At 37.5% G+C, this 144,179-nt stretch overlaps 2 protein-coding genes across 2 annotated transcripts in view; both read right to left on the reverse strand.

Moving 5' to 3' along the window:
* LOC128015544 (LIM domain transcription factor LMO4) overlaps positions 1-4,167 on the reverse strand; it is a 12,959-nt gene extending 8,792 nt beyond the window's left edge. The window contains exons 1-3 of the mRNA XM_052599432.1: positions 4,043-4,167; positions 3,845-3,948; positions 1,704-1,944 (exon numbers count right to left, since the gene is read on the reverse strand). Coding sequence (XP_052455392.1) covers positions 1,704-1,939 — 236 coding nt within the window. The 5' untranslated portion in view covers positions 1,940-1,944; positions 3,845-3,948; positions 4,043-4,167. The remainder of the gene's footprint in view (positions 1-1,703; positions 1,945-3,844; positions 3,949-4,042) is intronic.
* A 30,679-nt stretch (positions 4,168-34,846) lies between these two features.
* On the reverse strand, positions 34,847-107,376 carry LOC128015541 (heparan sulfate 2-O-sulfotransferase 1). The gene is made up of 7 exons (XM_052599428.1): positions 106,951-107,376; positions 41,518-41,756; positions 38,499-38,584; positions 38,202-38,340; positions 38,015-38,112; positions 37,711-37,868; positions 34,847-36,234 (listed from the first exon to the last, which is right to left on the reverse strand). The coding sequence occupies exons 1-7, from the start codon at positions 107,072-107,074 to the stop codon at positions 36,008-36,010; spliced, it is 1,071 nt and encodes a 356-aa protein (XP_052455388.1). The 5' UTR covers positions 107,075-107,376; the 3' UTR covers positions 34,847-36,007.
* Between the last annotated feature and the right edge of the window lie 36,803 nt (positions 107,377-144,179).

Here is a 144,179-nt window from a genome sequence, read left to right on the forward strand (position 1 = left end):
CCCCTCTTCTCTCTCTCTCCCTCGCTCTCCCGCTCTCTCAAAAGCCAATTTGGTTAATTAAATGTTTTGTTTGCAATGTGGCTCTCGTTCATTTCGGACACGTCATTGGAAGCGGATAGGAGCCAGGCACTAGATCTCATTAGATAAAACCCTTCAGGACTAAAGGAAAATGGAGGGGGACTCTAATTAAAGCTTTTAATTGTGTGGACTCACTGTCAGATGTTATTTTTCCCCTCTCTCTTATCTCTCCTCAGATCACAGGCTCGCACGAGTTGTGTTTTAGCTCCGTTCTCCCGCCCGATGTGCTCTCATCTCAAGGAGAGAGGTGCAGCTACTGTACTTTTCCCTCCCTGCTCATTTTAATTAGGCTCACAGACCCGATTCTAGTGGCGAGTCTTGTGGACTTGATCCCTTCGGATCAGGTGGAGTGGAAAGAGTGAAGGCACTTTTCACATTTGGACTGGTCGTCTCAGGTTTGCTCTGGTTGACACCTGTTGTTAAAGCCTGCCAGCAGTAGTGTCAGTGCAAGGCTTCGCTGAATGATCCAGGGCGAAGCACATGCCAAGGTAAATACTCACTAATGACTGCACTTCTGCCAAAAAACACTCTTTTCCGGCAGGAAGAGCAGAATATATCATGGATACTCCATTTTATGAATTAGCTTTTAAATTGGTCTGCCCATTTTAATAAGAAAAATATAGGCGTTCCATTATCAAAGTCACTCAAACAGTGTTTTTCCATCCCCTCAAAACCAAAGAAATAATCCAAGACGACCTCAAACTTCTCAATGCAAGAAGTTCTGGAGGCTTCGTAGGGCGTTCTGTTTGCCGTTGCAGAGGTCAAGGCACTGAAGGATCAGCCTGTCAAATCAGGCCATCCATCCACCTCAGCTGAGTGAGACTGCCGTGGCCGCTTTGGGTGTCAGACTTACTTGCATAAATATTTAAAAAGGGTATTTTTGCTAATTAAATGGTTTCTTTGTTATAAACAAAACATGCTGGAGAGGATGTGAAAACTCTCTTAGATTCAAGCACAGTCGAAGGTCAGCTCTGCCTTACCAAATCGAGTTTTCTAGCATCTCGTAAAGAAAACACAAACGGTCCTAGCAGCGGCTCCTTTTGCTTAAGGATGAAATATGGCGAGAGCCACAGACTTGCAGATGCTGTGGAGAGAGAATCTCCTTCGTCTTCTGCTCTGTCAACATGTCAGTGGCTTGACCTCTTTTTAGAGTGTCCCGTTGAGGGTTTAACCAGCGCGCTTTAATGAGGGCCGCTGACGGCTCAATCTGAGACACATGTTCTCAATGGAAAAATACGCTCCACTCCGTGAGAAGAAGCTTGTTGCCTTGTAACTTTTTCCTTTAGATTTTTTTTCTTGACACCCATCACTTCATCTAATCATTACATGCCTAATGTCAATTCATGTGGTCGTTGGGCTGTCATAATATCCAGATGTATGAATGATCTGAAGTTTGGCTTCAAAGACCATGAGAAAGGAGCACAGCGCAACTACACTATCCTCAAAACACATTTGGAAAGACCCTGTTTAAAATTCATTTCACAAGCACAGCAGAAAGAGACTTAAGTGAGTCCCCTTTATGAACACAAAAAGCCCTCAGTGCTGACTGACACCTTCCTCAAGCATGTGAATATGGCTGTGGCTGTGACTCGTAAAAATTCAAATCAAGAATAGATATGTCGAACCTGATGTAGTCATTTCTACATAGGATCATGCCACTCTTGGTGTAGCAGGATGTGCCGATCTCTCCGAGCTGGGCCTGGCAGCAGGAACATTTCAGACAGCGGCTGTGCCAATAGCTGTCCATGGCATACAGGAGAAAACGGTCTGCAATCTTTCCCCCACAGCCCGCGCAACGCTTCCACGACAGAGATCCCGCTCCAACAGGTGGGGGCTGGGCACTTCCTCCAGGATTCACCATTGTGTCTGCAGAAACATAATAAGACAGAAGAGAGACATGGTTAGAACTGAGCAGTCACTCAAGAGTAAAGCAGTTTTTAAATGAGTGCAAACTTCTTCGGAAAGGCCCAACAAAAATAAATATAACGGATATAACTACAAACTGTATATATAAAATAAATAAAAAAAGAATAGTTGCCATAAAAGTATTCAAATACCATCAGCATTACAATAATCCATATCTAACAAAGTCAGCACACTTAAGTTTCCTGAACTTCTGACAGAAGTTTTGTCATCGCAGTATCTAAAACACCTCGAGCCTGAACAATGAACCAAAACATTTCATGTTTTCAAAGTCATGCTTCCTAAAAGCTTCTTTGAAATAATTGAATTGCATATGATGCCTGCAAGCAAGTCAGAGAATTGTTTTAAGTGGCACACTATCCTTGATCTTTATCGAAGTGCTCCTTTGGTCCATTTGTGATAAATGTCTGCTGATAACATTAGAGTCGCTACAACAATTAAAGAGGTGCTGGCTTTCGTTAGGTTGTCTACATTGCTTTTAAACCACATTTTCCTCAACCTCCATGATGTTTGACATGAGAAAGAGAGAGAGAGAGACCTAAGTGCTACTGCGGCCAGAAGTGGAGCAGTTAATTGGGGAACCTTGAAGTTGCATGAACCATTCAGAAGTCGACTTATTCCACTCGCTTTTGCTGAGGTTATCAGATGACGGATTTCCAGCCAACATCATGAAGAACATTCAGCAACGTTCGCTTTGGGGACTGGTCACTGCCGCGTGAAATTACGCCCAGTATGCCGGATCATTCAGCATATGCAAGAATCAGCCCACAGATCTGCCTCCAACAGAAATCACATTAACCACAGACCCTCATTTATAGTTGCAGTTCTGTACTTTGGTATGCTGATCCATCAGTAACACATGTGTGCACTTCTGCTCCATCCTTCCACTAATACATCTGAATTTTTTATATTTCCAAGGTTTCATAAGGAGGACTGCTGGACCAAAGTGGGAAAGATTCAAATTGAAGATATATTCGTGGAAGGCTGTAAGCCAAATCTTTGTTGAAAGGTAATTAGAGGAGAAGAGAGAGGTGGGGGGGGGGGGGGGGGGTTAGAAAACATTGCACTGAGAGAGAGAGAGAGAGAGAGAGAGGCATTCAGTAACCCCATTAGTGGAGGCTCTTCGGGACAAGCAATACCTTAGTGCTGATTAAATCTAAAGGGAGATGAATCAGAGACCGAAAGTGACTCCCCCAGATAAATAAGATCGGACCATCGTCAAGTTTCATTCCCAGTAAGAGGGAAAAGAGGACATTTGAAGAGAGGGAGGGGGTGGCTTTTAAGTCAAATGGGCAAACTCAAGTAATTACACGGACAGGCAATTTAAGCGAGGGGATGTGCAGAAATACAAAACAGATCAGCAGCCCATGGCCAGAAATACAGATCGCAGTGCTGGAGCTTAAACACAGCTGCTGCTGCTGCTGCTGCTGCTGCTCCTACTACTACAATGCACAAACCACAGCAGAAGATACAGAACTGCGCTTATGTTGTGGTTTGTTGATCATTTGTACAGCACGCGCGCAGTTCTGCTGCACTGTTATGATGTGATAAACTCAAAATGCCTGCAATTTCCATCGAGCTCACAAATGTGTGTGGTCTTGATGGGAGTAAACACATAAGCGCAACGCTCATGTCCCATACACTACATTACAAGCTATAGTCATCACGTTATTCGCGACGTGCAACACAAATAAAATACAGCGAACACTTCTAAAAAAATAATTGACTTTTTTTTTTATGCTTACATACTAATCTGGAACATTGTGACGCTCCTTGCCCTCTCGCGACATTAATTTATTATCATAAAATAAAAAGTGATGTTGAGTAATGTAACGTTACTCACCTATATGGAATGCAATGGTTGGAGAGAAATGTACAGCAGTCTGTTTTCTCGGTAGACGGTGAAAAGAACGCGCACAGTCCAGCAAACTCAACAATACTTCGCTGCTGCAAAAGAGTCAAGCAAATGGAGAATTCAGATTGTATTTCCACTGTTGCCGTCCGGTAACCTTTCAGATGTTCTGGTTATGACTGGAAATACCGGCCGCGGTCTGGTTAAAAGAGCGTTCGGGAATGTCTTCCGTAATTTCCATAGATGAAGCGAGAACTCTGCTCGGATCTGTCCACTCGTCTTGATGTCTGGCCGCTGCTTGTCGCTTGTACTCTACATGTGTCAGTGACAGAAAAAAGCCCAGCGTAAACCCCCTCTCACAGGATGACGTCAATCAGACTGCATCCAATCATAGCGCACCCCGTTTAAGCGGATTGACAAATCCAGCCAATCAGACGAAGGCGAGATTAATTTAGACACACACTGTTCAAAGGAGGAAAGATTGCGGTTGAGTGGGCTCTTTCAGATTTTTGAGGTTGGATCGAGCAGTGGTTCTCAACCGGGAGGGCACACTTTTAAGGGACCACAGAATGCCCTTCAACAAATAAATAGTTATATTAAAACTCAAAAGCTGCTATAAATATATATGCGTCATAAACGTTGGAGGAAAAAGCAAGAACTTTTCATATTAGATACCCTACTACAACTACGGAAAACAAGTAGACAGTCTTATCATTTTATTTATGCTGATAATTGACAATGTTTGTTTTGGTAAGAGCATAGTTTTTGGTTTACAATAAATACTTTACTTTAAGCTGTTAGTTATTTGAGCAGAGTAGTTGAAGTTTATGAAGAATGTCTGCAAAAATAAATTCTGCATCTGGAGAACTTCAACAAAACATATTTGTTGCTTACATATTTTGTGGTCTCATACTTCAGGGAAATCTTGAGATTAAATATGAAAAATTATTTTTTTCTGTACTGACAGCCCTTGGTTTTGTACATAAAATATTTAAAACAAGCGTGTGGTTGTTGTTATCATAACAGCAGAAGTACAGGAGGAAAACAAAGCTGTGTACAGGGGCAATATTGAATAATAATAATAATAATAATAATAATAAAGTAGTACACAGAATTATTTATTTATGTATTGAAAAGTTACAACCTGTGTATGTTAGTATTACAGGCAAGCAACATTCAGTATTCTCTGAAAATATTTCCCCTGCAATGACAGATCATGATTCTTTTCATATAACGAGATGATTTTTTTGGCAATTTTAACAGAACCATTTCAAAGTAAAAAAAAAAAAAAAAAGAGGTTTGGCGCACCATACTTACTAAGGTACACAATCTATACCAAATAAGGTGCACAAATAATAATAATAATAATAATAATAATAATAATAATAATAATAATAATAATAATAATAAAAACTACAACTACAAAACTACAAAAGATTAAAATTCAGTATAGCATCAAGCAAGTCACACTTATGTTTACAGTGGCGCCATCCACTGGTAGAAAGAAGAACTATAATAATAAATTTCGTTGTTACAACTAACAGATTTTCTCCTGTACTGAGTCTATTCATAAAACCTTGATGCAAATAACCAGAATACATTCTGACAATAATCTACATTATTTTATTAATTTAACTGACTGATAAAGCTCTTCAATATGTCACAAAATTTGAAAACATAAAAGAGCTATTCTGTTTACAACAGTTTGCCTAAATTCTCCAACACTCAGAGACTCGCCATGTAAAAGAGAAAAAAAAAAAAAAAAGACAACGTTTCAACTAGATAAAATTGTATATAAAATGGCTGTTTGCATATTTCCATGGGCACAGATACCCAGAGATGAATTGTTCGTTAAGGAAGTACCGCATAAAGCTCATGTTTCTGCAAAAAGTGATTAATTGTTTGTCATTTTACGATTAAAGAACCTGAAATCACCTAACCAAGAGGCCTATTCATCTCAGCAAGACTGAATTTCTTTAATTTTTTTTCTACAAATTCACAATAATTTGCATTGTGTAAAGGTAATGCATCGTATGTGTTATTGTTTTCTATCATGAAGTTATGAACACATTTAATAAAAGGAAAATGCACCTTTCCCCCTTTTTTTTAATATCTTTATAATAGATTTGAACATATTTTCATTTGTCTCTCTGAGAACTGTCTTCGTTCAACATCACAAGCAGCAGGAAGTGAACCGTTATGTGATGTTCTACTGAGTTTCAATGGGCAGCTAATCTTTACAAGACAAAACTGTGTAATTATGAGTTGCCCCTGGATTCATTAGTAAGATGTACATTGTCTAAAGAGTCTCCTATACCAGATACTAATGGTTTAATTGTGGTTGGTCCTGGCTGATTGCAGTTTGATTTCCCTGCAGGAAAGGCAACTCTATTTCTCACAGGATGGGCCTCAATTCTCTCCACCAAAAACAATGAGCCAAAGATGGCAAAGAATGTATTTTCCACGAAGGAATAATTAATTTATCTCAACTATTAAAACTAGTGGGAAATTATGGGAGGACTCTGAATGGGACCCTCGGAGGAAATGCTTTGTTTGTTCTTGGGCTGTCTTAATGAGCTTTTCACAAATGGCCAAAAAAATAAATAAATTCTTCTTTCTCTTCTCCTTTTGCTATATGATAGTCACACACAATAATGAGGAGGGGGTGCTTAGGGGATCCCATGGAAAAGAGCAACACCAAGCCCCTGTTTCTGATCTCCTGATATCCTGAAGTGAATCCTCCACATCTATGTTGTGATTACAAACAGCAGTAACAGAATAGAGGAACAGCACTATATAAAGTGATGGTTTAAAGTATTGATACCCCAACAGAAGGAGAGAAACAGCTCATAATGAAGTTTGCATCCTCTGGGGGAAACCAACTGAAGCTGGGAAGAAATATAGAGTATTCACTGTGATGCTGCATTTCAAATAAGAAAGTTATCCCTCATGATATTACATTATTATGCTGTTAAACTGAGTGGCTCTCCTTCACCCAGCAATGGGGAAAGGCTGGAAAGGCCTTTCAGACATTCTAGAACCATAAAAACACAAAATGATATGATTCAGGTATGTACTGGAATAGGACAAAATACTGTTATTCCTTAAGACAACATTCCCACACGCGGTCGTTACAGTATAGCCATGCTCGGGTCAAGGCCTTGCATTAATACAGAGATAATGGATTATTGATTTGTAAATACAAATGCCTTTTATGAAATGTTGGAGGGTAGTGGTTAAAATGTATAGTTTTCAGTTAATTCAGCATTGCAGTGCTAAGTTCCCAGTCAGTGCCCTTCATTGAGGGCTAATCTATGGCCAAATGAAATGAAAAGTCAACTGGCTAGAAATGGTTTTTCAACTGTGAATTCAATGGAGCCTGAGGTCTTTGCTCTCACATCATCTATGTGAGGAAATGTTGCTAACCCTTCTCCGTTCTCCATTATGAGCCTGGCGAGTGTACTTTACCCAGGTGGATGAAACATGCCTGCAGCACCTAGACGGGTGGTGTGACACTGAGAAATATTGAATAGCATATTTCAAGACAGATTGTTTGTTCTCTACATTCATAAAGCTGGAGAAGAAATCTCAAAGTCATTTCTTTAATATGCTGTTATTGACTGCTTTGATCAATCTTCTGTCAGCAGCGAGCAAGTGAGTGAACTTAATTAAATATAAATCGATAGTTCCTTAACAAATAGCGCATGGACTCGAGAAACAGACCCAGCAGAATTAATTGGGGAGCGTTTGTGTAGCTAAACGTTTGGGAAACTTCATCAAGAATTCAGCTCCATCTTTGGCGAACATTTATACATTATGCACGTCATTTAAATGCAATTAAAGGGTCCTAATATGTTAATCTCTTTCTTTTATTTGGCAAAGCTTTTTTTGTAATTACATTGTTGTAAACAATGATAAAACTGTGTCCTCATCCATGCAATTGGATAATTGGCTGCTCACAACACATTTAGTAGATTAGACTAAAACTATTATACAATCATATCTGGGAAACTGGCTGTAAGATACCCACTGTGTCTTCATTTCCAGTCAATGGTAGCTGATGTAATGGAGAAACACATACTTATTGTTGATGTGTAATGTAATGTGTGTGTGTGTATTTAAATTTTTGTCTTTTTTATTTGCACAGACGGGGCAGACAGAACTGGGGCTGACTAGACTCAAAATCCCATTTGAGCGCAACAGCTTAACAAGTGTTGCTAACTTCTAGGCCACAGATCCAACATATTTTCCTTGTTTAAAAGGGTATAAATAAAAGCTGTACTGTGTTTTTGCTTGGAAATGGTGAGTGTATACAAAAATACAGTTCACAAGAGTACCATTTGCAGTTCTGAGAACTGAATTATAGATGATGTCAATCTAAATCTACATTTACCCACATATCTATAACATACAGATCACCAATGTAAAAAAGAAAAAAAAATCCAGTTTAATTACATTTAATAAAAAGAAATTGCAGCTTCAATTGCCAGAAATTCACTGTAAAAATAAATTTTATTTTATTTTTTTTTTTTATTTTTTTAAATGTATTAACTATTATTTTTTTACAGCTTATAACAGTATATTTCATTAAGGGATGATTAGTAATATACCAAGCTACTTATTCCACCGAAATTATCTTTTTACCTTAAAATACTGATAATCACCATAATAATAATAACAATAAGGTTGTATATATATATATATATAAAACCTATGTACAATAAACTCATAATAGTGATCAGATGCAGATGCCTTAGATACCTAAGGGACCAGAGATAAATAAGGTTTTATTATTTTGGTGAGATCTTTTATTATGAGCCATGCAGTGTTTAGTGTATATGCAGTGTATAGTGCAGCGTATAGGTGTAGCTTTTCCTCGACCTCTTGACCACACACACAAAGACACACTGCCTGGCCCATAATTATGCTGATCAGAACAGCCACGGCCCTCGAACAACATCACTCTAATGAAAGCTCGCTAATCCTTAATGAGTCGCTATGTCTTGTGACAAATTTCATAATTATTCAACCCAGCGCGACGGGAGACAAAGATTCATCCGTCAAAGCAAATTAGCCCGGCTCCATTATAGTGCAGCATCTTGTAGAGATGTTCACTTTATTAGGTCTCTACACCCAATCGCAGTAATTGGGAGCATATTTCACTTGGCTGTAGCCCTACTTCATTCAAGGACTGCTTTTATCCTTTTATATACACCATTATAGACTCCCTTTCTAAAAACAAATCAGCTCATACCTGCAAGAATCAGAGTATTTCACAGTTTTTGAGTAAGAATAAGCGGCCAAAGCTTGTAGATCAGCAGGGTTACCTGGGTTTGAAGCCTTACTTGGATATCACATTTGGGTCATGCTCCTATCGCATTTATAGGCTGGTAAAGAAAGACCTCAATCAAACGTCTGAATGTACACACTTAAAAATAATAAATAAACAAATCAATAAAGTTCAGCTCAGTATATTTTTCTGAATTATACTACACATTTTCTTTATTGTTTAAAATGTTTAAGGTAAAAAGAAATAATAATAATAATAATAATGCAAAAAAGATATAATAATAAATAAATTTTATTATATTAAAATTTTATTATATATTTTATTATTTTTTTTTTTTTTTTTTTTTTTTTTTTTATGGGGTTGAGTTCCCCAAAAACTTTTAAATATCCAAATAAATAAAGTAGAAGCAAAGTTTCAGATTACATTATGACTCCTAATTTTATAAATAATTAAAATGCCCTCTATGAAAAACATTGCATTGAAAATAAAATGCAATCAAAGTATTCTGTATGTAATTTACTGAAAGTACTGTAATTGATTTTTCATACATGCATAATGTAAATTTTTCAACAGTCACAGTCAATCACAACAGAACATTCGGGGTTACAAAAAAACTAAAACAATCTTAAAGTATCAAGTCTCAAGTATTATTCATGTCTATTCTCTTGCTTTTCATGTAAGACATGCATCTTCAACAGGCTTCACCTCTCATCCACTCTAATTACCATTCTTTCTGTCATTAGGAGCTTCTACCTGAGGAAAAGATGACAAATGTGATTTCCCCTGTTCTCTAATGCTGATTAAAACGCGGACAGTATGAAAGGGGGTATTGTCTCATTGTGTGCGCGTGTGGGGTGAGGGGGTTTAGCTGCAAGCGTATGTGTCTGTAGAACAGTGGCTGCAACAGGAGGGATAATTTCACCTGGATGATGGACATTAGGGCGCCCCTCACACACACCAGCCTTGTTTGTTACTTGACTGCCTAAGGGCGCGTGCTCGGTGGGATTCCTCTACCACTCATGCAGACAAACTGCATTCAAGACAGCATGAACAGAACCAGACTTGCTGAGTCACTCAAACATTACTCTATAAATCAACAGAATAGAGCTCATATTTACCAAGAAAAATAAAAATAAAATAATAATACTGAATAAATGAATACTTGTAATGAATATGATTAACATGATGTGCACTCAAATGAGATTAGGACACTAGAAGCCATGTAAAAGCTGTTTTACTGTACACTGAGCAGGAGCTAGCTATGTTTGTATCACATGACCAAGCTTGGGATGAAACTGGCAAACCTACTTGTAATAACTATAAGTTTACTTCTATAGCATATATTTTTAAGTGCTTAAGGTGCTTAACATTGCATAAATATCCAAACAACACAAATAACCCAAACAATTAAACAGCAAACTTCGAAGTATTCTTCGAAAGCTTGGGGTTGATAAAATTTCTTTTAAATGTTTTTTTTTTTTTTTTTTTTTTTTTTTTTTTTTGATGAAGTTTCTTATGCTCACCAAGGCTGCATTCATTTAAAAAACAAAATACAGTCAAATGGTAATATTGTGAAATTTTATTTCAGTTTAAAATAAACTTCTTTCTATTTTAAAATATAATATATTTGATTGATGGCAAAGTAGAATTTTCAGCAGCTATTACTCCAGTGCCACATAATCCTGCAGACACAATTTTAATATGCTAATTTGGTGCTAAAAAACTAAACAAAAAAACATATCAACAACTGTGTTACTTTTTTTTCTAAAGTGTGACACACTTTCATTATTCTTTGTGGAATATAAAGTTATATAAATATATATATATATATATATATATATATATATATATATATATATATATATATATATATATATATATATAGAATATAAAGAATAGCATTTCTCTGAAATAATATACTTTTTTAACAAAGTAAAAGTTTTGCTTTCACAAAAACTCTCTACTCTCACAAAATTCAAGAATATAATATAATATAATATAATATAATATAATATAATATAATATAATATAATATAATATAATATAATATAATATAATATAATATAATATAATATAATATAAGAATGGCTATGTCTGTAGTATGAGACAGAAAAACAGACAAAAAAGGGGTGGGGAGGGCAATGTCAAGTGGCAGCAAAAATTATTTTCATACATCCACGCCAGTAATGAAATACAGAAAAAACAGGGAAACGTAAATAAAAACTTGGCCTGTTGAGTGTAGTTTAAAAATAAATAAATAAATAAATGAAATGTGTATATAACATTTTGTCCACGATAAAAAAAATAATAATAATAAATAACAGTAATAATACATATTCACAGTACAGCTGATCGGAGAAAGAGAGGACGGAGTTGATGAGATTAATGATTTGAACAAATGGATCCATGAGAAACACCGCGGGCAGAGCTCAAAGGACTCCAGTTACAAGGTAGCTCAGTCAAGGCCGGGCTAGGGATGAATCCATGAAACTGATACCACTGTTACTGTAAAGGCAATGTCTAATAACTACACAAATGATGAGCAACACTACACAAGTTAGCTTTTGTCTTATTTTTCCCATACGCTGTCAAATGTGTCCTAAGAAAAGCCAAATTCCTCAACATAAAAACAATCAACCCTCTCATTATTCTTTTGCCATCCTCAACAACACCATTCAGAAGAGCAGACATTTAAAAGGTTATATTCTCACAAATCCCATAGTTTTCCGTGTCGGTATGAAATGTGCGGTTAACATAGCAGTTTTAGTAGAAGAGTTGGATTTCGGAGGATGTGGTGTGTTTGTGTGTGAAATCCCTTCAGTCAGACCGTATCATTTGACCAGTCTAATCTCCTCTTCTTACAGCTCATTACAACCATGTTTGTCCAAAACAATGGCCCAAAGTAATGAAAAAAGCCACTGCGAGGCTGAGCTGATTAGAAGGTAATAAAAAGTGAAAAAGGACAAAGTGAAAAGGCAAATGCACACACTCGCTCTCACAAACACAGACTGAAAATAGCATCCTTATCACCCCTGTTTCATTTAGATTTGATTACTGTCGGATTATAATGCAATCACAACACTGTTTGAGAGGTAGCTATGGGAACCGTGTATCTCGCTGCAGATCTTAATTTGGGTTTGAACACTCAAGATCACTTAGATACAAGGGGTGAGGGGGATGGACAGAAGGGAACAAGGGCGCGAGAAGAGGTGAGAGGTATACTGGGAATGGGGCATGGTGGGGGGAGACAGGACGTGGAGACAGGCGCTTTCTTGTTCTGTCTGTTGTATTTCATATGCGATTCAATTTGTCTTTCAGGAGGAAAATCAATTTCTGATGACAATCCTGTGTGCAGCACTGAAAGGCAGAGAGTTCCTGAGTCCTGGGAAAGTTGCTGTTGGAGACAGAGGCTAATCTCAGCAGAATGAATCATTCACGATCTTATTTGGACATCTGTGTTAACATTTCCCCCCCCCGCTTCCTCCCCTCCCTCATAAACTCTGCCCGACTGGTGATGGTTTCATTAGAAGTTTTTGCAGGTGGTTGAAAGTTTGGTGGGACTGGAATATGATGATGCCTCAGTTTCTTAGTACGGTCAACAGACTTAATTAAAGATGCAAACTTTATCCTTAACACTAAAATGATTTAAAATATTTAACAAACTATTTTATGTTTTTTTTGTATTTTATACATGATTCAAATGTCAGTTTTGAAATTGTGGATGCATTCATTTAGTGCTGTAACCATAGTGATGCTGAACTTGACCATGGCAAAGAAAGACACTGCAAACAGCGTGCACAAAAACAATGACTTCAAAGCACGGAATGTCAGATCAATGGAAAGTTAATTAATGAAATGAGCAGAACTGCCAGATGCTCTTGATTCCTATTGAGCACGTTCTTCATACTGCTGCAAGACACAAAGAGAGGCTTCTTTTCATGATTCTGGATGGCTTGCACCTCATTTAGTCTCATACTTTTCGTATTAATTTCAAAATGACCAGAGAAAATTACGAAAATTAAGGAAAAGGTGTTGCAGCTATAAGAAAGATGAAATAGGTAGTCTTAAAGGTATAGTTCATCCAAAAATGAAAATGTTTTCATCAATTCCTCACCCTCAAGCCGTTCCAAACACATAATACTTTTGTTCATCTTTAAAACACAAAAACATATGTTTTTAATGAAATCTGAGAGATTTCCAACCCAGGCTAATTGAGAAATTGAGAGACAATGAAATATTCAGCAAGTGGCACAAAAGCATATTGATTTTTATCTAAAACAGATGAATGTGAATCTGGTATTGTTTTATAGGTTGCTCATCGTACATTGAAATGAAATGTCCGGTGAGTGGTGTTAAATGATTAATGCAGTCATGTTAGACAATAGCGTATCACCTACAATAAATCCTACCTTAAACATGCCCAATAGTATTAACATGAACAAATGTGAGTTATTGTTATTATTATTAATCAATAATGAACTGCCTGTAATCGTAATTTGTGTGAAAATAAATAAAAGTTGTTGGCCCATTTTTCTAATCGGATTAGGTTGGTGATTTTTGTCCCATCTTTGAATGTTCATTCCACCAAAACACTGGCATTTCAGGCAGTTCAGGATGAGATCACTTGATGCACGAGAACAAGTTGGTCCTTGAGGAAGCTCAAAAGTGCTTGTGTGACACTCGGGAACACAGGAGAACAAGCCTCATTGGTTCTTTTCATCTCAAGTATGGCTTAGCTTCTATTTACCATTTTTGATGTGTGTGCTGATAGATGTTGATATGTAAATAAAAGCCAAAAACAAATGGGTTGATAGGTCATCAAAGTGAACATGTCTTTTCAGCAGATGAGGATTAAACTGTTGGATTCATATGAACTTTTTAAGCTACAGTGATTTGGTGGAATGGACAAATGGAGGTACAGAAATCAGTCATTTCATCTCTTTAAAGATGTCCAAATGAGTAGGAAGAGGAGAGATGGGACTGTTTATAACATTTGTGATCTCTGAAGTTTTTGGCAATCCCACATGTGAAATTAGAAGAGGGATTTCAATCAAGCCTATACCAAAGAAAAGGACACATTAGAGAATGAAGCTGAAATTTTTCAAATAGTTCTATTACTAAGCATTAGCTACTTTAAGTTGATTAAGGGGTATTGTATTTCAGAGCCAAGTTCATTCATTTTTATGGGCTCAGCTAAGACTATATATATATATATATATATATATATATATATATATATAGTGGCGGGTTGAAGTAGGACACGACTCGAGGACGAGGGTAAGTTCCCCAAAGGGTGGATTTTATTAATAAAAGGGGAAGTGAAAGGGCGATGCTGTGAGGTGGTTTGGTGCTCGGCGTTTTGGGTTGCCAGTGCGCTAGGGCAATGTGGGTCTGTGCTCTCCCGTGGCGTTGTGGCTGGCGGTCACACACTGCTCTCTATGGGCAAAGGAAATTACACAGTTAGCCGAGTCTTGTGGAGACATCTCTCACCTCAGTGCCCGCTTGCGGGGTTTATGAGAGCCTCTGCCGATGAGGCGCTGGTGTGGCCGCTCAGCCAGTGAGGAGCAGGTGCAGGTGTGTCTGCTATGTTGCCAGGGCGATGCTGATGAGCGCTCGGGACATGTGTCACAACCCCCCCCCCTCCCCTAAGCGTCGTCCTCTGGAGCAGGGGAGGGCGGGGAGTGGAGCCTGACAGACCTGCGAAAGCTGGCCACAGGCGGGAGAGTCCATCAGCGTTGGCCATGCCCGCCCGATGTTGTAGGGAGAAGTTAAAGTCCTGGAGCCCAGGAACCACCACGTCACCCTGGCATTGGTCTCCTTCGCCCAGGCCATCCACTGCAGGGGAGTGTGGTCTGTGAGGAGGGTGAAGTGGCGGCCGAGGAGGTAATATCTGAGCTCAAGGACTGCCCACTTGACGGCCAACACTTCCCTCTCTACCATGGCATACCGCTGTTCTGCAGGGGTCAGCTTTTGGCTGATAAACATCACTGGGTGTTCCTCACTGTCGTGGCCCTGTGACAAGACGGCTCCCAACCCGGTGTCAGATGCGTCCTTTTGCAGCAGGAAGGTATGGTTGAAGTCGGGGGCACGGAGGACCAGTTTCGTCGTCAGGGCGGCCTTGACCTTAAGGAATGCTGCTTCTGTCTCGGAGTTCCACAGGACCTTCTCCGGCTGCCCCTTTCTGGTCAGGTCTGTCAGGGGAGAAGCTAAGGAGGAGAAGTTAGGGATAAAGCAGCATATACCCCGCCAACCCCAAAAAGGCCCATACCTCTGTTTTAGAGGTGGGCCGCAGTGCGGAGAGGATATCTGCCACCTTCCTCTCTTGAGGTTTGATCAGGCTGCGACCCACGTGATACCCCAAATTTTTGGCTTCGGAGAGGGCCAGATGACACCTCCGGGGGTTGGCGGTCAGGACAGCCCGGCGTAGTTCTGTCAGCACCCTCCGCAGCCGCTCCAGGTGGTCCTCCCAGGTCTCAGACTGGATCATGACGTCATCGAGGTAGGCCACCACATAGGCCTGGTGTGGCCGGAGGAGGATGTCCATGAGCAGTTGGAAAGTGGCTGGGGACCCGTGAAGGCTGAAGGGAAGGACCCGGTACTGCCAGTGGCCACTTGGGGTGGATTAGGCCATCTTGGGTTTTGCCTGTTCCATCAACGGGACTTGCCAGTAGCCCTTGGTGAGGTCGAGAGTGGATATTGAAACGGGCCCTTCCCAAACGGTCCAGCAGCTCGTCGACGTGGAACTCCCGTGGTTGGGCCGCCCGGTGGTAATTCTGTTGCTGCACCTGTTGTGCTTTAACGAGGTGTTCCCGGACGATGGGCATCACTCTGTTGATCCCCGGTGTTGGATGGCCTCTGCCAGCTCTATGGCCTCGACGAGTTCATTTATGTTGGCTGGGTTCTGCATTCCGGCGGCCTGACGTAGTGGGCAGGGAAGAGCACGTAGGAGGCGGTCGACCATGACGTGTTCCACTACATGGTTTACGGTGGGACCCCCGGCCAGCAACCAGTGTTGAGCCAGATGTGAGAGGCTAGCAGCTTGGGCCTGGGCTAGCTGTCGTGGGTCGAAGGTCCACTCATTGATCAACTGGGCAGCGCTGATCGGAGACAACCCCATCCATCCCAGGATCTCCTTCCGTAGGTCCTCATAGGAGATGCTTAGTTCCGGGGGAAGTGCGAAGTATGTTTGCTGAGCCTCTCCCGTGAGCAGGGGCGCAACGATGCATTCCTATTCAACCTTGGGCTACGCCTCCCGTGTGGCTATGGTCTCAAACATCTGAAGGTACATCGTCACGTCATCATGGGCAGTCATCCTAGGCAGCAGCTGGGATGCTTGGACACGGGGTCAGGTAGCGGAGTTTGCGGGGCTGTGGCGAGGCAGAGCGCGGCCAACTTATGTTCGGTTTCCCCTTTCCGGGAGGCCATGTGCTCCATAGTTTGCTGCTGGCGGATGCTCACCTCGGTGAGATGTTTCAGCAGCTCTTCCATCGTTGGGGGAGGAGCGCCACCTGGGGAACCAGAGAAGACACGTGAGGTAGAGTCCGTCAGGGAAAAAAAAACCCGAAACAAAGCAATCAAAACCAGTCCAATGGTAGCACGTGGTGAGGGGCAGAGTCGTTGGTGTCTGTGAGGTGGTTTGGTGCTCGGTGCTCGGCGTTGGGGCTTGTCAGTGCGCTAGGCCATTGTGGGTCTGTGCTCTCCCCTGGCGTTGGGGCTGGTGGTCACACGCTGCTCTCTATGGGCAAAGGAAAAGACACAGTTAGCCGAGTCTTATGGAGACATCTCTCACCTCAGTGCCTGCTTGCAGGGTTTATGAGAGCCTCTGCCGATGAGGCGCAGGTGTGGCCACTAAGCCCATGAGGAGCAGGTCCAGGTGTGTCTGCTCTGTTGCCAGGGCGATGCTGATGAGTATATATATATATTATAAAACAACCTACAACTGACCAATGAACAATGCTGAAGATTAAAAAATGACTTTTCACACAAGTGTCAGACATGAAAGGAGTAGGATTTGGACAAGTCCCTGTAGCTGCAATGGCTACCTGGTTTTAAAAAGACTGAACTGGCATGATTAGACGTTGAGGTAACCGATCTGGAGTATCCGCTGGGATCGTGAAGACAGTGACCCTCAGGGTTAAAATCCTTTCTATGTTCTTCCAGGCAGAAAGAGTTTAGACATCATAATAGTTCTTTAAAGGGCACGTAATTATGACATTATCTAATGTCATTGTCATGCTGTTAAGGCTCAAAAGTTTGCACAGCAAGGAATTTGGGTTTTAAAATAGACAGCTCGGTGAACATGGGGTTAGATTACAATTATGCGCTACACTTTGCTGATTTGAAATCAATGAGGCCAAATTTCACAGGGTCCATGTCAAATGGTAGCAATGAGCATCCCAGATCCATTCCCCAATCAAAAGTTTTGCTCTGTATAATTTCACGCAATCAGATTTCTCCACAGTCATCCAGTGCAATCAGGTAATCAGTAGGGCCCATTAACAAGACAAATGGGGTTTAAAAAGTGGGTGCACTCTGTTTGCAGGAACTTCCTGTGGAGAAGCCCCCCCTGCCTCTGCCATCTTTGATACGCTGCTAAATGGCTCCATAGTCACTGTGATTTCGGTCTAGAAAAAGAACTCACGATTTCCTGAGATTTCGACCATTTAACATGGTATCAGCTAATGAATTGCTATAGGTAACTGGTAAAGGAATGTTTAAACTGGCTGGATATCAGATAAAGGTGTTTTCTTTATTAATTTCAAATGGTTTAATTAATGCAGTGGGCTTGCATAACAGCGTTTGCCATCATGCACATTGGGAAAAGGCTCTCTATACAATTTTTCCTTTTACTGCTTTCGCCATGAATCAAAACGAATAATAAAAAATAAAAAAATATGAAAAACACTAAGAAAAGGTGTCTTTCATTTGCCCTTTTGAAACTGAGAGAATTATATTTTGGCCTAAACTACCCTTTCTCTCAGTGGACACAAACTTTCATTACCACAAATTGAAATGCCTGTGGAAATAATGAACTGAGACAATGTGAACATAACAAAGACAACGGCAAAAAATATGAAAAGGAATAGGCTCTAATTTTGGCCCTTCGGGAAACATGGAGCGAATCTAATTAAGCTCATCCTGAAATGAAACACCCAGGTCACGCCGGTTTCTCATCTCGGTCCCTTTTGTGTGAGGTGTACAGTTAATAACAGTGTTCAACCTCAGAGAGAGGAAGTCATGCTCACAAAGACCACGTGGACATTAGAAAACTGACATGCTGTATAGATATTAGATTAGATGCAGCTTTAACTGCCAGACGGCAGTCAAACTGGCTGAGCTGCAGAAGTCGTCCCTCAAGTAGTCCTGATTAAACATGTGAATCAGTGAGGAGCGGTGCTGATTCTACCCAAGGTGATTTGAAGTGCTTAATTAAACATAGACTATACCAAGATAGCTCAATCTAAGAACTGTCAAGCCTTAAACCAAGATGAATATCGTACCTTATGCATCATATTTGCAGACAGATCTATCTCGACTGGTAATATCTGATCCGCTCACTCTTATCTACACTTTGCCAGACCTCAGATTGTTGAGCTATCTTTTATTTTGTTCATTGTGTGCAGGGCGGTAATTGGCCGAAAATAAGCGCTCTCCCTCCCTCATAGGCCGAGCCCGAGCATTCCAAAAGCAATCTTCTTGGACACGGCTTCTATGCTGGGTCATTTGGCTGACCAGGGATGTCTAAAGCTTTTGGATGCCTGGCTTCAGATGAGTCCACTCAACTCTGGCCTGCCACTCCCAGCCAGATGCCCCAATCTTTCAATCAACCATCCCATTTACTGCCGCAAAGCACCACTGCACAGCATCGCTTACTGACAGCAATGGCGCGACTATCAACTACTGCTGAAAATATCCTCCACATCGGGCCTAATAATTCACATTGCTCTGGATGAGCGAAAGGAGTGCAACAGGGTTAAGCAGGTTGATGCAAACATTCAGTTAGAAAGGATTGTGGTTTCGTCAGGAAGACAGATTCTGATCTATTAAACACTTAACTCTAAACTCTAAATATTGCATTTATTTATTTATTTATTTTTCTGGTTGTTGATATATCCATGTAGTTAACCAATCAGAGAAAGCAAATCAAGGTGAGCAACGAATTGGTGACAAATTCAAATTTAATATCAAATATGGAAAATGCCATGACTTGACAGAAAGCAAACAAATCATTTGTTGGTTCTTTCCTCCACAGAATATAAAACATAAAACTCAGTTTCAGAAGTCGACAGAGCACTTGCACTGACATAAGGTTTTACGTTTCCAAAACAAAGGCACTAGTGAAAATGTCTTTGTGCTGCAGCATTGGGCTACTTTACAATAGGAGTCAATCAAAGGTGAAAAACCTGTTGAAGCATTTTTAAGACTTACACATAGCAAACGAGAACACCTTCAGAACGCCTTCAGAACACCTAAATTCAGTTGCATAATCACACAGCACAATAAACAGAGTCAAATTGTAACAATTACTTTTCCATCACGTGCCATGAATTCAAACTTTTTAAAAGCCTCTCAGTCATACAGTTTTTTTTTTTCCTTTTGTCCCGTTTTAAAATGTCTCCTGATTTCCATGAATTCCTTTCCCTGGGTCCAATTGGATAATGGATGTAAATAAGCCTTATACATCTAACATGACTAGGGACTGAAAATAGAGGGTAAGTGCCTTTTTATAAAGGCTTATGCTGAGGGAGAGCTTTTGATTGCAGGAAATGGAGATCTTATCTCTTGTGTTCGCCTGGCAAATGCCTGCACACTGTAATCTGGATTATTTAGCTAAAAAGCCTATATGTTCCTTTTTAGACAAAATGGATTAATCTTTGCGTATATGTGAAGCATTTCCATTATACGCATTCAGACTCTCGCAGACATGTTTTGGCTTGATATTGCTAGAGTCTGTTCACTGTTTGCAATTGACACATTTTATGGAGAGAAACAATATCTCTCAACATCTTGTTTCATATCACTTATTTCTTTATACATCTATGCATCCATGCACCTATTTATACATTCATCCACCATTCATTTATCATACAGTTTATTTATTTTATTATTTCTATTTATGTATTCCTTTTTTTTGTAGACAGTGATTAAGAGGCATTGTGTTTATGGATAGAACTAACTTTGAGATAAAATATGTTTCATGAGCAATAATCCTCAAACTGCTTTATTATACATTACTATCGATACATACAGTTTTATTGCAGCGCTAGAAAGATAATGAGCTCTGCTCTATTAAAAAAAAAAAAAAAAAACATCGGCTAATGGCCAATGGCTACATGGAATACACCCATGTGACGTGCTGTTTAGAATTATTGGTGTGTTATTATTAATACTTTATTTCACCTCCATTCATGTACAGTTATTTATTTATTTGTTTATTTATATTTTACATCTGACTGTAGCAAGAAGGCAGGACTTGGAGCGTGTAAACAGTTGATTGGGATGGTTATATATTATTTATTTATTCTATTTACGTTATAGGTTTTTATTAATTAAAGCTCAAAGAAATGATTTAGGCCTTTCTAATGCTATCTACTATCACCATCTCTTACTCTTGCTTCAGGGCACGTTTCCTCTTTGCAGAGTCTTCCTTTGATCACTCCTCTCCTGTCGACTTTTGGCTGTTTAGGAGACAAAGAAGTCTTGCGCTGCACTTCATGCTAACAACTTCACTTGCTTCATTTTGAATCGGCTTAGAATTCAGTGACCTTTTCATTTTGTGTCGTTTTTGTGCGCATCCATCTCTTGGGATTATCTCTCTACAGATTGTTTGTGTGCGAGTGTTTGTACGTATACGTGTCGGGAGGGAGCTGGGATAGGAGAATTATTTTAGGCTGTTATCATTCTAATGGGGTTGGGGGAAGTGTCTTCAAAACAAGATCATTGTGAATTTACATCCCCTTGCAGATCTGGGGACAACAACAAGCACAGAAATCATTTTGTCCTTTTCACATTTTCACTGTGAAAAATGTTCTCCTTTCGTACATGGAAATGAAACACGAGACAGTAGATAATCTCATAAATATGTGTTGCATATCATGCCCAATTCTCAGGCTCATAGAGAGCGAGGAGCAGAAAAGGAGTTAGAGAGAGAAGGTCTTTGTTTCAGGCTTGGCTGACAGGAAGTGGTGGCAGAGGGACAGTCAGGGACACTCATCCCTGGGAATAAGGAATGCTGGAAGACACGGTATCCTTTTTTGATCAGACTGTGCTGATGGATCAGATGGAGAAAGGCAAATAGGGCTAAGACAGACCCTTGATGACAGCAGACCAATTTTGATGTCCTTTTAACTCTCATGTTGTGGTGCGTCTCGTTTGAGCTGACGTGTTTGAGCAGCATGGGAAAATGGCCTTTAACCCGAGTGGAGAATCAGTGAAACCACAAAACAGAAAAAGCAGAAAAAAGACAGAGAACAGGGTGGGCCGCTTTTCACGACATAGAATATTTTACACAAGTTCTACAAGACACTGCAACTTTTCGGGGGCAGAGAGGAGCTGGTCGAGTCTCAGACACTGGTTTTGTTAATGGTTTAACAAGATAAAGCTTTCATTAAGATCGCAGCAAAGGGCAGAGGCGACTGTCTTGTTGCTGTGGTCGAAGAGTGAGTTTCCTTGTTTGTCTGCAGTCGTGGCTGTGATTAATGCTCCTGCTGTCCACTTTAAGCAGGGCCTTCGAGAAAAACACTGAGAGAAACAGAGTAGGAAAAAGACAGAGAAAACGAAGAATTTATGTTCCTGTCAATTTTCCTTTCTCCTCCTGTTTCCAAAAACAGCAAAGTTCAACAAATGAGACAACAGCTTTCTCTCTGCTTTGTGTAAAAATAAAGAACAACAGAGGGTTTTCAATGGAAAATGATTAATTCCAAAACGCCAAAGCATGTGCAAAGTGTTGCATTAGTGCAGAGTCCGGTTCCATATTGAATGCAACCCTAAACTCAAAGGCCCCGAGCCCTCCTCCATGTTTATAATGCATTAGTGGAACAAACTCTTCACTGTACTCTATTTACAGATCCCAGCAGGTCATGGATTAGTTGCAGATGTGGCTATGAAACGGCTCTGACCAAATTCATACCACAGTAATAAATGTTATGTTGGTCTAAGCTCTTTTTTCTTTCTTTCTTCTTCGTATTTTTGTTTGAACTAATTTTGATGGGGTGCAGGAAATGAGAGAATACAGCTCACTATTTGGATCAGGAGGTGTGGTACAACATTTATATTCTCGAGGTTAGCTTTGCACTCATCCACATGTAAAACAAAGAATATTAACTTGCTAGGCTAAAAGCTTTAACCAACATTTATTTATCTTGTGTGAGCAGATTCTGTAATTTGTCTTTGAACGGGGCAATAATAGCTTTTTACTTTGGCTCACACCAACACGCGCTCACAGTCTCTCTTCATTAAACTGATTTGGATGAGCACTCGAGAACTCTTAGACAGAGCAGCCTGAATTGATTTTCTCAACTAACACCTTGTAGCGAGGGAGATGTTACAACAAACAAATGCACTGCTCTTGTCAGAGTCACATCCTAGCAAACGCATCTTCATTTGCAGTGATGTAAGAACAACAGTCCTGCTTACAAATGTAAGAACAGAGGTAGAATAGCTAAACAAGAGCTAAAGTCTGACGGTCTGTGTACATGACTGGATGCTGGTGTGTGCTTTTTTGTCATTCTGTCCCCTCCAGCCTCTTACACATGATCAGAGAGACAAGTGCCCTGCCGTTGGCAGGTTAATGGACAAAGGAGACTGTGTCTGGGGTGCAGGAAGACCTTCTGCCAGAGCTATCAGCCGGCCCATTGTTAGGCCCTCGGGTGCATTAGGATCTTCATAGCCCTCACTTTGTCTGAGAGGAGAGAACAGCAAATGCATTTAACCTATAACAGAACACTGGACATGTCAGTCACTCCCAAGATTGTCATTTACTTCCTGCCCCCTTTTCCAGACAAATAAATAAACTATGGCGATGCCTGGAACTTGAAAACTGCTTCTCGGGTGGTATAGGGTGGTTGGAAAGCACTAAAGCACGTCTAATTTCAACATTCATGGTTAATCCTACTAAGGTGCCTTTATCTGGTTGACAAAAGGTAGTACAGATGTATCCTTCACTCTTTTTTTTGATACCATGTACCCTCAAATATTAAGGAATAAAATATAAATGCAGCTTCATGTATAAAGCCCAAATATTTTTTTGTATATTATTTAGTAAAGAATAATATGTTTTTCAAATAATAACTCAAAAAAACTTTAATTTAATTTAATTTTTTAATTTTACCTTTAATTTGAATTTTTATTATTATTATTATTATTATTACTTTGATATTTAATTTGAACTGTTTGTTGTACAAAGTTTTCCAACTTTTATCACAGCTGGCACAAGCTGCCAAACAAGACATTTTAATAGTTTAACAGTTTGCACTTTACACTATGATGGAGTCACAGTGCAGTCACATTTTGACTACCTCCGAATGTGGTTGTAGTGATCGGATTTGAAAATGTGGTAAAACGTTAGAATACAGCATAACTAATGAAGAGCTAACAAGTTATTTTTCATTAACACTTAACTTACTTCTGTTAACTGCTAAGGAAGATGTGTAACTAATCAGCATTTAATATAATTTAATGATTGTGATAAGTAACAGTCAATCAATAACTATTATGTTCTGTCATACCTCCTGAAGAACTACTATTAGTTACTGTATCTACTAGTTAAGGTTCAAGAAAAAAAAAATTAAGTAACTACTACTGAATAGTTATACGCAAATAGTCACTGTAATAATCAGGCTGTGGCCCACAAATCAAGTACTTGGGTAAAAGTACAGATACCCCCCAAAATATTACTTAATATTAAAAATATAATAGGCCTATTCATTTTCAAAATTACTTGAGTAAAAGGAAAAGTACAACATACTACTACAGTAGCAGCTTTGTTACAGTCCACTCATTAGCCTATAATGGAAATGAAATTTCACAGGCAAAACCTCTATAAAATGTATTGCATTTATTAATATTGCATTTTCATACTACTACTACTGCTAATAACTTTTATATGAAAGGGTCACCATTCAATGTAATTGTGTATAACTGTTCATTGGTAGTTATTTCACAGTTATTTTTCTTGAACCTTAGTAGATACAGTAATTAATAGTAGTTCTTCAGGAGGTATAACAGAATATATTAGTTATTGATTAACTAACTGTTACTTAACACAATCATAAAATTGTATTATATACTGATTAGTTACACATCTTCCATAGTAATTAACAGTTAAGTGTTAATGAAAAATTACCTGTTAGGTCTTCAATAAGTCCTTATTAGTTATGCAGTAAGTAAGAAAAAGTATTCTAAAGTGTTACCGAAAATGTTTTAGACCTCCATTCAATACTGTCACACCTGTGATCAGATCACCAGAGTTGGATCTCAATAGCAGATGTAAAAGAGGCCTATGCATGATCTTGCATGAACTTGTTTTTATCAACCACTGATGTATTACATCAACAAAGCGACGTCGTTCTCTAAAAACCTCTAAAAACAAACATTTTCTGGTATTTATGCAACTGTCTGAGTGAGTATTTCAACATTGCAATAGTAGAAGGCCGAGGTTCAAGTAAACCTGAGAAGGAAGTTTGGCTGGAAGTGAGCTGAGCCCTAATCACACTCTCTACCTCCTCATCCCCTTCCTCCAGGGACCCAAACTCAGAGCTGCATTCCTCTCTCTAATGCTCTACTTTATCATTTGATGTGCAAATATGAAACGTACAGTATACTGGATTCGGCCCAATGCTGATGAGAGCGTAAGTCACGTTGTGTCAGACCCACACTAGAGGAGGAGGTTTACACCAGTGTGTGATTTACAATGACTTCACTGCCCCGTTTCAGATAGTAGACAAGCATGATCCTCAGACAGTATTCGGGGGAAATGTCAGCCCACACTGCTAGAAACAAAGTCACATTTGAGTGTGGTCGGTCAAAGGCCCCTTGTGGTTTATATCCACATCCTGAAGTGGAGACTGATTTACACAGTGTGTCTATCAGTTGTTTGGGAGCGGCGGTTAGTCGCCGGTGTGCTGACGACAGGCATGCTGTGTGCAACTTTACGTTATAAATAGATCTTTAAAGCAAAGTGGCCACGCTGGAGCTCATACGTATCTGTCAGTTATAAAATGACCACAAAATGACCTGCCACTAAAATGGAAATAAGCTCCACTTCACCAAACGGTAAGGTCAGCTCATAGTCTTATTTTCAAAATCTGTAAGTGATTCTGAGGTGTACTACAGATTGCCAGCTACTCTCATCCAGACGCAATGCATTATGTTTTTGAGCACCTTACATTTATAGGTGATTTATCTTTACGGATTTGGCCATTTTCCTCCGCATCAAATTCCTGCTGTCAAAGAGAGCAGGACAATGCTGGGAAATAAAATGCTGTGGCATAAGTAAAGGCTCCAAATTTATATCCTCTGCTTCTAAAAAAGCAGTCAGGGCCCCTAGTCAGATCAGGACACTAGTGCAAAAGTCTCCTTCAACTCTAATCTTTACAAACTTTGCTTTACTCCATTTGGGAGACAAATCACCCAACTGGCCGGTCAGATTTCACAGTGCTTTTCAAAAGGCTCTGCTCTGAGCAAGCAGTCCGCAGAAAGAAAGCAACTTTGAGACACCTGCATTTCAGATTTCAGTGAATGATACACACGGGTTTTGATGTCTCCACCCCACTCTAACTGTTCATGCCGCTAACATCAGTTATATTATCTTACCGGGCAAGGCAGTGTCCCATCAACTGAACCTGACACCCAGAAGCATTGTCTGTTGATCTGGGTAAGTCACACCTCTTTACTGAAAGGGAAAGATGGGAAGAGGTTGAAGGCGTCTCAACTTTCTCCAGCTGGAGGATCCCTGCAGGCCCTTGAGTCTTAAGCACAATGACACCAGAGATGTGATTCATGGGTTTATAATGCAGTCGTCCAGGCTGAGTGAGTCAGTGATCACCTGAAGTGTTTACATCTGTGTGAGATCAAAAGTTCAAGGGTCATATCGATATCACTGTTGAGCTGAAAGCATGAGGCCCATTAAATGCAAGTGGATTCTTCTGTATATATATACATATATATATATATATATATATATATATATATATATATATATATATATATATATATGTGTGTGTGTGTGTGTGTGTGTGTGTGTGTGTGTGTGTGTGTGTGTGTGTGTGTGTGTGTATGTATATATTACAAAACATATGACATGAATTAATCAAAAGTCACATTTATCCTGTGTGAATTTGTTTTTCAGATTTTTTTGGGAACCTTTGCAAAACAACCCCCTTACCTAGAGCACCACATGAGTCAGGACTGTCAAAAAAATGTCTCAGGTTATTTTTTTTTATTATTTTTTTTTTGCTCTAAGTGCTACTTTAGATTTTTGAGTATTTTTAATAAACAACTAATATGGAACTCATGGCAAGCGTGTGGATATTCCAAGCTACACTTTAATGGCGAGGCTCTTTTATGCTCAGCTGTCCTGTTTTACATATTGGACTTTTCTGACATGGGTCAAGACTTTGAAAAGAGAGGAAATAAAGTGGGTTAATTTAACTTGGCAACAGGTTAAATCAAACTATTCAGTAACAGCCAACTTCACATTGGTGAGCAGGGCCAGCCAGCAGTGTCATGGCATGTTTTTAAGTGGCCAGCTTTGATGTCTGGTGTGTGGGAGAGACTGCGCCCTCTATGTACCCTAACATTTGTGCTTCTAACTCCCTGGCTCTGAGGCCTCTGTGATAGTCATTGTATGAAAGGGAGAGCGATAAATACAAAGAGAAAGGAATAGAGAGCGAGCGAGAAGGAAAGAGAAAGGACTGTAGAGCATTGTAATTAGTTGCACCTGTTTCCTTTACCACAGCTCCGGTTTCTCTGTACAAACGCATGTAGATTAGGCATCAAAGTTCTTCTCTTCAATGCCCTCTTTGTTGGCAGTTGTCAGGGAAGCAGCCTCCAGAAATGTGTGACCCGAGCACAGCTCTGGAACTCAAGCACAGAGAACCCGCAGCCATGTGTCCTCTCCACAGCAGGAGCGCAAGCTGCTGGGTCACTGGTAGACTTTGCTCAGTTCTGTAATGACATGTGCAGGAATACAGTCCTGCTTTGTTGAGAATCTGAGTGAGAGAAGTTTTAATAAGTTGTTCTGTGGGGCCATAACTCACTAGTAAAAGTTACTTTCTGGTAACAAAAAATAAATAAATAAATAAATAAAATAAAAACCTTAATTAAAGTCATCTCTGTATTGTATTTCAAGGGATGGTATAGTACAGTTTTTATCACTTGCCTCACATGGAATATCCATGCCACACAAGGCATAATGCAGCATTTGCACAGTTTGTACATTTATATGTGCTCATCTATTTTTCTCTTTAATTGCTCTATTTACGAGTGAGTTCTAATTTCTTTAGAGCTTGCAGAAAGAATATGTCATTGCCAGCAATTACTGCCGCGTACTGTATTGCATTTGAAAAATAAACTTTGGATGCATCCCAATTCATATACTATCCATCTTCTGTAATGCAAGATTACAATTAGTGGGTCTCCAATTATAGCATGTTGAAAATAGTACACTAAAGATGTCCTAATGGTATATTATTTTCCAGTGCAGCTTGTAATGCTTCTATTTCAGCCTTTTTAATTGCATAATAGTGGCAACGATCCAAGGCAAAAGAGAGCAAATAAACAACAACAATATACACACACACACACACACACACACACACACAAACACACACACACACAAACACACACACACACACACACACACACACATATATATATATATATATATATATATATATATATATATATATATATATATATATATATATATATATATATATATATATATCTTTTAGTATGTAGTATGGTATAGTTAGGGTTATAGTTCATCTACTTTAATGAAACTGTCCAGAAATGATCATTTTGGGAAAACTAGTAAAAAAGACATGAATATAGCTTTTTATAAATAAACCAAACTCTACAGAACCCACTATAAAAATGTTTAAGTAATACAGGAAAAACAAGTACTACGTACAAAATACTGTACCCTCAGCAAAGACGTGTGATATTTCGCATTAGAAATATTACAGATTCAATAAGGAAGCAGTGACACCTAGCGGCTGATGAACGTAAGTACTAAAGAAGCTCCTTATATATTCAATTTCCAAGGTGGTCATTTCATAATTTCATATTTCAAATGTAAGAGTGGGAGGACTTAGAGATTCAGAGCTTGTCTTAATGAATAATCAGTCTACATGATAAAAACATTGTACTTGTCTATACAGATGCAAATCAGCATGATTAGGTCTAATCTCTCTTTCTTTAGTTCTCACTGATTAAGAGAACCCATAATTTGTACAGGTCATAATTTAGTTGATGGCTGTGTTTGTTCTAATGTGCACAGTGAAAACAAATCAGCCTACAGTTCTTAAGAAACATGTGCTCAACATCAGATGCACACTCGTAATTTCATGTGAAACCATTTGCTAACTACAAAAAAAAAAAAAAAAAAAAAAAACCTTGGAACATCATCTGCTTTTCAATGGGGATTTGAATTTGTCTATTGTCTTGTGAAGATCTCATCCCTTAGATTGTAGCGTTAAGTTGCAGAAGCATGAAAATATTTTGTAGCAGCTGAAGTATTTTCCGACAGTCAGCATGAGGTTTTTGTGAAACTGAATAGCAAAGGGGAATAATAAGAGTGATTCAAAGCAGCTTAATGAAATGATGCAAAAGATGGGACTCAGGGCTACTGAAACCTCTAAACGAGGCAGACTGGGGAAATGTACTGTGCATCCAGCAGAGATGTTTGTCTGTGTTCTACATTTCTGCTTTTTCTTCCTATACACTGGTCTGTAAATAGCTACACAGTCGCAGACTCACTTCACTTTTTAGAAAACCTTGATACATGCAATGAAATATGTTTGGGAGAACAAAGGGTCTTTCAGTACTTGTGCAGTAGGACTATTCAATTTGACACAAAAGGGTTCCTCTTTGAAACCTGTAAGCAGGGGTGCACATCATTTTTTTCAGCCTGGTTCTCATAAGAGAACATGGAGATTTGGTTTGGTCCTTACACTGCATATAGCACGACCCATTAAATATAACTATACAAAATAATTAATAATAGTTATAATATAATTGCACTTTATTTAGTTAGTTTTTTAAATAAAATAATAAACTAAATGATAATGTGTGATATTTACTGCTACTTTCTTTGTTTGCCTCTTTAAGAAGAATCACTTTATGTATTCCCTAATTGTAAGTCGCTTTGGAAAGAAGTGTCTAAAAAAATAAAAGTTTTTTTTTTTTGTTTTTTTTTTTTTGTTTTTTGGCCAGCAAGTATACTTGCATCCAGATTTAGCACTGCTGCTGATTAAAGAGCTTCAGTGAATGAATGTCACAGTTTTGCATTGTGCTTTAAAAATAGCAAGGGATATCCTAGATTTATGCTTTCAGATTGAATAGAAATCTTGTACAGAACTGTTTGTCGAGAGCTGTCAACCATGTTGGTACGCAAATGCACTGTCAGAACTTACTTTTACAGTTCCTTTTTATTATTTTGGACGTGCTTATGTGCACTCATGTGCACCCCTGCCTATAAGCATTTTACCACCATCCACCCAGAATGTTTCAGGCATGGTTAACTGTGCACAACTGTGCTGCTGGAATGCATATGTGATGTGTTGATTGTTTTCAAGTGAAATATTTTTTCCACACTACTTTTCTATCAGCAGTAGCTCATTAAACCTCATATAATACCTTGATATTAGTCATATATTACATGTATTTGTCAGTAAATGTAATTTAGTCTGGGAGCTTTTACCTTTTGTAAAACACTTTTCTTTTTTTCACCTTTTTATATCATCATCCATCAAAGTAGCCACCTTTTGCTTTGATTACTGCTTTGCACACTCTTGGCATTCTCTTGATGAGCTTCAAGAGGTAGTCACCTGAAATGGTCTTCCAACAGTCTTGAAGGAGATCCTCGAGAGATGCTTAGCACTTGTTGGCCCTTTTGCCTTCAGTCTGCGGTCAAGCTCACCCCTAAACCATCTGGATTGGGTTCAGGTCCGGTGACTGTGGAGGCCAGGTCATCTGGCGCAGCATCCCATCACTCTCCTTCTTCAAATAGCCCTTGATGCCTTCAGTGTGACTCTACAATTTTCATAGTCATGAAAATAAAGAAAACTCTTTGAATGAGAAGGTGTGTCCTAACTTTTGGTCTGTAGCCTACTGTATACTGACTTTGTATTATTATGTGTCCTAATAAGATGGGAAATGTCAATTATGGTATTGCCCTTTTTAGAGTTTAAGAGACAGAGGGGCATGGAGAAAGAATCTTTTCACATGTCAAACAGCCATAATATACAGGTTCCATTCTAACTAGGAGTGAACTAAGGTCACAGCAAGCGTCAGACTTCAGCTGTTTCTCCGGTAATGGAAGGAGATGGTATGGACAATTTTTCTGAAGTACTTTATGAGTGCCTTTTCCATGTTTTAGTATAAATGAACTAGAATCTAAAAAGCATTTGGATAAAAACAAATTGGTAAGTCCAAAGCTTTAATCATAGACTTCAGACAAATTACTTCTCATGATGTTGAAATTTCTCTATGTGGTTTACTTCAATTTCTTTCCTAGTGAGCAATCAGATTTTTCCGGTACCTGTGTCATTCGCCTCGTATAGTAACCATTCAACTCACATCCTGCATATTTAGCTTTTCCTAATTACCCTATCTTTCCACATCATGAGAACAACCTTACATACTATTTTTAGCTTGCATAGCCAAGGAAGCCTAAACGCCCCGCAGATACCGGAAATAATGTGCTAGTTTCCTTGGTACATGGCCATGTTTCCATCAGATGAAGGTGTTTTCTTTAGCCAAGTGCTCCGAGGTCCTGCCTTCTGTCCCGGAGAGTAGAGGGTCAGTGTGTCTCTCCTTCTCTCTGCTCTGTTTGTTTTATGGAGCACCAGTTTCCTCAGCCAGTTTTACTCCACAGCTCAGAGATCTCTTCTGATCTACCCTGAAAAAAAAAAAAAAAAAAAACTGCCATTTTGTCAGAAGTCCAAAGGGTTATGGTTATCAAACCAGCACAGAGACTCGCAGTACTAGTCTAATGGAGGTGAGCTTTACTTTTCGAATTTAAGTAAGCCTGAATCATATCCTTCACAAATAAAAAGAGCAGATTCGTTTCTTCCTGTTATTTAAAACACAGCCAATCATGTCACGCTCACCCCCCGGTAATTTTACAAATACGGAAATCGCTGAAGTCTTCCAAGAAATGCTAAACTTATTCTCTGGAAAGTCTGCATCAGCAGTCCACCATTCGCACACAGTGACTTAAACCGTAATGTGTCATTAATGCAAGAGAACAGAGAAAGGGGCACAGATTGCCAGGTCTAAAGTAAAGAGCTTTATTCATAGCTGTCACCAGCTGAAAGCCGGTGTAGCTCTAATAGAGCAATCTTTATTCTTAATGGTAATACCCCATCCATTTGGTCCATTTGGCTCAGTACATGAGCTTTAACCCTTGTGTGGTGATTTTTGTTATTCAGTATTCGCGGGTCTTGAGGACCTGCTGCATTTTTGGGTTTTTAATTCAACACAGTTAACAAAATTATGTTCAAATACTCAACAGATGTTTACTTCATCCCAATTGCAAGCAATATAAACAGCATATATGGCTCATATATGCCCTTTACCTTTGTTAGATCAGAATTATGAATTAACTCTTTCCCCTCCATTGACAGCTTTTGGTGTTTTTACTGTGATACACTCGGGGCGCTATTACTCATCTTCTGAATGAGTACAAAACCTCCCGAAAAAAAAAAAAAAAAAACACACACACAAAAAAAAAAAAAACGTGAAAAGGACGGATAAACTAGCGATCTCTTATGTAAAGAGATGCATATTAAAAATAATGCGATCATCAGCAATATAAATGAAAACTGCATGATGTTACAGAGTAAAATGCTGATCTAGGAAGTGGTAGCCTATATTTCTGTGCAAGCTTTGGAGGTACTGATGGAAGCAATTCACTGGTTTTATGCTTTGATAAGTGTACTGAATATCAGCCAGATGCAGTTTTTGACAAAAATGCGATTTTCTCTGCTTTTTGCTCAAAATTATGCATTTTTATGAAACCTATCTATTTTCAATTGTTGATGAAAATAAAATGCTTTAAGATTTTTAAGTAAAGGCTCTTATCTTTATTTTGGTGTATTGCATATTCAAATATTTATACAGCAAAATATACTGGAGTCCATCAAATATGAGTGAAAATCATCGAAATCGCTGGCAGTGCCTGGTAACTTGAAAAAAAAATGCTGATGGGGAAAGAGTTAAAGTGCTACAACCTTGTACGGGAGTGGAAGGGGAAGAAACACAAAACTAACACTTACATACCCATACAAATAGCAGGACAAGACAGTAAGAAGGAAGAGTGAAGGTACAGGACCTAAAATTTCCACTCTTTTATTAGCCCCAGGTCCATCCTGCATGTAATATAAGTGTGTGGGGGGTGTACAGTGATGGTTACTGAACATTTTCTGATAAATGTTCTTCACAGAAAATGAGCCAAGTCCAATGAGTAGGAGTATGAAAAAAAAAAAAAAAGGAATCGTAACATTTTTCTTTTGATAAAAAGTGAAAACGGTTCCACAGACCTGAGCACCATACCCTTGTTGAACAGCTCCAGCTGAGCTGATTCGAGGAGAAGGACGGATCAGTGAACACATCACTCCCTCTTGTGGAAGAAGAAAACAATGACCAGAATAGCTGATGGATGTAATAATTAAGTAAATACTGCATTTAATACAAGACAGTATTTATTAGATCAAAAGTGAAAGAAAGAAAGAAAGAAAGAAAGAAAGAAAGAAAGAAAGAAAGAAAGAAAGAAAGAAAGAAAGAAAGAAAGAGAAATTTAGATTTGTTCGTTCACTTTTCAGTTGTTTGCTATACAAAATCAAGATAAAGGAGTTGACATTTCGAGATTGTCACCTTACGATGAGCAAAATATGAGATAAAGCAAAAGGATAACAAAAGTGACAAAGTGTTTAAAGGGATAGTTCACCCAAAAATGAAAATTACCCCATGATATACTCACCCTCAAGCCGTCCCTTCTTTCAGATGAAAACCATTGTCTTTATATGCAAGTATCACAGTTAGCGGAAGCTAGAGTTTACGGTTTATAAAGTTTTAAATATGGATATTTTTTCTTACACAAACCCATCACTTCACTTCTGCAGACCAGTATTAATCCCCTGGAGCCATGAGGAGTACTTTTTATGATGGAAGAACACACTTTTTGGGGTTTTAAAATCTTGACCCAATGCACTGCCATTAAAAAGCGTGGAAGAGCAGGACTTTTGTAGTATTAATCTGAAAGACTCATAATACACTTGGGTGGTTTGAGAGTGAGTAAATCATGGGGTGATTCTCATTTTTGGGTGAACTATCCCTTTCATTAAATTTAAAAATGCCTTTGAAAAATGAAAAAATAAATAAACACATAAATAAATAATAAAAAGAATGGTCACAGGGTTGATGGATAATCTGAACACAGAAGGACAAACAAAGTGTCAGTCAAAGTCTAGAAATATATATATTCTCTTCTTGGTTTTGGCCTGTATAATGTCTGTCTGTGTGGAGATGAAGGCAGATGTTTTGTTGTCCACTGATCGCATCTCCTCCCACTTTAACTAAGTCCCATTTCCGAATGAGATTAGATTTGTCCTAGTCACCATGACTGTCTCCCCTTGTTTAAGATTGAAACTTAAACAGAAACTTAAACTGAGACAGAACAACTGATAATAAGAAATGACCCATACCCAGATGTGTGGCATAAGCTACTTGTTATTTACTAGTGCAGCTATTACACTGCTATAACAGTGTGATTACATCTGATCTTGTACACCCCTGTCGTAATACATTTCTGTAATGTTTCTGAGAAAAATACATTTTATGAGTTTATTAAGAAAATAAAATGCAGGGTAAAACTTGAAAATGGAAAACTGTATAGTTACATTAAGGTCAGTAAGATGTGAATGCATTAAGTTGATCACAAGTAGCATTAAAAGTGTTTACTTTTACAAGTAAATAGTTACAAAAGATTTCAGTTTTTTATTTCAAATAAATGCTGTTCTTTTGGGCTTTTGGGCCAAAATAATCGACAGTCTCCACAAAAACATTAAGCAACCAAACATTTATTAAAAATAAAAAAAATCCTAATCACCAAATCAAGATATTGCAATGATTACTGTAGGATCATGTTCTACAAGGGGGATTTTCAACATTAAACATGTTCTTTGTATTTTTGATGAAACAAATGCAGCCTTGGTATGCATAGACGAAAAAGTTTTACTGACCCCAAACTTTTGTACTTTATGATACATTAATATAATCATCTATTTGATAAATCAGTAAGGAAAAAAGGTGTGACATAATTTATTGGTCTTAATTTAACAAGATAACTTTGACAGTCCTAAAAACTCTCCTCTCAAAATGTACGCAACCTTTAAGCACGTCACCGAAGCCCAGGTTGAAAACTGAATTATTAGTGTTTGTAAGAGAAACTAAGCATCCTGAAAACAACACAACAAGTCTCGCAGACAGAAATGTTTATTTGAAATGCTTTGAGACAATTTATAAAAAAAAAAAAAAATGAAGAAAAACAAAAACAAAATGCAAATAAAGAAGGAGAGCTGGCAGTTTTTAAACCAATTTAAAATACAGTCTTTGTTGAAATGATCTGAACAACTGCTGAAACCAGGATGGAATGAATGATTCATGAAGGCACTATTGAGTGTACAACTAATGTTGGTTTGAGCCTCATTCTTTCTTTTTTAATCTTCTGGTAAAATGCAGTATAATAAGGATTTCTGTAGAACGTTGAGACCACGTTACCTTAAGTCAGTATTCTGCTATATGATGATACTTCAGCCTGTCCTAAACAGTCTGTGTAGTTGAACAATGAAAGATGAAAGTTCATCTTAGAGGTCAGTTTAAAGTTTAACTATTCCATTTCATTATTTTAGAATCTTCAGGAGATACAACGAACGAGAGAAAAAAAAAAGAAAAAAAGAAAGAAAGGAGAAATAGAAAATAAAGCAAGCACCAGTGGGATCCATCCACCCAAAAAAGTCTGTTTTCTAAATAACTACTATGATTTAAAACTCTACAACTTTGAATTTCTTACAACCATTTGGTCCAATTACATAAAATATACATATAAATACAATTTTTACAGATATGAAATCTGTTTTACCACATTCTAAACTCTGGCTACAATACTTTTACTAAAGTCTGTAAACACTGTTCATGGCATTCTATTAAAATGTAGTATTCACAATGCAAGAAAGAGTTAATTCACAAAACCACAGTTAGTATTAAAATAAAGAGGTGCTCCTGATGTACCAGACGTCTGGTACCAAAAGCAGTACCCTTTTGACCCTGTTCAGAATTGATTTTTCACAACAGTGACTGATGGCCAAAGTGGTTCTGTCATTTTCTTTTGGAAGGCATGATGAATTGCGTGAACATTTTATGTAGATGTTACAAATGTTTTAACTGCTCTGAAAGTCAATAAAAAAGATTTAGGCTTGATATCGAGAGTCACAGTCAGCACTTGTGTGAAGTCTCTCAAAAAACATACTCTAGAACCCTTAGCCCCTCTTCCAGGCATGTCTTCTTCTCTTCCCAGTGAAAGCGACACAGAACAGTACATGGACAGGGCAAATGACAGTTGGGCCATGCTAATGTCAACTCTAGTTTACTTTTGGATAGATTTTCTCGTAAAAGAAGTTCTGAGCCAGCAGGTAAAGCTCGCCGTCTTTTTCCCTGACGCTGTGAGCGCGCACAAACTGAAACTGTTCCAGTGCAAACTCATAGAACTCGTTCTCCATCTTCCATATGTTGGACTGCTGCAGCTTTGAGATGGACTCTTTAGTGGGAGGTTTCTTCTCGCTCGTTTTCCTCAGGTGAGACTTCTTGCCTGCAGTTTAAGTCAAAGACAAAATAAAACGCAGGTCACTCAGGAGGTTGCACTGGTTTGTATAATTAAAAAAAAATAATAATTCAATGCTGAATATCTGAATAAAAACTAAAACGCATCAGGGGATTTTTAGAAACTAATCATTTGAATTGTACCCCTATTATGGATTTTTGAAAATGACCTTTCATGCAGTGTGTAACACAGCTCTCAGTGAAAGAAGACACATCCTGCAAAGTTTTAAATCTGAAAGTGCACCGTGTATAAAGTTGTTGTCTCTCAAAAGAAAGAGCTGATTCTGAATCACTGAAATGAGTCGTTTTTAAAATGAATCCCAAGCTGAAACATTAGCATATTGCCCGCCTACTTGTCAGTCTTTTCAAGTTGGTCTGAAAGAAAAATGCAAATTCATTCTTTGCCACTAGGTGCCGCTTTTGGAGCAGTAAATAACGGTTTCCCAGGTAACGGTTGTATACAAACCAGCACTGCTCTCACAAACACTGCTTTATTTATAGTAGCCTAACTCATAGTAATAATACATGGCTCAACGCACCTTCTCAAAACAGTTCTGAAGCATGCTTTTTGTTTAGGCTATGTTTGTTAACACACCACCAGTGTTTCCTACATAGACTGTATAAAAATAGACTTGCAAATGAAAATTGATTCTTTGCCAGCAGGAGGCGCTGTTGTAGTGTAGATATAGCCTTTCCCTGGTAACGGATGTAATCAAATAAGTGCTGTGCTCATAAATACTATGAAAAAAAGAAATGAAAATGACATCAAAGCTTTTCTAAAGATGGTTGGTTCTTTACAATGATACACTCAAATAAAAACACCCGCGCTACATTTTAGTTTTGAAACATGCAGTGCTCAGTTTATTTAACCATAGTCTTTGATTCAGCGAAGTAGAACCCTAGTAGCAGTCAGTTTTCATATTGTGACAAACTGAGAATTTTCTAGCCATTCTTTTCCATGCAATTACAATGAGCTTCCAAGCTTAATTATGGATGCAAAATAACCATAAGTATATTTTAAAATAAATCCATATGACTACTTCTGACTGAAACTATACAATACCTGTGGCATACAGACCAAATCCAGTAGCTGCAACTCATTTGGTCAAAAGAATCATTTAGTCCGTGAGTTAAACTTGAGTACAGGATCAGTCCGGTTCATAAATAAAGTATTCAAAAGCGTTTCCAAATGATTTCATTTCAACCAATTAATTGACAAGATTTGAGGAAGAATTATTCATCTACAAATCACACATTAAGGTAATTTTTTCATGGTCTGTCATGAATGTTGGAACTTGACCTTTAGGCTGTTTATCACACAAAGCTATTGTATTCACCGTTTGTGTTACACATGGAATAAAAAAAGTTGGGTTTGGAAAGACAGAGATGAGTAGATAAAGTAAAGTAAATGTAGAGAGTAGAATTGTCTTCTTTTTTTAAACTATCCCTAAAAGAGTTGGAGTACCTGTGCGGTACAGCTCAGTCGCTCCTCTGAAGAAACGTGGCAGGGCTGCCTCGAGCATCATGATAAAATCCTCCAGCTCCTCAGTCACTCCCACAAGCAGATACTCATTCACCAAATTATACTTGGCCTGCTCGAGAGCCCAGCTACTGCCAACATTCCTGCACAAACAGACACACAGGATCGTTTCCAGCTCCTACATACAGCAGTTTAGAGAACAAATCACTAAAAAGTAAATCAATCAATTTGTCTAATGCGAAAGAGCATTACATAAAAACTTGAGTAACAGGCTGCTCATATTACCCACCAGCACTCAGAGTAATGGCCGCAGAAGAACGGGATTTGTAACCAAAGCTTCTCAGGAGCACAATCCGAACCTCCTGATGACACACACTCATCAAACGTCTGAAACACATTCACACATATTGCACCTTAGCATGCACATGGGGAGAAAATTAATAGTTCCTTTGAATAATAGTTCAAATAGATAATACCTTTTTGTCCCCCTGCTTCCTCCGCCTGAGACCTGGCCGATAATCATCTCCAAATCGGAGAAAGTAGTAGTAAGACACCAACCTCTCGATAGGGTCTCGTACAATGTTGATGTAAACCGGCTTCCCCTTCACTCCGAACCTATTTATATAAACAGATTATATTATATTATGATTATGTAAAGTGTAGGGACTTTTGTGTCTTAAGAAAACATATAAACATTTTAACTACGATGAAGTGTAGTGCAACTGCTTCCAGTGATCGTGGTGAAGGTTTTGTCTCAATCCAGCAAAACTTACTTCGTGAAGTCCAGGTAGGAGACATGGCCGTGGTAGAAACCTGGTTTCATTTCTCGCCAGGATGTCACATTCCTTACAAACCTCATCTGTAAGCACAAGATAACACATTCGATTTGTCCCTGTGCAGAGTTTATAAACCTCCAAATGTATTTTACTGCATGTGTGTTATGCCCCCATCATTCAAGCATCAGCGATATCCAAATCTCAAATAACAATCTCGCACTGACGCACTGCATCTGTCACGGGCTGCTAAACAAACCAGCCAAGAGACTACTTAATGCAAACACATTTCAGCAATGTTTTCTCCAAACATCCTCCCCATAGTCCCACAGCTGTGCTCTGCTGGGAGGGAAAGGTTGTATCATCTGCACCGTCGAAAGGCTTCGATGAAAGCTAGACTGGATATTACCTTGGGAAAATCACAGATAAATAACACCTTCCCTCGGTGTGCTCCGAGGCCTATTATTTCGTGGATGGCAATGACGTGAATACAAATGTAAACATACACTCATGATGGCACACTGACAGAGCCACATACTGTGTTGAATAATGCTGACACATGTGAGGTCAAAATGATGCTGAAATGCTTTATTTGAAGGGATCACCATCCACTCTGCAAATAAAACTCAAGATTGATTTCTGTTAGCTGCAAACACGTTCCCTTATATAACAAAGCTTGTGATGAACAGAGAATTGTCTTTCTTTGCTGCTGTCAACAAGATCTGTTTTCCCCCCTTGTTCTTCTTTGTATCTGTTGGTTCAGCGCTGCATGTCACACAAAGGCACAGCAGCAGTGTGGATATTGACAGTAGGTTATGAATTATAGAGGTGGAGCCAGAGATGAGACGGCTTGTTAGACAGAAACACAGGACTGTATCACCTGGACTGTCAGAGTGAGAATTGGGCAAAAGACCAACCAGAATGTCATCAGTACAAACACGCTACACCTCTGCACTTGGTCTGAACTGCACAAGATGAGTGTGCTTTTAAAATGTGCCCTATAACTGGCATGTTTATACAGTATATTGTATGTGGCTATTTAATTATTACCCTGTTTAAGCATTTTTTAAGCAAATAGCTGCTGAAAATTCAGCTTTGCAATCACAGGATTCACATATAGAACCATTTAAATGTTGTTATAGTTTAAAGTGTCCCTTTTATAGATTTTTGAAAATGATCTTTCATGCAGTGTGTAACACAGCTCTAAGTGAATGAAAACAAAGTTTTTAATCTGAAAGTGCACCGTGTATAAAGTTATTGTCTCTCAAAAGAAAGAGCTGACTCTGAAACTTTGAAACGAGTCGTTTTTAAAACGAACCCCAAGCCGTTTCATGTTAAACTGCAAGTTTAATCTTCTGGACGAGTCAAATTCACAAATGAATCATTGGGACAGTCTAAAATGCTTAACGTGAAAGAACATGGCTTTATGCATCAAAACTGTGTTTTAAAAAGACCAAACTCAGTAAACAAATTATTAATAAAGCGTTCTATTCACAGACAAGCAGATATGAGCCCAGAATACGAACGCAACACATTTAATTATGCGTTAATCATTTTACTCCCATAACCTGCTTGTCTGTAAATAGAATGCTTTATTAAAAATGTTTAAAAACACGTTTTAATGCATTACGCCAAGTGAAGCGTTTTCCTTGAAGGCCAATGGTTTTCTATGGGAGGATAACACTTTTATTTATCAACTGCATGACAGATATGTAACAATAAATAGTCTTGTCATGCTATATAAATTAAAGCAATACTGATACATCCTTTTCATTTCCTTTCTCTGATGATATGAAATGATCACATTTTCAAAAATGATTTAATTCATAATTCATAATCTGATTGTCCACTGTGGACAATCAACCCAAGTCATTTATTAAATGTAGTGGGTTGTTCATCTGTTAGCCTAAAGATCAGTTTAATTTAGCAAAACAATCATTTCAGGGACAAGGCAAGTTACAAGTTAATATTTTTTTGCATTATAATGAAAGCTTTGTAAAACTGCACAGCGTTTTTTGCCTATTAAACAAATTACTCCGTCCTACACCAACTACGACACATTTCCTATCATACATGTCTATGAAAGACGATGAACCAATCAGAGTAGGTATGAAGCCCCACCTGGAATGAAAATGCTAATATATTCTTTGCCAATAGGTGCCACTTTGGTGGCTGTAAAAACAGATGTTTCCCAGGTAACAGCTGTACACAAAGCAGCACTGTGCTCACAAACACTGCTTTATCAGGCATTAAAGGCATAATGTTATGAAAATGAGACCAATCACTGCAGATTAGCATCACGCAGAGGTCATTAAACAAATTGCTTATTATAAGACAATGAAAGTGTTTTTTTTTTAACCTTGAATGCACTTGTATCAACCTGTTGTTGGGGACTCCCAAAACCAAAATATGAACCTTTCATTACCCATAATAGTGGGACTTTAAATTAAAAAAAAAAAAAAAAAAACAGTTATGGATTTGAAAAGAGACTCGGCTGAACCACAGAGGGACAGTGACTTCTTTCAGGGTGTTCTGAGTTCATTTGAAGTGTTCGCATACAGTTATATAGACCTTTGTACCAAGTGCTCAAACAAGGCATGTGTGACAACCTCATTAATCTTTGACAACTCATATGGAGTGGATTGCAAAACTTAAGAATTCTGTTCACATAAATGTTAAATAATCTCAAAATATTCACAGAAATGGCAAACATTTTGATGCAATGTAATGGCGCTTTTCCATTGCATGGTGCTTTTTTTAGTACCACCTTGGGTGAGGTAACCAAACAAGCTGTACCAATACTAAAATTTGCAGATTTGCAGACAAATTGAAAAAAAAAAGAAATGGCTGTAAAGTGGACAGTAGATGAGGTGGTGGCACAAATATAATGATCAGTCTATAATCCCACCCACTTTCAAGCAGAACTAAACTGCAGTGGGAAAGCAAACCGAGCCGAGCTGAGTCGTACCACGCAGTGGAAAAGCGCCATAAGCTGAATGTAACGTAATGGACATGTTACCTGATCCTGCAGGGACATGACCGGATTATTCTTGGTGGTGTTGATGTGGAGAACATGGAAACGGTTCTTTCCGCACAGGTCATATGCAATGTTGGTGAAGGAGGTGCTGGCAGTCTTGGGCACACGGTTATAGATGATGATCAGATCCTCAATCTCAGGCAATGCAGGAGAGTCCCGCAAGCCGTCTCGTGTCTGTCTCTGTTCCACCTCTCGCACCTCGTGTCTGGCCATGGTGCGCTCTGCAGGAGAGAAAAGATGGTCATATTTACAGCTACAAACATGCATTTCTCTTTATAATTTTTTAATAAAACAAAATAAATCAAAAATTATATAAATAGCTTATATGGTCTCTCTCTCTCTCTCTCTCTCACACACACACACACACACACACACATACACAAAACAAGTTATTAAGTACAATTCATTTTCAGTTAACTGTATGGGCCAAACTTTCCACATGCCTAATAACAACTGAAGCATATTTTCCCTATACATATTCATAACTGAATTTCAAATTAAATATTTATAGTTTGGGTTTTATACAATGCTTTTATGTTTGGCAGGCTTGGAAGCTGTTTCCAATCTTCAAAATCTGTAAGGGAAGCACATTGCACCTCAAGCTCAAAGTGTGTCTTGACTGAACACCAGTGGGTCACCAATCAGATTCAATGTGAACCATTTAGACTTATCAATCTGTTCCTTTCTGACCAAACTGTGAACCATGTGCAGTCTGAGCTGGTCACACTCTACTGTCTAAAGGAAACACTCCTCACAAAATTTTCAGTGTCTACTAGATGCTTTTAAAAGACAACAATGTCTCATAAGGGACCAACACTCAACAAAAGAAGATTTCCCTTGCGGTTCATGTGGAGCCAAGAGAGTTCAGGATGAAAACACCAAACAGTACAGACAAAATCACAACAATAAAGACAATAACGTATCTCTCTACAATGCAATTTCCAATTTTAATAAATTAATACCACATTAACATTACCATCTGATGCATCGCTGCACATTTTTGGTATGAAAGGAGAACAAAAAAAGAAAAGAAAACTGAATATTGTGTGTTGTAGTAGATTTGCAATTTTCCACAATGATGATAGACTTTCATTAAACAAAGCCACTTAAATTTGACTTAAATAGGATAATCTCTTCTGAAGTGTAAACAAGCTAAATAACAGTGTGGAATTTTACGCTCTGTGCACTAATAATAGAAATGCACAGTGATCCTGAAAACAAAAGCCAAGCTAAAATATAATGAAATCTCTCCCAAGTCACCACGCTGTATCATATGCTCATTTTCCACACAGCAATTACACAAAACTCAGTTTGCTAATATACTCATCAGTCTTCAACAGAGCACGCCTACCAGTGCATAAAATTAGCCACTTAAAATATCGATCAAGTTTTAACAAGCTTCTATGTATCAGCTGTGCTACTCTTACTCGAACCACACTCGGCCTGACATCTCATCTACATCACATCTACTCAGTCTGACATCCCATCTAACTAGGACACTATCCCAAATCAACATAGCTGTCTACACCATGACTGCTCCCCTAAGACATAGCCTCACCTGCAACAACAATACATTTTTTGAATGCTTGTTTTTTTTTTTTTTTGGATAATCATACCACAGCCCTGCCCGCATTGAAAGCAGCCAACAACATCAAAATAAATAAAAATACATGTAATATTATAAAAATGTGTATGTATGAAGTATATGCAAATAGGTTATGTATGTACACTGCCATTGAAAAGTCAGTATTTTTATTTTTTTTTTAAAGAATGAATACTATTAATCAGCAAGAATTCATTAATTTGATTAAAAATGACATTGAAAGACATTTATAATTTTACAAAAGATTTCCATGTTCAGAAATGGTGTTCTTTTGAACTTTCTATTCATCAAAGACTCCTGGAAAACAAACTTTTTTTTTTTTTCACAATAATTCACAATATTAAGTTGTAATATGTTAACTGTTTAAAATAATATCTAAATGTATATTAAACAATAAACATGAGAAAAAAAGTTCCACCAAAAAAAAAAAAAAAAAACTTTGGATGCCACATCATTACAGACACATAAAAAATACTAAAGTGTGCTTTACAATGTGCAGTGCATTGTTGGTAAGAGAAAACACTTGTCCACAGACTTTTGATTAATTACGATATAAATATAAGCTATATAAATTGGTTACTTTTCCATAAAAAAATAAACAATATCCAAAAAAAAGTTAAAATATTTTAAAAGTTTCCTAGAGTGCAATTCTGCAATTAAGTACTGATTAATATTAATTGACAACACGTTTTATAATATTACTAGGTTGTCCTCGATCGTGGCAACTATCTACTGCAGGAAAATAGTTTAGAATGATGATAAAAGTATGATAAGAAACTAGAAATGTAAATGGTTAGTTTTGTCATGCCATTTCAATCTCAGCATAGAGTGCATAAAGTAGTGAAAAAGGCATCATAGATCAAAGGGTAGGAGTGTAATAGGGAAGAAGTGATGAAGCCTGAAACCTGAGCTGTGGTGTTTGTCCTCTGCTGGCACTAACAGAAGGCTGAAACTGCTCTTAATGGAGAGCGATGGAGATGGCTCAGTTGTGTCATTGCACATAATGTCCATTACAGCCCCATAGCCTTCCAACTCCATCCAGCTTCTTTAAATAATCACAGCATCAAAATCAAAGCACAGCAAAATCCATCTAAAGCTCAGCTCTTCTTCCGAGAACAGCAACAAGGGAGAGGCCAGCAGGCACGGCTGCATTGCTCACCTTAATTAGCAAACCAACCTGCTCTTTCCTGACAAGCAAACGACTTTACAGATGATTAAGCCTTTGATGATGTTAAGAGGAGGATGCATAATTACAAGTGAAGCTGTTTGAGGGGTTTTTGATTTTGTAATGAAGGCAAGGTCTGTTGGGAGATCATTAACATCGACGCAGCATCTCATATTCTCTCTGGTTTCTGTTCTGCACAGTAGAGGGCAGCATCAAGCCATCAGGTAGCCAAACTGGCAAGGGCTTTGGGAGGGCTTCACCTCATGTGGAGGCTCAGCAGGTTTCCTGGAGGTGTTTCATCCACAAATTAAATGCAACGCAGAACTGATCGACCATCAGAATTGATCAACTGCTGTCCAAATCTTAATATCAGTAGGCTTTTTGTATAAAAGTACATTCTATTGAATACAGTAACTGTTTAAAAATAAAAATATATCACTGTAAATATTTTTTATATTAAATATATATTTGAAAAAAATACATATTTTTAAGAAAAAATAGGTCTAAAACATCACTCACTCTTAGGTTGTTACAAACCTATAGGAATTTGTATTATTTTTTAATTACATTTTCCATAGAACACCACTTTTTTTTTCATATAAGCTTCATATAAATTATTTCAGCCAAGTTTAAATATGCAGATATGCTATATAGATATGGCAAGCCTTACAGTAAATAAATGACTTATATTTGGGTTTGTTCACACAAAGAAATCGTGTGGCTTGAGAATATATATTCAGTTATGTAGAAATATCTTAAAAGTTTCCCCTATTGTAGTCAAAGAAAAGACTTAATAGATGGTGCGTAAGTTATGACAGTTTTCTTTTATAGGGTTTTAATGAACAGATGAGCATTGATGGGACTAAAATCTAAACTGTTTGGATGGCTTTATGGTTACTTTATTTACAAGTACATATCCAGCAGGTGGCGCTTATCTGGAATGAACTGGTAGACAGAGATTCAATATTGTGTGGGTATTCTGTATTTACATCTAAAGGTATTGAACTACATCAGATACATATGTTGCATCATCTAATCTTCAAGGAATGAACAAATGTTATATGTTAAGAAAGGGGCCAGAGTGCTCATGCTCGGAGGAGGACAGGAAGAGGGATATGTCAACGTAATATTTTGATATCTACCCTTTCTCCAATACCTGTATGCCCTTCCCTCAAATAATGGCTGAAGTTCCTTTCCATCACTCCCCCAGCTATGCCCTATTCCGTACCTTTATTTATCATCCTAATCCAGTGCCTTTCCTCTAAAGAAAAAGCTCTAGAGAAGTCATAAGCTAGTAAAAAAGTGTAGTTGAAAAGCTGCGACTATCAAAGTTTAGCCGCTGGAATTGAAGCCTTTGTTGTTGCTCTCATGAGGCAGTACTGAACTTCAGCGCAGAAGTACACCTCAGTACCACAAGCAGCAGGAAGAGCACTCTTGTGTGCTTGGAATAAGAGGTATGTGATCAGCAGAGCGGATCTCTCATCTCTGAGCGATGACAGCAGTCTTTAAATGTGTATAAACACGTCTGCACATTTTAGGCAAAACTCTCTAGTTTTGAAGCTCATTCAAACATGACAAAAGACAGTTTCCTGCTTGAAATTGGAAAACAAATCTATATTAAATTATTTTACTGTGACTAAATCAGCTCTTTTCAGATCAACCTAACATACAGTTGAGAAATATGGAGGATTACTGTAGGAGTGTGACTTTAATATTTACAGCTAGTGGATTAAATGGACACTACAGTCCAAATTTTAAATATTGGAGAAAGTTGTTTCTCCCACTCCCCCTGCTCAGACTCGAAGCTTATATGGTAATTGAACAGGCAGAAATGACTTTGAAGGGCGACAAGCCTTATACTGTAAGTTGATGAGTTGATTTACCTCCATTTTAATATGCCCCTGTTCATAGAGCTTTTCAGACAGATGCCGAAAATATTTAGTTCGGGTAGAATATGTCATCTCTGAACCAGTTTGTTTGTTGAATACTATTGAGTTAATTTGCAGTGGGAAGAATCACACAGACCAAAAAAACAACAGACATTCCGACACAGAAAGCACATTTTAAAGTAGAATTGTTTTTTGGTGAAACTAGTAACTTTGGCAAACATATTATAGTATTTTTATGCTTTAGTACAGTCAAAAAAAAATTACAAACAGCGCCTTTTTAAAATAAAATGAAGGAATCAATTAATTTATTAGCATAACCCCTCAAACTTAAAACCAAAACTTTTTAACATTTAAACATTAAAACTACTTCAAGAACCTCAAAACTATTTAATACTTATTTACAATTATTTTTTGAAGAGATATTACCATTTAAAACAATGTTACATGTTTCGTGTTCAGGTGATTTTGGAGCCAGGTATGTATGGAGTACCATTAGGTGTCAAAAATATATATTTTTTAAATTATTTGTTAAGTGATATTATGTGACGGCTGGTGAAAGGACAGTCTGGAAACAATAGCGAGTTACAGATATTTAATAAGAAGATATGAGGATGGTACATAAACACACAATGACGATGATAAGCGACACTCCAGAGGGATGGTGTAGCAGTGAGAAACAACGATCTCACAAACACAGGACGTGAGACAAACCATATGTAGTGGGTGAGTAATGAGTGGCAGCTGTTGCAGATACAATTAATGGAGATGCCCGCAACTAATCAGTGCAGACGCGGAACACCCAGAATTCACCACAAAGTGGAAACAACCCGAGATCACGGTTTACCAACCGTGACAGTACCCCCCCCCCCCCCCCCCCTTCTAAGAACTCCTCTTGGAGTTCCCAGAAGGGCCTACCTGCTGATTGTATTCATCAATAAGGGATTGATCCAATATGTCCCTAGCAGGTACCCAACTCCTCTCCTCCGGACCGTAACCTTCCCAGTCCACCAGATACTGGAATCCTCGTCCCCTCCGCCTCGAGTCCAGAATGCGATTAACCGAATATGTCGGTTCCCCATCTACGAGACGCGGCGGCGGGGGAACCGGAGTAGGCGGATTAATATGTGCATAAAACACGGGTTTAATTTTGGACACATGAAAGGCGGGGTGTATCCTCTTGTACGCAGGAGGTAGTTTGAGGCGGACTGTCACCGGACTAATGATTTTGGTGATAGTGAACGGGCCGATAAATTTGGGAGCTAGTTTATTAGAAACGGATCGCAAAGGAATGTTACTGGTAGAAAGCCACACTTTTTGACCCACGACGTAGACGGGAGGCTATGATCGGTGGCGATCGGCCTTGGCCTTAGTGCGATCCCTCACCCGGAGCAGAGTCTCACGGGCTCTGGTCCAGGTGCGGCCCCTCTGGACAAACGCGTGAGCGGAGGGGACCGCGACTTCAGATTCCAGACTGGGAAATGCTGGTGGCTGGTACCCTACACTACACTGAAACGGAGAGAGGCCCGTAGCTGACACTGGCAACGAATTGTGGGCATACTCCACCATAGAGAGTTGTTGACTCCAGGAAGAAGGATTCTTGGAGACCAAACATCTCAACGTCCTCTCTAAATCTTGGTTGGCTCGCTCAGATTGTCCGTTGCTTTGGGGATGATAACCCGACGACAAGCTAACTGACGCTCCTAATAATTTGCAAAACTCTTTCCAAAATTTGGATATAAACTGAGATCCCCTGTCTGAAACCATGTCTACAAGGAGGCCATGAAGCCGAAAGACGTGATCTAAAACAGTAACCGCCGTCTCCTTGGCTGTCGGTAATTTGGGCAAGGGAATGAAATGTGCCGCCTTCGAGAACCGGTCCACCACAGTCAAAACGACTGTCATGCCATTAGAGGGCGGGAGGGCGGTAACAAAATCTAGAGCGATATGGGACCAGGGTCTCGAAGGGACAGACAGAGGTTGAAGAAGCCCATCAGGAGGTCGGTTAGATGACTTACCACTGGCGCAAACTGAACAAGCCAAAACAAAATCGCGGACATCGCGAGCCATACGTGGCCACCAGAATCGTTGTCTAACCAACCCATTAGTTCTACTCATCCCTGGGTGACAAGCCATGTTGGAACAATGACCCCACTGGACAACTTCGGACCTTAACTCTTCCGGCACAAATAAGCGGTTCGGTGGGCAACCGGATGGAGGCATTACCCCTTCTAAGGCCGTCTTGACCTTCGACTCGACCTCCCATACGAGTGCTGAGACTACTAATCTCTCAGGCAAAATACACTCGGGAGTAACGGGACGGGCGGAGGGATCAAAAAGACGTGACAAAGAATTGGGTTTGACATTTTTGGAACCCGGGCGGTACGATAGGGTAAATTCAAAACGGCTGAAAAAAAGTGCCCACCGAGCCTGCCTGGAATTGAGTCTTTTGGCAGTTCTGATGTACTCTAAATTCTTGTGTTCGGTCCAAACAATAAAGGGAACTCCTGAACCCTCTAACCAGTGGCGCCACTCCTCCAACGCTAATTTGACCGCCAACAACTCTCTACTGCCAATGTCATAATTACGTTCGGCAGGAGATAATCGATGTGAGAAAAACATGCAAGGGTGTACCTTATCGTCTGAAGCAGCACGTTGGGACAACACTGCTCCTACCCCCACCTCTGATGCATCGACCTCAACCACAAACTGCCGTGTGGGATCAGGGGCCACAAGGATGGGAGCCGAAACAAAGCGGTTCTTGAGGTTAGTGAACGCAGCCTCAGCTGCGTCAGACCACCTGAACGGAATACTGGGGGAGGTCAAGGCTGTCAGAGGTGAGGCTAGTTGGCTATAATTACGAATGAAACGCCTATAGAAATTGGCGAACCCCAGAAACCGCTGTAGGGCCTTACGGGAATCTGGAGATGGCCAATCTATCACAGCCTTTACTTTGTCAGGGTCCATTCGTATTCCCTCAGATGACACGATATACCCTAGGAAGGGGGACCGACTGTGCATGGAATACGCACTTCTCCGCCTTGACAAAAAGCCCATTCTCTAGTAACCTCTGGAGCACTCGTCTGACGTGTTGAACATGTTCCTGGAGAGATGAAGAGAAGATGAAAAACAGAAACAGGAACAACAGGACAAGCAGAAACCAGACAAGACTCATGACAACTTTCACTCCACAATGTGACAGTGTTAGAACCCCATTCCACTCGTGGATTATGTTTGAACAACCAGGGGTGACCTAAAACAATGGGAGCAACAGGGGAGTCCATGAGGAAAAAGGATATGGTTTCTTGATGGTTGCCAGATGTGATGAGTGTGATGGGTTCAGTATGGTGGGTGACGTGAGGCAGTTCCTGGCCATTGAGTGCGGTGACATGGATGGGGAGAGACACAGGAAGGACAGGAATGTTCAGGTGATGTGCAAGTGAAGAATCAATGAAATTACCTTCGGCTCCGGAGTCCAGAAGGGCTTGACATTCATGATGGTGATTCTTCCACCGCAGTCTCACCGGAAGGAGGGTCGATGATGTGGGTGAGGACTTCTCAGCGGAGATCGCACCTGATAGTAGCCTCAGGTTTACTATCGGGCTGACTCTTACCGGGCAAGAGTAGTTGATATGGTCAGAACCTCTGCAGTATAAACATAGTCCTTGGGACCTCCACCGTTCCCTCTCCCTCCGGGACAGCCGAGCTCAACCCACCTGCATGGGCTCGTGATCGTCGCCAGAACCGACCGTGTTCTCTCGACTCAAGCGCCCCCTACCAGGAGAGAAGGGGGGTCTGGAAGGACTGTGTTGGTGGCCCCGGCGATTAAACCTGGCCTCCACTCGCAACGCCAGGTCTATGAGTTCGTTGAGAGTAGGGGGCAGCTCGAGGAGGTAGATCTCCTGCTGAACACGGTCGGATAACCCATGCAGGAATCTATCCCACTGCATGTCCTTGCCGGAGTTCCGAGAGGCGATGGGCGGCCTCCCTGCCGGTCGGGGCCCGGTCGAAGACTCTCTTCATCTCATCCGATAGGAGGTGGAATGAGGCACAACACGGATGTTGATTTTCCCACAACGTTGTTCCCCATGAGGCAGCCTTGCCAGAGAGAAGTGTAAGCATGAACGCTACTTTGGATTCCTCCGTAGCGAAAGTGCGGGGCTGCAAAGCAAAATGCATCGAGCATTTGTTAAGGAATGTTCTACAAAAGGTTGGGTCACCAGCGTAGTTCTCCGGCGTCGGAAGTCGCGGCTCTGGCCGGAAGTGGTCCTGGGGAATCCTCGGGGGAACGGACGGCGCAGGCGGTGCAATGGGCGCAGTGGGAGACGTGAGTTGATGGATATGCTGGGTGAGCTCGGACACCTGTGCCACCAGCGCTTGGACAGCGCGTCCGGTGTTCGAGATGCTCTCCTGCTGCTGATCCATCCTTTTGACACTGTGGTGCATGAAGTCGGTGAGGGTATTGGTGCTCACTGCTTCCATAGTGGTGAGATCGTTCTGTGACGGCTGGTGAAAGGACAGTCTGGAAACAATAGCGAGTTAAAGATATTTAATGAGAAGATATGAGGATGGTACATAAACACACAATGATGATGATAAGCGACACTCCAGAGGGATGGTGTAGCGGTGAGAAGTCCAGACGGTGGTGGAGAGAAGGTGAGGAATCCGGATGTTAACGGCGCGAGGCAGCAAGAAAGAGTGGCACAGGAACTGCTGGGAATAGAGCCGAAGGTAAGTGTCGGTGGCTGAGTGAACGTGCAAAGAGTGAATGAGGTTCTGGGGAAACACAGACATCCAAACGCAAACTACACAGAAGCAAGACGGGGGTAAACACAACGACATGAAACAACGATCTCACAAACACAGGACGTGAGACAAGCCATATATAGTGGGTGAGTAATGAGTGGCAGCTGTTGCTGATACAATTAACGGAGACGCCCACAACTAATCAGTGCAGACGCGTAACACACAGAATTCACCACAAAGTGTAAACAACCCGAGATCACGGTTTACCAACAGTGACATATTAGTGTTAAATGAATAAATAAATAAAATATATATTTTTTAAATACATTATAGCCTTTCCCCTATTGCGCACAATTTTGGGACAGAATTTTGTTTTGTTGACGAACCACTGCAGCATGAAAAACAGATTTTTCATCTGAAAAAGAAAGTTTATGTAAGTACAGGTAAAATGATTTGATACAAATTTCATACAATGATGTACTAAAAATAAATCCTCATCAATGCTGAAAAATAAATTATCATTTAATTAATTTATAGTTGAATGTAGTTTAATGTAACAACAACAACAAAAAAAGTTTGCCTATGTGCATTTAAAAATATAAAAAAAGTTGAAAGGCAAATTGATTGAAAACAAAAACAGTAATAAGTAATTGAAAATGATGTTAATGCTGCATTTTAAATCAATATATGTTTACATTAAAAACTTTTTTTTTTTGTCATTTTGAACATTAATACAAAAATAATAATTAATAAATTATTGATTCCTTCTTTTTATTTTTTAGGTGGCACTGTTTGTCTGCCATAAGGAGAAAATGTGACAAGTATGTTAATACAGTGTTTTCAACAAAGACTGTAAAAATTTATTAATAGTTCAGCAGATTGTATTTGCTCACTATTGATGATTAAAGATAAGAATAAATGTGACTAATTTATGCAGCATGCTCCATTTTGCTCCTGAACAATGCTCCTCAAGCAGAAATCATGCATTGCAAACGGTTCAAAATATATATTCTCCTCATATTTACCTCCAATACTTTCAGATTCTTGCATGACCCTTTGTTTTTTTTGTTTTTTTTGCAGACCCTGGAAATGAAAGAATGACTCAGACTATGTACTGGTAGTTTGCATTCTGATGCCTGTGGGACAGAAAGTTGGAGGTATAAAATACATTTTGAAGGTGTGTTTCTCTGATCGACTGGAAATGTAGATGAAACCTCATAAACATGAAGGGGACGTTCTTGGAGGTTGCTACAGAAACTGTACCAGCAACATCTATTGATTTAGCTTGATATGAGCAAACGAATAATGCAAATTCAAATAGGATTCCGGAAACCCTGCGGTGGCGCCCACCAATGTACACTTAGACCTACAGTACGCTTCCACCGAAATATATCACAGCGATCTAACTACCTCAGAACCTGAAGAAACAGAGCATTTAGAGGAAGTCATCAGAGTCAAATAGAACAAGAAACATATGTCGCAGGTCAAGCCTTCACAAGCTAATTTTTTAACCTTTTAACCAACCAAACAACAGGATGCCAGCTGGTAGTATCTATCTCAGTTGTAATCAAGCTGATGTAATTCAAGGCAGGCAGGAGTGTCGACATTATCGGAACAGAAAAAAAGCTGAGATTATTGGCTGATATATATGATGCCAAGGGATGGGGGGGTAGATGGCGGGGGGGAAGGTGAGATGGATTGATCCCAATAACCTCTGCTGATTTAATTAGATACAAGCATATGTATTTCCCATCTGTCATAGAGGAGGAGCATGGCGGCCAGGAGCTGGGAGGCAGTACATTATCTCATCGCACCTGGCTCAGTAAACACCCACCTGTCTCACGGGACAATTTCATTGACAGGTGGCTCACCCCCTCCTTACTAAACCTCCAAATTTATTGTACAACACTTCACCGTCTCAGCTCTAACACACAGTCCTCCTTTCTCTTTCTTGGTTTCTTTGTGTTTCCCTACATCTAACAGCTTTTTAGTTGATTTTGAAAAATATGGACGAAAATGCCAATCAGTAGGTTTTTATTTAAGCAGTCAGCATTTGTCAGCTGTCCTTAAAAAATGTGATTATCCTGCCATAATGACAACGTCCTCTTAAAAGAAATTAAGTAAAAATGTCAGCTATGAGGCCAATAATGCACATGGGGGGTTTGATACCAGAATATTGACTTTTGAGATAAAAATAAAATACATATATCTGGTTATACATTACTTATTACAGTTATAATAATAATAATAATAATGTTGATAAATGATCATAGCAAAAGCATGCACAAACACACACACACACAAACAAATGGATATGCATAGTAATATATATATATATATATATATATATATATATATATATATGGTTGTATAGTCAACAATTATAACTTCTAAATATTATAAATACATAATATTTCTGGTACCAAGGTACTTTTTCTTTCTGCATGCTGCAAAGTCCTACACTGGATTTGAAAACTAAAATTGGTTCTGCATAGCACGTTTAATTTCCATCACATTCAATTAGTGTAATAACCCGAAACCACTGTTTGGCTCAGACAAAAGTCCTTGTCCTTTCATTTTTGGCCTATAATCTTCAACATGCCAGACTCCCTTTCTCTAGCCCAAGGTGAGCTTTAACTTGTGTTTTCATTCTCCTATCTCTGTAACTGTAACTGTGGCACCGCTTGATGCCATCGTTTAATCTTGGGGCTCACTACTAATCAAGATGTGATTGAAAACCATTACAGAATTCTATACACTTTCATTACATTATACTTTCATTACAGCCCAATGCCTTTACAATGATTCCCTAAGTACAGACAATAAACATTGCAGATGACACCCATAATGACAGCTACTACCCGCACAGGACACTTTAAATCCACAGCAGATGACATACAGTAAAGTGAGAAACAAGGCAGTTATCTGAGGGATGAGAGAGTCTGTGAAGGTCAGAGTCAGTTGAGTGGTGTTACACTGACTGGAGACCAGTTTTAACATCATGACAGCTCAAAAATAAATAAATAAATCAAATAAAACAGTTGCCTGTGGACTCTTAACAACCTTTGATTCCTTGTGGCACAGGGGCAAAATGTAGCATATTTTTGGCACCGACTCAGAGCTTTTAAAAATATAACTTTGACCTCAAACTTCACATAAGTACATGGAGCTGCAGTGATCCCAAGACATGTGTTTTCTAAGGCAATTACGGCATGTCTTTAACAGAAAAAAAAAAATATCTGCCTGTCATGTCACTTTATAGTAATAAATAAAGCATTTATTTGAACAAAATATGTCTAAATATAGTAGTTGAAAAAAGAAATGCAATTTAAATTGACATTCTAATTACATTTTAATTTTTCAGTGGAAATACATGTTTTACATTTTTTAGATGTCGATTCCATAACTTGTGGTTCCCAAGACTAGCGATGCACCGAAATTTCGGCCACCGAAAATTTTCGGCCGAAAATGGCCTTTTCGGTTTTCGGCCGATAGACTTTTATCACCGAAACAACACGGCCGAAATGTTGTGATGACGCAAACAGAAACTGCGACCTGCACGTGCACCTGCATAGCGCAGACCACGAGCTCCACGCTACATTCACTTAACACCAGTGAGAACATTCTCTCTCTTCGTATTCCTTTATTCGCAGCACTAAAACGTCTCCTAACAAAGAGATTAAGACGGACCACGAAGTAAAAACAAGAAAAGTACAGTCTTATAGAGTCTGTTAGCACACGTCTCACTGAGATCTTGTCGGATCCTCTTCACTTCATCGCGAATGTGCTTGATCTGCGTTATAAAGACCATTACTTGGATGCGGAAATAAGGCAGCGCGCACTAGAAATGATCCAGGTCGCGCTAGATGCAGAGAACCCGTGTGGAGACGGAGAAGCGCCAAGTGCAGGAGACCGATCAGAGCGCAGAAAAAAAGACTCTGCACCACATGAGTGCCATGCACCATCGTTGTCTGATATGTTCAGTGGAATTCTGCAAGAAAGTGCCTCAAATAATAATAATACGTTGGCTATTTTGTTCTTAGGCTACTATATACACACACACACACACACACACAAACATACATACATAATATCAGATTGTAGCCATATTTATGCTAGATTTTCTGCTAGATTTCTGCTTTAATTTGATAAAAATGTTTATTTATGCCCTGGTCCTATTTAAATACACTCTCTCAAATATTTCTCAAATGTCAGGCAGATGACAAGCTCAACTGCTCAACAGCTAGATGGTTATCTGTCTGAAGTCCCCATCCCCAGAAGTGATAACAGTCTTGCCAACTGGAGAAGTAATGCATTTTTAGTCCTACATAGAAAAATTTCAAATGCACTTCACCTAAATGCACTATGTTTGTATGAGAGAACTGTTAATTTTAAAACCTTTCTGCAGGCCAGTAGGCCCATTATTATTAAATATACACATGAGTGGGATAAATTTTTAGTTTGAATTTAATTTTATACTGTGCATTGTTGCAATATGCTTAATAAATATTTGCATCATTTGTAATTTATGTATTTGTATGTTTTTTTTTTTTTATAAGTTATGTAATTGTAATTATCTTTGAAACTTTAATATTAATTTATGCAATTGCAATGTCTTAATTTTAGTAAAGTTAGTACACGGTCATAGCAATAAATGCAATGGTACTAATAATTGGCATAATTTCTTTCGGTGTTTCGGTTTCGGTTTTCGGCCTTGGTTTTCTCTTTTTCGGTTTTCGGTTTCGGCCAAGAATTTTCATTTCGGTGCATCCCTACCCAAGACCATAGTTCCAACAAACATTCACAAACAGAATCGCAAATTTGTGTGGTTAGACCCACAGTTCACATCTTGTGTTTAGAAGCACAGTTTTCTGTTATTATGATGCATACATTCTAGATACATAATATTCCTCTCGTTCGATTTAAAAATACATTATAATATCTTATGTAAAATACATATTTACATTTAAATATTTTAGTGTGTCAACAATCAGAGCTGTTTTTGAAGAGTGCATTTGTGTGTAACACAATGCAAGTCACAATGCAAAACTTGCAAATTGAAATGAAACAGGTTCGATACAGGTTCAATACAGCAAAATGTTTTTTGAAGGGGTGGGGGAGGGATTCATGCCTGAACGGGATCAAAACATGTACATACAGGGCTCCAAACAAAAAAATAGAGTAAGGAGCCATTGGCTCCTATAAGAAAAAATTCACTAGCTCATCAATATAGCAAAATGCTCCTCTTTTTAGTTATTTTTCTAGCTGACTGATGATGGACACCGAAAGGTTACTGAGGTTAATATTACGTTGCAATGTTTACAAGCTTTACACGTTTTCCACAGTTTGAAAGTGTTGTACTGTAGAATCTCTTATAAAATAGCCTACCTTTTGATGTTAATTCATGTTCATTATGTACTCTAGTAGTAAAGAGCAAGGTATGGTAGGGTCACATGCTGCTTGAACTGAGGCACTACTCGCGATCGAGTTAAAAACATCTCAACTTTTCAGAATCCCGCAAGCGCACCGCGGGTCATGTGACAAGAACCAACCAATAAGCTTCATCCTTTCCAGTACCAACGTTGAAAGCTCAGCCAAGATGAAGGAACAGCTGATCATACATGCCCGTAGGCAGGGGGGGTTCGGGTGGTTCGAACGAACCCCCCCTCACTGCCAAAGGTCCAGAATTAGGTAACATACCACATGTAAATGATAAAAAAAAAATGCATTTGCTTCTCATGATTTGGGGAAAATATAATTGCTTTTCCCATGCCACTATATTCAGCAGCTCTGAGTGGCAGCAAACAGTGACACTTAGTAATGACCCAGAATGAAACACTTACTGTAGAAATGTGCTAGCAACAACACAGAACACCTCAGCATTGTACCAGTGAGCTTTGCATGTCAAGTTCACAATTATATATTATACAATCCAGTCTAAGATTAGACTTGCTGTACTGTAAGCTTCTCTTTAAAATCCTGTGTAAAAAAAAGGCTTTGTTTGAGGAGTGGGAGGTATAATAAGGTTGCATCCTCATTTCATCATTCAGTCAACAGAAGAGGATTTTAAAGAGAAAAAATACATAGCATAGCAAGAAAACTGAAGCCTCAAGACACCAGAAAAAAATAAAAAAATAACTAAATAAATAAAGAAGTGAACTGCTGTTGAACCCATTTCATTTTAATGCGATACTGTTTCTCTGTCTTTAAGCCAGCTGTTTATTTATTCAAGATGAAACACTAAAGAAGTTTGACCCACAACTGAACTGAAAAGCTTTCTCATTTCTGAGTGTTCCCCTGATGTTTAGCGGACGAAAAAATGGCAGACATTAAAAAGCAGAACTCATCCTCCGTGAAATTCTGCTACCTTATAATAGAAATGTAAAGCCTCAGTCTATCATTTTGCCTCTGGAAACAGAGTGAAGTGAAGCATGACACTAAGAGCTGAGAATATTTACACTCTGCATGAAAGCTAAAGATAAGAGCCTTTATTATGTTGTCTTAACCATAATGCCACCAATCCGAACTCAGGTTATTTCTGTTTTTATAAATCACCAACTGCTATTAGAGTGTGTTCCACATGAATCTTGTGTAAACTCTATTCACCTATCCACTCAAATCTTTTGGTTTAAGTAGAATATCATATCAGCAGAAACTTAAAAAAAATTACAGCTCCGGGTAACCCGCGACAGCCACAAGTTTCCCCTTCATCATTGCAGTCTCCAGTAGGAATGGATGTATCTGATGCAAGTATCGAAAATATCAATAGGCCTACCCAAATAAAAATTATTGATACTAAGGTGTTTCAAGTCCAATTGAAATCAAAATTGACCATATTTACTTTGTTTTGTGGTGAACAATTCATCCATTCATGTCAATCCACACAAAAAATGTTTTGACTTCGTAATCCTTAATCAAAATCTGAAAATGCCCCTCCCCTCTGCATTGGAGGACCTTCCCTGATGACGTAGGTTTGACGGTTTGGGTGTCTGCTTCGCATCCGTAACCACGCCCCTCCAACTGACAGTAGACAGGCTGCCTGTGTGTTTGCGAGCATTGACAGCGCGTGAAAGGAGAGAGGGCGAGGAGGTGCATTTTTGGTTGTGGCACTCACTAAACACATTTCCCATTCCCTAAAACTCTCTCGTCACGGTCCAGATGGCTCGAATTTGTACAAATTTCGAAGGAAGGAGGGATAAGAGAGAAGCCATGGATGTGCTCGAAGCACTTCACGCGTGAATGCTTCAAAAACTGGACAGAACACTAAATGGGGTTTGTGAGATTAGATATCTGTCATTAAAAACCTATTTTTCTAGATCCAATCAGGTGCTAGTTGGAAAATAAAGCCACGCCCACTATTTTTCCTCATTAAGTATTCCGTTTCTCTCTGAAAATATGTCACAACATAATATAAATATGTAGACATATAGGCTAAATTAATATAAATATTGAAAAAATCTATAATATATATAGATATTATTTATATTATATATTTATACATATTTATATTTATTTAGCCTATATCTCGTGTGCGCTTTGGTCTCAGTGTGGTTCAAGGCTATAATTTAACGAATGCTATTTAATTTAACAAAGTGTCGCTGCTCACAATATTGTGGTTGTTTTTTACTTACAAATAAGATAGCCTAAATATAAATAATATTTATAAATAAGATAAATATAAATAATATTTATAAAAAAAAAAGACGGTATTGTAAGATGCGTCCTCAGGTTGGACATATTTGAACGTGATAGCGGAATCTTTTTGTAGCAAATTCTACAAATGGGCTCATTAAAAGTGCCTGGAAGTCCTTTTTCATCAGGTTCAAAGCCAAAATGTGGCAAAATTGGCGAAGTGACATTTGGCTTTGCCACCAAGTTAGCCCTCTCTGCCATGTTTCGATGGAATAGTACCTTAAATGCGCAATTGTCGGCTGCGCAACCACGTGAGAGAATTGTGTTAAGCAGAATAAGCACGTGCAATTAAAAACTGAGGTCCTGCTTTTTTGGCTTTCTCATGAGTCATCCGCCTGTATTTTATGCTTTAGTAAAATGAATATATAGGCTATAAGACATTACACAGGTACTCTAGTCAATACAAATGGATGGTGCATAGATACATAGATTTTTTTTTTTTTTTTGTGCGATGATGACGGTTACAGGTTTAGACCCGCGGTAGGCGTCACGTGACCGCGGTATTGCGGTAATGCGGTAACCGTCCCAGGCCTAGCTACACGATGGAATTTTAGCTGTTGTGGTGCGACGTGATATGTGTCAACGATCTTATCCAATGTTAGCTAACAGGCACCAAAGATCTTGGCTATTCCGCTGTTAGGACTTGTGGTGTATTTTTGCAGAAATAAAGGCTCTTTTTACGGTCTCAAATTTAAAACTTTGTAGCTAGTTTACTATTTTGCCCCAAGATGATACAACAAACACATATTGGTTTTAAGTAAAACATTGATAATATGGAAATTCCAAGGTACAATTCAAGAGCATACCAAAAGTCGCTAAGATGAGATCTCAGCAGGTTTTAATATCAATCTTTAGGTGGCACTGATAAAACAATAATCTTTTGCAGTGTTCTCTCTATAATACTGTATTTGTATTAGGGCTGTAGCTATCGAATATTTTAGTAATCGAGTATTCTACCAAAAATTCCAATGATTAATCGAGTAATCGGATAAAATGTGTTTTTGCTTAATTAAATTGCAATATTAATTATGCAAGAGAAAATAAGACTCCTGGGTCTCTTAAAATGAACAACTAAGTTTCCTTTTTTAGAAAAAAAAAATATATTTTTATTTTTTAAATGCATAGAATGCAATGCATACATCAAAAATAAGCATTTAATTATTACCCATTGATTCTCTGTCTGTACTTGTACTGTGAACAACGACAATAAAGTTGACATATGAATTAAGAAAATGTAAGTGCCATTCAGTTGGGGTTTTAAATAATGCATTTTCTGAGATGCACATTAAACACATAAAACGATAATTTAATTTCTTTTAATTATTGAAAGTTTACTTAACTTTTTGGTAAACAAAGGGGATTTACTATAAAAAAATAAAACATGGAAGAAATGTTGTGTGATTTAAAAAAATAATAATAATAATAATAATAATATATATATATATATATATATATATTTTTTTTTTTTTTTTTTTTAGTAACTTAGTAGGCTATGTACATTCTGCTGAACAACAGTCTTTAACCGGACTTTTATTTTGACGGATTGGCGTACCTTTACAGTTCTGTGTATGTGATGTGATGCTAGTTTTACTCAAATCAAACGGTCAAATGCTCATGAAGTGACTGTCAGAGCGGTTCTGGAGATGTTGTTCATGTGTTCACGTCCTTATTTAGAGAGACAGCAGACGCTGAATTCACCGCGAGCTTCATGCGCGCTTCCGTGTGTTTAATGAATGAAGACGCGCTTCTGCTCCATTCATTAACAAAGACACGCAGAACATGCAGGATTCATATTTAAACAGACTATTCCGGCTTAATATTTACAGATATTAGTCCATATCGTGATTTGATGTAAGTGCAATGACCTATTTTTGATGAATTCATTCAAAATTTGTCAAATTCCTTGCCATTCCGCGTTAAACTGTAAATTCCGTTCTTATGACTGGATTCCGCAATTCCCTCCGCGTTTTCTGGATCGCGGAAATCATAGGGTCCTAGTTGTGTAAGCCAGCTCTATCTTGCAATCGACACACGCCACGACGTTCTCCTTACGTTTGCACGTGCCCTCAAATCAAAACACTGCTGACTCTTCGGACGCAGCACTTGCGTCTCCTTCCGCTTTGTGGGTGACGTAAACGCGTTGTGTGTCAATGACTTATATATTTGTACTGTAATGTCTGCTCTGCACACCCATCTGAGGCCTCCTTATTTTACTTTGTGATTACCTCAGATACTTATACAACTAACCTGCTTTTCTCATATGTATAAGTTTTCATATGTACACCTTAAAGAACACATAACTGCACATAACTGTGGGAAAATTTCCATGTATTTTATGGTACAGTTTATTACTGAGATACTTATATAAAGATGAATGTTGATTATATACCTAGTTCACCCAAAAAATGGAAATTCTGTTATTTAATCTCCCTCATGTCATTCCAAACCCATAAAACTTGTGTTCATCTCAGTCACTTCAAAATGTCCTTAAAGAAATCATAAAATAAATCCTTTTGAATGGAGCGGAATAAACCAAAGGTGCTTCTCTTTGGGCCAAATGGTTTTAAGAATGGTAAGGAGCAGTTCCAGTTATATTTCCACTTGAACTTAGTTAGGCATGGTCTGATTACAGACCGTTCTTAATGCATTACGACACGTTAAGCGTTTTCCTTTTAGGCCAATTATTTTCTATGGGAGCAAAACAATTAACACGTAATTAAATGCATTTCGTTCTTATTCTGGACTCTTATTCTGCGTGTACCGTATTTTCCGCACAATAAGGCGCACTTAAAAGCCTTTAATTTTCTCAAAAAAACGACATTTCCTTTAGCACAGCTCCATCTAGTGGATGCATAACGCAAACCCAGTCAAACGTTTGACTGCAGTATCTTCTATTCTATGTGCCTTATAATCCAGTGCGCCCTATATGAAAACAGTTTTAAAATAGGCCATTCATTGAAGGTGCGCCTTATAATCCGGTGCGCTTTATAAAGCGGAAAATACGCTAAGTCTACAACACTTAATAAAACAAAATGCTATTCTTATTTAACTATACAGTTTTTTTCAGGGCAATCATTTTGCATGCTTTTTAAGGTATGTTTACTAATTAAGATTCACAGTGAACCTTACTTTAAAATGTTACCACTTTGTCTATTACTGCCAAAAGCATTGACAATCTGGAGCAGAAAATCTCAGAGAAGGATGCGATACTGGCATGGAGCACTGGCAGATGCCACCTGTGATGCTACGCAACCCACCTGCTTCAGAGACCTCACACAGCCTTTCAGACAAAACAAACCAAACGTATTCTGCATGTGGCTATAGAAAAGCAAGAAGCACGAGAAAACCCTGAAATGTAAAATTATAATGCAGACACAACACAACATATATTCGACGACAGTTTGTTTGCTCACAATGAACATGTAACTCCTGCATGTCATGACACTCACAGCCAATCAAAATATATTTGATATGCTACAATTATGAGAAACAGGATTGTAGACTAATGAGAGTGCATTATGGGTGGGTCTACCTGGTATCGCAGCACAGAAATAGAAACCAAGTGATCTGTAAAATGTTCCACCACAGTCACAGATGTTTAGGAAATAGTTAATAAAAAAAGATTCATTAAATGTTTTAGTTTCCCTGGTTTTACTCTGGCATCTATTTCCTGTTTTGAGCAGTATTTTGCCCTAATGTGTCAAGAAAATCTTATTAAGTGTACTCATCTGTAATTGGCCCTTAGGCATGCCTTAGCTGCCAAGCTGTTGTTAGCAATCTTTCCCATCATCCGACTCATCTTGCTCTGAGCTGGCTTCAGTAAATCCTGCTGTCCCAATTAAAACATACTCTGTGCTTTGATGCCACTTGATCTCACTGTCCCCTTAACCCCAGGGGTTTTTAACACTAGGGGGCGATCACTGTCTCTTACCTTTCGAATCAGCAGACAACACAAGCTTTGGCTAATGCTTGTTCCCAATTAGCAAGCGTTACACTTTCCAATGTATGGTGAGGGCTCACTGTTTAATGAAATTACAGCAGTCAGATGAGAGTCTGCAGGGAGTGGAGAGAGACAGTGAGAGACTGGCCAAAGCATCAGCCCATTGTGCAGTGGCCTAGATTTTACCTCCCTCAAACCATCTTTCTAAATCCCAAACCTGAAACCATTCTGATGCATGAATGTTATCTACCACTAACCATACTGCTTTTTGTGTGCAAAAACACACAAGATAAAATAACCAACTGCAGTTTGTTTCATTGTATTGCGCATTTTAGGGGCAAGTCTAGCTGAAATATACCACCATTCAAAAGTTTGGGATCTGCATTTAAAAACTTAAATCAATCTGTCAATCAGTCAATCAATCAAACAAGCAAGCATAGAATTGTGACATAATTCAGGAATAAATAAATTATGATTGACAAACAATTCCAGAAAGTTTTAACATTTAATTGACAAATAAATAGAATGGAAACATTCACAAATATATTATCAAAATATATCCCAAACCCAACTTTGCCTGGTATGCCTGGTGTCTTGCGCCCTGCATAATTGTAGATCTCTGTACACATTTGTGAATTGCTCGCTGTGCATTTGTGGATCATTTCTACTGTCAAGATGCTGATGAATCCACAGATGTGTGGACTCCACTCAGTGTCTACTAAAATCAGGGCAAGAGCAGATTCATTTTGCACCCTTATAAGGAACTATATTTTATGGACACTTTGCTCGAATTGAGATTAAGTGCTGTTTCTGTGATTAAAAATCTGTTTCCATTAGACTGTTTTAGTGTAAGGGTTCTTTATATTTCCATCAGGATCAGTGAATGAGGAAAATAAGGATTTGATCATTCACACCACTTGATCATTCACAGATGTCGAGCATGATCAATAACAGACATGGCATAATGACTTATTCAGCCTTCAAAAGCACAATCACTATGACAAATAAAGGGCATAATAACAAGTCTAATATCCAATACGGATCACTATAAATTTGTGAGCACTGAGGATTTGTGACTGGATGATGTAAATAAAAAATTTGCATTTACTATGGATGTTAAGTAATTTTTACAATCAAAACTAATACATTTGATTCATATGAAATATTGTTTTAAACTTTTAACCCCAAAATATCTCTTCTTACATTTATATGCATTTATTTTCAACACAACTGCACCACATTTAAAAATAACCCATGTATATTTTTTCTTTGTAATACTTTTTTTTATTTTCTTTTTTTTTTTTTTTGTATTATTTATAATGCTTTATGCATTGTTAGATCCACATAGCTGCTCATATACATCATTTAGACCAGCAACCTCTTCGGCATGGCGTGCCATTTGTAAATATTCTGGTTAACCACTGTTCCCTATTGCTTGCGTGCCAGCAATTATCGCTCTGTTGGCACACATGCTGTAGGTTGCCTACTCCTTATTCAGACCATTTGACTGAAAAACTGGGAAACAGCATTGGCTGTTGTGTGGTGGCAATTAACCTATTACACAAATTTGCATGTTTAACATGAGGCTGAATTCAGTTTGTGGATTTTCCATTTGTCTTATAATAATATATGTAATATATTAATATTATTTATATAAATCTAATTTGCGTTAATAACAGTTTCTGATATAAACTGCTGTTTGATGCCACTTTTAAAGCGCAAACAAAAGTCAACATGTGATTACTACAGAGTTAATACAGACAAAAACGTTTAAACAGTTTTTAACAGTTTTAATGTTAAAATGTTGATATTTTGAATGGATTTTGTAAAGTAGTGATAAGAGTGATCTGTGGATGGCTTCAAATACCATTCACTATTTTTATACATAATGCACACCAGCATTAAATATTATTAAGTTCCACCATTTAGCTTCATTAGTGCTGAGCTAATTATCTGACAAGAAAACTCAGCTGTAATGACTTAAATGGTCAGAGAACAAAGGAATAATGCAACAGACAGGATCTAAATTAATTTGACATTTCAAAATTCATGGACGGCTTTTATCCGCAGACAAGAAAGAGTGACTGTTCAGTGGAGAAACAGACTAAATGTAACATTATACTGACAGCTGGAGGTTTAACTGCTCTCAGTGTTCACATAGTAACACAACAGTCAACATCTCCAACAGCCTCACTGAGTAGTAGTTTAGCTCTGTTAGGGTTTAATTAATGTGCTTCCATGTTTTCTGAAATTAAATCATTACAGAAAATCTCAAATTTACAAAAAAATATATAAAAAAAAAAAATGCTAATGTATCTATCCAACAATTATTTTAATTAATGTGCTTGTATGTTTTAGAAAGTATACACAATATGTTTATGCTAGAAAGAAAAAAAAAAACATTAGGCACCAGTGTTTTGCTAAATAATGTGCCTGCACATTAAGAAATTAAACTGCATAAATACCTTTTCAATACTATATATATATATATATATATATATATATATATATATATATATATATATATATATATATATATATATATATATTAGGGCCGGGACTCAATTAAAAAAAAATAATCAAATTAATTAGAGGCTTTGTAATTAATTAATCGAAATTAATCGCATTTTAATCGCATATAAATATTTGACCTGAGAACAGTGAGAAGTAATTTTTTTCACATGGATTTATAGTATACCATTGAATAATGACTGAATACATAAGCTTAAACAACAAAATATTGTTTATTTTTGTTCAACCAAGTTTAGCAGACCAGTGCAATTTTTGCCATGAAGTGTAGCAATAGCATATTTAGAAACAATTTAGAAATAGTACATTTCAGAAATTCAGGAAGCTTATAGGTGCTGGAACCTTCTGTAAAGTGTTTTTTTAAGTAATACACAATACTGTCAATTACATTCAGAACATTGGAAACCCTGACTATTAGAAAACATCTCTCTGTTGCTTCAGAGGCCATAACATACTAAGTCCAACTCTCAATAACCTTGGCCAAAACAATAAAGAGTTCAACATAAAGTGCCAGTTGCACCAACAAAATAATACATAGTTCAACATAAAGTGTAAAGTCCACGTTAGCTGCTATATGTTTTGCGTTGAGGTGATACTTGAGGCTCGATGTGCTGCGGTGATATGCGAACGCTAGTTGGTGCCCCAGTATAATCGGTCCGCCGAAACTCATCCAGTGAGAAACGTTCCGCGGTGCAAAAATCAATCAAACTGGAACATTTCCTGAACTCTGTAATGTTTAGACATCTACTGTAGGACAACACAAAAGAAATGTCTAATAAATGTTTTTGCAAATGCTTCCTGCATAGTGGCTGGCTCTTAGTGTTCGGGCTAAGACAGAGCGGCTGCACTCCTGGCCTGGCTTACACTGCTGACTCAGGGAACCAGAGAGTCTCTATGGGCCTCTAAAACTGCTGACAACACACTGGCCTAATTCTCTGCCTTAAAGTATCTGTGTGTGTGTGTGAGAGAGAGGGCATGAAGTATTACCCTCTTCAGAGATTATTAATTCCTGTCACGAGCGTGAGGTGGGTGAAGATTATACTGCAGCTTTTGTAGCAACACATACAACAGCAACACTTACATAATTGAAGCAGAGGTTTATATTACTGGATGCTTTTCTTTTACGATATATTCCAGCTGTGAACAAGAGTTACAAGTTAGAACTATGCCAGTGTTTTCAATCAGGGAATGTCCTCAAGTTAATCAATAGGAACACCAAAAAATAAATAAATCAAATACATAGTAATTTACTCTCATGTCAAGTTTCAACTATCCCTTTAATGGCCTCTTCATAATTTAATAAATTAATACATTTTGTTAATGTACTGTATCACAGCTCCCTGGGTAAAATGAGAATCTAGAATCTAAAAGGGGGTTCCCGATATAGAGACATGAAACTAAAAATCGAGTCTTGTTGCATTACCCCTTTTTTAATAATAATAACATTATTATTATTATTTATCTTCATATTATTATTATTGTTATTATTAATTTATGGTTTAAGGTGCTCCTGCTAGTGCAAAATTAAAGCAAAACACTTTAAAGCAAGATAGGATTTAAGATATCAGGGTGCCATTACCGCATACTGAAAAATGCACAACAAATTCTCTGGTTTGGATTGTGTGCATAGTCATATAATTCCATATAAACTCTACGACTGACAAAGCCATCCTAGAAGCTAAGTTTGGTTCTTATATGTCCTTGAACCTAGAATACTTAAAGAGCCTTGTGAGTTTCGATGAGATGTAGAGCACACTCAAGTATCACTTATTGCTGGGCCATTATAGAGATCACAGAAATGCTCTAAACACTCCATTAGTCTGTTGAGTGAGGTTGAGCACAGGCTCGTGAAATAAAACGGGTCAGTGTGAGGGTGCTATGTGCCATATAACAGGGCTAAAGATTGCCATCCCAGACTGGCCCGGACTCCCATGATGGAGAGATCAATGAAGGGTGAAAGTGAAGAGATGCTGTCGATGGTAGAGATGGAGACATGCAGCTCTTCAGGCCAGCGGGTTGCAGGAACCCCTGGGAGTAATTAGGAAGGTGGTATTTAGCTCCTGTGGCTGCAGTCAACCTGACATCCTCCCAGTTTATTATGCCAAAGCCATCCATTGTTCTTTTTTTCCCCTCAGTCTCTCTTTGTCTTTCAGCAGCAGTTAAACAAAAAATATGAAAAGAGCAGTATCAATTAATGCATCGGTCACACTGTAACTGTTACGCTCTCATATCTGAATGCTGTTTGCGTAGGTAGCAATTTCCTTAAACATCTGCATCTCAAAGACCAGGTAGCTAATAGATATGAAAACCATTTCGCTGAATATATTTAATACCATCTTCTATGAGAATGGCTGAAGCTCTTTGATTACAGAACTCTGTCGAGACAATAAAACTCTTGCCCTGGATAAGAAACAGCCATGTGAGATCATACATCTTCAGCTCTGCCTATAATTTCCACCTCTCTTTCTAAAAACTAGAGATTTCTAATATTCCCCACATAATGATTTTTTCCATTTTCTGAAGAAAATATGAGAGCTTATTTCCTATACAAAGTCAACACCATAATGCTAGGCTGTTCTGGGTGCTTGGCAGGACTTTGTAATGTAGTTGCTAGGGTGTTTTGAGTGGTTGCTGGGCAGCTTAGTTGGTAACTTAAGCCAGAAGAGCCTTCCCCAAGGTCTTCATACAATTATTATATGATTCAGAATCATCATTTAATGTTAATTTATGTATTATGTTTTAGCCCACCAGCTGAAAACCACAGGTGCTAATGCACAGAAATGTAATTATACAACTTTCCTAAAGCAAACCTGTCAACCTTCCCGTTTTTCCTGGGTTTCTCCCGTATTTTACCTTGCTATCCCGCTATCATCCCTTTTAAATATTTTCCCGTATGTTTAATATTTCTATCAAATAAAAATAGAAAACTCCAAATGGCCGCAAAACAGTTAAGCGGAAGTCCCGCCCTGCAGCTAATTTCATTGGTTAGGCTTACAATGACGGTGGGTTTAGGCATCTGTGTTTGGTGCAGGCAATCAGTCCTGTGATTCACATGACCAATAAATCTTCAAAAAGGGAGAGGGAGGCTTACCCGTACTTAACAAAGAGCAACATTGGGCAAAGTCATGCTTTTTGTAGTCTGCGACTTATGCATAAAAAGTCCCTTGCAGATGCAAGAGAGCCATGCGACGAATATAACTGCATCCCCATCCATTCTCTCACACACTGTCCTACCCATTGTCAAGTAATAAATAAACTTGTGCTGAATTTATATTACGTTTTGTCTATTCATTTATATAATGCAGTGTTGGGGGGGGGGTATTGTTCAAAATAATAGCAGTACAATGTGACTAACCAGAATAATCAAGGTTTTTAGTATATTTTTTATTGCTACGTGGCAAACAAGTTACCAGTAGGTTCAGTAGATTGTCAGAAAACAAACAAGACCCAGCATTCATGATATGCACGCTCTTAAGGCTGTGCAATTGGGCAATTAGTTGAAAGGGGTGTGTTCAAAAAAATAGCAGTGTCTACCTTTGACTGTACAAACTCAAAACTATTTTGTACAAACATTTTTTTTTTCTGGGATTTAGCAATCCTGTGAATCACTAAACTAATATTTAGTTGTATGACCACAGTTTTTTAAAACTGCTTGACATCTGTGTGGCATGGAGTCAACCAACTTGTGGCACCTCTCAGCTGTTATTCCACTCCATGATTCTTTAACAACATTCCACAATTCATTCACATTTCTTGGTTTTGCTTCAGAAACAGCATTTTTGATATCACCCCACAAGTTCTCAATTGGATTAAGGTCTGGAGATTGGGCTGGCCACTCCATAACATTAATTTTGTTGGTTTGGAACCAAGACTTTGCCCGTTTACTAGTGTGTTTTGGGTCATTGTCTTGTTGAAACAACCATTTCAAGGGCATGTCCTCTTCAGCATAGGGCAACATGACCTCTTCAAGTATTTTAACATATGCAAACTGATCCATGATCCCTGGTATGCGATAAACAGGCCCAACACCATAGTAGGAGAAACATGCCCATATCATGATGCTTGCACCTCCATGCTTCACTGTCTTCACTGTGTACTGTGGCTTGAATTCAGAGTTTGGGGGTCGTCTCACAAACTGCCTGTGGCCCTTGGACCCAAAAATAACAATTTTACTCTCATCAGTCCACAAAATGTTCCTCCATTTCTCTTTAGGCCAGTTGATGTGTTCTTTGGCAAATTGTAACCTCTTCTGCACATGCCTTTTTTTTAACAGAGGGACTTTGCGGGGGATTCTTGAAAATAGATTAGCTTCACACAGACGTCTTCTAACTGTCACAGTACTTACAGGTAACTCCAGACTGTCTTTGATCATCCTGGAGGTGATCATTGGCTGAGCCTTTGCCATTCTGGTTATTCTTCTATCCATTTTGATGGTTGTCTTCCGTTTTCTTCCACGTCTCTCTGGTTTTGCTCTCCATTTTAAGGCATTGGAGATCATTTTAGCTGAACAGCCTATCATTTTTTGCACCTCTTTATAGGTTTTCCCCTCTCTAATCAACTTTTTAATCAAAGTACGCTGTTCTTCTGAACAATGTCTTGAACGACCCATTTTCCTCAGCTTTCAAATGCATGTTCAACAAGTGTTGGCTTCATCCTTAAATAGGGGCCACCTGATTCACACCTGTTTCTTCACAAAATTGATGACCTCAGTGATTGAATGCCACACTGCTATTTTTTTGAACACACCCCTTTCAACTAATTCAACTAATTGCCCAATTGCACAGCCTTAAGAGCGTGCATATCATGAATGTTGGGTCTCATTTGTTTTCTGAGAATCTACTGAACCTACTGGTAACTTGTTTGCCACGTAGCAATAAAAAAATATACGAAAAACCTTGATTATTCTGGTTAGTCACATTGTACTGCTATTATTTTGAACAATACTGTATGTCCTAAAGAAACCACATAATTTCTGTTATAATTTATGTCCATAACCCAAATGTGCAAGATTTGTGCCAAAATGTAATACTTGGGGTAAGGGAAATACATTGGAGGTACAGTGGAGATATTTTGGAGAAATCAATACAGTAATCATTAAAGCTGCAGTAGAGAACTTTTGACGCTCTATCGGTTAATAAACAGAACTGCTTGCGTCTTGCGGAAGAACATTGTAGCCGGAACTACTTCTCTCTGTTTATGTCTATGAAGAATCACAAAGGTACTGGGTTACTCCGCCGCGGTACCCCCGAAGCAAGCTAAAATAGTCCGAATATAAACACTTATTATAGGTGTACCCTAGTGATTCAGGACAAGCTAAAAACATGGTTTGGAAAATGGATTCATGGTGTACTCACTTATTATATACATTTTTCTACATTTTGAACACAAACAAAGTTACGGACCGCAGCTCTGATTGGTTGTTTCTTACCAGGAGTGCATGAATTTCTGAAAATGGCAATAGGACCACTGGGAGGAGCCAGAGGAGCTTGGTTTTTTCACAGATTATCTGTCTCATATTCTACTGCCAGGACATAATGACAGGTTTAAAATATATGTAAAAAAATATATTTTTACAAAAGTTACCTACTGTAGCTTTAAGTACATAGAAAACAATTATGTATTGATGGTTTAATGGCATGGCCCAAAATTTATAGAAACATGCAGGACAAAATAATAAAACAAATAAACAAAAAATATTGTTGTGTAGTGTTGGGAACAGTAACTGGAGTCTAACTAATCAGAAGACTGGATGAATAGAATTGTTATGTTGCACAAGAAAGTCCCTTTCAAAGCATGCTCTGGTGTTTCTATATGTATTAGGCTACTGGAGATGTTCTACATCATTCAAAGGCCAGCATGCTTTCTAAGCTACCAGCACAGCAATTCCAGACCTCTCAACAAACTAATTAAAAAGGACAGTCTGTTATCAGACTCATGTGGGTCTCACTGGAGGCAGTGGCAGGAAGAGGACTGGAGTCTATCATTAATAATTCTGCACATATTTCCATAATACTCCACCTTGGAGCAACTTCAGCCACTGGCTTGTTCTACCACTGTCCAAGAAACGCTACTAGGGATCTTTTCTGCCTGCCACCATCAAACAGTACAACTCTACAATTTCCCCCAATTTGTTTGTTTGTTAGTTTTTTCAGCCAATTACCAGCAAGTGCTCTTATGTTTTGGCCAATTTGTATTGTCTATTCATTGTATCTGCTCTTTCGTGTGCATGTGAAGTATGTAGGACTCAATGTAAAAAATAATAATAATAATAATAATAAAAAAAGATAAAATAAAAAATAAATAAAATAAATGCTCTTTGTATTAAAGTTTGTATGAAAATAATTTTTTTAAAGAATGTAAAGACCATTGAGTAAAACTTAAAATATTTTCCTTACACACTGATTGTATGTGATTGTATAAAAAAATAATTTAATTCTTAAATAATTCTTAAATAAAAATTACACATATTTCCCAAAGTAGTTTATACACACACACACACACACACACACACCTGTGTGTATATATATACAAATATATACAGCTTCCCTCCCCGCCAGCTCATCTCGCTCTTGTTTCTGTCTGTCTGCCAATGAGAAGCATGGTAGTGGTGCCAAAATGGTTGGAGGCATGGATTTTATATTAATAGCATTGCACAGTATAGGTCAAATTAATCAAGTCAGAGAAATAAAACAATTAAATGTATTTTAAATGTAAACTGTATCCTCACTATTTTCTTTTTCTTACTAAAATGTACAATATATTCAGAAAAGAATTTAACTCCAAACATCTCATGCTTACGGCAGTAATGATAACTTAATTAATTTAGACACACACTGCCTTTCAAAAGTTTTTTATTTTTATTTTTATGAATACTTTTATTCAGCAAGGATGCATTTAATTGCTAAAGATTGTCAAGACATTTATAACGGTTACAGAAGATTTTCAATAAAAAAAAAAATGCTGTTCTTTTGAACTTTCTATTCAATTCAAATACAGTGCAAAAAAAAAAAAAGAGGTTTGCACAAAGATATTTAGCAGCACAACCATTTACAACATTGACAATAATATTATTCATATTAAAAATATTAATATTAATCACTGAAATCATATTAAAATGATTTCTGAATGATTATCTGACAATGAAGACTGGAATAAGAACTACTGAAAGCTTTAGCTTCACAAATCACATGAATAAGTTACAATTTAAAATATATTTAAATAGAACACAGATTTAAATTGTAACAATATTTCATAATACTAGTGTATTTACTGTAGACCATATTTGATCAAAGCCTTGTTTAATTACATTAAATAGAAAAAAAAGGGCAGCCACTTGTCTACAAAACATAAAACATTAAATTGTTGACAGGTTACCAATTCCTTCTAAGTGGTCACTGAAGGTTTATCAGCTGGGCTGCGTATATTTAATGGAAACAGCATCTCTCCCTCTCTCACTTTCCAACATTACATAGCCATACACCTCTTTTTCTAGGCCACCACAATCAATCCTAAGTCACGTACCAGTGTCAGACCACATAGAACAAAACAGAATTACCCAGGACATCAGCTGATTGGAACTGTGTTTGTCTAGACAGAAACTCACCAAATCAATTGGACAGTAAACAGCCTAAATTAAACACCATCACCTCAGCCTTAACCCCCAGTAAAATACGAAAGGTGTTTCAAATTCAGCCAAACTTGCAAAGACCAAGTCTGGATCTGTGGAACACAGCCTCCCATCTGACTAGGGCAGCACAGGCTAATTGGCCTATTGATTTCTTGACAGGCGACGAGTTTCCTGGCACCGCTACCAGCTCATGCATCATCTGAAGTAGACAGGAAATGGCATGATGGCATGACACTATAGCAGGAATCTTCATCCCAACAAAACATTAGCCCTAGGGGAGCTGATTTGCATTTTACTGACATAATACCAAAATGTGTTCCAAAAATTATACATCAATTCTACATTATTTATATACTCACTCTCCTGTCCAAATCAGTCATTTTCCTGACCAGTTTAGTTTACTGAAAATAATCGACAACAAATGTCGTTACAGATTAGTCAAATCTGCCCACCGTGCACAGAAAACCTCCACCAGTAACGTCAAATTACAGCAGTGAATAATGCTAAAGAGGGAAAAATTTCATATCCAGCGCGATTATTATAGTTTTGATTTTTTTTTTTTTTTTTTTTGATAATTTAAATTCTATACCGGTTATTGGATGTTAAATTTAGGTTTTAAAGCATTTTATTATAGTAACTGTAAAGGGATAAAATAATGTGATTTAATATAATAAATAATAATATAGACTTTTCTTACATTTATAGAATAAATAAATGATAGTAACAGATTACTGAGTTAACAGATTACTTATTTGTTAGCAGAGTATGTGTTTTTCTTTACTATCTTCATCATTATTTCCATTTTTAAAGGGGTAGTTCACCCAAATATTAAAATTATGTCATTAATGACTCACCCTTAAAACAAAAATTACGACTTTATTCAGCATTATCTTCTCTTCCGGGTCTGTTGTGAGCACGACTGCTGTCAAAAATACATTTTGGTCCAAAAATAACAAAAACTACGACTTTATTAAGCATTTTCTTCTATTCTGGGTCTATTGTGAACGTGTTCACGCCGCTGTTGACGTACGACGCTGATGACGTGTTATATTTGTTATTGGGAGCACCGGAAAACACGTCAGCAGCGTCATACGTCAACAGCGGCGTGAACACGTTCACAATAGACCCAGAATAGAAGAAAATGCTTAATAAAGTCGTAGTTTTTGTTATTTTTGGACCAAAATGTATTTTTGATGCTGCGACAAATTCTAACTGCCCCTTTGATGTCACATGGACTACTTTGATGATGTTTTTACACACAGTTTCAATGGAGGGACTGAGAGCTCTCAGACTAAATCTAAAATATCTTAAATGGGTTCCGAAGATGAACGGAGGTCTCACGGGTTTGGAACGACATGAGGGTGAGTCAATAATGACAGAATTTGTATATTTGGGTGAACTAACCCTTAAATAAAGGGAATTAAACTGTCCTTTGTCTATTTGTCTGTTTAAACTGTCTATTTAAACTGTACTTTATATAAGAGATATATTAACCATACAGCAAGTTTTCATAGCATTCAGTTGTCATGGTTGTTTGAAGGACAGCATTAGGCAGAATTTGGAATAGTGTGTTTGTCAATTTAAAATAATAGGCTTTTTTTATCTGATTAATAAAAAAATAATGATAATCGCTAATCTAATCAAATATCAAAATAATTGTTAGTTGCAGCCCTGAAAAAATGATGTATAACTTTACAATGTAACATTTTTTTTTTTTTTTTTTTTGATTCTACCTGTACCCATTCTGGAAGTTTGAAAGCTACGTTGTAATTGGAAATTCTCCCTTGTGTTTCACAGATTCAGGTTTGGAACACCATGAGGGTAACTTCTGGATAAACCATCTCTTTAAATTTAAAGGAGAAAGAAAAAGAAAAAAAAAGACCAGGCAAGTCTACTACATACTAATGTAACCAGCGAGATATCCTGGACTGTGATGATGTCCAAAATGGAGTGCAATGTAAATGTTTAAAGAACTTGAGTCTCCGAAGGGTGAGACTTCACACAGGGTGAAATGGATCTCTCAATTAGACAATGACTGAAGGCCGCGGTCAACCGTAGTGTTGATAGGCTCTTTGAAACACACTCGCCCCCAGAGTCACAGAGAACTCCTGCATATGAAGCGCATGAAAGGACTGTTTTTGCACTGAATTTAAATATAGAGAACTGTGGAGACTTCAGTGTTTTTTTTTTTTAATCTGAAGCACATAACACAAACCCCTCTCTACAAAGATTATTACATATACCTTGCATAATTATGTTAAGCACCAAAACACATTTCAGTGTCTGCAGTCAATTTGCCTTTCCTCATAAATCATGCATGAGGGTCAATTTCAATGTGCTGAACATCATCCAACTCCCTTTCTGTGGAAATTGCTGTTCCAAGCATCAAAAGTTCTGGCACTGCATTGTGGGCTTCTGAGTGCAATAAATGATAAATATTGAGGCAAATCCAACTGACACCTAAGATTAATCTCGCCATGACAGGAGAGAAAATGTATGTGCCTCTGCCATTTCTTTCTGACTGTCTATCATGCACTACTCCCAACACAGTGGCCCACTCACTCTCGCTTTCCCATCTCTTTCTCTTCCCCTAAGGAATTTTGTGGGCCAATCTATTTTCCCTCACTTTTTTCCCCATTCTCGCTCCCTTTGATTGTGACCAGTGTGCAGTTTCATGAAGAAAATTGAATGCTGCAGTTTTTAAAAAAAAGAAGCTACTTTCTGGACATTTGCTTTATGTTTCAGTACTTTATCCATCAGTGGTTAATCTGACATAACCTCACTGTGACTGCAGGGAAAACTGTAACATTTGTCTGTAACATTCTTCATTATGAGCTACAAATCTAAAGTGTGTGTTTATAAAGTCCTTTCTGGTGTGTGAAGGATCACAGCATTAGACTTAGATGATTTTTGATTAAATTTGGGAGGAGGCTGAGCGAGACTTTTTCACATGTGGGGTGTGCATCTGTATAATGTGTGCATGTGTGTAAATGAATTGGTGCATATGAATATTCATGCATGTGTATATTTGTGTGTGTATGAACAAAAAAAAGCCTGAATGAAAACAAAAATACTTGTATATGTAAGATAGTTGCATTTTCAAGAATGAAGAGTTGGATTCTTTCATTTATTATTTTTCTCTTTTTTTCTAAATAAAAATCTGAAAATGTAATCCGTTTTTTTTATTCTGTTTACAAACTCACCAAACAACATTAATAGTCAATTTAAAGATTTTGAAAGCCATATGTTTTCCCCCCAAAAAAGACATATTGAACTTAAAAATAGCAAATTCTGTTCAGAGTTTTACAGTCAAATTAACAAAATATGTGAAAATGACCTTTTTTTACCCCAGCATTCTGAGTTATTTACACTATAATTTGGACGTATGACGGAGAATTTCTGTGCCAAATACACTCCTTCCGGGAGCGTATAAGCTTTGGAATGATTTTTTTTTAATTCATTTTTTCTCGAGCATGGTCCTTCATGACTTGAAATTTCTGTGCTTTGTTGGCAATCGGCGTGTAAGTACAGCTCTTTAGTTCTGCCAACAGCACGCCCGCAGGAGCTCAGCTGTTTTCAGAGAGTAGCGTAAAGCTATATCTTTCTTTTGTAAATCTGATAAAACTACAGATTCTTTGGAGATATGAAGGATGCAATGCTACTCTATAGATACTCAAGATTAACATGAGATTGTGTCTCCTTTAAAAAGTCAACAGAAATAAAACTTAAATCACACTATGGAGTTTATAATCATCCTACTGGGTTGTATATAATGTGCATTTGGGAAGGCAATATGTGCCAACCATCTTTCCAAACTTAAAAAGAGAAGCACCTACAAACAGCCATTGTCAAAGGAAGAGAAGCTTTACAGGTTCTTCAGTTTTCCGGCAAAATAAAAGCTTGATGGTTGAAAATATTTATTATTATTTTATTTTTTTACCTGCATATGATCATAAACCAACACCAGAGAACCATGAAACATATGAAAGTCTATTTAAATTATTATTTGTTTGTTTGTTTGTTAATATTTTGCCTCTTTAAACAGGATGTTTGTGTAAGACATGAATACAGAATAATGTACTGAAATAGGAACCCTAGGGTTCACATTAGACATTATTAGTCTAAAAGGGTCTTTAGGACAGCTCCCATTACACCGAAACACAAACACATTGAAAGCCGACTGTTTTCCGTCTCTCTCCCTTTTTTAAAAGCTCAGAACATAATTTAAAACAAAACACAGACAACTCTATATGACTGCATTCCATATAGACATAACCTATATACTATATACAGTACACAGAGGACTCTAGCAAGCTATTGCTGTATAGCGACAGAGAAAAATAACTGTTGTTTTCACATTAGGGACCTCAATGCCCCATGACAATTCCACCAAATTACTCGGGTTGGATGATACAGAGAACCATGCATCACTAATTCATGAACATCCCAAAAATGTCACATTCCAAGAACCACTAATGACATTTAAAAGGTCTTATTTCTATGTGGGAAAATCAATGTGCACTAATGCACATAATAAGATGGGATAAATATCTGAATGCAAGAGAGAAAGCTACAAATGAAAGCTTTGCTTGTATTCATGTGTTTATTTATTTTATTCAAAAGTGCTGTAGGCAAATTTAAAAGGAATGCCATTCAGAAATACCCTATTAACCTGACCAATGCCTCTGAATTAGGTGTTTCTGAAATATCACACCTGAATTTGTGACAGCCCAAGGCTTCATCAACCACAAACCACATTTTCTTTGTTTGGCCACTCAGAAGACTTGGATGTATGACTATCCATATTCTTTAAGGTCATCACAAATACAGAAAACAATATATATATATATATATATATATATATATATATATATATATATATATATATATATATATATATATATTTCAAATGTTTATTTCTTTTAATTTTGATGATTATAACTGAAAACTAAGGGAAATCCCAAATTCAGTATCTCAGATAATTTGAATATTGTGAAAAGGTTCAATACTGAAGTCACCTGTTGCTACACTCTAATCAGCTAATTAACTCAAAAAGCCTGCAAAGGCCTTTAAATGCTCTCTCAGTCTAGTTATGTAGGCTACACAATCATGGGGAAGACTGCTGACTTTACAGTTGTCCAAAAGACGACCATTGACACCTTGCAGAAGGAGGGCAAGACACAAAAGGTCATGCAAAAGAGGCTGGCTGTTCACATAGCTCTGTGTCCAAGCACATTCATATAGAAGCGAAGGGAAGGAAAATATGTGGTAGAAAAAAAAAAGTGTACAAGCAATAGGGATAACCGCATGCTGGAGAGGATTGTGAAACAAAACCCATTCAAAACTGTGGGGGAGATTCACAAAGAGTGGACTGCAGCTGGAGTCAGTGCTTCAAGAACCACTACGCACAGACGTATGCAAGACATGGGTTTCAGCTGTCGCATTCCTTGTGTCAAGCCACACTTGAAAAACAGACAGCGTCAGAAGCATCCAAAGATAAAAAGAACTGGACAGCTGCTGAGTGGTCCAAAGTCATGTTCTATGATCAAAATTCAGCATTTCCTTTGGAAATCAAGGTCCCAGAGTCTGGAAGAAGAGAGGAGAGGCACACAATCCTTGTTTCTTGAGGTCCATTGTAAAGTTTCCACAGTCAGTGATGGTTTGGGGTGCCTTGTCATCTGCTGGTAATGGTCAACTCTGTTTTCTGAGGTCCAAGGTCAATGAAGCCGTATACCAGGAAGCTTTAGAGCAATTCATGCTTCCTGCTGCTGACCAACTGAATGGAGATGCAGATTTCATTTTCCAACAGGACTTGGCACCTGCACACAGCGCCAAAGCTTCCAGTATTGCTGTAGTAATTCAGGCAAAAGGAGCCCCAACTAAGTATTGAGTGCTGTACATGCTCATACTTTTCATGTTCATACTTTTCAGTTGGCCAAGATTTCAAAAAAAATCTTTCTCTGTATTGGTCTTATGTAATATTCTAATTTTCTGAGATACTGAATTTGGGATTTTCCTTAGTTGTCAGTTATAATCATCAAAATTAAAAGAAATAAATATTTGACATATATCAGTCTGTGCGTGATGAATGAATATAATATACAAGTTTCACTTTTTGAATGGAATTAGTGAAATAAACTATTCTAATTATATGACCAGCACTTGTGTGTGTGTGTGTGTGTGTATATAGATATAGTTAGATAGATAGATAGATAGATAGATAGATAGATAGATAGATAGATAGATAGATAGATAGATAGATAGATAGATAGATAGATAGATAGATAGATAGATAGATGTTGGATATTCATGTAATTATGTTGAAAACCAAACACATTTGTGTGTTCAAAAAGTAAAGAAATGCTTATAACACTCCACTGGCCAGTGGAGCGAACCAGCCCTGACGTCGCACGTTGTGGTATTGCAATATGACCGTGTCCTTACTCCAAAAGTGATCACAAAACATCCTTTTTTCTTTAAATGGTTAAATTTATCATGATTTTTATACATTTTAATTTATGTGTAAATCAGTTTACTAAATAATGTAAACTTGACTGACTACTTCACTTCCACTTTAAAAGTTCAAAAACAGTGGTTCATAAGAACAGGGTCAAACTGCAGACATTGGGGACAACAGAGATACAGACCAAGAGGGGGAGACTGATGACCACCAACTCATTTGAATGTCACTCAACAACCATATGGAGACATTATGTGATCTACAAAAAGAATGGCAAATGGCAGCTGGGGTGAAGTGCAAGGTGAGGATAACAAGAAAAAAAAAATCCCTTTATCAATGAGAGCCAGTCTGAGGATGGCAAAAGACCATAATGATTGGACCTTCTCTAATGAGTCCAATACAGCTTTGTTAATGGTAAAACGGAGACCTGGAAAGGCCAACAAGCCACAATTGTCTCACTGTGCAATTTGGTGGAGGATTGGTGGTGATCTCGGGGTGCTTCAGCAATGCTGGAATTGGCAACATTCGTCTTTGTGAAAGACAACTGAACCAAGCAACGTACAAGATTATCCTTATATATCCTTATAATTGCTCTAAAAGCCAATATGTTTCTTTAAAATTCACTCAAACATAGTAAAACCACAGAAACTGATACTTTTGCAGTGGACTCGTATTTTATTTTCATATCAATATCAACAAAGATATATAAATATTTTCATATCTATATAGACAAAGAGATTCACAGTTATAAAGACATGTTAAGTCAAACCCATTACCCTGTATCACATTCAAGCCAAAATCAGTAATACACTAAATGATTTGGCCTAATTACAAATGATGCCAGTTGAAAAACAAGGGTGCTGTAACACATTTCAGTACTTCTCAGCAAACACGCTTTAAAAGAAATTGTGAGTGCAGGTGCACGTAGCACTGCTTTGACATTCCTTTCATCACATCTGAATGTGGTTCATCAGCCAAGGAATATGCAGAGGTCACAAAAACCCATAAATCACACTACACAATTTTGGTTTGCTAGAGCCTCTTCCGAATGACCCGCTCAATAGAAGCAAGTAGGGCCTTCAAATCTACCTACACAGCACTTGCAGTCTCTCAATGAGATTTCAAAAGGCTCAAATCTGTGGACAAAGCTCAGGTCAAGAATTGGTGGTTGAACCTACTGTAAGGGATTTAGCTCAAAGGGAATCATTTAAGATTTTAAAGGGAATTTGAACAGAATCACTGTTTCACGGCTGGTCAGGGAGACGCCCTGCGATTCAGTGAACTAGCCATTTAACATCAAATCTGCGCTGGATACTAATATCCAAACTATAGTGAAACACTATCAATTATCACAGTAACAAGATCGGCAGTTTAAGACATTAACTTGTAAGCACAAAACACAAGATACTTCTCTTTCAATATGAATAAGGCTTTATTAGATAAATCTAAGACATATAAACTAATCTAACACATAAACGCACGCACACACACATTCACACAAGTTGCAGGAAGGTCGAAAGTTAAGGAAAGATGAGTTTAAGAGAATGGAAATATGGAATCCCAAGTTAACAGCAATACGTTAAATTGCATAGACATGCACAACCATCAATCACGTAATTAGCGCTCGCATTGAGTTCCTCAATGGGGTTAAAATTATATTAGATACACCAGCACAACAAATATCTGGGAATACGTTGCCTTCGTTTGCTGAGAAAGGGACTCCCGTTGAAAGGGGTATCCCGGTGTCGCTGATTGGCTGGAAGTTCAGTTGGCTGAAGTGACGTCTTGGGGAGCCCGTGCTTGGGCGTTGGCTGAAGCTGGAGAGTCGTGTGAGCTGGTCGAAGTTGAACGGGCATCCGAGGTCAGGCGTCGGAGACTCGACGTTACAAAACTTAACTCAGAACACGAAACTCTCAAACGGAAAAGAAAAGAAATAAAGTTTGACGAGACTAGGTTGTGTTCCTTCTCATCGTGGCATCGTAGCAGCAGGCAGGCACGCTGGAACCGCGCTCAAAGAACCATGATGACTAACCGCATGGCTAGATGCTACAAGCTAAAGCTAGGTAGCAAAGCTACAAGCTAAGAGCAGGCATGACTGATAGCACGAGCAAGGCTGGAACTAAAAGCAGACTAAAAGCCCGCATGACTGATAGCACAAGCAATGCTAGACTAAAAAACAAAAATTTAATCGTATCCAAAGTATTTAAACTTTCCTGTTGGCCACCCCTCAAATGTTGCCTTGACCAATCAGATATGTTCTTGGGGTGGGTATCATAAATCATTTGTTTATCTTACCAAGCATGTGGTTCTTGCCTCACAGGGTCTAATTTTGGACATGATTCCTATAACATGATTATGATATATTTTACAAATAAATGATTGTCAGGACAATATCAAGCAAGAAAATGCGATTATTTCAATACTAGACATGACTATGTATCCTATAGTTATCAAAAGACATACACAATAAGTGATTATACATGATAGTCAAATGTGTGGGTTACACGTAAATGAATATGGAGTTAAGCAATGGAATGATTCATTCATAAGTCTTTTTTGAGTTCATTCTGGTCCATATATAATGTATAAAAAGGGTTTCTTTGCCATTCTCTGGCAAAGGACTTTTCTGTGAAGACAAAGGTTTAAAGCCCTTCCCCCTTAGGAATTTCAGTCTGGTTCTTCTGGGTGGGGGGAAGTCAATGCAAGTATTTAACTTGATCTCCTGGGTTTACATGTGATGTCCAGCGTTGCATTTCAATCACGAACAATAAATTTGACAATCTCTTCTTCGAATTAAAATTGTTAATAATTGTTCTATTGGTGTTAATGTTGAAAGCTTTTGTGTGAACAAGTTGGTTGGTTGGTTATCTTGCTTGGTTCTTGTGGCACTAGAACTGATTTATGACTTCCTGAGGAATTCAGCTCATGTTTCAATGCACACAGCTCTGATAGACTCTTTGATTTGTCTGATTCGACTCATTTCTGCTACACTACATTTCAGAACACTTCAATTAAATATTGTCTCCATGGAAACCACTTAAGGTTAATCTTTGTTGGCACAATAACTCTGCTCTTGTGTCCTTCCATCAAAGCATTCATGCTTTAAAAAGTTTGTAAAGAGCTTGTAAAAGAAATCCACATGAATTGTGCAATTTAATAAAGTGTTTAATTAATGTAATAATTAATACCATATTTAATTTAGGCTTTTATTCAAATATAAACACTAATCAACACAAATACACACATCAATTATAATAAAAGGAAGCTCAAACATGCTCACTTGACGCATGCGATAAGTTTCCGTTTACAGATCAACGTTTATGTGAGAATTCATGCCAAAATGAAATCTGTTCATCAAACGATCATGTATTTTTGGAAGATTTTGATTAAACCGCTTGATTCATATTAATTACTTTTACAATGTTTAATTAAAATTATACATATACCTTAATTTGCATTTTGCATTTCAAAGATAAAAGATGTGAACTAACATTTTAAAGGGTTATTTCACCAATCAAAATGTAAAGTTTTGTACTTAATTAGCTATTTTGCTTTTGTAAACATTACACTTCAAAATTATTTTGCTCAACCGACTGACAGCTGACATTGACCGGTTGTTTGATATTCAAAACCTGTAATAGTAGTAGTGTGATATACTACAATTAAAGCTGCGGTAGGTAACTTTTGACGCTCTAGCGGTTAATAAACAGTACTGCTTGCGTCTTGCGCGTAGCCGAAACTACTTCTCTCTGTTTATGTCTATGAAGAATCACAAAGGTACTGGGTTACTCCGCCGCGGTACCCCCGAAGCAATCTAAAATAGTCCGAATATAAACACTTATTATAAAATGGATTCATGGTGTACTCGCTTATTATATACATTTTTTTACATTTTGAACACAAACAAAGTCACGGACCGCAGCTCTGATTGGTTGTTTCTTACCGGGAGCGGATGACTTTCTGAAAATGGCAATAGGACCACTGGGAGGAGCCAGAGGAGCTTGATTTTTTCACAGATTATCTGTCTCATATTCTACTGTCAGGACATAATGACAGGTTTAACAAATATGTAAAAAATATATTTTTACAAAAGTTACCTACTGCAGCTTCAAACAACCAAATGACATGGCTGGTCATTTTAAGTCATAATCATTCAAATAAGGGCAATATAATTATGACTTTATTGATGAATTCTAATTTAATGTTTTGCCACAATTTAATATATATATATTTTTTTTAAATAGAGGAATCCCGATCTTGAATAATAATATTTGTAAATTTAACAATTAGACACATTGGCAATATGCTAATGATAACCCTTAACAAAACAAAATATCCGGCTGCATGACAACACATGTGATTAACTGCTCAGATGTGAGCGCACTTTATAAGGACCGTAAACATAAAACATACCACTATGTTATGAAACTTAGGGCCCTATGAATCCGTGATGCAGAAAACGTGGACGTAATCGCTGAATCCAGTTATTAGAATGGAATTCACACTAAATGTCAAGGAATTTGTCAATTTTTCTATTAATGAATTAAAAAGTAGGTCATTACACTTTAGGGGTTGCATCGACTAACTGATTAGTCGACTTCAGTGCTCTGCCATCACAATTTAAGCTTGACGTCGACTAGTCGCTTGTCCTACAGAGTGCCAGAAATCTTTGAAAGTCATTTCAAAAATAAAATAACAAATAAATACATACTACGAAAGTGCTCCACAAGTCATGTGTGATTATATTACTGGATGCTCAAAATTGAACGGGACAATGCATGTTTTAAACAGCTGTTGACATCAAACAGTACAGGTAGGTAAACTAATCGCCGTTCTAATCTAATGCACTGCTGCACTGTAACTCACACACATAGAGATTAGATTTTAGCCATTTAGATGTAGGCTGCAGACAGTAGCTCGTACATCACCGGCAGATCATGCAGACACAGAATCATTCAGCAGAAATGTATCACCAACACTGTTTTGTGATTTCCCAATAAAATACCTTAGAAACTGAAAAGTTATATAATTTATTTCTTAATAACTTAATCCCACAGCTTCACTACTAGTAGAGAGACGCTGCCAGGTAGAATTAATTCACACACAATCGATCTCACCAATGCAATCATATTAATGTAATCTTTACTGTGCTACTTTATCTGTAATGTTGCCTGATTTAGAATGAGCAGAAATCTGTGAGAAATATAATGACCCAAAGACAAAAGAACTGATAAAAATTAACAAATGCCATAGCTGTGCACAAGGGGGGTTTTAAAGCGCCAGGCTTATGTTCATTAATGACGTCATCAGTGACTAGTCGCCTCTGACTCGACTTTCATCACATAAAAGTCAACTTTAAAAAGTCAGAAGTCGTTCAACCCCTATTACACCTAAATCAAATAGTGATATGGACTAGTATCTGTAAATATTAAGCTGCAAAAGTCAATTTAAACATCTTGCATGTTCTACGTGTCTCTGTTAAGCTGCTAATGCTCAAACCCGCAGTTTCATTTACTAAAGCAGGATTTATACCTTTGCCTGGCTCCATTCTGTGAGTCTTTAATGAATGCGCACGCACCTTTCCATATGGACGAGGCTTTTATACTTGTTGCGTTCGCTGTTGTACTATTCTTTGAAATGACAGGGGGCGATGGAGAGTAATTATCCTCTAAAAGCATCAGGAATCACCAGTGAGAAGAAGTCATTTGCCGGTGTCCTGACATTTTATCCTACCCGTCAGATTTTCCTACCCGGGTTTACTGCGTATGCGCACATTAATATTGCATCCTTTTTCTCATGCTAAACAATGTTATTTAATGTATCTGCATTACTGTAAGGGTTGGGGCAGGTGTAGACTTTAATAAAAAAACGCAATCTAATTTGTAGAAAATAATATTTATTGTTGGTTTCCTGTAGCTGTATCCCTCCTAGCTACAACCGCGAATATAACACATAATTACTGTATTTGCAATACTGTAAGGGTAGGATTAGGGTTGTGGTAGGTGTAGATGTTAATAAACTTTACAGTAGCACTTTTTGTTGTCGAATTGTAGTACCCACTGTTTTAGTGGGAGGTCGGAAAATCTGACAGCGTAGGACAAATCAACAGAACACCGGTACAAGTCTTCTCATGTGATGAATGAGTTTATGAATTAATAATTTCTTTATGTACAAACTTAAAACTTTTTTTAACTATTGTCTTTATTTCGCATTAAACTCTAGACAGCATAGCAAATATTGTATAACTAGTATTTAAATGAATTCTAATTCTATTTTTATAAAATAAAAATAAAATTTACTTCAAATAAAAAATCTTGGAAAAACTATGCAACGAAAAAACTATATATTGTTTTCCATCAAAGCATCAAAATTACCTGATGTAGTATGAACTTCACATCAAACTCCTGTTCCACAAATGCAACATAGACATACATGTTCGGCTAGAATCGTTCTGAACTCATGCATCTTTTGATGCGGAGCTGCACAGAAAGTAAAAAAAAAAATTGCTGCACACCACACACATGAGTTTGCATGCACTCAAAGCGAACTTTAGGCAACACGGCGATGACGTCATATTTGCCGCGCTTATACAAGCAAACTTGCAGATGCGTTGAGTATAAAAATCACTCTTAACCTTCCACATAAGCAGATGAATCAAACATTATTTTTTAAGGAATAATCACACAACATTTCTTTGTTTGCCAAAAAATAAAGTTTGCTTATTCTTTAAGTAATTAAACGATAAATGAAATCATGAAATCAAATGTTTTATGCCTTAATTTGATAACCAGAATTTCATTTATTTTAATGTAAATACACAACACAGAATTTCTAAAAAAAAAAAAAAAAAAAAAAGAAGAAGAAGAAGAAATCATAAGGCTACTTTAAGAAAAAAATTAATAAATTAAGTTATTTTATGCTTTCAAATAATTATTATTAATCATAGTAATTAATAATTCTAAACATGCTAAAACACAGAATTTGGTACCAATGACAAATATGGTGAGAAAAAAAAAATAAAACATTTCATAGGGTCCTAAACATTACACTACACTTTTAATAAGTTGATGTATAAGTTTCTTCATTTTTGTTAATTAGACATGCTTTCTGATTAATGCAATTTTATTTTACTATTAAAAAGGAGTCAATAAAAATTTAAATGAAAAAAAAAAAGTAATCCAAAAAAAATCAAACAGAAACAAGGGAATTTGGGAAAAAAAAAAAAAAAACTGAATTTAGGAAAAAATGTAATGGGTTTCATCTACAGACTCAAGCTGAACTTTTCTTAACTTGAGCACTGTGTGTTAAGAATGCAGTTTCATGCACGAGACGCAACAAGACAAACAAGTGCATTGGTCACACACGTTCATCAAGCACATTTAATTAGAAAAAAAAAACAGCACAATGGATTCAAAATCCTGTAAAGGACCCCTACTATCAAAATGAAACAAGATCAATAGGTCACAGATCATTCATTTTACAATACAATGGGTGAAGTGATATTCAAACATTTGCCCTTTATTTAAAAATTCAAAAAAGTGGAAAACAGGGCAAGAACTGATGAGGAGGAAAGCAGGAGCGGGGGAGCAGTATCAAGAAATGTCACAAGCCAGACTCATACTCATATTACCAGCATGAGTATCTCTTGAAGCTCTGGCACATCACTCTTTTAGTTACTTGAAAGTATTGAAAAATAAGACTTGGCCATATCATAAGACAATAGAGCAAAAGTATAACGGAGTTAGATGAAGGACCTTCATAATGCTCTTGTGCAGGGGTGTCAAACTCAATTACTGGAGGGGCAGAGTCCTGCAGAGTTTAGAATCAACCCTAATTAAACACACCTGATCCAACTAATCAAGGGCCTGTACCATGAAGCCGGATTAGGTGGCTAGCCAGCTATGTTTCAGCTTAGTTTCCGCCAACCCTGGGTTTTAGGTACTATGACCATAGCTCGACTTTAATCGGTGTCCGTTGCCATGGTATCTTACGCTGCACGGCTAACCTGCTCCGGGGCAGGTTATGTTCTGGGTTAGAGATCTCAAACTGAAGGTGAACCAATCAGATGTGAGAGAAGTGACACATGTCTGACACAAAGACACTCCAGTTTATCTTGATCTAAATTAAAGGTGACTAATGAAAAAAAATAAAAATAAAATAGAAGTCTGGCTTTAATGATAATTACTCATTTTATGATTTACATAATTATTGTGATTAATATTATCAAAAATAGACTACATTTTTCTACGGATAGTCTTTACTACATATAGATTGAAAATGTTTGGGTCTAATCGGGCCCATTTGGAAAAAGCATGTTTATTTAAAATTACCCTAGACTGCTAATACTGAACCCAACCTGTGTCCGAGGTAGTCGGGTCAGATGTCTGGTTTTTTTTTTTTTTTTATCCAAGTGGACCCGTGAAGACCTTTACTTGAGAATAGCTTTAACCAGCTTCAAAACACCTGCCTGTAAATTTCTAGTAATCCTGAAGACCTTGATTATCTTGTAGATGGATAAGATGATCAGAACAAACAAACAAGGCAACATGTGTGTTCTTCTAACAGTGGCTTATTTGAGGAACAGCATGACCTGAAACAGTTATTATTTCTATCTGTTACCTGACTGTGACGTGTGAGTAAGAATACAATACTAATTGGTGCTGTACAGTGTGACACCTTGGCATTGTTGGAGACCTCATAGGGGCTGTGTGAAAAACTAATTGCACAGATCTCTTATGAAGGAATCCCTTATGAAACAAAAATATATTGCAGTATATTGGAAAATGTAATATATTAGGCATATATTCTTATATATATATATATTTATTTTTTCCAATATATTTCAATATATTGAAAGCGGCAATCATTTGTATAGTTTGCAATATATTATATAATATATGTATCATCAATATATTATTAAATGTATTCAAACATATAAAATAATAGAAAATAAAAAGGGAAAATAATATATTACAATATATCATAATACATTTTAAGAAATATATTGGTAAATATATTTTCCTTTCGTAAGGGAAGAAGACACTGCAGGGTTTAGATTTTGCCTGGAATGCTTTCCAGTCCAACAACAGCAGAACTACTCATTACTTCCAGTTTGGATAAAAATATCTGTATCACTTCCCAGTTGTGTCCCAAAAGACAGACTTCATACTTTGCACTACTCTACAGTTTAATTCAGGGGTCTCCAACCCTGATCCTGGAAAGCAACCGCCCTGTATAATTTAGCTCCAACCCTAATCAAACTCACCTGAACTAATCAAGGTCTCTGGGTTACTTGAAAATAATTAACAGGTGTGTTGAAGCAGGGTTGGAACTGAAGTCTGCAGGAAGTTAGCACTCCAGGACCAGGGTTAGAGACCACTGGTCTAGTTTCTAGATTTCAGAAGGGTAGTACCACCTCAAATGCACACAGTTTTTATTAAGAGAAACTATATACTGTGTCAGTCAAAGTTCATATGTAATGTGATGATGCTAGCTTTACTAAAATAGACAAAAAAAATCATTTTTACATCTTAAGAGTTTATGTTAATATATCTTTTTATATCCTACAATACCTCAGGTCCCTGTTAGACATAATAGTCTGCAGGCAAATTTTGCTTCTAAAATGAACACTTTTACAATTATTTAAACAAAACGAGGATAGCAGGGATTACGGTTTATTAAGTTTTAAATATGGATATTTTTTCTTACAAAAAACACTTTGATTTGGTTCGAGGCCTTTATTCATATGATTTCATATAGCATGGGTCACCAAACTCTTTCCTGTAGGGCCGTGTCCTGCAGAGTTTAGCCCCAACCCTAATCAAACATACCTGAACCAGCTAATCAAGGTCTTCCTAGGTATACTTGAAACTTCCAGACAGGTGTGTTGAGGCAAGTTGGAGCTAAACCTGCCCTCCAGGACTGGTGACCCCTGCTATACACTACAAAATAGTGCAGAATACTGTAGGTATGTGCCATACAAAGCCAAAAATTTCAAACACACACACAATTATTTATTAATTAAAAATCATTATTATTATTATTATTTTACTATATTCAAAGTAAAGTTCAGGTATAAATAAGTAATTGGGGATCCCTATTGTCAAATTACTTTGTGAACAACATACAAAACACTGTATGGTGTTTCACTACACAAAAACAAAATATGCCACCAATGATACTCGAAATTAAGAAGAAAAGAGAAAATATGGATTAAAAATGTTAATCATGGATGAAGAGCATGGGGCTCTCACAATGATCTCAGCAGGTAGAAATGAAGCCGTCAGTCTAAGCTGGAGGAGACGAAAGTCACATCAAAGTCACAAGAATCATCATCAGGTTTCTCTAATGCAGTCCTTCAGAATATAAGCCTTACACAGTTACTATTGATAGATCCAAAAAAAAAGAAAAGAAACATTCTGTCAAAATGCCATCAATAGTTTTCTCGGATTACACAAACAGTTGAGAAGAGTGAAGATAGCGGCCAGCCTTTCCTTTCTGTGCCAAGGCCGCATACAGGTGTAAGAGTTTGATGAATAATATATGACAATCCTTCTGCTGTAATGATTCAGCACAACAACTTTCACCCTCTCCTCGCTGTGTGTAGAAGTTACAGCGAGCTGCACCAGCCAAAGTGAGAAATTCTTCAGAGTGTGTGTTATCTTTAGGATCTCTGTTCCGCCTTTATCTTTGAGCACATCTCTCTCACCACCGGATCAATACTTTCACAGCTTGCAATGCCGCCTCTCACAACAGACAGCTGTTACACAGTCAATGTTGTATCGGCTTTTCTGTGGGATTACGAATATGATATGTTTGTTAAAATGGTAAGATATATAATCCTGTCAGTGTTTATAAAGTCTGAATTGATCACCACTATCATCACAAATGTGGCTTATTTTTGTAATTACTTATTGTTTACTGCTGAGAAAGATGGTTAAATGAGGTTTGAAGAATTTGGATTTGGAAGAAACCTCAATCATGCATGTTGAGATACATGCAATACAATGCAAACAACCATATAACTGACCATTGTTGGCAAGCAATATAAACAAGCTTATCAACTTTAAAAAGGGAGAAGATACTTGGGTATCATTAAAGACCTATGTTTGTATCAACACAAATGTTGAAAAAAAAATGGAAGAGAGACTGAATACAAATATCTAAAAGTAGGTGTCACTTTTAGAAAAGCAGAAATACTTCAGTTATCTGGTACACAAAGAGTTTTTGTTTCTGACAACTCTTTTTGTCATTTAAAAGTCGAAAAGTAGGGTTTCAAACAGCTATTCAGGTTTTTTTGCATTACGTTTAATAAGCAATAAAAGCACAAAATACTACAATACATAGACAAAAAAAAACCTGTTCTGGATTCTTCCTTTGTTTGAATCCAAATCTTTAAATTGTGAGTGTCACCCATTAACAGTTTTATAGAATAGCAGCGGCTCTGGCTATGTGACCAAAACAACTAATCGTATCAGTTGGTCAGTTTTCTACACAGGGCAATGGAGAAGAGGTCAGAATATCCGTTGCAGTGATAGCATGCAAATGTTTGTGTTGGTCTGAACAGATATTAACAGCTGTTCAAATTAAAGGGGTCATGTCATGACAAATAAAATTTAAGTCATTGCACCATAGGCCCTGCCCAGGTAATTACCAGTATCACTGTTGGGTTGGGGTGGGGTTGTTAGTTTGTTTAAGTTTCCTTTTCTTCGCTTTCAAATGGCTTGTAAAAGTGCTGTGCACATTTTACTTTCACGTTCAAATGAGCAGCAACTGAACTGCCACAATTCGGCATCAAGCAATTGTTAGTTTGAGTTGTCCCTCTTTTCCTCGGATTTCTTAACCTTCTAAAAAGCTTGAAAAGCACTGTGCGCATTTTACTTTCACTTTCAAATTAGCGGCAATTCACCATTGATTCAATTCAAGCAACTACAATGTCAAACTCATAGAACTTTAACTAAACAAATAAAAATACAATATATATGCCTATTTATGTAAAATAAAATAAATAAAATACACAAAGTTTAAATAAAGTAATCAGCAAAAACTGTGGAACCATATAAATAAGAAAACAATGTTTAAAAAAATGTTTGTCCTCTAACTGAACTAGGTTAAATTATTTTAGTTACTATAAAATAATCAAAATGACGGTGGGGGGAGCTGCAGCAGTAGGCAAATGACATAATGATGAATATAATGGGTTCTAGGCTTGCTGTGATAAACAGTGTTTTCGGTTATACCGGTGTTAAGCATCAAGACCAGTATAACCGAAAACAAAGTCTATCGCAGCAAGCCTAAAACCCATTAGATTTGCTTTGATCTATCCAGTTTAAACAGCTCATTTTTTTGTCTCTGTACAGACTTCAGAAGGACCCCAGTGTCAGGAACAAGTGGATTGTTTATTTTTAATAGTGCCTCGGGTCGAAGGATTAAATGTTTGTTCAGAGCATCTGTCTGAAGTTTATAAAAGAGGCACAGTGTAATGGAGAGTTTGCAAAGAAAACTTAGTTGAAAGCAGCCAACGGATTTGGATCTGACAGCAGTAATAAACAAACCAATTTAAACAAAAGCCAATTTCATAACACTTTGTCTGTAAATTATGACTTTATATGGATATTTTTTCAAAAAACTTACTCTGTGCAATAGGGTTGTTAAAGGGGGGGGTGAAATGCTCGTTTTCATTCAATATCCTGTTAATCTTGAGTACCTATAGAGTAGTACTGCATCATTCATAACTCCAAAAAGTCTTTAGTTTTATTATATTCATAAGAGAAAGATAGTCTGTACCGATTTTTCCTGGAAAAACACGAGCCGCTGGAGGCGTGACGTGTGGGCGGAGCTAAAGAATCACGAGCGTGAGTAAGCTTTTGCGTTGAGAGTGTTTGGAAGCTGTGACATTACCGTGAGGAAAAAAACATCCAAAACAAACCATGGCTAACAGTCAGATTCAGCGTATATTTATGATCCAGAATCAGATCCAGAGGCTGAAATTTAACAAGAGCAGCATCAGCAATGACTACAGCAGGACGTCCCTATGTGGTATGTACTGAAACTGTATATATTTGCTTAGCGGTTTTGGAAAATGACTAAGTTACACTTTATGTCATCTTTTTTTTTTCTTTTTTTTTTTTTTTAAGCTGTACATGTGGAAAGTGCAGTTTGATGCCAACATCGCATGTTGTTTACTTGATGTGCTTACGCGCCGATAGCTAAGTTAACAACACAGAGATATCTGAAGCAGTTTTACTCACCGCCTGCGGTTCCAACACACGATCGTGACCCTTTTTTCGTTGGGACTGCATTATCCTTAAGAAATAAACGATGTGCAAATCCGGGGTCAAACTGGGCCTTGTTTGTAAAACAAGCATCTTCGAAATGCAGGGAACAAACAAAAACACTTGCACAACTCCGTTGAAGCTCTGTAAAAATAAACTCCATCCACTGGTCCCTTAATGCTGTTTTTTTTTTGGTAATCTGTGCAGCGTTGTCTTGCCCTCGCAACCAAAAACACACTTCTTTTGTGACATTTCGCGACACTCTCGCTCTGATCAGTGAATGTATGTGCTCTGCTATACGGGAGCACGCGCTCTTCCGGCAGAAGTGCCCTTAGGACCCATATAAGGAAATTCCGCTCCATTTAACGTCGCACAGACTCATACTCGAAAAAAAACTTTCCGAAACTTGTGACAAACCGGAAGGAGTATTTTTGGAACAAAAATACTCCTTCAAACGTATAACTTATTTTTTTGAAACTTTGTCCATGTTTAGCATGGGAATCCAACTCTTTAACAGTGTAAAAAACTCAGTATGCATGAAATAGCATTTCACCCCCCCTTTAATAATTTTTTAAAGGGGTCATATGATGCAATTTCAAGTTTTTCTTTCTCTTTGGAGTGTCCCTAAAGACCCCTAAAGTTGCAAAGATTAAAGTCTTAAACCCAAATAGATATTCTTTATAAAAGTTAAGACTGGTCAACGCCCTCCTAAACGCCTTGTTTAAACATGCCCCCACGTGTCTACATAACGATCTGGAAAGATTTGCATAACACCGCCCCAAATGTTCACGCAAAGAAAGATTATTTAATTTTGATTATCGCTGTAGTATTGTTACTGCCGCCACCGCCATGTTCTGATGATGCTGTGTGTTTCGTTGCGAAAGCGAATATACTTAGTTTGGCCTTCCGAAAGAGGACACGACTAGAAATCTGAGGTTAAGTTGTATTTACATTGTTCCAGAAAAGTTTGACCCAAATTTTCAGATGTGTGCAGCACATTTTACAGAGAACTGTTTCCTGAACCTGGGAAAGTAGACTACAATGCCAGCTGTTCTGACTCACAGTCTGTAAGTATTTTTTTTTTCATTTTTAAAGAATTTGCCACTGATGATTCAAATGCAAGTTTTGAGCAGTGTAGAGTAAGCACTTGTTGTTTGTCATTTCTCAGATCAAAATGCAGACATGGTTTTATGTTTACGCGGTGCGATGCAACATCATTATAATCCATAATTATGTCCCCGCTGGATGCAACAAATGCCTCATTTATAATGGGTTTTATTGGTTTTTGTCTCATTGTTCCGGGACATGGCATCACAGTATGGTAAGGGACATAATATTTCTGTCACAAGCTTGAGGTATTCGGCCAATCACAACACACCTCACCTTTATTTTTTTTTTCATTCTATGGAAGTCAACGGGGACCAGCAACTAATGGTGAACTATCCCTTTAAAGCTACAGGTTGTAGGACCTGCCACTAGAGGGCGCACTACCAAAACAATAACAATCGTGTGGTTTGATGATGCTAAGAAGGAGCGTGGAATGATGGGATTTGTTGTCTTCTAACACAATAATTGGGCATACATAGCAAATGCGAGTTCAACAATTTGCGCAAGTAGATTACATACAAAGTCAATGCAAAGACGCGATCAGACTCATCCTCGTGCGGGTCTAGAGATGCGATGCCCCGCGATTGCCGTGTATGCACCATAATACTAATCTTGTCGATCATTATAAGTGTGCGTTCACACCGCCGGCGTCGAGTGTGTCAAAGTGGCCGGAATTCATTCATTTTCAATGTAAGCCGGCGTCGAGGAGCGGCGAGGAGCGGTGCGGCGCGACTTGGCCATTGAGAGCGTCGAGGAGAGTTGAAATCAAGGCAACTTTATGGTAATGAGCTATGACGCGGTTGGGCAGCAACCAATCGAAGCGTAGAATCCACTTCTTGAGAGGACCACATTAGTTCCCAAGCACAATGGAGGACAGGTTGATTATTGCTGTTTCGCGTTTGCAATAATCTATGATGTGTCCCTGTTTGCGTACAGGGACATAAAAAATAAATTAAAAGTGATACGTGGACCAAGGTGTCTGAGATTGTTCATTTTAAGTAAAGGATCTTAATATTTCATCCACAACAATATTTAATGAGGTTAACTTAAAACGTTACCCACCTTGTGGTTAGTCTGCACAAGATCAACAAGCTTGTTTGCTTTGCGGCCACTTTAAATACTAAATAAGCATTCGGTCTACGTCAGAGCATCTGAGCGCTCACGAATCTTTCAGCAGTGTCGTGAGCAGAGCAGCTAGATCGATTTTTGACGCTCTCGATGCCAGCGGTGTGAACGCACAGTAATAGCATACATTGTATTTAAATACATGCATCAAAACAACTCACCTATCGAGTAAAACACAAGCGAAACATTAGAGATATTGTTAGTAATCAGCTGGACAAAATATATAACACTAGCCTAGTGGTTTTTGGATATTTTACTGCAAATATCTTACAAATTGTACCTTTAAGTTAAATTTACACTAAAATCTGACTGCCTCAAAAACAATTTACAAATAAAGACCCCTTTTTTCTCAAAAAAACAAAATCATGACTTTCTGGAAAACTTGTATTAATTTAATAAATTACTTGTGGTTTATAGCATGCAAACAAAATGCTCCGATGAACTTCATTTTTGCTAGCGATGGCAGCATATGCCTTCTGTCTGGGAGCAAATGCGTCAGAGTTCTGGAAGGTAATAATCAAACATCTGAGCAAATTATTCAGGTCACATGATTATTTGATGTGCTTCATATCTTTTGCACTTAAAAAAAAGCAGATATATATTATATTTGTTGTATAAATGCTGGTGGAAGGACCAAGATATATACACATACATATATCTTGTTAACTTAAAAATTTGCATCTTGACTTTTCCACTAAGCATGAATGCAATTTATAGAAAACTTTCACCAAAATTAAAAATGAAGTAAGGAAGATTAAATAAATATTTCAAGCTTCAACAAAGATGGTCAAGGTCTTCTCAGATCAAATCAGAGTGAATTATTTATTTACTCAAAATCTAAGACACTTAAAATAGAAACTGTACATTTTCCTATTCAGCCCATGTCATGTTACAAATTTTACATAATGTTGGGCCTAAAGACCACCCTGAAGCAAATCCAAATGAGAGGTTCAGCGTTCCTACCAAAAACTTACAGTTGACCATTACTACCAGTGTGTATGGTCCACTTGCTCTCCCCTGACAACAGAAGTGTGATCATTGGACCGTGTGAGGCTACAGACGTGACAGGCCAGCTGGAGTGATGTGTGGGTAGTGATGAGGAAGTGGATGTTTGCAAGAACATACTCACACGTTAGAAAAGCCTCTGGAATGGGGTATCAGGATGGCAAAGTGAGATGAGAATGGAAAATGATCTCAGATGAGTGCTATTCTGGGGTCAGCGCTGCTGCTATTAATATACAGCTATTCTCATTTAGTGACATTAAGGATAATTAATTTAAGCCCTGAAAGAGACTCAGATATTATTTATGGGAGCCACTGATAAGTGGACTGCAGCTGTGAAAAGGTTTTAAAGATTGTATTAATGAAATTGTGTGCAGCAGGAAAACATACACAGTACAAGAATGAAAATATATATATATATATATATATATATATATATATATATATATATATATATATATATATATATATATATATATATATATATATATTTAGGTTGCAGGTGAAACCCCAGGTTTTGTGGAGCAGTGGTCTGGTGTGCTATGATTCTACATTCTTTGAGGCCAGTGTATTTGTCACTTTATTAATCTAAAAGCAAGACTTCAAGGGAAAGAATAATAGAAAAACATAGAGGGAAGGACAAATCCACACAAGCATGCAAATACACAAACAGAAAAGGAATATAAAAATAATTGAATAACACCATGAACACAAACGCAAAATAGGACATGAAAAAAAATATTTCTATAAATTTAGAACTTTTTGAATTTTAGCACATATTTGTAATCATGTATTATTTAAATAACTCTAATGCTTCTGATATGGCAGTGCCATAACATTTTGATACATATCTATTCCTGAAAGATTGGCATATTCATATTTAAGGTATTTACATTTACATATTTACATTTTTCTATCAGTGCAATCAGTTGGAGCTTGGTAAAATAAATAACAGAACAAAGGAATAAAAGAAAAAACAGAATAAAAGCAGCTTATTGTCTCTTATGCAGTATTATATACACAATTTGTTTGAGTTTGTTTGAGGCATTTTTCAATATGGATCCCATTTAACTACACAATGGCTACTTTACGGACTGGAGATTCATATCATCCTAACAACCACACTGTGAAACTTAAGCATGACTTACTATATAAAAAAAAAAGGATGTATTTATTTCACTAATAATATTTTGTTCTATAGGAGTAGCACTTTAAAGTAGCATGTAAATACTTTGGTAGACATGGGCCAACCTGTAGAAATTTATACCACAAAAAAAAATTGACAGCAAGCAGAAAACTATACTCTACTCCACAATCCACTCTACTACTTCCAGTGTGGATAGAACAGTTGAATATAATGAGACCCATTGATTCTGAAGAGCCTAGTGAAGACACTCTGCATCCATAGTTTGTTTACAGTAGCCAAGTATCCATATGTTTTTGCATATGCCAAAAAAAGAAAGAAAAAAAATCTCACTGTTGGGCTTAAATTTGAAAAATCATGTACACATGGAGAATAATACCCATTCAAATAAAAAAAAGTTAGTTCCCTTGCAGTGGCCCAGACAAGATTTTCCTCAGAGCTGCAGTCTTTGTGATAAGACTGATGCGAAGTCTCTGCGGAACAACAGACTAGAGATGACAGAAAAATGAGAAGCAGCTGTCAATCATCCATTCCCTTTTTTCCCGCTCTGGCCTCAGTAAACACAGCTTTGCCAAGGAGACCCGCAGGTTGAGCCAGGAAGTTACTATAGAACAAGAGACATTCTGCTCCTCAGATAAAAGGGAGGAGAAGAGAAGGAAGAGTTGGAAAATCTATTCAGCTGTTCCCACACGGGTTTCCTGCTTGCAGATTTGGTCTATGAGTGGCTACAACCCATTTCTTTCATAAGGGATTTCTATGTGTTGGGGGGTGGGCCGGGGGGTTGAGTTATGGCAGCATCTTGGGAGACAGCACAACACGAAAATTATAAAGTAACATTTATTCTACTTATTCCATCCATGCCAAAAAATACAAAACTGAATTATCAATCGATGCAATCTTCAAAAGACTCATAAGAGACTGAAGATGTTTAAAAGTATGTCTGCGACATACACTTAAAATGCACTCCACTGTGCTGAGCAAGCGATTCTCTGCGGTCTTCACGTGCTATCTGAAAATTCCAATTTCCCATTTACGAAATCGTGATTACGAGATTGTTGCATTCTTTTCTGTTAAAAATAAGTGGACAGTGGTTTGTGAATGATGATGCTCAGCCTAAAAAATTTGATCAGGAGCATCCTCTCCTGTGACCAATGACGTGTCTGTATGTATATTAAGAACCAGTGAGCAACAGACTTTCATAATAATAATAAAAAAAACTGTGTTAATCGATTCATGCGTTTACGCGATAATAACACATTAACTTGCCCAGCCCTAGTCTAAATAAATTTTCAATAAAACACAAAGTATTCAAACATTTACATTTTAGCATCACAATAAAAAAAAAAAAAACAATTCTTGCCAAGATAGCTCATCATGTTTTCACACTATGCTGTGGAAAATATTACATCATGGCTGATAGATATTATCCATCATATTTGTCATAACATCAAAATAATAATTGTACTTTTCAGGCCAAAACTTAAAGCCTGAAAAGAAAGAAGAAGCAAAACTCGTATAAGAGAGAAATGTGCAGAGGAAACTTACTTCAATGGAAAGTAGGTCAGAACAGAAGGCAGAATCAATAACCAGCTCAAATCTGTTCGTCTCTATAAAATAGAAAGGTCCGGTTTCCCAGGCAGGGTTTATATTAAGTCTGGAGTATAGGCTTAATCTAGAATAGTAAATCATGGCTTTAAAACTGGCTTCCTGCTCAGCCAGAAATCATGTTCATGGATGAGCTAATGATATTCATTGTAGTAGAATGAAGCAGGGTGAGGCTGAAAGCAGTCAAAGCACAACGAGGCTGCTGAACACACGGCATGAAAGCAGCAAAGCTTTTATTATGCCAGTCGACTGCTTCCGCTTCTTCCGGTTGTGACTATCTGGGAAAAAAGCGTAAAATACATTTGAAAGTGCTTATTTCTCTGGATTTAAATATTCTTCAAAACATTTGGGATAGTGTTAAGTACACAAGTCACCAACATATAGAACACAGTTCAAGTGGTTTTAAAGTGCCTTTAAGGAGTTCCAATCAACAGGAAATGTTACAAATCTACCTACAATATATTATCTTAATGCAACATGAAGAGGATAGTTTGAGTGGCCAAAAACTCTGTAAAGGAATCTTGTGGTCAAAAAGCCTAGAAAGAAAGAAAGAATACCACAAACATAACTAAAAGTTGTTTGGGAGGGTTTTGGAAGAAAACAATTCCTCAGCTTTCATTCAAAAACAAATTCCAGCATATTCAGATGCCACACACAACTAGGAACTTCAAACTGTACTGGGTTCTATGGTCAAATGAACCTACCTAATGAGCTATTTTTGCAGGAAACATGTCAAATGAACTATACTGCTGTATCTTTAATGTGGTTGACCTACTTTTCTGCTGGAGGTCTGGGACATCAGACAGATGGAATTATGGATTCTAGCAAATACCAACAGATTAAAAATCTAAACTTACTGCCTTGACTAGAAATCTTATAATGGGCCTTGTTGGGATCTTCCATCTAAAAAGACCATCAAAATCAATACAAAAATGTGTCACTGAGCACAGAATGAAGCTTCTGCCATGATTATCCCAGTCCTCTGATCTGAACCCTATAGAAAACTGAAGATGAGGAATAAACATGGTCCTGGGAAGGATCTGGAGATTCTGTACAGAAAAATGATCTCTGATGTCAGCTGTTCTCCAAACACAAAAAGTATTAAATAAAAGGATGCCTTTATTTGTAGCCAGTGTGTATTAGATAAAAACATTTCTTTCCTAATGAGATTTCCCTTCCCTACCATTTTACTTCAATCAAAATTCATGTTTTTGGTTTTGTGTGTGTGTGCGTTTAAAAAAAGAAAAAAAAAAAACATATTTCCACAGGCTTCTTTGAGCATATCTACCAAGGGGGCCAATATTTTTGTGATGGGGGTAGTGGGGGGCTTGTGCATTACAAGTAAAATTAGTTACGTAATAAGATTACTTTTTTATAATAACTAAGTAACCCATTACTTTTTAATTTACAATAAAATATCTGAGTTACTTTTTCAAAAAAGTGCTTTACTGACTGACACGTCCCCTGTCCACACATTGGGAGAAATCAGAAGTACAGAAGCATTGTGTGCACTGTGTGGACATGATGTGGTTTTAGAACAAATGTGAATGTGCATTAATTAATCCCACTCGCCATAAATAAATAAATGATTTACTATTCATCAAAATAAATTAAAAAAGAGAAAGGCAAACTCAGAACATGATGCAAACTCACAATAATTAAATATGTTAGCACAAATACTGTATATCTTATCCCATTTTATTAACTAAAGTTTTTGCTGCTGACCTTTGTTGATCCAGTTCAACCATACCAATAAGCACAAATGACTTTAGATAAACTAACAATTGTGCGTCTTAGATTTTTTTTTTTTTTTTTATGGCTGAAGAGTGTTGAACCTTCTTCTCCTGTGTTCTACAGACGTGAATTTACTTTTCCTTCAGCCTGAGGTTTATTCATTACACTTTTCGGTGTGAAAGGACTTTTAACATTTGCTATAAATAGAATTTATATTAAAAACAATCAAACCCTGCTCATATTTAAAAAGTAAAGCAAAAGTAACGTAATGCATTACTTTCCATAAAGAGTAACTAAGTAATGTAATTAGTTACTTTTTAGGGAGTAACTTAATATTGTAATGCATTACTCTTAAAACTTTCCCCAATACAACGTTAATCTGAATTTAAACCTGCCTCCTGGTAGGTTCAACTTAAGCCTCAATTTAGTCCTGAGATGTAGTTTTCATTCAGGAAATATTAGGTCAATCCAATCCTGAGATTGGGTAGAGAGGAAAGAGAGTTCCACCTCCTTATCAAGGAGTGGGAATAATACTGTGAAAAGTCCTCATGCTGTGTATAGTGTAAAATTGTTTTGTATACTTTTTTACTTCCCATATTTAAGTCTGTATGTATGACGTATATAAAAATGTAATAAAAAAAATACCACTGTTACATCTAGTCATTGCCATTGAACATTTTTATTTTATGTCAACAGAACTAGTTTCCTATCAAAAAAGGTTTCAAAGGTTTTGTTGTATTACAAGTGCATGGAAATACAAATGAACCTATTTTATTATTGTATCACACTATATTGTCCTCCAGTTAAAGATGACATTTCAGTTATTTAATGCCTCTCCCCCACATTTGACAGAGGTAAAGTGCAGCCAATGAGGAGATCCTTAATGATGACATTATGAATTTCCTGTTGTCTTGGGAGAACTTGCATCATAAAGTTGCATTGCTTGTTTGGTCAGTTCTGGTCTTGCAAATCCTGCAATGCTGAGCTGTGCAGCATCTGTTGGTTGCTGCTGCTGTCTCTGGTAGTCGGTTGCATTCAAACTGAACCGAAAACCGTTTCTTTCGGAGGCGTCCGATTTGAGAACCGATGAACTGATGATACTGCGCATGCGTGTAATTTTTCAAGTATTTTGTTAAACATCGGAAAGTGTGATAAAACTATAATATGTATATGTGTGTATATATATATATATATATATATATATATATATATATATATATATATATATATACGTTTTTTTTGTTAAGATAGGGGCTACATGTTTCTAATCTGTATATTGTAGATTATGTATGGGCCAAAGGGGTTTTCAGGGAAGTTGGACAATAATTAAGACTCTAAAGACTCCATGTTTAATATGAATAAGGGATGATTTATGAAATATCTGTACTGTATTTATAGTTAATGATGACAGATTCACAAACTGAGTTTGTAGTAAACAGAACATGAACACGAGTAGAGCAGCTGATGATACTGAACTGCAGCACGTGCCGGTGTCCTGACATTTTATCCTACCCTTTCAGATTTTCCTACCCGGGTTTTGAGCGATTCTCGTTCTTGAGTCAAGAACCGGTTGTATCAGTTTTCAGATCATCAGTAAACTGAACCGAAAACCGTTTCTTTCGGACGCGTCCGATTCGAGAACCGAGGAGCTGATGATACTGCGCATTCGTGATTCAGCATGAAGAATGACTCACAGCGCGTCTGAACCGAACTGATTTTTTTGGTGATTGATTCTGAACGGATTTTGTGCTAATGTATTGAGTGCGGGTAAACCGAGGGCTTGAATGAAGGGCAATCTGACGAAACGTAAGTTAATTTAATAACAAATACATCGCAATGGATTATGTATCCGGTGAACTGTTTTTTTTTTTTTTTTTCAACCGGTTTATTGAATCAAACCATCCGAAAGAACCGGTTCGCGGAAAAGAATCGAACTTCCCATCACTAATCCACATTGATATCCAGTGAGTGGTGCGTGTGTTTCGTCTGCAAGCATGAGACTTCTGCCTGCCGGTGTGGTGCAGTAAAATGACAGAAGGGGAGACATTCATTAATTTATCATTTCAATTTTATGCTGGTTTTATTGTTACACATGACGCGGACTCGACTGTACTCTGAATATTTTCCGAGTCCAAAATGTTCAAGTCCAGTCCGAGTACAAATTCATCCGAGTGCGTGACAAGTCCGAGTTCATTCAAAATTGGACTCGAGTCCGAGTCCAAGTTCGAGTACCCCAACTCTAGTGTATATATATATATATATATATATATATATATATATATATATATATATATATATATATATATATATATATATATATACATACATACATACATACATACATACATACATACAATGTATTTATTTATTTTTTTCTTAAGAACTGAAAAAATAATTCTTATCAAAAATAACTTAAAACATTAGAATTCAAACCTTCTGACATAAAATGAATAACAAATATAATAATAATAAAGAAATCTACTGCAAACAGAAATCCACTGACATCGTTCTGCATGTAGTCAGACAACACAGGGACATGAATACTAGGAAAACAGCTTAGAGGTGCTGTTCTGATGACACACAGAATAAATCACTCCATTTAAGTCATCAGAACAAGGTTTCCAATTTAGAGAGCTCTGCTATCAGCCACTCAACCCTGGGCACATAGACAGCAAGTTTGTCCACCTCAGTCCTGAAAGAAATTCCAGTGGTTGAAATGGAAATGAATCATCTGCTAACAATCTTTATGTCTGTTAAAAGTTAAATACCATCACTGTAGAAAGAAACCTTTTAATAAAATGCTTTTCTATCAGCAATACAGCACTGTGTAATTAAAGTGGCTTGCTAAAAAATAACAAAATAATTTATTCTTAGAAGGTCAAGCAAGCATATTTTGCACTACCAGCATCATTAACCAGATCTCACTGCAATTCGTACATATTTGACAAGGTGGCTAATTCGTACGATTTTGTATGACCTCACTCATATGAAAAATCATATGTATTTTACGAGGTGGCAAATTCGTAGGCATTCGTACGAAGCACCACACCTAGCCCCACTGATAAACTTAACCGTCACAGAAATCGAAGAAAAATTATACGAGTGAGGTCGTACGAATTAGCCACCTGGTAAAATATGTATGAATTGGCCGTAGCGTTGGCATTCTGAAATTACACGCTTCATAACTGTGCATTTATTAATGCAAACCAGCTCATAAGAATCATATATATGGTCACACTGTCTGGTAAGATGTTTTGTTTTTGAATGCAACCAGTAAAGACAATACATTATTTTGCACTGTCAATTGAACAATATTGGAATATGCTAAAATATTTCAAATTACACTTGAACTTTTCTATTTTAACATTTTCAAATGTAATTTCTTCATGTAACCACAAAGTCTTCAGTGTCAAATGATAATTTTTTATGTGCTGATTTGGTGCTCAAGAAGCATTTCTTACTATTATGAATGCTGAAAATGTTTGTGCTGCATATTATTTTGTCAAAACATGCACATTTTATAAAAAGCTGAAAACAACAGATTTTATTTTATACTTATCTTTTCCAACATTACAAATGTCTGTACTATCATCATTATTCAACATCATCAAAATTATTCATTTATTTCAATATTATCTATATTATAAAACATGCCTGATATGTCACGACTCCAAATGCATTTCTAACAATCTGGTGAACTATTTGCACAGCATGTCCAAGGAATTATGCTCCATATCATTGGCATCAAATTGATTTCAGATAGTCAGTCTTTCAGCTCTTTCATCTATTTGCCAAGAGCACAACATTAGGAGAATTTTACGACATGCAACTTGGGTTTTTTAAAGCGGAGCTATTCTGGTCACACTGCATGCAGGCTTCTGCTTCTTTCTCTTTGTGAGCTGCAAAGCTGGTAGTGGAATGAGAATAAACTGATGTTGTATAATCTATGGCATAAAAAAAAGCAATAAGAGACTTGTTGGCAGTGGCTGAACACCACATTTATAGCTTGACAGTGATGCTTGTAACTTAGTGGAGTGGAAGGCAAAGCTAATGGTTTTCCATCTTCTAATGAACCATGTCACGTGAGACAACCTAATAAGCATAGTGCAGAGTCTATAAATTCAAAGCCTGCACAGGGCAAATCAGATTGCACTCCTCTGTGAGCCCTGGCATCCTAAGCCTCAACAAACGTCTATCACAGGCGAACGGCAGCAATGCTTTCAATTTAATTAACTCTCCACTTCATGGAATTATGATCAATATATCCTCATCCATAATGCAAAAACTGGGCTCAATGCTAAATATGACAGCACTGTTTGCACTGGTAACAGAGAGTGCAATGTTTATTCATTTATTTTAAAGGTGCCACTATATGAAAACGCTGACTGTCATGCTATTTGCTTTGATGGGATTCCATTAGGCCTTTACATATGTATTATTTATTTCCAGTATTTCCATTATGAAAGCAAACATGCAGATGTTCCTTTTTATATATTTGTGGAAAAACATACAGCCTAAACCAGAAGCACATAAACATAATAATAATTTATTAAAATATGCACAGTACCTGTCATGAACAATAACATTAAATGCAGAAGCCAATCGGGCTTAGGAACTGCACACATTTGTAGGTTCCAGCAGTTGCATTTTTTCCTACTTAAAGAAAAGTCCAAATTAAGCTTCCCGCTCTAAATGGTCAATAATTTCCACAGAGCTGTAATTCGACTTCTACCCATATTTTCAGTGTCAGACTAATTAAATGGACTCATTTCAGCTGTTCTGCTTCATGAAAACTTGGCTACACCTAGGCTGTAGACAATTGTTATGGGTCACAGAGGATGTGTAAAAGCACTAGGAACATCAGCAGGTAGTGGCTTACAAATGAATTTTTTTTTTGCTAAATTGAGGACACAAACTGAAAGTTTTTAATATTAAAATGTTAAGACAAAGACAATGTATGCAAGAAATAGTGGTATGATCCACACATTATACCCTACAATATATTTTAAGCTACAATGCATGCTTTCACTTGCCTTTCGCTGTGTTTTCAAATAGCCAACCATCACACCAAAAGAATGGCAAATGTGGGTCATCTCAGGTGCCAACCAAACACACATTTGCTTCACAAAGTTAATGCATTTTGTGAACTTTGATTGCATGGTCATGATGCAAAACATGTAGGCTCCATATTGAGCTGTCAAAAACTCTGTAATACGGATCAACTAGAAGCAATCCTTAGGAATTCAGCATTCAGTAGATTTCACTTTAGTTGAAGTCTATTATTTGTCTAATAATCTCTTACCTGTTTTACACACCGAGCACTCTAATGAGTATACATGTGTAAGCTGATTACAAACAAAAGCAGATTGTTGAGCAAAATCGGATCAGTGTAAGAGTTTGATCAAATGTACTAAATACCATTCTTAGTGCTGGGTTACTGCATCACTTTATTCAATAATCTGTGTCAATAAAAGAATATTGGTACAGTTAGATTTCTATAGTTTTTTTTTTTTTTTTTTTTTTGCTATACTGTATATAAAGGGACGATTCACCCAAAAATAAAACTAGTTTACTCGCCCTCATGTTGTTTGGAAGAATATCTTTTCAGAGCAATGACAATGAATTTTGCATAAAGATGTCAAGCCTCAGCAAGAATGCATTAATATGTATAAAAGGTGCCCTCAAAACTCATGCGCTGTGGGCTATTCCTCTTATTTTACAATCATATGATAACAAACAAAATCATGATTCACTGAAAATATGAAGCATTCAAGAGAATTAGTGATGTGCAGTTCGTGAGCAAACTGAGACTGAGAATACCTTGAAAAACATAAAATGCATTGTTGCAAACCAAACCCATTGTTTTGATCGTCATTCAATGCTTCATGGGAGTGTAGTTCTTCCCTCATTAAAGACGTTCGGTAAAGTCTTGTACTTTTGTCTAATTTTCAAACATGTTTTTGCTTCAAAATGATGTTTTTTAATATTGTGATTTACCATGTAGCTACTCGGTTTAGTTGAAGGTATATAACTCTTTAACAAAAACAAAAAACGAAAAAAAGAATGAGAAAAATACTTTCAAAACCAAGGACAGATAGTGTGCACTCTTGCACTCTATTATGGTATAATGGACGTGAATACAAGAAAGTAGGGGTGCTCCAATCACGATCGGCCGATTGTTATGCGCATCTCGTCAGTAAAGCCGGTTTTCTAATCAGCTGTTAAGCACCCCTACAAGAAAAAAAAAAGTCAATACCACACAAACTTATCAAATAACTTCAGAAGACATGAAAAATATCACATGACCAGTCTGGACTACTTAAATTATACTTAATTAGTCATTCTGCATCCACCTGAGGTTTGACATCTTCTCTTACTATTCATTGTCATTGCACAGCAACAGCATTCTTCAAAATCTCTCCTTTGTTGTGTTTCGCTGAAGAATTATATGAGTCAAACAAGTCTGGGATGAGACGAGGGGGACAACAGAATGAAATAATCATGAGTGGGTTAACTATTACTCCAAATAAGTTGATCCTGCAATGCAAATTCGGTCGTCTTATAGCACTCTCATTCCTAATGTCTTGTATTGTGAAGACAACAGCAGAAGACTGTCTCAAAGCCTAATGAGCTGCCCATCTCAACAGCATTTCTGTATATGCACCTAGGCGCGCTCCAATCGATTATATTAAGTATCGAACGAGCATGATGTCCAAAAAGGTTTTCTAGAGCAGACAGGCAGCTCTCCGATGTTCGAGACACAACCGCAGTCTTACCCAGCTTTGCCCGAGACTCTTCCAGCTTCTGAATCTGGTTCTCAATAAACAGCATCGCCACTCCAAACGCCATAACGGCGAGCAGCTGGAACTTGGGTGGCATCATGATCCTCAGGAGCCCCATCAAAAGTATCGGATGATTATCTACATGTCATGCCGTAAAATAGGAATGAGAAATGTTGATCAATCCGTTACCGGGGCAGTAAATGTCGACTCCGGACAGATGATCTCGATTACTCGCACAGAAAACAGTAAAGTTAAGGATGTAGTAACCGAATACATCAGTGCGAGCAAGGGCATTTCAGACGCTCATCTGTTTGCAGATGGTGCTATTCTGTTAAAACTCGAGATGCTTGACTCTTGGTCTTAGTTGCTGCACATCAGCTCCTCTGATCGTCCACGCTCTGGTCTGCGTTACTCTCATCATCACAGTCAGCGATAGTATTCCTCCGCGGACTGAAATGAGGCGAGGGGAACAGGACGGTGCCTAAAGCGCCATCTGTTGGGTTGGAGATTGACATACTGCTTGGCTCAGTGAAAGATTGGCTGGGGAATATTAAACGTACAATTTGTAAGATATTTGCAGTAAAAAATCCAAAAAACCACTAGGTTAGTTGTTCTTACTAAGGGGTTTATGCTTGACGTCTTAAATTGCATGGCTTGTTCTGGACAGGTAAAAAATTTATTTACAATAAATGTTATTTGGTGGTGCTGTCTTGAACCTATTGGTCAGTTCAATAAAATAAAAAAATCAAGGTCACAGTTTATTTTAAGATCCAATTCTTGATATTAACAAACCTTTAACTACAACTTTTGCCTCAATAAACGCCTCATTTGCTTCTTTTTAATAGTTAGTAATGTATATTAAGTTTAGGTATCTGGATAGGATTAGGGATGTAGAATATGTGCAAATATTCTCACAAATAACCAGCCAAAATGTAAATAATCGGCATGCTAATAATCAACTAGTTAACATTGAGAATTGGTCCCATACTAAAGTGTTATCAAAATGGTTTAATAAATCAGTCAATCAGTCCAAACCATGCAAAGTATGCATGCACACTTACAAAAGCAGCACAAGTAAATATAGATTAACATTTTGTAGTTTATTCAAATATTGCTTGTTAATGCGTACAAATTTTATAAAGACACGCTCAAATTGCATGCCCTGTAAGCATCCTATAGAACATCTGAAACAAAAATAGGTCTGTCTGATTACTTTCTGCAGTTAAATTCGGACTGAAAATCAAAGTGAGAGCATATACATGTATTTTGTTTCTGCTGTGAAAAGTGTTGCCAGCACATAGCACATAGAGGCAGGGGTGAATCCAACTGTGCATGAAATTGCCACAGATCAAATCATCTGGATTTGGCTTAAAATAACTTCTCTTACCATCTGTCACACAGCATATCATCATCTGTATGATTCTCATGCAGAGCCAAATGTTTCTAAAAGCTATTATTATTAAAAGTAACTTAGAGTTAAACAGAGTTCAGTGAATCTATCAAGTGTACTGGACCATCCTTTTATAATCTGAAGGCACATTCAGTGCATCTTTCAAGTGCTTGGCATCCTTTGTGTCTTAGATCAATGTCTCAGACAGACTGACCAGACACAAAGAAGATGTTTGTTACAGCTTCTCTATTGCCAGACTTTCCAATGATGCAAACAGATTAAAATATTTTTATTTTATTTTATTTTTTTAGGGGTAAATGATCATTCTCTGTTGAAAGAAGCACATTTTTGAGCATTACTCATTTACTGTGTGAAACTATGAAAAGCATGCAGCTCTTTGAACCTCTTTTTAATCCACCACACATCACTGTTTCCAAAAAAATCAATACCGCTTTCCTTAGTGCTCAGAGCTGATAGGAACAGCTTCTGAATTACTTAAAATAAATCTAAATACATTTTGCCATTTTATATTTATTTTCATTTTGACACGACAGAAGACAAAAATAAAATGTATTGTCAATAATAGTAATAATAATAAAAACTCCATCCCACTAAGTTTGATAGCATGGCTTAATTTGAGCTATTTCTGGCTTGTATTACATTTTTATTTTTAATTAAAATATGATTAGTGGTTTAGCTTTTTCAATCTTTTAAATAACATTTCTTTTTTCCTGCTTACAGTTTAACTGAAAAAAAGTAAGTGATTTATTTGAATATCTTTATATCTAATTAATGTCTTTGAAAGTTTGATGTATTCTTATAAAAAGCTTGTATATGTGTGTGTGTGTGTGTGTGTGTGTGTTAATGTCAAAAATGTAAAGTTTTGTGCATCTTAGTGTTATCTTAGTTCAATATATATTTTTATTTTTATAAGAATAATATAAACTCATTATATAAACTAATATAAACTGTTTGTTATGCAGACATTTCAGGCTGGTATATAGGAAATTGCACATGTTCACTGCTGGGACACTTTTAGGTAAGTTGCCTTCTTAAATCTTACAGTGAATGTATCAGCCATTACAATACAAAGTCAATACATTTTCAGGAGATTATCTGTGATTCACGGCTTATATTTATATTTTCTTCTCATGTGAGTTCACTTATATTGTCCCTCATTCACTTAAACATAATAGTGAATATGGCAAAATAGTGGCAAATCACATGTCTGCAGTAAAATTAGCAGTTAAAAGGCATTACTCATAGAGAAGGAGTAAAACTATAAGGCATAAAGTACCCTTAAAAGGATTACAACACTAATCAGAAGTAAGGCATCTGCTAAGGCAGTGAAAATACTTGTGTTAGCAGCTAATTAACAATGCATTAATCATGCCCAGACATCCATTATTAACCTCTTGTATTATTACTCAAAACCAGTCATTAATAATACATGCTTTGGTCTAAATCCTGATTTATTAATATCAGTGTTGTGTGTGTGTGTGTGTGTGTGTGTGTGTGTGTGTGTGTGTGTGTGAGAGAGAGAGAGAGAGAGAGAGAGAGAGAGAGAGAGAGAGAGAGAGAGAGAGAGAGAGAGAGGATCTGAATTTCAGTTTGGCTTTTTCTATTAAAACTGTTTTACATAACTAAGAGAAAGCATTTGGAAAATATGGAGCTTATTGTATTCATTCCATAAGTGATGGTATGACAATGACCTCGACTTAATACATTACTAATGTAAGCAGGATGCATGATTTTATTAACATTTTTCACCGAACTGTTATTACATAAACATCTGAATCTTTGTTTTGGGGACAGCATTAAATCGTCGTTCATAAATATGACAGTCAATCAAATTCATATTTTGGACTTAAAAGCTAGTTATAACTGGTATAAAGCCCCTTGACTTCCACAGTATCTCTGACTCTGTGGTCACAGAAAACAGAACTCTTCGAAGCAGTCAGGCGAGGAGCATGAATGATATTTAAACATCCCATAAAGAGAATCTTTCAAATGTACTGATTGTAAAATGTACAGATGACTGTTAAGCTAAGTAGATTTAGAAGACGTACATATTGAGAAATGTTTTCCTTTGTCCATTCTTGCACATTAATTAATTGTTTTGCATCTTGTAACTATTTCATTGCTAGCCTATTGTTTTAAAACCATTAAACTGACTGTACAGTACATTTCAAATACCAGAAGAATCCATATTTTGGGAAAGACTCAACTTTATGAAACAAAAAAAATAGTTTTATTCTATATATATATATTTACTTAGTTGTTTGTATGTTTGGATGATGAGGGGGAAAACACTGCTTTCCCCTTCATCATATAATTTTCAAAACATTAATATGTTATACTACTTCAATTCATATTCAATTCATAATTTTTTTTTTTTTTTTTTTTTTTTGAAATTTAGGTTTAAAATACATGTTGAAACCAAATTTGTGTCCAAGTGTTATTTCAACTCCCAATTATCAGGAAAACTTGCAACCGCCCCAGACGTGTGGCGCCATCATGTGTTCAGTTCACTGATCTATTATACGTAGATCAGTGGTTCAGTTACATGAACATACACGATTCATAAACGATGAACATACACAAATAATCCACAATTTTTCTGAAAACTGACTCTTCTCTTTTAATCTTTAGTTGTGTCACATGAGGTCATGAGTTTGTGTTTAAATCAATATTCAACATCATACTCTGAACCTCTTAAAGGGATAGTTCAACCTAAAATGAAAATTGCCATATGACAATTTGCCATACTTCCTTCTTTCTTGCTTATTTGAAAACTACATGTTATATGTGGAGGAGGGTTGGAACCGGGTGCCGGCCCTCCAGGAATTGAGTTTGACACCCCTGTCTTAGGCTCTGAATACCAGTTTAAGTATAATATATTTATATTTAAGTATAATATTTAAGAAAATATATAAATTAATGCTAATGTGTTCCAGGAACAAGAGGAGCAGAGAAGAAGAGAGCAGTCAGAGAAAGAAGCACTGGAGAGATAGAAAGAGGAGGAGAGATGAAAATCTCAATTGGAGAGCTTAGACAAAAGTTTCTCCAAGGGTCTAAAGACATGGCAAGCAAGCGTTCATTCTTATAGACTGTGAGTGTACATTGGTTTAAAATGAATACTTTAAACTGTCACCAGTAGATGGAGACAGATCCTCTGGTATGTATTCCTGCCAGGCAGCCAATAGATGAGCTACTGGGGGTATGTTTTTCGTATGTTATTGTATTAACATTCTATGTTATATGTCATTGTTCCATCTATGGAAACTGCTAGTGTTTCAAAACAAAGATGTAGTTAATAATGTTAACAAGAAGAGAGTGATTCTGAGAAAGAACTGAGAAAAAACAGCCAGGAAGGTGAGAGTTCTTTGTTTCTTAGTTATGCACGGGTCACTAATACAGTGCTCTTTTAAAATGAAGTTTTAGCAAAATAAAAAAGGTTTATCCATCAACAAACACTGAACAACTCACGTTTTTTTTCTATCTATGCCCACTTTATTTTTTCATGCAGACCTAAAGACTTAATTTGAGTCAAAATAAATTTCTAACAACTGTCAAGTCTCTGAGTGTCAATTATCAATTATATTTTGTGACTGAAATGTGATTAAATTATATTTTATTACTCTCAAATGTAATTAAAAATCTGCTATCATGCTCTAATTGGCTAGGTGCACAAGATGTTGTCTGTGAGCTTCAGTGACGCGAGTGTGGGCATGCTTGCTTAGGGTCTTTGCAATGTCACATTTACTGTATGGAGAAACTTTCATGAGAAACTTGGCTAGACATAATAAATATTTTTCAAATTAAATAGGGGTAGTGGTATATCAAAGACAAGAGAAAACATCCTTGTTACATTATTGCATACCTCTGTGTGGTAATTCAACAGCTCAGAGATTGCTTCATCCTTCCTTCTGTTGAGTGTCTAAAGGGATCTCTTCATTCAAACACAAAACAAATAAGTGTGCAATATACATTTTTAGAGATTTGTTTTTGTTCTGACTGCTGGGGGACTTGAGTTGTTCATTCCCTTTCCACGTGGAACAGGTCTATTTATAAGATCATAATTGTTGCGACTGTCGAATGGGAATTCAACATGCATTATAGACTTTTGTTTTATTTTTTAGCAACTTTATTTGCTAAGACAACCCTCTACAATGCAAGTAAATCACTCACATGTGTGACAAAATTCCATGGTATTTGACCAAATAATGTAGAAAACAGATTTCATTTGCCTGTGTGTTTGACTTAAGAGGCTAACAGATATTTCACTTGCCTTCATTAATTTTGAAAACTGCTTGCTTGAGTTTCATTCTCCGTCTTGAAAGTGCACTGTTTTATTGCATTGCAATGGATGTGCAGCGTATTTGACACACTATTAACTCTTGTCTGAAGGCACCATCGCTTAGCTGAGAGCCCTCAGTGTTTCTCGCACACATGCATAGAGAGAGAGCAGGACAGTCTTAATTTTCCTGTCAAAATAGTGGAGTTCATTTGAAATTATTCAGCCTTTCAGAACAAGCAGAAGCCACTCCCATAACCAGAAGTGTCACACACTGGCTAGATTGGAAATTCAGCATGGCCACTATATGCAATTAGACAATTAAAGTGTTAGTTCACCTGAGAATTAAAATTTGTCCATCTCTACTCACCCTCGTAGCCAGGGCCGGCCCGCCGTATAGGCAAATGCTAAGGGCGCCACTCATCCATAGGGGCGTCAGAATGAGTGAACGAGTTAATTTTTTTTTTTTTTTTTTTTTTTTTTTTTTTTACATATTCTTTTTTATAATAGGCTACTATTTAAAAAACATTAATTCGAAATACTACCAAATAAAGCAAAAAAAAAAAAAAAAAAAGTCCGGCTCTTCAATCTTCCCCCGCCCATCGAGTGCTTGAAGTGCGTCAGAAACAGAGCGCGCGCACGATCAGTTGTAATTTGTTGTGTAGCGTGCCCGATGCTGCATCCAATGTAGACAGCACTGCTTTTGTTAACACACAGCTCGTAGAAACGGGCCTGGCAGCTCGCACCAGTTCTAGACACGGTGAAAGATTCCAGATTGTGACGGAAGGCCGAATTTACATGACACATTATGAATGAGCATAGTCTGCGATAGATACAGTGCCAAAAAGAAGAGAAGAGGATAAAGACAGAGGTAAAGAGATGTAGTGAAAGAACAATTTATTGCATAGGAGTAAGATACTATAATTTCATGGCAGTTATTTTTACCTTAAACTTAATGTTAGCAGTTGTTCTGAGTTCTGAGTACCCAGACTGTGATTTTGTACAATCATGTCAGTTTTAAGACACATTTTTTATTATCACTTTTTTATTAATGTTTTTCTCTACAGTTGTGCAGTTTTGGGGGGATACAGTACAGGCCAAAAGTTTGGAAACATGACTATTTTTAATGTTTTTGAAAGAAGTTTCTTCTGCTCATCAAGCCTGCATTTATTTGATCAAAAATACAGAAAAAAATTAATATCGTGATATATTATTACAATTTAAAATAATTTGTTTTCAATTTATTATACTTTAAATTATCATTTATTTCCGTGATGCAAAGGTGAATTTTCAGCATCATTACACCATTCTTCAGTGTCACATGTGACATCCAGTCTATCACATGATCCTTTAGAAATCATTCTAATATGATGATTTATTATGAGTGTTGGAAACAGTTCTGCTGTAATGTGTGTGTGTGTGTGTGTGTGTGTGTATATATATATATATATATGCTAAATCATGAACACAATGACAGGGTGAAATGGGCTGTGATGCATGGGGTGCCAGGTAAAATCTTGCCTAGGGCAGCAAATTGGTCAGGGCCGGCCCTGCTCGTAGCATCCTAGGTGTATGTGACTTTCAGAATAATCCAATCAAAGTTATATTAAAAATGGTCCTTGCTCTTCCAAGCCTTTCAGTGGGGGTAAGTAGGTGTTTTGTCAACTGTTAAGAAGACGTCCCTTACATGGCTCGGGAAGGGCCATGTAAGGGACAAAAACAAAAACGAAAACACATGAATTTGCTACAGGGGGCTTTTATTCACCCCCCAGAGCTGTGTGTGGGATGTTTTATTACAGATCTGTGAACTTTATTCCACGTCCCCTGAACAGTTGTCAATAAACTCCCCCATTGAAATGCTTGGAAGAGCAAATGCAATTTTTTATATAACTTCATTTGGATTATTCAGAAAGAGGAAAGTCACATACACCTGGGATGATGCTGTCACACTGTCTAGTCTCTGTTTCCCTGGGTGTCCACTAGTGGGCTCACTTCCCCTTAGGCACTTCACCGTAGGCACTAGAATTCCTCTAGTCTGGTACTGTCTTCACAGTAATTGCACTCCTGTTAATTGCACCAGGTGTAGTAACATTATTGTCATTAGCCTCCCTATAAATACCAGTCTTTCCGTGTTGTTTGTATGGAGTCCTTACCCTTCGTGTTATCAGTCTTCTCGTCATTCGAAATTCTCCTTCGTCTTCTCGTCTTCCGAGATTCACCCTAACCTCTCGTCTTCCGAGTTCCCTTTCCTGTTCCCTCCTTTGTTTATTAGTTTGTTTACTTTGGATTATCTGTTTGGCTTTGACCTTGGCTTGTTCGACCACGATTTTCGATTATCCCTTACTAAAAATCTGCGATTGGATCTCTCTCTCCCTGTGTCTCTCTGGTGCACGATCGTCACAGATGCTTCGAGGCTGAGTAGAAGATGGACAAACTTTTATTCTCGGGGGGAACTAATCCTTAAACAGTCCAAAAAGTACATCATTTGAAACAACAAAATGTACAAATTTCAGCCAACAAAATAAATTATTCTGAAACTTAATTGGTCCAAATATTAAACATGAAATATGTTCTGAATATGATGATCTGTTTTTTTTTTGTGCCACATCACGCTGAATTTTCTATTTCCATGCTGACACTGCTTGTCACTGAAAACTATATATATATAATATACAGTTGCAATCAAAATTACTCAACCCCTCAGAGACTGCAGTACTTTACAAATACAAGCTTTTCTGAAGATCCAGGATAAAATAAAAATTTTATCTATAACAGTTCACTGGCATATTAAAAGTGATATTGTCAATATATAATGTAATGAGATTGTTATGAGTTATGAGATTTTTTTAATAATACTGCTATGTCATAATTATTCAACTCCTATTCAACATTGTTGTTTTTAAATCACTTATTTGCATGGTGGGGAATAAAACAGTCTCAAAACACAATTAAGCTTTTAGAAACTCTATTAAAAACAGAATTAGCTTGAGCCGTTACACGTACAGTTAGCCCATGCATGTGTTGAAGTTGAGTAGGAAAAATGTCAACAGAGATCTCACAAAAGCTAAAGAGAATAAATATCGTAGTACTTTAGAAAGGCTAAGGCTATATGAAGATTTCCAAGACATTGAAAGTTCCTAGACACACAGCTCTCAGCCTTATTATTCCTTAGCTTAAAGTGTGTTTTACCAGAAAACCTTTGAGGGTGTTGAAGAAAAAGCACAATATCATAAAATGTTTAATCAGAGCAACTGAGAAAAATCTGCAATGTTAACCCAAAGACTTGCAAGATGACCCGATGAAAGGAGGAAAACCATTTCAAAGCAGTGTGTGAGAAGATCACTAGACAAGTATTGCCTTTATGTTGAGACATCTTGTAGAATACCACTCTTGACCAAGAAGAACAAAGGAAAACTTGAACTTGATCAAATACATGTGTGTAGACTTGTGGAGCTCTGGAGGAATGTTATATGGAGTGATGTGACCAAACTGGAACTTTTTGGACCCATGGATCAGCGATATGTCTGCTGCAAAAAAGGCAAGAACACCATCTCCATCATCAAACTTGGAGGTGGATCAATCCTGTTATGGGTTTCTTTACTGTAGAAGGAAGTGGAAATCGTGTCAGGCCATTTTGACAAAAATTTTATTTATATATATATATATATATATATATATATATATATATATATATATATATATATATATATATATATATATATATATATATATATATAAAAGGTTAAAAAAAAAAAGACAGCTAATAACACCAGTCAAAAATCCTGTGGGTGGGATTAGAGTTCTGCCACCTTCCAGCTACACCCATCACCCTGTCATTGTAAAACACATTCTCACATATCTCATATATTCTCAAGTAATTCCCATTGCCTTTAAAATCTTGCAGCAGAAATAACATTTGTTTTTGAACATTGTCTTTAATATTGGACTGAAAAGCTTTGTATTATACCTGCCTTCTAGTTGTCTGATGAGGAGAGTGATTTGGAGCTGTCCTCCATAGAAGAGTTCACGGCCAACCGTGCAGAAGTACACAAACTTCAGAACCTCAGGGACCAGTGTATGGAGCTCTACAGCCAGTAGACTATAAGAGCGTGGTAAACTGTGATGTGACTGTGTCAAATAAATCCTTGTATTCACTCCAAAACCAAATTCTCAAGTCCTAAAAAAATGTACAGGTACAATTACAAAAGAATCATTATTAAAGGGTTTTTGTACGCTTTAAGAAATAAGTGAACCCAAAAATTTTAGCAAAAACAAACAGCCACTACTTAAGTAAATCAGTGGTTAAAAAAAAAAAAAAAAAGTACGTTTGTGATCTTAAGAATATAATTGACATTTGAAATAATTCTGAAATGGAAGACTATAAATCAGTCATGAACATATGAGAGAAATTAGGGGCAATAAATATACAGTAGTTAAATGTGCTAGAAATGAGAACAGAATTTTGACTTTACACACATAGATTTTTGGTAAAGATTTATAAGGTGTACTTTCATTATTCTTTGCCTGAACATGAGCAGAGCTTTATCTTCTTTTTAACAATAAACAGATGTAAATTTAAACTTGACAATTCATTTTTATGAATGCAGAATCAGTCCATGCTCATTTCAGCGGAAAATAATGCAATCAAGCTTTGTTACCTGCTGAAACAATAACAGCGCCATTATCATTATAGCTTTGGTGTGTACTTTCCTATTCTCATAGAAGCTGAATGATTATTAAAACTGTATAGTAAGTAAGTAGTAACATTTATAGATTAAATTGTTTTTTTAAAGCAAGGCATGATTATGATTATAAGTAAGTTTAAAGCTGTGGTAGAAGTAATAAAATAAATAAATAACAGTAGCTAATGTTTGTCATACTGAAAAAAAGAGAAAAAAGTAAAGAAGAAACATAATATATTGCCATTTGTGTAATTGCTTGTGAAATTTACAAGTTCTAAAACTCCTTTTTCAGTGCATGTGTGAAAAGATAGAATCCACAAGTTTGCAACAAGTGTGGTGACTGTAAATTCTGAGAAAAAAAAGCAAGCTACCCACAATAGCCTGGCTGCATGTTCTTATCTCTTGGTCAACAGAGTTGGGTTCCTTACCATTCTTATCAGCTCACATTCATCTCAGAATGAGATTAAATGTTGAATCACACCCCTCTCCATTTCTCCCTCAGCAAAGGACAGCCTGCCTTCCTACCGCTCTTTCAGCAGTGGCCTTGCATTTGTCTCTCCTGTTTTACACCATGACCTAGAATGGCTTGCATCCTCATAAAGAGACATAAAGGTTCCTGGTCTTTAAATTCTGTCTGTGCCTCTGAGCTCTGATAGCCTGAGCAGCTGCAATCTGCTCCATTAGTGAAGTCTCAGAGAATAGAACCTGAGCCGTGCAGTGTTGGCCAAGATGAAAGACTCTCCAGGAAAATGTGACAAATAGGATGCTATTTACAGCCTTTTACCCATGGTTACCTGGCTTACTTCCTCTGTAACTCTTCCTCACTAACCACTAGTTCTTTTTGTTTGTTGCTGTTGGGGCTGGTTTAACTACAGTTCCTCTGATAAGAGACTATCAGTCTCTCTCTCACTTCCTCTGTAACTCTTCCTCACTAAGCACTAGATCGATGCCTAATTGCTATTAAAGCTCAGCTGTCACTAGAGGGCGCGATGTGCACAGAATAAGCCGCTTGTTTCGCTGCTGGAAACAAATTCGCAGAGCACTTGATAAGAGTGTTTCTTTTCATTCTGTTTCCATTCTCAGAAGCCCCAAGCGGAAACGGTTTGTTTGTACTTCACAACAGGCCTTGAGGATTTTGCAATGAATGTGGGCCAGTCAAGAAGAGGACAATTAGGATTTTTACCCACATTTCACACTCGAAATAAGTGTTGAAACAGTCAATCCATAGTTCCTCACAATCTTCTGTGTCCTTGTTCTTTTTCTTCTGTCCATCCCAAAGCTCCATAATGCCAGCGTTGCCGCTTTCAGCTGACAGACAGAGGATTTCAAATCCTAGAAGAGGAAAAAAGCCCAGGGGTCCCTGGCTTCAATGTTTAGCATCTACTAATACACAACACCAAGCAGACGATACAACATCTAGTATGGCTCTCGCAGAAGGACTGGGAAATGGTGAAAACAAAATGACACTTTTGTTCGAACAACAGAGGAAACACAGTTCTTTGAAAAGGTTTCAGGATGAAAATAAAGACCTTTTCCCTATTATCGATTGCTAGACATAATGTGTTGATCCTTGGGTCAGAGCCTCGCGGATATTGGAGTCACAGGGTGAATTTATTTAAGATGCGTGACTTTTCATTCTTACCAGGAAACACAAACTCACTCTAGAGATCAGCAACACTATGCCGCTGCATTATATGGTCAAAACAACTTGCAAGCATGAGTACAGGAATGAAGAATCACTTGAGAAGTGAAGTGAGAGTGGAGATTCCTCCAGGAAGGCCGAGGTCCCATGCAATTGAAGGATGGGCACAAACTTTGCAGATTCCAGAGCAATTAACCAATCAGGTCTGGCAATATGGTGTGACAGAGTGAGCACATCATGGGCCACTGCGACTCACATCCGTTATGCATTAAGACTGGCCAGATCTAAATTAGAGAACCAATTAACTCTGCTAATAGCCCTCTCCAATTTAATCTGGGAGACAATGGGGGATTGAAGACGATGCTTTATTAAAGACGGGAGCTCACACAATATCCTCTTTCTGTTACGATTCGGAGGGCCTCCACTCACTGCCTTGTTTTTACTTCAGTTAGCCCACCGCCTCCCATGATTAAGTGCCTATAATTATTTTTCAATTAAGGCTTTGATCTGCAGTGTACTGTATACAGCTTCTTGGCATGACAGAAAGAATGAGGATGAGACAGTGAATTTGTTCTCTTTCTGTTTGGCGTTGATGGGGGTGCGGGAGAGATTATGTTTGCAGAGAGGACCCTCTGGGACGGACACTTCCTCTGTGCAAAAGTTGATGAAAGCACAGTTTGGATTTAGTACAGGCTTTAAAGTTGGCATTTCCTGAAATTTCCAGGTTTGAGTGTGTTCGGGAATATGAATCATGCTAATAAGAGGATGTAGCTCGGTGGTAGTATAGCGCACATGCCTTGCAAATCGCAGGTTCAGTCCCTGGCATCTCCATGACAATACTCTTGACTTCCTGTAAATTGGACTGTCCTGATTAGCAACTAATCCTGAACACACAGCACTTGCAAACTTCAGCAGTGAAGGTGATGCAACACACTGGAAAGGTTCATGCTTTGAACTGTAAATCGCTTTGAATAAAATGTGTTAAATGTTAAATGACAAGTGACCAATAAATGCTTGCAGATTTTTAGCCAAGGAAAAATAGTTTCTGGTCTCTGAAAATTTAGATGCAAAAGGCTTAAGGAAAATCTTTTTTTGTGGTTTATATGTTAATTGCATAAATTGATTGGTTACACAGTGCAACGGTCATGAAACAGTCATCTCAACAAGAGACTGAGACACATGTTGGCACATAACATGTCCATGGACATTTCCTTTTCAACAACGAATCACCATCAATGTTTTACATTTTCTAATAAGTACTGCATCTTGTATATTAATGTATAAAACAAAAAAGGTGTAAAAAATAAGCAAATAAAGAAAAAAGCACAAAAGCCATTCAGTTTCCCAAAAAATTAAGCAAGTTTCAAAATTAAGCAAGTATATAATTTACAGTAATATTACAAAAGCACCAAGCACAAAAGTGTTAATTAATAAGTTCAATATTTAGATTATTATTTTTGTGTTCAAGTCGACAGCTACATTTAAAGGAACAAAAATAGCTAAAAATGAAAGCTCTTATGGTTATTTGGTTATTACAATATTAAATATTACAAGCTGGTTTCTAAGGCTTGATGAGATCTATAACTAATTATATTGTTTAAAAAAAAAACAAAAAAAAAAAACACTCTTTCCCTCTATGCTAGTCACACAAAAAATACAGATAACTCCCATACCACAATGAAATGCAAACAGGCACCGAACATAATATAAAGTAATAATCTTAAAAAAAAAAAAAAACATAAAAAAAACAAACAAACAAACCAAAAAAACCTTCCACATGCTTCTGTGATTTTAATCTTAGCTCTTTATCAAGTTGTTTTTGTTTCTGGCTGCCTCAAAAGTTTTCCAATGAATGCTCTTCAAGGTTCTAAATTGCTGATTCACTGGCGGTTATGTGTGTGAGATTTACAGGGTAGCACTAAAGGGATCTTAACTTTGTGGGGCCACACAAGACAAAGAAAGTTAAGTGTATGTCCTCTACACCTCCACACTGAATCAGCCTTCCTCTGCTGCATTACCTGTGCTGGAGGCTGTGCCAAGCTGGATGACAGGCCGGGCTAATTATCAGTATAGCTGCAGGGATTAGAAGAGATCAGTGCGGCGGGACGGCATTCATGGGGCGGTGTGGTAGTGACAGCTCCTTTGTGTGAGAAGCTTTAACTGCTAGGCCTCACCACACCCTCCAGGCCCATTCTGACATCATGGTGCAGAATCATGAAGACAAGCAGAAGGGAAATACTCGCCATTGACAGGGGACAGTTTCAACATCCCCAACGGACCTGTGAGTGAACAACAGTATATTAAAGTTAGAGAGACAGAGAAGTGGGGTGGGGTTAACAATGGGTGGGGTTCAGCAGTAGTTATGTGGTTACAGATATGAGAGTTAAGACCTCAGGGAACCGTGAAGAAAAGAAAAGGACAGATTGTAAAAAAAAGAAACATTCAAAGCTTCTGGTTTTAACACAAAGCCAGAAACAGGGTGCGTCAGCATTCCAATATCTGCCTTCATTCAGAAAATAATAATTGAAGAGAACAGGTTTCTGGTTCACACTGAGGTTGATGGCGGTTGATATTTGTAAGGCCCAACACCCCAAATCCTCTTGTCAGTGTGCTATTGAAAACCTTGTGTCTTTGAAGAACTGAATCTTTCCTCAAGGCATGGCAAAGAAGCCATGAGCGGATGTTTCAGCTAGGGATTTAGTCCAATCCCAAAAATTAGACAAAGGACATTGTTTAGAAACTATGTAATATTTGAATAAACATGTATACAAGATGCTGATTTTCCATCAAGAGAAGCTATTATATATATATATATATATATATATATATATATATATATATATATATATATATATATATATATATATATATATATATATAAAATTATAGAATAATAATAATTTTTATAATCATAATAATAACACTTCTCCTGAATAGAATACTATTAGATATTCAATATATTAAAAATGTAATATTAATATATATGACAGTAAAATATATCATGTTACAAAATTTATTTTTAAAATAAATGCTGCTAATTTGAACTTTCCATTCATCAAAGAATCCTGAAAAAGAAAGAAAATAAATATATCTTGGGCATAGGGGTTGCACCGACTACAATGCTCTGCCATGACGCTTTAAGTTTGATGTCGACTAGTCGCCTGTCCTATAGAGGGCAAAACAGTATAATAAATCTATGAAGGACTTCCACATTTAGGCACCGTTTCCAAACAGTTAAAAGGACAAATAAATATATACTCTGAAGGTCCACAAGACTTGTGATTATATTAATGGATGCTGGAAATTGAACAGGAGATTGAACGCTGTTCTGTGATTTCTCAATAAAATAGCTTAGAAACTGTAAAGTTCAAGCATATTTGTTGATAACTAAATCCCACAGTGTCACTACTACTAGAGAGACGTTGCCATGTATAAATAATTCACACACGCAATCGATCTCACTGATGCATTCATATGAATGTAATCTGTACTGTGCTACTTCATCTGGATCTGATTTAGAACGAGCAGAAATCTGTGAGAAATAAAACGACCCAAAGGCAAAAGAACTGATAAAAATGAGCTGTTATAGGATCAGTAGCGCTGTGTCATTTGTTTTTCACAGCTCCAGACGTATTTGTTCATTAATGTCGTCATCAGCGACTAGTCAACTTCGACTCGACTTTCATCACATAAAAGTCGACTTTAAAAAATCAGTAGTCATTCAACCCCTATTTGGGCATTAAAATCATCATATTAGAATGGCTTCTGAAGGATCATGTGAAACTGGTAATGGCTGCTTAAACATTTTGCTGAAATTTTTTTATTAATTTATCTTAAATTGTAATCTGTTTTTATTGTATTTTTGATCAAATCAATGCAGCCTTGCTGAGCATAAGAGACTTCTTTCAATTAAAAAAAGGAAAAAGAGACAAAAATATGAACAAAAATGAGTAGATTATTTGTTATGGTGTATATAAATAGAGGTCTACACAACAAAGACAAACAAATGAAGATCATATGAACCAAATGTTTACTGACATTTTGGTAACACTTTAGTATAGGGTCCAATTCACATTAATAACTACTTGCTTATTAGCATGTCTATTATTAACATATTGGCTGTTTATTAGTAATTATAAAGTACGTATAATGCATGACATTCATAATCCTACCCAATACCCTAAACTTAACAACTACCTTATAAACTATTAATAAGCAGCAAATAAGGGGTTAATTGAGGCAAAAGTCATAGTTAATGGTTAGTTAATAGTGAGAATTGGACCCTAAAATAAAGTGTGACCCTTTAGTTCTATTAACCAATTCTCATTATTATGTAGTTGCTTATTAGCATGCATATTGTTAGCATATTTGCTATTATAAAGCACATATTAATGCCTTATTTTGCATGACCATATTTTAGATCTCTTAATCCATCCCCATACCTACACTTAACAACTACCTACTATTAATAAGCAGCAAATTAGGAGTTTATTGAGGCAAGTTGAGATAATTCTCAATTAATAATGAGAATTAGTCCTTAAACGATACCAAAAAACATTCAACCACCCATACAATTTTATTGTAATTATATTTTAAATGGTTTATGTATATACAGTAACAACAACAACAACAAAAACACAGACAAACTGGCAAGGTTAATAAGGAATGTCAGAAATCTTTTCAAGTGACTTGAATTGAATTTATGCTGGTTAGCAACATACAAATCAGCAAACTCTATACGTTCCCTTTCATAGTCATTAAATTAAATAGCGTTGGTGTTATCAGGTGCATTCCTTAGCACAAGGATATAAACATCTAGCTATGCAACTAATGTGCTATTTTATTCACATATAAATGAGAAGACATCTAAAACTAAGAGAATATGGAATATGATGAAATATACTTCAACAGCACCCCTATTAAGATGCCCTTTAGAAATGCCTTATATTGTACTCTTTAATGTAACATCTGGAAACTGAATGAAGAGAGATTTTTTCACCAACCAGCCTTTTCTATGGAACTGATGACAAGAAGCCACTTAATGCCATCAGTTAACTGGCAAATACAGGCAACATACGCTTTACTCTAATGGCATGGCATCGTCTAAGATGAGTGTAGCCAATGTACACAATGCTACACACTATACACTATATTCATATCACAGGCATATTGTGACATCAAGGCCTTGATGTTTTATTTAAAAAAGAAGTAAGGTAAATATGAGCTAAAAGCTGGAAGACGAAAGCAAGCATAAGGTAGTAAAGGTGGATCTAAGTGAAGTAAAGCAAAAGGAAGTGATGGAGGACTGAAAGAGCAAAAGATCTGAGAGCAATAGTGTAATATCAGGCAAAGAAAAGAGGCTCTTTAATGGAGAAGTTGGGATATTGGCTTGTGAGGAGGTGAGGGACGGGAACATGGTTTGGATTGTGTCTGAAACTTTTTGTATGACCTCCTCTCTCAGACATCCATCAGAACGGCTGGCTCATTATTCTAACTAGCCGGCTCTTTTCTTCTGTTGCAGGATGCCATCAGTAGCAATCTGCATGCCAATTATCGGCCAGACCCCCTGATACCCCCGTATGAAAATGATCTGTCAAAGGAAAAAAAGAAGGGGAAGAAGGAAAGGGAAAAGGCTTTTGCACCATAGCCCCAATCTCTCCCCTCCCCGCAATTTCTTCCCTCTCCTTCTTTTTTTCTCTCTCTCTCTCTCTCTCTCTCTCCCTGTCCCTCCATGTATGGGCAGTGACAGGGCTTCCTGGAAAATTAATCTATGGAGAGTGAAGAGAGAGAGAGGGAGTACAATTTTTTAAATGTAGCTATTCTTCGTCATCAGCCAGCTCAGCTCTCGGGCTCGGTAGGGTAGGGGGAAGCAGAGAGGGTGATCATATCAAGAGCGAGGAGGATGATAAAGGGATACTCTTCTCCCCTTGAATGTTAGACTTAGGGCAAGTGGGGCAGCTAAAGCCATCTTTAAACTCTTTATGCCCTTCCAGGTATACTCCTTTCATTCAGCTATCAAATTAAAGATGGGTATCCAATATTATATCAATGTTCCGACTGAGCTTCAGTAAAATTTCATCCGGACCTGCATGCGCTGACATGTGGGGGCCAAAATACATAATAAAGGTGTCATATAATGATGGTCTCTGTGCTAAATCAGCAATAAAGATCACAAGGGCAAAGTTTATCTACTTTAACAGTGATACCAGACAAAATGACCAGGTTTTAATTTTGACAGCAATGAAATCCAGCAGGTGTATTCAAATTAAGTTCCAAAAAGTAAAATATATTTTGTTTAAAAAACAATCATGACTATTGTTTGGAGATTTCTGAAAAGAGGGTCCAAAATAGTAGCCTATGATTCATTGTAAATTTTAGGTTGGCAACAACAATACCAGAGAGTAAACAAATTGTAACACTTTAAATTAGGGAACTCTATTCACTATTACCTAGTTGCTTATTAGCATACATATTACTATCATATTGACTGTTTATTATTACTAAGAAAGAACATATTATTGCCTTATTCTGCATGACCATATTATATATCCCTTAACCTTTTCCCATACATAAACCACCTACTATTAATTAGCAGCAGTTTGTTGATAGAAAACTCAATAAAGTGGTACCTCATACTCATATATAGGGTGTCTTATATATATATATATAGTGAAGAAAAATAGCTTTTTTATGTTAAAGCAGTGATTCATAGTCCAGTGGGCTCATCTGATCTCAAAAGTTAAGCAAGACCACCTGGGATTACCATGGTGCTGTATACATATGTTTCATGTTTTTTTTTAATTATTATTATTATTCATTTTGCGAATGCTTCCATCCAAAATAATTTAGATTTAGCGCATTTGTGATATGCTGTTTATTAACCGGTTAACCCGCACCTGGACGCCAGTAAACAAAATGCTCTATAATACTTCATGTATTTCCTGGGAATAATAACCCATGACCTTGGCATTGATAATACAGTATAATGCTCTGTACTGCTTTGCTACATGAATGCTTTTCAAGCCAGTTCCTGGAGAATCACTAACAGTTTTTTTTTTTTTTAAACACACCTGAAACAAGCAGATTAGTATAGAATCTAAGAAATGGATGGGTCAGTAAAAGGAGACATTTCAGTTGTGTTCTGCTGATGAGCCTCCAGGAAGAGGGTAGAGAAAAACTGCTGTGAGCCAACTCTCCAACCCTAGACAGGACAAATGATTTGGAGAATGGATGGATTCATGGTCCAAATGGATTTAATCTGGATTTAGATCCGCTAACGAGTGAGCTCTGCATTAAAACATGGTGTTTCTGTAGTTCAAAAAGAATGCTTTGCGCTAGCTATGGCATGGCGGGTTTGTTTCTCAGAGAATGTATGCAATGATAATATATATGCTTATATGGTCAGAGCCTTTCTGTGGTTAAGAGAGTTTAAAAGTGAAAGAAGCCATTGAAATCATGTGTCAACTTGTTTTCAACATAGGGGACAGTCAGTGAAGCTAAGCTGGAGAACAGAGGCTACGGAGCTCCAGCTAAGAGTCACGTTTTCTCTTTTTCCCTTTGTGCTGCATGTGTGTGTGCTTTGATTAAAGAAAGAAGAGGCTCTAAGCATGTTAAGGCCATTTTGTCCTATTGTTTTCACACCCCCGTCCATATCCTCCCTCAAAGAAAGCTTGATATAGACACAGCAGTGGAGCAAAAGCAGTGTCTCTCTAAACAGGCTTATCTACCCAATCTCACAGAACAGAGCCAACACAACTTAACCAAACAAAGCCGGGTTTTGTAAAAAATCTATTTCATCACGGTGTTGCTGTGTTTTGTAGGAGATGAACAAAATGCAGTAGGTGTCTTTGAAGCAATTGCACAGTAGGTATTGGCACCTGTCGAGAAATGTAACAGTTGTTAGCTTTTGCTGACCAGTGTTTGAATCCCACTTAGCTTATGGCCAATTTCCCCACTTCCTTGTCTGCTTCTGCTGTCCTGTGAATAAGGACCAAATAGAAGTCTTCAGAAAGATCTTGCAACTGTATGTTCCAGACAAACTTCTGAGGTTCTTATGCCAACTTTGTCTGACTGACCCAGCATGCTGTGCCATTGCTGTCAATTTGCACTCATTTAGATACAAAGTAAGTTACTGTAAGTTACTGCTAGGAAATCTCTAACTATGTGTGACATGCTGTGGCATTCTAAGATCTAATGCCGTAATGTGTAGTCTGATTTACCATTGACTTACGTTGAAACTCCACAGGTGAAATGAATAGGAATCTAAACTATTTTGAATTTCAAGTGAGGGATGCCTGAGGTGATTCAAGGATTCAAGTTAGTTCATCTTTGAACACACAGATTTGCAATATTGAACAAAATTAAACCTGCTTAGTTCAAGAGTGATGTCTGAGTAAATTAGTGTTTCATACGTTGTTTACATACATACATTTCACTTTCTCAATGGAACAACGCCACACAACGCAGCCTTGAGCGAGAAGAGGCCTAGAGGGAGCCGAGAGCAGAGGCAGCCGGTATGAGAATGAATACCTTGATCTTGCTGTAACTACATGTGACAACCCCAGGCTGGACACCGCTTCGTCCACGGTGAAAGCCAATTCAGTGATCCACAGTGCAAAGTTGTTGTATTTCAATGCTCGGATCAGCCCCAGGCATGATGAAGTGGATATTGTCCTCTTTTGGAAGGCCAAACAAAGTAGTTTTCGCTGATGTTGATGCCTAGCCTAAATCATTTGATCGGGAACATTAACGTGGATGCTGCTGCAGTCTTATGCCCACCCAAAGTGCTCTCATTGGTTGAGACACATGATGATGCCCATCCCAAGCCATCATTCCCCCTGTGACCCATGGTTTGTCTTTATGTGTATTTAGAGCCAGTGAACAACAGACTTTCATTATAATAAAAAAAACTGTCTTAAAGGGGGGGTGAAATGCTATTTCATGCATACTGAGTTTTTTACACTGTTAAAGAGTTGGATTCCCATGCTAAACATGGACAAAGTTTCAAAATTTAAGTTGTACGTTTGAAGGAGTATTTCTGTTCCAAAAATACTCCTAACGGTTTGTCACAAGTTTCGGAAAGTTTTTTTCGAGTATGGCTCTGTGTGATGTTAGATGGAGCGGAATTTCCTTATATGGGTCCTGAGGGCACTTCTCCCGGAAGAGCGCGCGCTCCCGTATAGCAGAACACTGAGAGCACAACAGACATTCACTGATCAGAGCGAGAGTGTGGCGAAATGTCACAAAAGGAGTGTGTTTTTGGTTGCCAGGGCAAGACAACCCTGCACAGATTACCAAAAGAGAAACAGCATTAAGGGACCAGTGGATGGAGTTTATTTTTACAGAGCATCAACGGAGTTGTGCAAGTGTTTGTGTTTGTTCCCCTGCATTTCGAAGATGCTTGTTTTACAAACAAGGCCCAGTTTGATGCCGGATTTGCACATCATTTATTTCTTAAGGATAATGCAGTCCCAACGAAAAAGGGTCACGATCGTGTGTTGAAACCGCATGCGGTGAGTAAAACTGCTTCAAATATCTCTGTGTTGTTAACTTAGCTATCGGCGCGTGAGCACATCAAGTAAACAGCATGCGATGTTGTCATCAAACTGCACTTTCCACATGTACAGCTTAAAAAAAAAAAGACGACAAAGTGGAACTTAGTCATTTTCCAAAACCGCTAAGCAAATATATATACAGTTTCAGTACATACCACATAGAGACGCTGTTGTTGCTGCTGCTCTTGTTGAATTTCAGCCTCTGGATCTGATTCTGGATCATAAATATACGCTGAATCTGACTGTTAGCCATGGTTTGTTTTGGTTGGTTTTGTCCTCACGTAATGTCACAACTTCCAAACGCTATCAAAGCAAAAGCCTACTGGCGCTAGTGATTCTTTAGCTCCGCCCACACGTCACGCCTACAGACGCTCGTGTTTTTCCGTGAAAAATCAGTACAGACTATCTTTCTCTTATGAATATAATAAAACTAAAAACTTTTTGGGAGTTATGAAGGATGCAGTACTACTCTATAGGTACTCAAGATTAACAGGATATTGAGTGAAAACGAGCATTTCACCCCCCCTTTAATGCGCCATGAAGTAATTGTCGGCGTCAATCAATTAATGTGTTGATGTGATAATGACGCGTTAACTTGCCCAACCCTAATACAATACAGTACTGTGCAGAAGTCTTAGGCCATAAGTATTTTCACCAACAAAAAAATAAATGGTTTTAAGACCATGGTTTATATATATATATATATATATATATATATATATATATATATATATATATATATAATGTTGTAACGTGTCAGTAGGAAATATCAGTTTAATATCAGGTTTTTTTTTAGTTTTTTTTTTTTTTTTTTTTATGCACAAAGTGTTCTATACAGAGAGGTCTGATCTCACTATAATCCAGTCTGGAATGACTTGAAGAAACAGAACACACTAAATCCAAGAAACCAGAGAAGAAACCAAGCAGGCAAGGCTACAGTACTGTGAAAAGTTTTAGGCACTTGTGTAAAAATGCTGTAAACTGAGGATGCTTTCAAAAATAATGTCATATAATTTGATTTAGCAATTTACCTTCAATTAACAAAATCAAATCAACAGTGGGTGCAACCACCTTTTTTGTTTAAAACAGCTTTTGTCTTAGGTATGCTTTAACACTGTCACAGTTCTTCTGGATTTAGTCTGTCTGATTTTGTTCTGTTTCTTCATGTCATTCCAGACAGACTGGAGGATGGTGAGACCAGACCTCTGTGGAGCACTGGCTGTTGTCAGACTCCTTTTGCATACAAACATTTAACTGGATTATTACAATTAATGGCAAAATAAAAGTTATTTCCTGCTGACACTCTAAAGCAGAAGATAGAAATAACAGGCTTAAAACCAGGGTTTTTTTTTTTTTTTTTTTTTTTTTTTGGTGAAAATAGTAATGGCTAAGATTTTTGCACAGTACTATATATATAGCTTTCTAACCCCAAGACTCCAGCTGTGATTCTTGGAGATGCTTTGGCCACTCAAACTCTCCTCATCACTATGCATTATGATAATATAGACAAACCTCCTCTCTCTGGCTCCTGATTGGAACTTCTTGATTATGATGGAAATTGGGATTTTCTTGCAGCTACTTTCTATTTTGTGAAGCTCAACAATCTTGGTGTGCGCATCAGAATGTATTCTTTGATTTTGCTCCTTGTTACGGATGATTAAGGGCCTTTGTATTCCTCATATTTATAATCATGTGGAACAGGAAGTCATGGCTGGACAATTTCACGCTCCTAGTTACCCTGGCGTGCTTAAAACATTCTTAAGAGATATTTTACTAGGGTGCCAATAATTGTGGCCAGCATGCATTGGAGAAAAGTCTTAACCTCATAATGTGTGTTTCCTGAAGTGTGGAATATCACTTAAATGAATGGTTAGATTTTTTATTTCAGCCACTTTTGCTCATATTTACCAAGGGTGCCAATATTAGTAGAGGCCACTGTATGATAAATATATGCAGTGAGATTTTTTCACTTGAAACAGGAAGCAACCATTTAGTAATACTCTTGCAACTGCAGAGCAACCACCCAAAACACGCTAAACCCCCCTAGCAGCAAACTAGCAATGATCCAGAACATTGTAGCACCAGAATATTGTAAAAACATGGGGACAGGCTATTTTGACTTGTTCCAGTGTATTGACACACAGTTCAATATCTTACTGTAGCAGCATATTAGCAAGCATCACTCAACTTTTTCTTTAGGAAATATACAGAATTACACACTTGAACTTTAAAAAAATGGTTTAACAAATCCTAGGATATATAGTACATTTCAGTACATTTCAAGAGCAGTTGTGAAGCTTGGTAGTTTAGGGAGGTGTCAGTCAAATATTGTGATATCAAATGAGCAGTTAATCATATTATATAATTATTATTACATTAGTATCATTATTTTATCAGCTAGTGTCTGCTCTGACTGGACTGGATTTTATCTTTAGCAGCTAATGTTACAAATACTTGGTGATTCCAAACTGAAATACTATGTAGTCATTCTTCATCTGGATAATATTGCATTGTACTTTCACTCAATATTTTTGAAGCTCCTCTTTCTATGTCTCAGTGAGAGGTTTGACACCAGACAGCTCAGAGTGAGAAGCATTTGAATATGTTAAGTGCAGTAGCCTAGTCACGGCTGTTTAAGTGCTATGAGTGGAAAAGCTGAACTCCCCGGTCACTGTTCCCTGAGGTAATAATTAACAATCCTGCCACCAAGTCGTCAGCAGTCTATTACACCTCCTGCTCCCGCGATACATACGCAATGACTGTGAGCAAACACCACGGAGTGAGAGAGAGGGAGACAAATGCTGGAAATTGAGATTATTGCAAACGGGGGGGATTTTTGCATGGAGCTGAAGAGCCCAATGTCAGGAGGTGAATGGTGAACATGGGCTAGCCACCATTCCCCAAAACATGGAGCTATTATAGTGGATTACACAGAACAGGGGACTTTTGGAGGGAGTGTTAATTGGAGCTCTGGATGGCGTCAGTTTCCAATTACTTTTAATCTAGCCTACGGTTAATACAGTGACAATGGGCAATGGGTATGACATTCGGAGGAACTGAGTGGTGGGGAGAGGGAGCAGAGGAAGTGGGACTTTTCTCATTGATTTTCTGAGAGGAATATGACAATGGTGACTAACGCTGTGGTGACAGGATGCATCTCTTACTTGTTTACTGCAGAGAAAAAAGAATAATAGGTCAAATGTGTAAGACAGTGCTAGTTGCATGCAATCTCATGTTATTTTCTGCACACAATGTTCCATGGAAATACAATCACAATTTTCTTGTTTCTCAACAGGCAGAACTGCTGTTAAAAGCTGGCACATAAATGAAGTGGAATTAGATTACACAATAAGATTTTCCTAACTAACAACTCAAAGAATCAGATTTAACATGCATATTGCACATTGATGTTTATATTATTATAAAATATCTATCACATTATGATTATAGGAGTAAACTTTTGGTATTTAAACATTACATAAACACATTATTTACGTTTAATAAAATTTTTTCTCCACATTTTTTGATAAAGCGAGCTATACATCAAACAATACTCAGTCTGTGAAAATAAAATCTTAAAGACATACAAGTATATACACAAATTGAACTAAATATATATATATATTTTTTTTAAGTAACGATAATTCACATCACTGTGAAAATCAATAACATCTCAAATCATGTATTGTATTTAATATAATTATGTGGTGGAAAGGACATTAAAAATTACTTTAAAAACATTTTACAGACATATATTTCCTGGATATGCATAATATTTTAGGATTTGCATAAATGATGAAAAAAAAAATCACATTGATATTTACCTCAATTTTATTTATTTTTTATTTTTTTTTATTTTTTTATAAAAAAAAAACTGATATAAACTTGGAAAGTATAAATAATTTATATACAGTTAATATTTTATAAATAAATTATTTATTTTGATTTGTTTAGATTTTCATATTTTTAAATGATATGATGGATTTTAATAAGATTGATGTTCTGTATATGTGTAAAACATAAAATGCATTTGAAGACATGATAATTTGTATTTGAACAAATACTAAATGTATTTGGACAAACAGCTGTTGCTCATTAGCAGACATACTGTATGTAAAATCTTCACTTTTGTGGATTTATGTGCTGACTTTGTTGGAAAATTTGCAGAATGATTTAAATATTTAAAATGTGTCACTCTTCATTTTAATCTGCTTATGTTGGGGGGGGGGGGGGGGGGGGTCAATTTTATGCAACATTATAGCAAGAAAAAACATCAAATCAAGCAACATTTTACCTGAACATTAACTTGGACATTCATCTGCAGATTTACCTCTTAACATCTTATTAAATACTCCTTCCTCTACTGACTAATGTACTATTATTCACACAACGTCATCTCCTCTCACTCCCTCTCCCCCCCCCCCCCCCCCCCGTTCTCTTTTCCTCTTCCTCTTCCTCTGAGCTCTAGATAATCAGTCATTTACTCCAGTCATCCTTCATCCCTTATTACCCCACTCTGTATAAAGGGCCTTGCTCAGGTTCTCACTTGAGTTTAAGTAGCTATTAGACCTGAAGTATGAGCTGCATTGATGCACTGAAGCATATGGTCATATCACATCAGCTCATTCGGCCTATTTAAATTACACCTGTATGAGGGAGATAAATGGCTGCAGACCAATGCCAGCTAATCCACACTGAGTTTTCAGCCAGATGTACATATGCTAACTTTCTCATAGTTTGTTAGTGAGCTCAGCCCTATACCACTTTAGGCATGGAAGTTTGTAGATGATCACCTAGTATTGTATTTGTTAAAGGGGAAAGTAAACTTGATAGATGTATTTTTTTTCTGAACTTTTAAAAGGTCTATTTAATGTTCCCTTTAGTCTAACTTAATTATTTGTAATGTTTTGTGCCACAACAGAAAACAAAATTATATCTCTTTTTGATATTTTGTTGCTGTCTTAAAGACTGACAGTCTTTACTCCTATTGGTTGTCACTCCTGAGAGTCAAGGTCATAATATGAGCATATGTGCCATACAAGTGGAGTCGGAAATATTGTAATTACAAATTCTGAAAGTGACATGTAGCCAAGTATGGTGTCCCCCACTCTGAATTGGTGCTCTGCATTTAACCCATTCAAGTTCACACATGCACACACACAGTGAACACATACCCAGAGCAGGGGGCAGACTTCATTTATCTTATTTTGCATCTGAACATCCTGCCCCTCTTAAGCTCAGAATGTGCTCCGGTCATATTGTAAACAGTGATATCCTCTATATTGCTTATCAATTTGAGACCAATTGAGATGCAGAGAATTTTAATGAAGAGGATCGCGCAGAACTTGTGCAAGCACGGCTCTTAATGGTATATTTGTTTGTTGTTGTAAGGATAGATGACAGGAAGCAAAATGCAAGTGACTGTTTATTACAGGAATAGTAAATGTCTTAGTGCCAACTCAATAAGTCCATTGAGAGAAGTCGAAAGATCCAAGGCGTACATGAAAAGAACATGTCCCACTGCGCATCCTCACTCCATTTACACTCTGCCGCTAAGGTTTGGAACTCGATGGAGAAATCTGACACAGATCTCTGCAAGCATTCTGGCTGCCTCCCTCCCGGGCGGCAGCCCGATCAAATACTCGTTTCATCTTAGTGGTGAGTATCTGGAACGAGGCTCATCATGGGTCTTGGTTCTCCCACACCACCGTCCCCCATAATGCCGTTCTCCCAGTCAGCAACGTCAAAACGAATGTGACTTTGGCTCATTCATTATTGAAGGTCCTGGGTTGAAGAGAAAAGTGCATAGAGCATTGTGTTAGAAAAGTTCTGCAGTAATTCGGCTCGCCAGAGTAAGGTTCAGGAACAGGAAGGCGTGGTTCCAGCTGGGAGGGGCTTTCTGGTGGTGTGGAGGGAGTGGGCAGTGTGAGCGGCACAGTGGGAACTCGCAGGAGTTGTAGCTGCTGGGTGAGCTCGGACACCTGTGCCACCAATGCCTGTATAGTGCGACCTGTGTCATTAAGGGTGCTCTCCTGGGAATCCTGTCGAACACTGGGGCTGAGGAATTCCTCCAGCGATGAAAAGGGGTTACTCGCTGCTTCCATGGTGGTCAGATCTGTAAGAATTACAGAAACTTCAGACACTTTGATCTTCTGAGATATACTAAGGACACACAGTGCATTAACATACAGACATCTGTTCTCACATCTCACTGAGAGAAAATGCAGGAAACGCCTCTCTCACATATGCAACAGTTCCTACTCATTCCATTCCTTCCCTTCACATAGCTCACTCAGAATGGTCAATAGTAGAATATAATGGTATATATTAATGCAAGTGATATTTACAGTCATGTTTGGTGTCATTTGAATTGTCTCAGTGCAACTGGTACAATGGTGTCTGTCTTACAAAAGTAGATTAAAAGATAATTCATTTCCTAAGAATTAAGAGATATTCTGTATATCTGTAATGGGAGGGAGTGCCCCTTCCTAGGGTCCTCCATGTAAATTACCTTCTGTCCCCATTGAGGTGTAAACTACCCTGGTCTGGGACCTGACCTAATGCAAATTCCAATTGTTAGTTTCTGTCTTCATCTCGGGGGATGTTTGTGTGAGGTATTTAAACGATTGCAGCAAAAGGATCAGGGCCTTCTGTAGCTGGAATGAGCCCATAGCATGAAGTGTGTCCACACACTTCATACTATGTATTTTTCTAAAGCCCCTTTCACACTGCACGTCGGACCCGCAATATTCCCGTAACATTGCCTGGTCGCCTTCTGTGTGAAAGCAACCACGTCCCGGAATTGATTACCGAATTGAACCCGGGTCGGGGACCTAGTAACATTGCGGTAATCGATCCGGAACGAGCGCTGTGTGAACAAAAGCCAGATCTAATTCCGTATCGAAGTGATGACGCGCGTTATCGCGCGACTCTTTTACCGGCTGTTTTGAAGGAAGACCAACATTCGCGACGAAAACTTATGTGCAAACTGTAATGAAGCAGAGATCAGTTATTTCCTCACTTTCCGCGCTGACGCTGAGATCGTTTGCTTGCTTCAGTGAAAGTATAACGTGCCAAGCCTTGTCGACTCGTACATTACACGTCACGCGCTGATGTCACGTGTCGTTACGGGATCTTCAAGGGTTGTGTGTGAAAGCACGCACATATACCGGGTCATCACTGGCAGTGTGAAAGTGCCAAATCTAGCGACCAGGGAACAATTACAGGAACACTTTACCCCTGTATTTGCCGGAATGGCAGTGTGAAAGGGGCTTAAGAGTCAGGTATGCATCTTTTACTATTAGATTCATCTTTGAGAATTTGGTGTCTAGTATTGATTTGATATCTATGAATTGGCTATGTAATTGGCATAATCCTTACCTGACTGATAATAAATTGTTACATTTGATTTACTCTGACTGACTCTGAAACTATTTTCTCAAGGAGATTAAGTGAAGGCTATGTTTCCGCAAATCTGCGTCCAGGGTTAAGTGCATACTAAAACTCAGACTAGATGGAGCATGGGGCGCATCAGGTGAGGTTTTAGATTTCTGGCTAAACCGCTTGACTTTAGTTAAGTTGTACTCAGTTGCATTAACTATGGGGGGCTAGTAACAGTACTGGTCATAACCGCTGGTTATTGTCTCAGCTTTAATTAAGTTGTACGAAGTTATATGACTGTCGGGGGGGGGGCTAGACAGATAGTGCTAGCAGAACTGCTGATTATTGTTCTGAGCTTTAACTAAGTTGTACATGGGTAGCTGAGGGGGACTAAATGGATTAGACATAAACCTCTGACTACTGTTGAGACTGGCGAGTTTGTGATCGTGGGGCACACGTAGAAGAACGGCCGTCGTGGGGCACCCTGAGCAACATAGATTCCTAATGAACGAGTAAAATAAAGTAAAGAGTTAAATTAGAATAATCAAATCTCAGAAGAATAACAATAATAATTAGAGACCAACAAACAACCAATTTGCCTTTCAACCTAAATTCGAGGTCATACTAAAATAGGGTGGGATTAGATAAGAAAATGGAGTCAGATTAAATAATAAAATGGAGTCAGATTTGAGCTTAACCTAAACTGAATAACTTTACGCGCTGAAAGACAGAACACGCAGGAAACCTTCATCCAGCACCGGATACCTTCCTTGGGCCGAGTGCCTGGACCTTACAGATCTTTCTGTCAGGATAGATGACAGGAAGCAAAATGCAAGTAACTGATTATTACAGGAATGGTAAATGAGAAAGGCTACAGCTGACAGTGGGTGATGCAGGGACCTCAATGGCAGCACAGAATGGGTGAGATGGTGAGTTGAGTGCACTGGTGAAGGATGGTGAAAGGTCCAGGTGATGGCAACGTAATCCACAGAAACACAGAACCGGAATGAACCCACGAGAAAAATGCTACTGGTTCTGTTTATATACAGTTTTATTCTGATTAAAGCTTTAATACAGCACAGCAACTGTATGCGTGTCCATATATATAATTTCTCATTGCTTTGTGAGAAGTGTATAAATGGAACAGTTTGTTGGAGCTGATCTGACGAACTGAATGAGAGAGGAAGAGAGAGAGTGAGAGAGAGACAGAAGCAGAGAGAGAGAGAGAGAGATGCAGAGCAGGGCGACACAAGGAACAGGATTGAGATCCGCTGCTTTAGAACAATGGTTTTGAAACTTATGAATCCATTAGAATCGTTAGAAAACAGAATCCCGATTCATAAATGCACAAATTTTTACGTGCTCCCCTATAGTTTTCTCTTCCTATTTTCTAAAACAGCACATCCTGGCCTTGCCCCCTTTGTTGGGTGTTCCTGGTGACGGTTTTTATCTGGGTACGTGATGTAATGGACCTGAAGAAACTTGTTGTAGTCCCTTACCAGCTATTTTTGTAGGCATTAAACTGACAGAATTTTATTAGACTATATCTCCTTTTGCACTGCAATTTCCGCAATGCAACTTTGCAGACATTGTTTATGCTCAAAAAGCAACATTACAAACTAACTAATGTTAAAAAAGTGAAATCGCAATCAACCACTCCTTAAAATATCGCAGCAATTACAAGAGATGCACCTTTGAACTTTCTCTATATAGCAATTAAATTAAAGTAAGTCACCTTTTGACTTCTTTTTGATGATATGCTTTCATTTAATCTTGATGAAAATATTTCATTCTCTCCCGGTGAACATCATAAACTCTAGAGACTCACAGAGGTGACTAATTTGTTTCTTTTCTCTATTTTAGTAAGACTGTGTAATCATTCAATTCAACTCCTTTACAGAGAGCAGTATAATGGAGTCGTTTTTGGCAAACGATTGCAGAGTCTCTGGGTTTCTTAGGTATCACGTCAGCCTGCTTTTTGATCCTGCCTATGCCTATTGAGCACTACAGAGAGAGTAATTACTGCTTCCATTGAGTGTCTCATTTCATCCGCTATAATCTTTTTCTCCATTAATGTATTATTAGTTGGATTTGGTACAAACAGATTAAGCGGGGGGCGAGAAAGGCAGAAGTCATTTGTTAATTGCAAAGGCACCTTTTATTTGGCTTCTTTCCCCTCTCGAAGTAAGTAAGGCGTAAAGAATTCCACCGCTGAGTTTGTACTGTAGATTAGGGCATGGGGTTAGGCGAGAAGAAATGAAAGAGAGAGAGTCTAACTGAATGGCAGAATATAGCTCCAGTCTTCCATCTCTTAGTTTCATTGATATTCAGATTTTTATCAAATAATGAATTAAACCTTGATTTTCAGTCTACTCAGCAAAGAGAAAGCCAGCAGTCTGTGGCATCATTATTTTAACGATATCAAGGTCTACTGGAAAATTTCTAAATGTATTCAAATATATGTGCGCATGCATGTACAATTTTCCATTCTTTATTTATTTCATTATATGAGGGCCTGGAATTGGCTGTAGAGCATGTTTGACATCAGTGTGTATTCCTTTAATAATTCATCTCCGACCTCTCCTCTTAAGATCATACAATATGCATTTCGATATGGTCTCTGTGGATACCTGGCTGTCAAAGGGAGGGAAAGAGCGGGAAATAGCAAATTAAACTCCATCAGTTAATGTGTTGTCAGGTAACAAAATAACAATCTGACACCCACTTATATTGAAATGCAAAAGAGGGGTCTCACCATTACCCTGGCAATTTATCATAAAAGGCGGTGAATTTCTACTTAATATACATGAGGTCTGCAAGTTATTATGGAACTCCACTGTCTAACAAACTTCTCAAAGTCTGCACGCAAAAGGGTCAAGCATATTATTTTTTACTTGCATCATATATGCGGACGACAAAAAGGCTTTCTGGAGACCTGAAAATCGAGTCTCACTTTGAACATGCTACAGCCTATTCTTTCTCTGTACAATGCTTTCTCTCTTTTTCTTTTTGTGAATGTTTGGAATGAGAAGCAAGAGAGATAGACATGTGTATAAGTGTGTGAGTGTGGTATCATTGGAAAGGTGGGAAAGGCTATTTCCAGTGCTCTAATTTATCTTTGCCAGCAAAGTCTCCAGGCTTTACCTCTCTCAGCTCTCCACTTCTCAAATGTGGCTTAGTACTTGTTGTACCCTGTACACCTTGTTTTTCTTTTCCTTTGGTAGTGGGACATTGAATCCCTGTGCTATTCTACATTTCACTCTCTTTTTTCCTTTCCTTTGTGTGTGTGTGTGTGTGTGTGTGTGTGTGTTTACTGCTATCTGGAGCAAGGAGAAATGCCCTCAACCATTAATGTCAATTGGATAAGTAGTGTTATTAGAGATGGGGGAAAGTTCACAATCTATGGACAAAACAACATAAAAGATTACTTTTCACTTTTGGAGTGACACAAGGGAAGAATATGTAGGGTAACATGTTCTATGACACATTTATGTGGCTCTGTAACAATATATAGGACATATTGTGGGGAAAAAAAGAATATGATAATCTACAACCTTTCAAATATACCCTTATTTTAATATATGCGCCCTGGAATTTACACGTAAGACTGGTTTTGTGGTTCAGGGTTACATAGGGGTATGTTCAGTCACAACTATGTACATAACTATACTACTATTATAATACATATTATATAATAATTTTACATTAGCAATATTATTATTACAATATTGTAATATTGTTATATTTTAATAATTTATATTTTAAATAAACAAACACCCCCATTTCTTGATCCATAGGGTACCAAAGACTAAATAAAAACAAGATTCATATGTGTCTAGTAGGAATATCCATCACAATGAAGCAGCATTTTATCCTTGGATTCTGCAGTTATAGGTTCACATTTACCAGACTCAGTGAGGTTACTCGCAGGGTTGAATGTCTAAAAATGGTGGACAAAGCAAATGTCTCATAATACAGCTTAAGCTGTTCTTAATGTCTTTCTGTAAGAGGGTGTTTAGTCCTGCATTGTTTACCATCAATCAACCTCTAATGAAACGGCCCACTTCTGCATTACTGAAAATCGCTATATGAGGGCTAAAGGGAGGGAGGGGGATCTTTCGTTTTCATGCTCCAGACTGAATTTCACTGTAGACTGAGAGCTGTCATATCAATCTGTGGGGCATTTACCGCTCTATGATAATGTATAATTTATATGACACATTTTAACTGCAGCTGGCCATAATGCCATTATATTGTTTGAATGTCTTGGGCTTCCCTCTGGAGACCCCCTATACAAATCAGGCCTGTCTCTCACCAAGCAGGGCCAAAGATTAATGACAAATGTGGCAAGGACAAATGAGAGCGCCTGACAATATCTTTGAAAGTTTTGCATATGAACTGCCTCAGCAAATATCCTGAAGCCCAGAAACAAAGGCACATGTTCTAGAATGGCCAGGGATGACCCCCCACTCCACTCCAAAAAAAAAAACACAATGATAACACGCTTCTCCAGTGTTATTTTTCTTTCAGTGTTCTCCTCTGTGCTTTTGTCTTATCTGTATGAATTTACCCAATACTATCATGTCCAAGGCAGCCTATAATATCTGAAGAGATTGATCAATTAATTCCCATTAGACTCAATGACAATTGCTTGGCTGTTGCAGGAAGTATGCTTTTTGGAATCTACCGTCTTTGCTCGTGAGTGCTCAGTTCTGAAGCCAGTTTGACTAATCACTCTAGAACACAAGGAAATTATGTCATACAGTACCACTGATTGGCTGGTACCAAAATACATCATGCACAAATAGATCTCTATCTACAATAACATAGCAAAATAGTCAAAAAGGTTAATTCAAAAGTAAAAATCAAAAACGCAATATTTGAATAATTTTAATGGCATCCACAAACAAATTAGCATTTTGCAGCCAGATGGTTGGGGGTGATTTTAATCAGCCAAACCTTAACACACTGATCATGACAGCTTTTAAAAGACACTGGAAATAGTCATTCCATACCCAATCACAGACCTCCATATTCAAAACCAATGTATATGTTATCATCAATGCCAAAGTCAGTTCACTAGGCAGCCATCCTGGGAATGGAACTAGTTAAATGTATAAATACCAGTAACTCAAAAAACTGATTTCATTTTACTAGCATTTTGTTGAAAACAAAAAACAAATCTTACATGAATGGCATAAATTATACGAGACCAACCAATTTGTTTCTGTGGTATGTGAAGGTGCTGCTATCAAGCAGCAATAACTAGCCAATTAACAACTAGCCCTTTATTTTTATTATTATTATTTTTATTTATTTATTTCAAAGCAGGATTTCCTGTACTAGAGCTGCCATATTGAGTGTTTCAGTTTCTCCTGTTCATAGTAACACAAGTGGCACTATCTCTGTCAGTGCCTAAACTAAAGTTTGTGGCAGGGGAATATGTGGAAGGGGTGGGTTGATGACAGACGAATGACAACAAGAGGATTGATTGTCACCTACAGCCAAAGATGGATGGCTGCGCTGCTGTGCCGACAAGAAGCTGTTCACTTCCATTTCCATCCTGCTGAAGAGTCACAGCAGATTAAAATATCCACACTGCTCATTCCCATTAACCATCCACTCATTTTCCACCCAACCTCTCTCAATTAAAAGCCCATGTCCATATGAATTGATCGGCAGAATGACAGTGCATGGAATTACAAACTCCACCGCTTTCCTTCCTGAGAGCCAAGAAGCAATTTGTTTCATGTTTACAGGTTTATGCTGAAACCTGAGCTGCTTTCAGTGACAGCTCTTGCTCTTGTTTTCCTACACATCTTTGCTCACACAGGAACTAAAACTGTCAACTTCTATGTGTCTTCGCAGCCTGTATCATTAGCCTGACATAAAAGACAGGCCTTGGTTGTCTGCTCTCCTTGAGAAAAAAAAATAAAAAATACCTGTAGATTTTAAAAACTGAGCTGCTCTCCATGACTAAACACTGTTAGGAGACGATCTTCTCTTGAGTCTTAAGAAACCAAGATAAAATGCTGTCCTTATGTTATCCATATGGTAAATACAAGAGCATTTTGCATACACTACAGACCCTTTACTGTGCCAGAGCATTTCTATAAACAGAAAGCAGCAGGTGTTTCAAAAAGCCAGTGTCCTCTTCTACACGCTGAGCTCAAGCATATCTGGAGCGAAACCTCTAAAGTCTTATGGTGTACTCCATTGTGCTTTGAAAAAAGCCCTTTGAAATGCATTAGCATTAGACACTATCTCAAAAAAGACCAAGAATGGATTTGAGACATAGCAAAGGAGCACAAAGAAATGCGACACTGAGAAATGTATTCATATATAAAAAATAAATAAATAAAAGAAAACAGATCCTCCCAACCCTATAGGAAGCTTTTCTTTATTGTTTAGTAACAATATACCAATAAGTTCTATCTGTATTTTTTTTTTTAGCTCCCGAATCACTTTTTTCTCTTCTCCTCTCAACCGCAGCAAATTTGTTTTCAGTCTCCATAAAATAGCCTTTTCTTATTTCTGAGCAGTGCTGTATACTGTGGAAAATCTTTCACATAATGTATCCTTAAAAGCACATTACTCTGTCTCAGAACGTTAAGAACGTGGTTAATATTTACATTGGTGAAGACAGAGCAAGCGAAAAAGAGGGGGAAAAAAAGAAAAAATGGGGAGGAAAAATAGAGAGGATTTTGCCATGGAATAAAATTTCCCCACCCACGTATACACACTTGCTCTCTCTTTGCGGCAGTCAAACAATTGCTATTCACAATCCTACCCTTAATGCCTAAGACTCGCATAAAAGCAGAGAGTTTAAGAATATAGGGATAAGCTCTTTCAGCTTTTCTAAGTCTTAAGGCTGGTTTATGCTCTGTGAATACTGAGCATCAGCTGCCACTGCTGTTGCCACTCTAAATAGATATTACAATGATTTGGGGAACAATGGATTCTTCCAGACACAAAAATACATATATGTGTATATATACTGAATAGGAGGCAAACATTAGCAGCGTTCAGCTCATGAAAGATGGAGAAGAAGAGAGAAAGATTACTGTCTGTGAGAGAAAAGGCGAGATGGCAGTCGGGGTGTTTGTGGGGAAAGCTGGGGCTGGGAGATGCTTTGAGAAGCTAAATCTACCCCAGAGCACAATGCTGCTCCACTGATACAAGCAGCAGACATGGGGTCACCTCCCCACTGGGAGACAAAGGAGCTGCGCTGCTTGCAGGCGAGAGATGAGCTCCGGCACCTCTGCACCACTGGCTCAGCGATGGAAACTTTTGCTTTATTCACTCGTATTGTTGTGTTTGTTTTGCACTCAAAGCTGTTGGTAATTGGGGGTTTCTGTGAGCACTTTCAGTATACAGACTTTTAGTAAATAAACTCCCACTAGTATAATTTCGCAACTATAACTGTATTTAACCGTTTTGTTATTTTATCTGAAAGTCATGACCTTTTCTATCACATCTTATATCATTTATTGTTTTTAAAAAACTTTTTTTTTTTTTTCAGACACAATATTTTTGGAAAAATGCAGGACATATTTTATTTTGGGTCTTGTTCTGTCTTGCTAAAGCTAATGTCACGGATAGTATTTTATCTGTTGTAAGAACACACAATTAATATATTGAGTATTTTTGCTAAATTTGAGAAAACTGATCCTGCTCGCAAGTAATATTTTATTTCTTCTCACATCACATTTAACCTCCAGATTGCTCTTTACTTACCCTTTAGTGTCTTTGTTGACCACACTTACTTTAAAGAAATAAAACATTTTTGCTACAAAATTGTTAGTTGTGATGGAAATGCTAAAACAGGAATTTTGTCATAGTTTGTGTAAAAATGAATAAGCTTTTTTTTACACAAAAATTTTTTTTGAAAGAAAGTTGTTTTTATTGCTGTCATTATAGTGAAATACAACAATTGATTGATTGATTCCCAGATTTTAAGAATTAAATATTTTTTTAAATGGTAAAACAATAAGATTTCTGAATGAACTGGATTCCCCCCACAATGCATCTAAATGATCTTATTGTGAACAGTTCACCCATGTATGTTTTTGACCTCAACATTTTTAATTAAACTTTCATAATTCGGTCTTCTGATGGAATTATAGACTTCTCTGTGGTAATGGTCTAATCTAGCAGTTTAGTCTACTTAAACCATCATATGGCAGTTGACACTGGTTTGACTGCGAACTAGGTGCAGGTAATCTTTTTTATATTTACCTCTGTGGTATTGGGTATTGATGTCAACATTAAGGTTTGG

This window comes from Carassius gibelio, chromosome A6 (genome assembly GCF_023724105.1).
Source record: "Carassius gibelio isolate Cgi1373 ecotype wild population from Czech Republic chromosome A6, carGib1.2-hapl.c, whole genome shotgun sequence".
NCBI lineage: Eukaryota > Metazoa > Chordata > Actinopteri > Cypriniformes > Cyprinidae > Carassius > Carassius gibelio.

Bases quoted from the DNA above. Each gene is read 5' to 3' on its own strand.
- LOC128015541 (XM_052599428.1), bottom strand. From the start codon at position 107,074: ATGGGGCTCCTGAGGATCATGATGCCACCCAAGTTCCAGCTGCTCGCC. The intron at 38,585-41,517 runs GTAACATGTCCA...TTGTGCTTACAG, and splicing joins TCATGTCCCTGCAGGATCAG to ATGAGGTTTGTAAGGAATGT. The intron at 36,235-37,710 runs GTACTCCAACTC...CTTAAACTGCAG, and splicing joins GACTGAGCTGTACCGCACAG to GCAAGAAGTCTCACCTGAGG.